The 144,179-nt window shown below is 38.8% G+C and overlaps 6 protein-coding genes across 6 annotated transcripts; 4 read left to right on the top strand and 2 right to left on the bottom strand.

The window, feature by feature from the left end:
* The first annotated feature begins 30,002 nt into the window (after nucleotides 1-30,002).
* On the top strand, nucleotides 30,003-46,082 carry LOC139718557 (uncharacterized). Its single transcript, XM_071630023.1, has 11 exons — nucleotides 30,003-30,076; nucleotides 39,169-39,258; nucleotides 39,714-39,794; nucleotides 40,136-40,695; nucleotides 41,004-41,157; nucleotides 42,670-42,834; nucleotides 43,297-43,518; nucleotides 43,955-44,089; nucleotides 44,638-44,767; nucleotides 45,470-45,550; nucleotides 45,968-46,082. The coding sequence occupies exons 1-11, from the start codon at nucleotides 30,003-30,005 to the stop codon at nucleotides 46,043-46,045; spliced, it is 1,770 nt and encodes a 589-aa protein (XP_071486124.1). The 3' UTR covers nucleotides 46,046-46,082.
* An 8,749-nt stretch (nucleotides 46,083-54,831) lies between these two features.
* Nucleotides 54,832-62,855, top strand: LOC139718558 (monomeric sarcosine oxidase-like). Its single transcript, XM_071630024.1, has 5 exons — nucleotides 54,832-55,292; nucleotides 57,494-57,644; nucleotides 58,762-59,361; nucleotides 60,033-60,182; nucleotides 61,166-62,855. The coding sequence occupies exons 1-5, from the start codon at nucleotides 55,173-55,175 to the stop codon at nucleotides 61,420-61,422; spliced, it is 1,278 nt and encodes a 425-aa protein (XP_071486125.1). The 5' UTR covers nucleotides 54,832-55,172; the 3' UTR covers nucleotides 61,423-62,855.
* Nucleotides 62,856-63,678: 823 nt separating this feature from the next.
* LOC139718585 (uncharacterized) lies at nucleotides 63,679-68,558 on the top strand (the record flags this gene model as incomplete). Its single annotated transcript, XM_071630051.1, has 5 exons — nucleotides 63,679-63,957; nucleotides 65,266-65,419; nucleotides 66,200-66,793; nucleotides 67,648-67,797; nucleotides 68,296-68,558. Coding segments are annotated over 5 exons (1,440 nt in total), but the record flags the coding sequence as incomplete, so codon positions are not given.
* Nucleotides 68,559-76,356: 7,798 nt separating this feature from the next.
* On the top strand, nucleotides 76,357-82,805 carry LOC139718586 (monomeric sarcosine oxidase-like). Its single transcript, XM_071630052.1, has 5 exons — nucleotides 76,357-76,631; nucleotides 79,700-79,853; nucleotides 80,679-81,272; nucleotides 81,903-82,052; nucleotides 82,543-82,805. The coding sequence occupies exons 1-5, from the start codon at nucleotides 76,512-76,514 to the stop codon at nucleotides 82,803-82,805; spliced, it is 1,281 nt and encodes a 426-aa protein (XP_071486153.1). The 5' UTR covers nucleotides 76,357-76,511.
* Nucleotides 82,806-99,221: 16,416 nt separating this feature from the next.
* Nucleotides 99,222-115,353, bottom strand: LOC139718587 (monomeric sarcosine oxidase-like). The gene is made up of 5 exons (XM_071630053.1): nucleotides 115,228-115,353; nucleotides 103,036-103,186; nucleotides 101,598-102,179; nucleotides 100,144-100,293; nucleotides 99,222-99,481 (listed from the first exon to the last, which is right to left on the bottom strand). Exons 1-5 carry the CDS (start codon nucleotides 115,351-115,353, stop codon nucleotides 99,222-99,224), a joined length of 1,269 nt encoding a protein of 422 aa, XP_071486154.1.
* A 7,552-nt stretch (nucleotides 115,354-122,905) lies between these two features.
* LOC139718560 (monomeric sarcosine oxidase-like) lies at nucleotides 122,906-132,764 on the bottom strand. The gene is made up of 5 exons (XM_071630025.1): nucleotides 132,597-132,764; nucleotides 131,333-131,474; nucleotides 126,612-127,193; nucleotides 123,838-123,981; nucleotides 122,906-123,327 (listed from the first exon to the last, which is right to left on the bottom strand). The coding sequence occupies exons 1-5, from the start codon at nucleotides 132,720-132,722 to the stop codon at nucleotides 123,086-123,088; spliced, it is 1,236 nt and encodes a 411-aa protein (XP_071486126.1). The 5' UTR covers nucleotides 132,723-132,764; the 3' UTR covers nucleotides 122,906-123,085.
* Between the last annotated feature and the right edge of the window lie 11,415 nt (nucleotides 132,765-144,179).

The raw sequence follows: 144,179 nt of genomic DNA on the forward strand, positions 1-144,179 counted from the left end.
AAAGTGACTCACATTTCTTTTTTCATGTTTCTCCTCAATGATGCAGAATGATATTATGATCTACATAAAATGGCATAAGTCGAACATTACATTATCATGGATATTAATTTACTTTTTATCATCTTAATCAAAAAATACAATTGCAAAACAAAAGCTCCTCTCATACCGGGTAATTAGCAGGTGCCAGATAAAAATGTCAGAGGTAAAAATGTCAGAAGTAAAAATGTCAGAGGTAAAAATGTCACAGGTAAAAATGTCACAGGTAAAAATGACACAGGTAAAAATGTCACAGGTAAAAATGTCAGAAGTAAAAATGAGGTAAAAATGTCAGAGGTAAAACCTTTTTACTTCTGACATTTTTAACTGTGACATTTTTACCTCTGACATTTTTACTTCTGACATTTTTACCTCTGACATTTTTACCTCTGACATTTTTACCTCTAACATTATTACACCAAACCGATTAGTAGGCGGTACTTTTATAAATAGATATAAATAGTGACCCTCTATACTTTTGAACATAATTTGATGTATGAAAATTATTCGCTGAAGTTTAAAAAGGAGTCAATCCTTGTTAATTTCCGTGATTAAGTTTTGTTTAACTAACGAGTCAAATAAAAATCAGATGCAAAGCAGTGTTCGCGTTCATAAATAAAACGTTAACATTTCCTCACAAAACAAGTTTGATATCATCAAACTTTTTTTGTGAGGAAATTTTAACATAAGATATTTAGGAGACAAACCTTCGTAGAGAATCTTCCCACTTAATGCAATGTCAGATTATAAACTGAATGTGTTCGTTGAAATCGTAGAGTTTCAGATAACCTAGTAACTAGTCAATGAATCTTGCCAATTAATTTTAAGGCGTCTTTGTCACATGGCGCGCAAATGAGACTTAAAATTCCTTTTCCTACAGGAGAGACGTTTTCATTATTGATTGTCTGAAAAAAGGAGACATTTAAGACTACCATTTGAAACACGGTGTTGTAAAAGGATTTGCGAGAATCTGCTGGAGATCTTTGGCTTCGTTTCGTCACATGCACTTTCGAACAGAGAGAATGATATTCATATACTTTAACAAAATGATAGTTAATTTGTAATCATTTGCAATATGTTTTCATATAAAGGGACCTCTTCCATTGATTTTAATGGCTGCAGGACAACCACAAATTTGATTTCAGCTGTTCCTGGATTGCCTCTTGAGTTCTTAGTACTCTTATGATCTTTCACCAAAAACCTCCTGAATGCTTAAAATCCCGAACAAAGTAACTCCATTACATTGATTTTTGGCTGAAAATCAATTCTCAGAAACACCTTTACCTCAATTCTTCTGGCTACTCCTCACCGGTCGCTGGCAAATGCCTACATCAATCCGATATTTGTATTTGATGAATTATGACGTCATCACGGGCTTGCTAGTCTAGAAGGCTGCGTTCATGCGAAACTAGAATTGCGTTTCTAAACACGTTTAGTCGCTAAACGTGTTTAGTTGCGTTGCGTTCATGCGATTTTTCCATTTAAACGCGTTTCAAAACGCCGATCTGAAACGCGGAAAATAGGGCGTTTTGAATCATGATTCTGCCAGAATCACGATCGCAGAAACCGCATGAACGCAACCGTGATTTCAATCATGATTCTATGACGTCATTGTGCGTTGTGCGCATGCGTGTCTCGAGGGGTATCCCACAGCTTCTTGCTCTGTTGTGTACGTCTAATGAATCGTGTGTTTCGGTACCATACTTGCACTTATTTGTTTACATCAACGCCATACACCGATTCTATGCTAGTATCTAACGTTAGCTGTTTAATATAATAATACATGTAATTACTCTCCGATTGAGTTGATAAAAGTAATGGCTGCAGCGCTGTGTCTACCTAGGGAAACGATTGGAGAGACGAAGAATTAGGATTATTCCCTTCTGTGGGCAGAGCCTGAATGCCACACCTTAGTATTGGAAAGTATTCACTGAAATTAAAACGTAAAGGCCTATAATAACTGACTGATCAGTTGGCATAAGGAGGTCTGGCTCGAGTTGCAGAAACTGCGCAGTGCGCTGCGCAATGGCAAAGGATGAGCAGAGCCAGAATCAGCATTGCGAAAGCCCGCATGAACGCTCTTCCGCTGAGACCGTGATTTGAAACGCCGTTTTGAATCATGATTCATGTTTGTGATTCTGGCTACGAAATTCGCATGAACGCGGCCTTGTCTAAAAGGTAAATTTTGTCAAGTTATAGAAATTGGATTTGATATGCGTGGTTGACCTTATGTTGTCGATAAGCAGCAATGCGCTCAAATTTAGCAAACATGCACACGTATGCTTTCAAAACATATTCTCTCTCGCTGACACTCTCGAATGTTTAAGTATAATAGGCTTGCATTATAGACGTCGTGGACGACGAAGAATCACGAAGAGGAAAAGAACGAGATGGGAGAGGTATACTGGAGAAGGAGGAGGAGGAAAAGGAAGAGGAGGAGGGGAGAAAATTTGAGTTAAACTTGATCGTTGTATAGGGGAAATATTCATTATTAGAGAATGTACCAAGAGTCAAAAATATTCGATCCACGGTTTCCATGATTTCAAATTGTCACAAATCATGTCATACTTGACATGATTGTCATATAGAATGAAGACATACTATGATGTCTTCATTTTATATCATAGTGGTCTTCGCCCATTTTGTAGTCGGCATGAAGAGGCAAGAATTGAAGCGCAAAGGGCAAAACAGGATAGGTATTTTGCAAAAGTCTGGGAGTCAGACTAGGCGGACAAGTTTTTGCGCCAATCGAGGGGCCCCTGCGATTATGACGAAACGAAGTGGTTTGTTGAATTTGTGAGCAGGTCGTTGACGTATGATATGTTTGTTATTTTGACATGACGATCTTCTGGTGTGACGTGACGGTTTGCTAAGTTTCATAACAACAGGTGATTCCACGTGTGTTAGCAGATTGGTGTTTAACCCAATAGGAAGATCAATATTGGCGTGATTTTAAAGTTATATGTGTTTAATATCACCACCTGTTTTAAGGACCAAGTTGTAAGGACCTGCCATCAGGTTATACTCGATTAATATCATTCATATGCTGCAAAACAAACAAAGAAACAAACAAACGAACGAACAAACAAACAAACAAACAAATCACGCACTATTCATTTAATAATGTACTTAAATTAAAGTCATAATTTACCATTTGTAGATGAAACAAAAACCCAGCATTGGCGCTTTAAAATAGTTCTAAAATGTAATTTAGAGATAGAAACAATCACTGTAAAAATTTGAATCTGTATAATCGATGTTAAGTGTTGTTGAATACACACAATGTGAACAATAGTTAAAATAAAAATGTTTCCAGACTAAACCGTCTACAGTTACGCTTTATTGAGAAAAAAAACTGATATCTCCTTATATTTTAGGTTTTACTGCGAAAATTATATATGGTAGGATGTTTTGTGATACAACAGACCTCCACATATGCATCAAATATCTTGAACATTTTTGAAATCACTGCTCCCAAAGGTAAACTGGACCTTTAAAAGCATCCTTAAGTCCTTATCTCTTTCGATAGTACCTTGAAATATTCTGAACTTTTATTTATGTTTGTCTGGTGTTTGTCACCATGAACACAAAGGGTAATGACGTGATATAGCCATGCATTATCACTGCTATCATCAGCATTTTTGTAATATTCTCGTCATCATTGCTAAGACCATCATTACATATTTATCGAAATGATGATCTATGGTCATGATAGTGTTAATAGTACTATCAGTGATAATGATGTTGATTTATCAATTCATTCATACATTATGCCATTCATTTCCACAACTATAAATCAAAACAAATGTATATGTGAATTAAAGATAGAATCAAATTATAGACATTTAACTTTAAATACAAAATACATACAAGACAAATCTATCAAATTGTGGTAGGATAAGAGAAGGCTGTCAGGAAACCTATAAAAGATCTGTCCCACAAGAGTTAGAAATACATTGGATAAATACAGCCTGAAAAAAAAAAAAACAGAAGCTGCATAGATTTTACAAAAAAAAAAAAAAAACAAGTGTCGGGTGACATTTGTAACAGCGGATAGAGAATGAATACAGTTCGACAAAAGTGTGATAGAGAGGACTGGTGGCGGTAGAGACGGATTTAAAATTGGTAGTTCCTTTTACCATGTCAGGGTCTAACGGTAGTTTACTGTAGTGTATCTACTTCCTACATTCAAAGCTGTTCAAGAGGTGTAATTACACTGTATTTGGATCCAGGCTCACCACGTAGAGTCAAAACCAAGATATTTCCCGACGAATAATATATCCTATCTTCATTTATTTATTTTTTGGGGGATCCCCATGCTCTACAATGATGATGATGATAGGGATAAGGCCTTTGCTGCGTGCAAGAAATCGTCTATGATCTTCTCAGACTATAAAGGAATGTGGAAAAGGGATGTGGAAAAGGTCGTTCAACCTCGCCGAGCCTGGCATGCATAGCAAAGCGAGCAGAGAGCAGCAGACAGTCGCTCTGACCGCACATAACCCCCTAGCTAACCATCGCCCCGAAAGTTACTGCGAAGTGCATTACGCAGACCGCCACGAGCCGCGGTCCTGCGCCGGCCGAATTGGAACTCGGAAACGATAAACAGGAAATTGCATTGCAATGGTCGAAGGGGCCCAGACTTTACGAAGAAATGTGACAGAAAGTGTTCAGTATAGATTCAAGATAATATGTCACCCCGTGTCAAACAACTGTCATTCTAAACCAATACACAAACAATGGACCTCTCTCACTACTAAACAGTTGATCAAGTTTTTTTTTTCTCGCCTCGTTCCATTCATATCGACGTAAACTTTGCTTATAAAATGGTTGAACTAAATTATTGAATACAGTAATATCCCTATTTCTGGACCTATATTTGGGTTGTTAAATCGGTCATGGATAATTTCTTTCGTCAGAGGTTACATGTGAACACAAAATATGTTCGTCACCCATAGCATGTCATATGCATTTATTTTATTCAATATAAGTGAGGTATTGAATTTGGATGCTAAAAATGTGTTATGACACAACTTCACTATCTGCGAAATTTTGCCAGTTCTATATAATGACATCAGATTTTCATATCACACCAATAATTTTTAAATAGCAGGCCTAATTACACGCTACTGCATAATATGACGTGAAACATACTTTTACACCTCGCAATCAATTTGCAATTATGTTCGCTTATATGATTCAAGGAAATTGCATCACTAAATTTGAAGAAAAGGGAAAAATGTGGCCAAGACGACAAATTTTCAGTTGATTTGCCGGGTCATCGACCTTCGCTGGTTTTATCCGAGGCTTCACATTGCACACTAAAACATTGGATGAGGTTAAGAGATCGCCTTATAGGTTGCCGTACATTGTCTTTTCTCACAAACATTATTCTGTGTCGAGTGATAGCACATGTCACTCCTTGGTATTGTTCAGGCGGCAAAGTTGAAATGCGGAAACAAACAAAATGCTTGAATTGTCAGGATACAGTCTAGAGTTTTGATGTAATTTCCTATACCCTTCCGCGTCTCAGTGCTAATGACCATTTACTTACAATAAAGAGATGCGCACAATAACGCTGTTGTTTTATTATGTTTTACATTGTCTCTACTCCGTCTGTCTCTCTTTATCGTTTTCTATACATTCCTCTTGTCCTGTTTCTGTTTGTTTGTTTGTTTTTATTTCTGCATTCAATCAAATACAATTTGAATACAAACTTCAAAAAGTACAAAGATAAAGAATAAGAAGTGCAGTGAAATAAACGATAACAGTACATAAATAGATACACATAGGTGATTGCATTGAGCAATGTAGACACACAGAAACATAAAATAAGATATACAGTATTTTTCAGTAAACAACAGAGATTATTGAATGCAGGAGACCACCATCGTAAGCGATTAAGCTTGAAATGGATGGAGGCCTCATCTCTTTTCGCTCTTCTATTTTCTTCTTTTTACCATTCATTTTTCCATTTCATTTATTTCATCTCCTACAAAATATAATTGCAACTAATTAACAAATTGCCCTACATCGACGTTTATGGTGAATAAGCACTGAATTGATCATAGTTTTAGTGGGGCAATTTGTTAATCAGTTGTAATAAAAGAAAACTTGATATAAGAATTTCATTGATTTGAGAAAAAAAAGTAAATTAAAGCCTAACATTTGCTTACATGAACATGTACTTTTACGAAATCATTACAGTTTATGTCTTATAATAAGGGAAATATATTGTGAGGAAATAGATCATAATATTATTGTGACTGATTCACTCTATTACAGTAAAGTTGTTGGAAAATCCCTCTATATTTCGTATATTTGTATCATCATTTCTCAAATGACAAACATGTTTTAGGTGTTTTGAGGAAAATGTTATGAAATGCTTGTCTTCTTCTTCTTTTATGAGGTAATAAGGCATTATACAGATGGATGATCTGGTAGCAATTGGTGCGATATTTCGTATAGTTTTTGTTTCTGTTTAATTGTATTCTTATTCTTCATATACTCATAATCACTCCTGTCTTTCGTAATACCTTTTTATATATCCTATCTCTCTCTCTCTTTCTCTCTCCCTCTCTCTCTATGCCTCGATATATGATCTGGTTTTTTTTATCTTGTCAGATAATTCCCATATGTTCCCATACCCTCACCACACTCCCACTGACACAAAAAAAAAACCCAGATAACAAAAAAGAGACAGAAAAATGAAAATTAGATACACACAATTAATGCATACAATGATGAGTGAAATGAGTAAATGAATGCGACCTATATTGACAAGGAGCTCGGAGTGTCATGGTCTATTCTGAAGTGAATACCCCCCCCCCCTCCTCCAAAAACAAAAACAAAAACAAAAACAAAACAAAACAAAACAAAACAAAAACAAAACCAAAAAAACATCGAAAACATCGAAACATCATGCAGTCTCCTTCAGCGGTGTAAGATTGAAGTTTGCGCAGCCAAAAAGGATATCTCAGGAGTTTCCGTGGAGATAAGTGTGGTGGAAATCTGGCGCGTCTCTCATGAAGCTTCGTCCGTGTCGTCTGCTCGTTTTAAGTCCATGGAGGTCCGCAGTTGGCAGACATGATAGTGACCCAGATGCCGGTCTATATTAAAGAATGTCTCATTTGTCATTCACGATTGAGAAATTTGCTTGGTTATGGTTCACTCTGTGACATATACACATCGTATGTCATTCCCCCACACTATTAAAGATCCTTGTGGGTACCATAAATAACAACACGAAGTTTATTATAAAGTTTCAGGAAGTATATTTTGCGTATCCATATTGCATAACAATGTGGTAACGATGTAGTTTGAAGTGAATATCGATATGCCATAATAATATTAATAATTATCATAATCCCCCGTTGACTGAGGCCGCTGCGCAATTGTTTCTCACCTCCGACACTTTCAAGCAGGATTGTTGCTATAGGTGCACGTGTAATCCGTCGTTCTCACTAACCACAGGAAAAACTTGGCATAAGATCACTCCCAAAGATCCCCGTGGACAACGACTTTCACTCGGCCTGGTGAAACATGTAAACAGGATGAGCCAGACCAAATCCGTGACATGCATATTACTAGATACCAGTTCTGCTTGTCAGCCAACTCCCCGTTTTACATGTTTTAGCGCTTCAGAACTGTTTACAAGAGGGAAGGCTGTGCCCTGGCTGTTTTCTTCAGATAACGACCCTCGCTAGTATAGAGAGATGGTGTTTTCAAAGTCCACGTTTGTTTTCGTTTTAAAAGACATCTTCTCAGTCAGTCTGAATCTGTACGCCAAAAAACGCGATTAATGATTTGTTTCACAGCAGTTTTCTGAATCTGTTAAGTCAATATGCATTAACAAATTTAGTATTCTTATGAATATTATTATTTTCCCATTATATCTGGCTTTTAGCCCACAAAATGTTCGATCTATACGCCCAGACTATCATTTCCTGGTCGGTCCGGCTCGGTACGTTTAAAAGGTTTCTCTCGGTGTAGGTCCAAGAATTAGTCACTGTGGGCCTTGTGCTAGGTGACATACCTTCTTCTCTATTCTTCTTCTTCTTCTTCTTCTTCTTCTTCTTCTTCTTCTTCTTCTTCTTCTTCTTCTTCTTTTTGCGATATTCCTTCAAGGCTTCTATAAAAACGAGCTAGCCGTAAAGACGTATATCACAGTAATTAAGGGTAAGTATTTAAAGGACAAGTTGACCTTCATGAACATGTGGCTTGAACGAATGCAGCAATATTGGTAGAACACATAGGTGAAAGCTTGAGGAAAATCGGACAATCCGTTCAAAAGTTATGAATTTTGAAGCTTCAGTTCCGCGATCGCTGGATGTGAAGACTACTACAGCTTGTGATATGTCATTGATGTGTTCAACGATATACAGAAAATATAAAGAAAATTCAACATATTTTCACTTTTCTCGCATGATAGAAGAGTACATGACTTGCCTCTTTCAGAAGGCAGGGGGAATAATATTACCCTTAGCATAGGCCAGTTACAAGTTGAGGGAATGTGTACTTTTTTTTTAAAATGAAGTTTTGTGAAATTCTCTTTATATTTTCCTTATATCGTTCTACGCATGTGACATCATCAACTGTCCTGTAGTAGTCTCTCTCATCCAGCATTGACTGCACAGAAACTTTAACGATTCATAACTTTTGAACGGATTGTCCAATTTTCTGGTGAACTCTCACTGATGTGTTCACACTTATATTGCTGCATTATCTCAATCCACATGTATATGAAGGTGAAGTTGTCCTTTAAGACTAACGCCAAACCTCATTTCAGCCGGTTAATAATATGCATGGGTGCATGGTTATGGAAATCACTCCAAATATTATAACAGTGCACATATGGGATGGCAGTCACTTTACGCCCTAATAGGCCTATACTCGGTATTTGTAAATAGATACGTTCTCTTGCCTGTATGTTTGTTCCTCCTAGGAGGAATACAACTCAAGGAAAACCGAGCTGCATTATGATTTCCCCATCGATACTACCAGGAAATTATACGGTGTTTTCCCTTCTGTGTGTCCCAGCCTGTGTGTGTGGCTATATAAGGCTGGCCTCATTGAAGCCATTCAAATCAAAGCAATGCAGTAACACAATTAAAGGGATGGTATAGTATTGGTGGAGATGAGGATTGGGCTTTTAACTTTTTTTTCGAGATACTAAGAAACTGCTTATGAAATAATACAGAGCATACCATTCTAAGAGAATTCAAAGTCTATTGAATGAAAATCGGTTTTGGAATGGCCGAGACATCCAAAAACGAAGTCAAACACAGCGATCCTAACCCTCTTTTTGGATATCTCAGCCATTTCAAAAACCAATTTTCATCAAATAAACATTGAATCCTTCTTGGAATCACATGCTCTTCATATTTCATAAGAGGTTTCTCATTATCTCACACACAAAAAAAAAATGTTAGAAACTTGAAGTTAGGTCTCAACAAAAACTATACGATTCCTTTAAATCATGGAGCTGTACAAGCACGACAAGTAGCTTCAAGATTGTGATGATAGCCACATCGACCTCTATGACTTTACGCTTGTTCGTGTGATCTTCCACGTGCAGGTCAATTTGTGTTGCTTTCTATGAAGCGAGATATAGGAAATATAATGGGAAAGATATATGAGTAACTTATAATCCAAAACAAACTCATTAGTATAAGCCTGCAAATGTTGTGCGATCGAAAAACTTTATGCGAAATCTACTGTTAGAAATATGAGTTCATTTACAGATGAAAAACTGTCATAATTATTTTCGACTTCTCTTCCTCCCTATCTCCCCATCTCTCTCTCTCTCTCTCTCTCTTTCTCTCTCAATGTCCGTCTCCCCGTTTATCTGTCTCTTTTTCTTTCCATCTCTCTCTATCTTTGTCTCTCAGATATTCAACTATCATCTCTCTGATATTCAACTCTCAAAAGTCCTAGGTAAATTATAATCTGGTTGATTTGCGGTGTAAATTAATGGTTTCAAGCTGTGCATATACTGATAACTTACCTTGGGAGTGAGTGCATCACATTCTGCTCAAAACAATATGTTGTTTTTTGATACTCAAAGCAAGAAATAGAAATATGAGAGTAAGAGAACTACATGAGATTATGACTAACTATAGAAAACAGAGAATCTGATTTTATACCAAGTAATCATTGTGACGACACAGTTATGAATCTAGTCATTCCAACTCGCTGATGTTGCAAAATAGTTTCACTTTTCAAAACAACGGCTGCTATGGAATTCACTCAACTGAATAATCAAAGAAGAAAACAAAAACCAGTACGTCATGTTGTACTTTCAAAAAAACAAAAACGATCCCTCCTACACTAGTGATTACGCCCTCGATTTTACATCGGAGGGGGGGGGGGAGGGGTGATGGGAGGTAGACAAAAGATGTTTCGATCACTAGTAATAAGTAGTATTGGTGTAATGTAAACTCGACACACAAACAATCTCAAGTTATGATGTTGTGTGTACGGAACGTTAGTTTCGCTTTGCGATGGCGAATTTCACAAGTGTCCTCCGTCGAGCATGAATTTCCTTGTTGTGCGTAGGCGTTGGGAGCGAATTACTGAGTAGTACAATTACACTATAGATACGACCATCCAAACAACATTATCATAAGGCTCATGAATGTGTGATCTTTCAGTTTGATCGCTGCAAAGTGGATCACAAATCTAATGAGAGAGAGAGGGAGAGAGAGGGAGTTGAAGGGAGAAATTACATATAAGGGCCTATCACTCGCATTTGCTGTAATAGTATCAGGGGATTCACTGAGAAGAGTAAGTAGACCTACTTCGAGCACCGACGCGTCGGTGCAAAATTTCCATATATTTCATTATATCAAGGAGTTCATTACCCTGGTAAAGTGCGATTTATTCCAGAACATGTTCAAGTTGGCTTCATCAAATAGAATGAAATCAACCAGAATTGCAGTACTATATGTTTCACCGAAATCGGACCTACAGTGAAATTTATAGAAGCGTAAAGTTTCACATGCATGTTTACAAGAATGACTGACATAAGAAGCAATAACATGCAAGTAAGATAAGGTGACGACGTTTTATATTATATGATATCACAATTTGTTGGGGCATTTTGCGTGAAATCAAAAATAAACGCGTGTATCCCCCGTAACTAAATTTTATGTGCAGCAATAATCACTTTTATGGGGCAACATTTTCCGTACAACCTGTTGCACAGTGTATACATGTAGTTGGAGCTCAAACGCATATTACGCAGGGATGAATGACACTGTAACACATTAGCCCACACCCATGAAAGCGGTTTACCAACATGATTCAAATCTTATGAATGGTTACATAACAAAATTTGTTCTTAAACACCAGAAAGCCTTTCTCCCCAGAGCAATACCGTAGGCCTACATCATGGAAACCTATGATTCCAAACAAGAACGGTGTAGGCATATTCAATGGACACATTAACCCTTTCTGTGCCAGGGACTTTGGGACAGCATGCACAGCACTGTGGAGTTTTCTGTGCCAATCGACATTCAAGGCACTTTAAAAAAGTTAAACCATCTACTATACCACCTCCCTGATCCACGAGCTGAATGTTTCTTTAGCTAATTAACAAAGAATGAAATATGATAAAACAAGAAACAAACCCGATACTGTAACAACAGTCCTTGTAAACTGACCTGTTAAAACAGCGTTGTAGTACATTCAGCAAACAAACAAATAAATCATAACAAGCACTCATCTGTCGATCTTCTCCCCCGCCCCCTTCCCAAGGTGACTAAATATTCAGAATAAAATGTTGCCTGAAGAGTTAGACGGAACCAGTTCAAGACATTTCGGGATTTCGGGAATTAACCTTATCTGTGTCAATGAGTCGAATATCTACAAATTTTGGATATACCTGCATATATACACCTGTGGCTGTCTATGTCGACAGGATATTTATGTCAATGTGGCAAACAGGGGGTTAAAGGGACTGTACAGTACTGATTGAGGTGAGGATTCATGTTTGAACATTCCTAAGTGAGATAATGAGAAACCTCTTAGGAAATATGAAAGGGTATGTGATTTTAAGAAGGATTCAACGTTTATTTGATGAAAATTGGTTTTCAAATGGCTGAGATATATAGAAAAAGTGATAATAATAAAAGGCGACAGGCCACGCCTTTTATTAGTATCTCTTTGTTTCACCTTGTTTTTTAATATCTCAGCCATTTCAAAACCGATTTTCATCAAATAAACGTTTGATACCTTTTAGAATTGCATGCTCTTTGACATCTCATAGAGTGGTTTCTGAATATCTCGCAAAACGTTTAAAGCTAAATCCTCACCTCAACCAGAACTGTAAAAAGCCTTTAAACAACTAGTCTCAGTCTAAGCTTTTTCACTTGGACACAAAATTATTTTAGGGACTCATTGTGTTGGCTCCAAACCAGGGAGGTGAGAGCAGTCTCATCTCCCTGGCTCCACCGAGTTAAACACCAATCAAAGTCAGTCTTCTGGTCTTTTAACCTATACATCAGGGATTTTCTGTTAACAGGTATTATGCAAGTTGTGCAAATCCTGGTATGGGGATATTCTAGATCCTTTAAGTGAAAGATTATGATCTGCATTCCTCATGCGCGTGTCTTCAAGACTCTCGGATTTGAGTAGTTGCAAAATAGTGAAACTGAACACTGCATTCAAAACGCCGTGTCATATCTCTGTTGTCCTTATATGCGTTGGCTCCGCTCAAGAGCTCAATGACAACAATGTTTACAATGACATGGTTTACTCGTCTATCATGATATTGCGATGGATGGGTGGTTAAGTACTAAGTATTGTTATTGTATATACGCTATGATGAAGTTAAACTCCTACGAGAAAATTGAAACCTATACCACAGTTCTTGAAGGTGTTCATAATATCAAGCCCGCCCTTATCCTCCCTTTCACAAGAGCGCGCACGCAATATACGAAAACAACATATTGGGGCAATGAGAGCAATAATATAAATAGACAAGACCGTCAAACTAAAGTCAAGTTTAGACTGTTGAGACGAAAACCTTTATGTCAGCTAAGATCGTTCTCGACCGTTGTGTCTTATCCTAGTTAAAAGTTGTGGATCTGAAGGTGCGACTGTCCTCCTCTTGTGTTCCATAACGTGATATACAACCCCCCCCCTTACACGATTGAAAGGTTTGTTTTCAGTGCACATCAAAGTGTTTTCTCATATATTACATCATCTCTTATTATTTAATCTAGTCTCGTTAACAGACTTTTGTACTTATTTTGAACAACAACGGAACTACTCAAAATCAATATCGTGTCATGACTTTTTTTCAGTTTTCAGTACAGTTTCTCCACTTGTACTAATGAAATCAATATGACAAGATCGACAGTTTTCACATCGAAATGTGAACAAGAGTACGCAAATAGATAATTACGTGTATAGTTATACGTACGTACATTTCATCGTAACTCAAGGTCTTCCTCTATACAGGTGGAAGGAGACATATCGTTAAGTAATTCGCTTGACTTGGATATTATGACTTGGACAAACATGCAGATAAATCAGGTGAACTTTCGAGTATTTTCAATATCACTTGGCCGAGGAGGACAACACAAGACGGGATATACCAAGACATAAACGAAACTGAAGGACTAAGAAGTGAATACTTCAAGTGAAAAAAGTTGAGAGAAGGGAAGAGAAAGTACAGTATTTAGGAGTTCGGAGCTATATACATGAAAAATATAACAAACTTAATACATAAGAATCTTTGTTTAATCATATTTGAAGTAATCTAAAATCATGAGTCACGGTGGATTGAGCTAATTATTATTATAGGATCATCATGCATGGAAACTAATTGCTTGTGGTTGCTTGTTACACTACCAGTCTTGTCTGAATACGCCCCTCGTGATTATTACACGTAGTTTTGATGGCAGATAGTTTTGAACAAAACAAACACAATAAAATGATTTCCCTGGATGTATATTTGGGCTTTCACGATCGAAATTTATGCTTTGACATGACTTTCCACATCACACTACAATGTCACGTGTTCTACATCTGTGGCCTGGTATTCATATAACGCACCGTATTAGTCACATGAGTTGACTACAGTAAGTTATTCGATCATGTGACAACAAAGAATACTAACAACTCTCCATTAACTCAGACGACGGGGCAATGTTACAGCATATTATTCCTCGTGAGGCTTGCGCGAGGAAATTTTGGTACTTCTTGGCGCCATGACGCAATGAGTCACGTGGTATTTAAATGACAAGTGTCATTTCAGAGATGGATATCCCCATTTGCTAAACGATGTTTAATGGAGTGCCTTTAAAGAGAGAGAGAGATTGCGGAAGTTTATAGGGCTTGATGTCCTCGCTCGTGGCGAGATGGGGAAACAGGTGGACACTTCTGATTCCATGACCACTTTGTGTGCGTGTATGTGTGTGTGTGTGTGTGTGTGTGTGTGTGTGTGTGTGTGTGTGTGTGTGTGTGCGTCGTGTATGTGTGTGTGTGTGTGCTTTTTCATAGTTTGTCTAGTGTGTAAAACCATTCGTACAGAGATTCAATTCAATTCACTACATGGTGAGTAAAAAGAAATTCAAATAACATTGCAAAAATTTGCAACTTTCATACGTAAGAATGTAATATACATAATATATATATATATATATATATATATATATATATATATATATATATATATATAATGTAATATAATATAATATGATATACATGTATAATAGTATATATGCAAATGTCATATAAGCAAATGCCATTTGTATTGTATATTTTTGTCGGAAATGAAATAAAATGAAATGAAGTTAAAAGTGGAGGAATCCCTGCAAGATACGTTAAATAACAATCGTTAAAACACACACACACACACATAATAAAAAATTACAGAATACAATGGACAATGCAGATAACGATACATATAAACAAGTGGAGAGACAACATATCTTTCACCCCTTCATGATTGTGTGTGTCAAGCAAAGTTACTGATTCAAAAGAAACTGTTCCTTTTAAAAGACAAAAGACAAGCGGTACATTAAACAATATCTCGTATGACATTCCATAAAAGGAGACCAGTATATCTTATAGTACGTCTTAAAACAATGTATTTGTAAAATTGAATATATAACTCTTATCACCTTGTCGAGTCTTATGCACTTCTAGTATTGTTTTCAATGAACAATGTACAGAAAGTTTGGCAAGACATTATTAATATTATGAAAATGTATAACTGCAGGTAACGTTACTTTCATACACTGTATGATAGTAATTTTAGTTAGTTTGTTTATTTTAACAAGAGATCTGTGTGAGTTTGGAGCTGTGAGTTGTGTATTTTTTTTTGTAAAATTTAGATATATTAAATACGGTTTAAAAGAGATTTAGCAATTCCCCCAGATGATTTTGCAATATATGAAATTGGGCAAAATCATGATGAAATATAAACTTAAGAGGACATAAGAACATACTATTGAATTTATCCTATATTTATTGCTCCAATCACCCTTCGTACTTTAAAACATACTTCTTCCACATGATTTTTGGTCATCAACTATCACTCCCCAAACAATTTGTCGTATGTATATTGGAAGGTTTATACCTGTAAGACAAATGCTAATATTGCTGACATCTGTATTATAGTATTTCTTATTTTAAAAATCATACATGATGTCTTTTCAATATTGAGCTTCAGTTTGGTTGCTGAAAACCGATCTGAAATCTGGCTAATTCATTATTCAATATTGCAAATGTGCTGGTGGTACACCATTGCCAGAATTGCTGTTATCTGCGTATAAAATGGAATGTAATAGCACTCGAATACTGAAGATCGTTTGTGTACAATATGAAATGTAAAGGATTATACCTTCTTGCTTCCTACAACCTTTATATCTCATACGTTATACATAATATAGTGTTATTTTCCACGACAGCTGCGTAGACACGTAGCCGCGTGAGTATGAACTACATGCATATTGTGGTTTTTCTTGCCCATCCCTACAACCTTCCCTATAATATTTGTTCGTCATGTATATTTTTCAATGAAAGTCATGTGTGTTACGATCCAGATGGCAGTGAGAAATTGCTATTCCTGTCTGTCGTGGTTGATTGTGTTTTTCTCCCCGCCAGATGACTACTGTTGGGGGAAAAAATAACAGCGACAGCACCAAAACAACAAACAGGAGTCATGAGAGTTACGTGCAGAACTTATTCAGAAAGTGTGTTCTCTTTGACAACATGACTCATTGTCTTTCCAATGACTGTATAGGCCTACTAGTACTGCGTGCGTGATTACTGAACACCCACGCCTCCATCCCTTTCTCACCCTTTCTTCCTCTCTCTCTCTATCTCTTTCTCTCTCTTTCTCTCTCTCTCCCCTCTAATATTTCCCTTTGTCCTCTTTCATATATGTTTTCATCTTATATTAGCGATATTTAGATCTGCGACGCGAACGTTAAGACGACGCTATTTAGGCTATAAATGGTGTTCTGCACATGCGCGAGACAACAGTTTTCATTGTCCAACCCGGGAGGCTGCGTCGCCTTAGCGTTTGCGTCGCAGATCTAAAGCTCGCTAACAACACGCTTGCACGTCCACACAGTTTTCTTGTTTGCTATGTTCTTTTTTGTTCTGTTTTGAATCGTTTTGTTTTTAAAAAAGCACAGACACACAATCATTTTCATTACAAGGTTAGTATGTATGATCGTCGCTGACCCAGTTGCCACTATAGACTTCTCAACCGCAAATTCGTTCAAATCTAACCAGAAATACCGGTAATATAGGCGTCGTCACTAAAGGCGTAATCAGTCATCCAAAAGTAGAATTTCTTCTTTCTCTTTCCATCCCTCTCCAGCTCTCCATCGAATTCTCTTTATATCCTTCTGTATCTTTCTCTTTTTTCTGTTCGAAAATAAAACTCATCTTCAAGCGAGCCTCACAACCGAATTAACTCTTCATAGCATGCCGTGGACATCAGGACATAAGGGATTTACACCATTATCTGAAGTCCTTCCCCTGACTTATCTCTGCTAACGAAGTCACTCAATGCCGAATGGGTACATATACAGATTCAGGACATAATGAGGGCTGGATTCTGCAATACGCAGGCACCGAATGTAAAAACTAAAGTATGGATTTGTAACTTTATGTAGTGTATTTCACTATGTTTATGTTTTATTCGTAAAGAATTATAATGAATTATTCAAGACATAATCCCAGATATTTGGGGTGACGACATTGTTATCAAAATCAGTAAGTTATTATCAGTATGCCGATCATGTAACGCTAAAGGGAATTTTTGGAGCGATTGTTGGGGGTGAAATGGAACCTATTGCCCAGACGGTTCCTAAATTTGAAATGATACAGCGTAAAATCATGTTGCGAAGGAAAACTCGGCTGAAGTTTATAAGGCTATAGTACTGTTGTTCACTAAGGTGTATCGCATTTTGATTTCTGTCTCCCCTACGTTTGAAGTGGTCTTCTCAGGTCTCCTGGGCCCTGTTTTATCAAAAGATATAATCGAATTTAAATTTCCTTAAAACCTGGCTGCCATAGACTGATGATAGAAATCAACTTCATAATCAATTTTAACTCTTCATAAAACAGTGCCCTGTCCTCTAAAACAACAACTTAAACATTCAACAGAAAAAACATAATTTTTCAAAATCTCGTTTCACAGTCCCCCCCCCCCCCCCCAATTACTTTTGTGACTTTGGAGAAGATGACCATTCTGTCTTATGCTCAATACTCATGCCTGGCTCAACAGATCATTTTCATTTCCACAAAGAAAGTAGTTAATAAGTGTTGAAATACCCCTGGTAAATTAGTTTGCTCGATATATATATATATATATATATATATATATATATATATATATATATATATATATTTTAGGGGATTGAAAAGTTACCTCATTTTGATTAGGGAAAAGTTGTTTTTTTTTTCGTTGTTGTTGCTGTCGTTGTTGTTGTTGTTGTTGTTGTATCAGGCTAGAATGGTCAAAATGTTCGTGGTATATTGCGCGGTGTTTTCTGGACCTGTCTCAAACTGCGTGCTTCTGCTATGATGACAGTGGGAAATTTTTAAATCTCATAAAACGCGAATTTACGTCTATACTGATCGTGAGTAAACGAGGACAAATGTACACACACATACACACACACACACACACACACACACACACACACACACACACACACACACATTCACACAAATATGAAGGGAAGTTGGAATGTGTCTTTCTATGACCTTGTATGCTCCACCCGTAATGTTGTTGGCGTCTGTTGATTATCAGGTGCTATATGAAGCGACAATGACCTAAAAATATTTTGTACTAATTAATAACAGCGACTCTGCCAAGTCTGGTGTTCAAGAACGGCGCACACAGTTATTATACGGGTACAGAACACTGACTCAGTGGTACAGAGTGCAATGTGCCCATCCCGACGAACGCGCTAGTGTTATAGGTCACGGAAAGACCAGGACACAGTTTACTATTATAACGATTAGTCTCTGGTTCGTCCTGCCCTGGGAAAACTTCAGCCAATGTACCAGTGTATAATCACTCGGCATCCATGGCGGGTTGTCTTAGATCCGGGTTTGAAACGTTACACTGATGTTTAATGGTTCCTTTGAAATTTGCTTTATATTAGGCAACTCCGCTTTTAGTTTGTTAGGCCCCTACTTCTATTGGCATCGCGGGTCCTTGCAAGAAGGCGGCATCTTCTCATTGACTCAAAGAGAAGATGTCCTTGTATTATCCGTGGGCGAGGCAGCTTTTGTTTCTTTGTCCACAATAACGAGTCCGGCGTGGCAAAAGAAACGCGGGATGTGTCCGTAAAGTGCGAATGAACACAGCTCTCTATTCTTTTCCGTGTTCAAACATTTTCTTGCATTTGCTTAAATACCTGGACAACAAAGCGGGATTAGACCAATGCAGTGTTGATCGTTCTATATAATCATGATCAAATTCAATGAATTTTCATCGTGAGAACCAACACGGGCGAATGTTCTCACACCAGCACGGTACGTTACCCTTGGAAATTCCACTATATTGGTGGGAACACTAACACAGACCTTTGAAAATGTATATAAGCTAGACTCAACTCAACAATAATGAACGTGTCTAACAGCATGTTGTCAGATTATCATTTTCGTTAGAACTCACCCCCTGATAAGCTTTATTGCGAACAATTATATTAATGTAAAGTGGTAGAGTACTAGGATTTGAGAGTAAAATAACCAGGCGTAGACCGGGTAAGACTGCCTCAAACTGGGGATGCTTTCCAAGAAAGTAGAGGATATGTGCACATGCACGGATTTGATAAAGAGGTTTCGATCAGCACAGCGAGTAACCAAGTAGCCTCGTTTGATTCGTGTCCCCCTCCCCTGCCTCTTGAAATCATCTCATAAATCATTAGTGGTTTATATCAAATAAGAAGACAGAAATCCTATAAATAGATGGTACCTGCTGAAACGGAGGGTATATTAATTGATCAATGGTGATGATAGTTTATGCGGCATGAATACCACAGGTTCTCGTTGAGTGTCCTCTATACGCAAGATGGTGTTAAACGATTTCTTGGCGACTTTCTTATGCTCTTAAAACTCCCGTCCGCTGGGTAATTCCAACGTCCTTGCCATCCTGGGGAAAATTGTTCTAACTGTGAATTGGAGGACGGAGCTCCACAAATTTCCCAATTAGTATTTCCAATCCTGCGCATTGTTCAAATTCACATTTTGAACTCCTTGTAACGTTCTCGGAGGAGTGATAGTAGAGAGGCGCAGAGCAGGCTCTATATACAATGAATGCTTTCACTTTTCGTTATAATTCAATTCAACATCATGTTCACGTTAGCGTAAAGAAATAGAATTAAAAGCGATCACACTGAATGACAGAGATTTCTTTAAAATCCGATCTGAAATTTGAAAAAAAAAATCAATATAATGGGATTTAAGTATCACCCTTTTTTCAAGCATTGCACCATGTTTTCATTGAGAAATATGAAAATAATTTAAATGAAATAAATTGTAAAAAAATCAATATAATGGGATTCAAGTATCACCTTTTTTCAAGCATTACAATAATATGTTTTCATTGCGAAATATGAAAATAACTGAAATGAAATAAAATTACGGTACTGTTCGTATGATTTCACTGTTGTCGGAATGTCATTACTGTCAACTTGAGCTAGTGGTCGAAATTGCACTGGAACTCTTTTATTACCACGGAAAGCCTTTTCGAATATACACATTACATGACATATTGATGACTGTGATTGGCATAAAAGAGGCACGCGAAATCGCTGGTGGCATAATTCATTACTGCCTTTATTTATGTCACGCTCAAAGTGGGCAATGGTAGTTTTGATTTTGTGTATCTGGGTGTTTAAAGGGATGTTTTATTTACGACGTTCGCATTCTGAAACAACGATACTGAAAGACTAAGTTACCTTGCAATGGTTTCATTCTTTGCACGAAAATTTAATTATTTCGGTGGTTTTGAACATTTTTTCAAACTTCTTTCAAACTGCGGAAAATAACAAAAGAGGAATGGAAATATTTTTTCGTTTACCTTTGCCAGATATGTTTTGCCTTGTGTAAATACATTCAGTAATTTGTAATTAATACCCGATACTGTGTGCGTGTGTGTAAGGGATAATCTTTGTAGATCAAGGTTAAAAATTTATTCATATTGATTATTGTTATTTTATTCGATACTTGGCGAGATATGCATCAAATTTATTGGTGAAGTGAAATCAGTCATTTACCATTATTCGTCACCATGTTTTAGCCATGTTTACTGTCAAGAATGGTTTTTTTTCCAGTGGTCAATCTCAGTTATCCTTGAAGGTCTTATATACACAACACAACACACATGACACAACACGGCACAAAACATATAAGTAAAAATACTGAAAATAGAATAACATATTATCTACCACAGCATGATATCATGCCATGATATCACGCACAATTTCAACTGTTAAACAAAGGCAGAATAATTTAAAACATACATTTTTCTAATGTAGTTTCATGTTGGTATCGTGAACTTTATTTCATTCCATTATTTTGTAATGTCATTATTCTATTCATTTATTGATTCCTATTTTCTTTATTCATTGTCTTATTTTGTTTTTGTGGTCTCCTCAACGGTCAAGAGATAAGTTACTACAACCCTGACCCATTACACTAGGCCAATAATCTTGGCACGTCGAGAAAATACAATGCACAATGTTTCCATCATCAGATAAGAGTATACGATTGAAGACATTGAGATGATTAAGATGAAAAACGAAGACATTTTAATCGTGTGCGACAGGATAAAACGTTCTTTTCATAAATCACAACAGAACTATCTGCGAGAGAAATCAAGAGAGGGGACCTTGTTTCGTCCCTATCTCACACCACACTCGGGGCACGGTAAAGGGGGTTGCTGGTTTTTAGAGTCACGTGCTCTTTTACTTCTTCTGCGCCGGTTTCTTTTTTTTTTAATCGTTGTTGTTTTTGTTTCCCCTCGTGGAACTAACTCTCAAATTCATATTCGTGTAGACACTGAACATATGTTGTTAAATATCTGGCTGTTACCATGACAATGTCACCTCCTTTTATCAGCTTCGGTAAGTCCTGCGGCTTTCGGGCGGAGAGTGCGTAGTCTAGATCGCATGCCCGATTTTGGTGGTGTTTGTTTTTGCAGTGCTTTTAAGCGGGGACTGTACAGTTCTGGTTGAAGTGAGGATTCAAGTTTATAACATTTTGGGGTGAGATAATGAGAAACCTCTGATGAAATATGAAAGAGCATGTAATTTCAAGAAGGATTCAACGTTTATTTGATGAAAATTGGCCTTGAAATGGCTGAGATATGAAAAAAGAGCGATCCAAGTAAACTTGACAGGCCACGACTTTTATTAGGATCTCTTTGTTTTTCCTTGTTTTTAGATATCTCAGTCATTTCAAAGCCAATTTTCATTAAATGAACTCTTGATTCCCCTCAGAATCGTATGCTTGTTTACATTTCATAGAGTGGTTTCTAAACATCTCGCAAAACGTTACAAGCTGAATCCTCACCTCAACACATGTACAGTAATTATGTCACAAATGTATGTGTAATCAAAATTGTTGAAATTTTAGAAACTAGCACGAGTATCATATTTGTATATGATGTTTGATTATATTGATTATAAAAATGTAAATGATGCCATACGGAGAATAATCAAATCAAATCAAATCAAATCAAATCAAATCAAACCAGAACTGTACAGTTTTAAACGTTGAAAACTTATCAGAAATGCCACACACAACTTTAAAAGAATGTCGGACCAATTCATCCAGACTTTTTTATTCTAAAGCAGAAGAAAAATCAGAAGCGAGGTCTTTGTTCACTCGCGTAAATGTTTTCAGCGGTATATTCAAGAATATCAGGGTATACAGCAGTTTTCTTGAATCCTTGAATAACGTGAGTAATCATGCTGTCCCCATTTTTCGCACTCATGTGGAATGTTGGTTACAAAGAAGAGGTGGGGGAAGATATCAGAATAAAACCACAAAGGGAGGCATAACTTGTGGGATAAGTTAGTATTTATGGCTGGTATAGTGTATGTCTTATCATGTGCAATGTTAGACAACTAAAAACCCCCAGTGATGCAGTGAAATACCTTTATTGCTAAATGTTTGCCGAAGGTGATGAAACATTAAATGTGTTTTACCAAAACTCCCAAGCACTCATTACTGATACCGGCACATAACATACATGTAGTCTGTAAGCCTGACATAGACTACTGATCCTCGCCGCAGGCTGTTTATGTCGCACATACAGAGATCACACTAATACAGCATACGTGCGGCTTACTCATGCACAGGTTACCATGCCAACGTCGGAGTCACACTGGCGGGTATGAAACTCCAGACTATTCTCGGCTCGCAACAGAAGGGGAAAACCCTGGAACATATCGCCTTGGAAGCTTGTCAAGTTCACCCGAAATCTCCCCGGAGCGGACTCTGGACCGACTACTAAGTGTCTGCTCGCTGAGCGCCCACGAGCCTCTTGTGAATCACGTTATTTACGTATAGCCTTCCCAGAATCAAGACTCCAGTTTTGCCGAATTCTTTTTTTTTTTACCGCTCCCTTTAAAGTGCCCTTTCTTCACACAATCAATCATGTAAGCTTACATCTCTTTTGCTATGTATTAAAGGCCTATTTAGTTACTATTGGATCACTACGTAACCAAATATGACTCTCTTGCTCTGAGGAAAATGCAACACACTTCTCGACATGCGTGAAACTTTCCATCGCTCGCCTCTTCGGCAGTAAATATTGCGCCAGAAGAAAATTAATACATATATGCCTTTCTCTCCCAATGCGGATATTGGGTAGATCATTATACATGTAAATTAGTCACCCGTTATGTACAATATGTATCTAAGTTGGCACTTCTGAATCAAAGTTGCTATTTCTCCGCCATCTATCCCCCACATGCCAAGAAAAAAAAAATCATAAAGGCATGCTTAAAAGATGGAAAGAGATTATACACAATAAGACAATCTATATATGAGCATGCGCGTCAAAGATGATACTCCTTATTCTCTACTCTCAAAAAAAAATCGAGCGAAATTGTTCAGTCTTGAAGGAGTGAATAACATAAAAAAGAGTGGGTTTATAGTACAATTGAAGTAGATTTTGAGTGAAAATGTTCATTTTTCACTCATTTTAGAGTGACCTCAGGGATCACTCGAAGATTTTGGAGCGATCCCTGAGGTCACTCCAAAATGAGTGAAAATGAACATTTTTCACTCAAAATTCACTCCAATTTCACTCTAAGTTCACTCTTTTCTGTTATTCACTCCTTCAAGAGTGAAAATTTTCACTCGTTTTTTAGAGAGTATATACTTCACTACGGGCCTTGTACTACTTGGGTAGTTTTTTATAGTCCGGTCTTTGAAAACAAGAAAATAAAATATGACAGTGTGGTAATATGTAACACATATTAATATTATGACTGGCACCATTACGCAATGCAGTGATAACGTGCGAATCGCCAGGTACGTGTAATTCAGCACTTTTGCGGAACGTCTTAAAAGAACGTTGCTCTTGTTGTGACAGCAGTGTAAAGCTTGAAACGAATATAAGGTGTATCAATAAGATTTAGAAAGCTGTCGAGCCATTTATAGACCCCATATACTATATTGTGCCGTTTCAATGACTGTAGTGATGGGTCAGGGTATACACGGTATTGTGAACTAATTAGCAACCTCATGTTGTGTTTGGAGACTTGAAACTGAAACTTATATTTCAATACCGGCAGTCAAAGTCTGCCAAGTTTATAGTCACTTATCACATTCGGGATTCGAAATCCCCCTTCCTTCCTATCTACCTACAGATCTATCTATCTATCTATCTATCTATCTATCTATCTATCTATTTATCTATCTATCTATCTATCTATCTATCACCCATAACGATGACAATTATGATTCTGGAATGATTCGGACTACCATGCATTGGTCATTTGTTGATCATTTTCGTTGGTCAAAGCTGCATTCAAAGTCGATGAGATAATCACGTTGTGTGCATGTGAAAAGGCAGTGGACCAATACTTGCAATAAACAAATGCACCTTGACGTATTGCTGCTATGATAGTTTATGTTTCTGCGAAACCATTTTTTACTTTAATCCAGGAGTGCAAGCGATACGCTGACAAGAGTGGCAATACGCGGGAGAAGGTGAAACTTTTGCTGGCAGGATCCATTCACAACTTCAGCCGTCTAGTCAATAAACGTCTGGTTATGACAAGGTACTAAAGGTCAGCTGGTGAACGCTCCCAACAGTTCGTTGTCACGTTTCCAAGCTTCCATGCCTTATACCTACCAGGCACATGTACCCGATCGAGAGGTATACCACTAGATATCAGGCAGACGACAGACAGGCAGACAACCACTACCTTCCGACCGAGGACGGGACGGCTATACAGATCGCACGCTTATCAGGTGTCGCGTCCCTCCATCATATCCCACGCAAACAATTAATTGCCTGCAATCTTATAACACGAAAAGATAATATTTGTATGTCACTGGTGCCTAGTATAGAATAGACGAATGGAAGAATCAGAAGACACACTTTCCCCCGTTTAATGATGTGGCAGTCACCTTTGTAACTCGCTTCTCAAACATGTCAAAATGAATTCGGTGTAATCAGATGATAGTGATGGTTTCCTGGAAACGTTTTAAGATAATTTAGAAAGTTTGTCAACAGCAAATTTCATGAACCGTATGTCATAAAGCAATAAAAGCAGGAGAGGGCCTTACGGTTATCACAGTGCAAGCAATAAACTTCCCTTGAAAATAATCGTGTATTAGATATGAAATTAAAGCACAGCACTTATTTCAGAGAATTTGAGGTAGTAAGATCATTCGAGATTTTTATTCCACACCATACAATGCCATATCGTACAGTCCTTCTGTCCCCCGACAGCCGAATAAACGCAAGAACTGTCTAGTTTCATGTCAAGGACTTGGTAAGAATTACGCTATTTTCACAGACCGCATATATTATGTATGGCTTAAATTTCGACCATAGGTATCTTTGAATACCTTAATATGTTAATAGTTGTTATAATTAGGTGATCATCATGTTGGTAATTTGAGTATTTTTCATTAAAAAAAAGTCACGAGTAACTATTTCCTATAATGGCTTGAAAACATGGACAAAATATCAATTTTCCAAATAAGGGTAATTTCTTTTTGCCCGCATACATTTCCTGACCCAAACTTGCACCCCGAATCATTTTTTTTTTTTTTTTGTACTATGTGGCATCGGTATAGTGTGGATTAGGGAGGTGAGAGTCTCACCGCCCTGTGTGGATTGAGGAGCCATGAGAGAAATCTACATAGACCTGAATAGTTTTGTTTAGGTTTCGAACTCAATCCCCCTCTTCTTCTTCTTCTTCTTCTTCCTTCATCTCCCTCTTTCTCTCTCACTTTCTCATCCACGCACATATAAACACACACACGCACACACACACACACATACAAATCTCCTTGTTTCATTAAAACATTATCGTCAGAGACTTAAAGGGGCATTCCAGACGATTTTCATAATTTTACATCATGTAGTATATAAATTGACGGTTCCATGTATAGATTTGTGGAATTTATTGTGGTCCTTGAGCAGAGAAACCAATACTCTGAAAATCTTAAACAAATTACAATGAACAGTGTTGATGACATAAGAGCCTCACATATTTCAGAAATGGAGCAATGTAATTCTACCGTTTGCTTAACAACTTCACCTGGGTAGAATCGATGCATGCCTTCTTTTTTATTCTGCTTCCTTGAGGCCTCACTCATGCATTCTTAGGGTGAGGCCGCCATGTCATCATCCTTGTTAATTGCAATTGTTATAAATTTTGAAAACATTGTTAGTCCTCATCCCAATCACTATAAATTCTGAAACTCTGTGCTCAGTATAACTAAATTATAGCTGGTCAAATCTAGAAGTCTGTAAATCATCCGGAGGTCTCCTTTAAACAGAGGATCTATCTCGTCTGATCGAACAGGATCCGGAGATAGGGTGTGGCTGCTATACAAAATAAATCTTTTTGTTGCTTTTTAAACTGAATCTCACACAGCCAGACGTAATATTCCTGCTCATATCAAAGTCTAAAATACACGTACACCTCTTCTTCATGCGTTGAAATACATGGACACATTTTTAAGGCATTTCAAATCTTGCTGTTTTTGTGCGTTTTTTTCACTTGAGAGGAATATATATTATTGCCTTTATGGATGGTGCGTTGTGTAGTGCTGAAGGCGAGACTATAAGGTTGCGAATTACAATCGAAATCTTTCTGCTTCCTTTCGTATGAATTGCTTATTTGTAAAAGCATGTTCAACCTGCTTTTTCCCTTCTGTCTTTCTTTTCGGGGGGGGGGGGTTGTGTATAGGGGTTGGATTATCCCCTTTCCGATCGCAACGATATCCCCTGCAAGTTTTCTGAGACCTTTAATGAGCGAGCTCTTATGGAACTTTAAGGTGAAAGAATCCCTATGATTGCAGTTTTCCTCTGTACCTGAAATTTTATACTTGGACATGGTCCGCCTGTTTTTTTTCCTGTGTTTTTTTTTTACCAAATCTTTCCAGAGGTCATTGCGTCTCAGGTCTTGATACAAAAATCAAATGAATCATGCTACGTTTTTTTTCCTTGCTATAAAAATAAGAAGTGAAATGCTTCGTCACTTAAGCCGCATGGAAATTTTGAATTGCACAGGTACACAGTAACTAATAAATACTCAGTAACCCGGTTTTTGCTCGTGAAATAGCTATCTCCAGAAACGTCATACCTGCACTTCAGCAACAATCGCTCTATTTTCTCAGAAGAATGTGTAGTTCTCCAAGAATTGTCCACTCTAAATTGAAAGTACAGTGTATGACATGTATGATATAGAGGGACATGGTGTGGACCTTGAACGCCTGTTCTTCTGCTTTGAACGGTCAGCTCTTGACACAGCTGTGCTGAATATGCTTAGTCTACATGTTCAGCCTTTTGGCGACGTTCGGTATAGGATGAATTCCTTGCCGTATTTACATGTATTTCGAAAGCGTTGGATCGTATAGTTTTGGTTGAGACCTAATTACAGGTTTCTAACATTTTTTTTTTTTGTGAGATAATGAGAAACCTCTTATGAAATATGAAAGAGCATGTGATTCCATGAGGAATTCAGCGTTTATTTGATGAAAATTGGTTTTGAAATGGCTGAGATATCCAAAACAGAGCGATTCTAACAAAGCGTGGGACCCACACTTTATCACGATTGCTTTGTTTCACTTTGTTTTTGGATGTTTCAGTCATTCATAACCCGATTTTCATCAAATAAACTTTGTACTCCTCCTAAAAGGGTATGCTCTGTACTATTTCATACGCGTTTTGTTGGTATCTCGCAAAACTTAAAAGCCCAATTCTCATCTCCACCAATACTGTACTATCCCTTTAAAGGACAAGTTCACCTTTATAGACATGTGGGTTGAGTGAATGCAGCAATATTAGTAGAACACATCAGTGAGAGTTTGAGCAAAATTGGACAATGCGTTAAAAATTTATGAATTTTTGAAGTTTCTGCTCAGTCACGGCTGGATGAAAAGACTACTATAGCTTGTGATGTCACATGAGTACAACGATATAAAGAAAGAATAAGGAAAATTTAACATATTTCCATTTTTCTCGCATAACAAAAGAACACTCAACTTCTCCCTTTCAGAAGGCAGGGGGAATAATATTACCCTTAACATACATCAGTAGCAAGTCGAAGAAATTTGCACTTTATTCAAAAAGTAAAGTTTTGTGAAATTCTCTTTTTATTTTCCTTATACAGTTGTACGCATGTGACATCATACACTGTAGTAGTCTTCTCTTCCAGCAGTGACTGCACAGATACTTAAAATATTCGTAACTTTTGAACGGATTGTCCAATTTTTGTCAAACTTTCACTGATGTGTTCTACTAATATTGCTGCATTCTCTCAATCCTTATTTGTATGAAGGTGGACTTGTCCTTTAAGTGAATCATCTGGACACCAAGAACAAGAATTCCTAAGCGCTTGTATTTCACTTTCTTGCCATATATATATATATATATATATATATATATATATACACAAACGTATGATTGCATTTCAGTGTATATTCCTTATATGTTGATATTTCTTTACTTCAATCATAGTGGGCCTACTTATGTTGGTGTTTTGTTACTTTCATGTAGACCTACATTGTGCTTGTCATGTTATTGATTATGTTGAGATGGAGAAAAAAAAGCACTTGAACTTGACCTTTCTCTAGAAGGTACAACTATTTTTGTTCTTTTTGTTTAATGCGGAAATCGGGGTTTAATCACTTTGATTGAATATTTTAACAACGCATTAACAGGTGGTGATCTATGAAGGGATGATATAATTCCATTTTGAATTTGAATTTGAAAAAAAAAATACATTAGTTATATTTACGTGAGATACTTTGAACATCTTGATAGCTGCATTCTTGAAAATCCAGTAACGCTGCTCACATTAAAGAGAAATCATTATAAATCTCTCACTCGTATATAATATTTCATTGGGTTGTAGAATTGAGTGAGTCGAGTGATATCGTGTCTATTTAACCAATGTCAAGGAAAGGGCATATCCTTGAACAGCGCAGCGTTGATAAACAGTCTGAAACGTTATTATTTTACACCCCCTCCTCCCTATACCTAACACACATACACATACACACGCACACACACGCACACACGCAACGCATACACGCATTCCCTGCGTATATTCCTTGTGTACAATTTTCTTTTCTTCTAGAAACCTCTAGTGAAAGGCTGTGACAAGAAGAACGAGGCCAATGACTAGTTGGTCAACCACATTTTTTAGAGCACAGGTATTTCTTGGACACAAAACCACGGGGCCCGTGATAGTGGAGACAAAGACATCGCAGAACAATGCGACTAGCACTTTTGGAGAACAAGAACCCTAAACCTCAAAAGCGAGCCGAGGGACTATTACGAGTCGTCATCAGCGTAATCCCAACTTGGCAACAAACTGTGATTGGTCGAGACGCGCCCGTCAGTTTGGTCTGATGCTCCGCCCACTCGCGTGCCGTCGATTGATCGGCGTGTGTCGCGTGCCGCTCTGACACGCACCCGTAAACACACACTTCACACACAGGCACATAAGCGCTGTATACACAAAGACGCACACGCTTTTGTAAGCGATCGATATGCGTATAGTTTCAGTGAGTAATGTATGTGCGTGAGAACGTGTGTAGATCAGTTACTCGTGGGTCACTTGAACTGGATGGGTGTAACACGCTAACGCTCCACACTTTCGTCGTGATATTTGTCTGTGGTATATGTCTACTGGTATCTAAGCAGCATCGAGAGGTGAATTCAAATTATCGCCATCGAGCCTTGTTTTGGATGCTTTCCTCGTTTCGACCTACTGAAATCAACAATGCAGCCAAAGGAACAGCTAGCCCTCATAATGGAACAACTCCAACAGACTTTGTTGCTGCGAACCAAGCACTGGTAAGACCTAAATAATTGCATTGTTTGTGTCATTTCAGGAAAATGTTTGCAACTGCAATATATTTCCAGGTTCGTGTCACGATTTCGATCTTAAAATTTCACAATAGTCTATAACATGACCTCGATTTTAATTTGTCATGCCACAAACTAGATCAATCGATACATAAAATGTGGATCGCTAAAAATTTCTCACGTTCATTGGCTTGCGATCACGTTTTCCTCATTCTATCTCTCCGTGACCCAGGGTCTGGGTATACATCTCTCCTCTTCTCTCATTTTCCTCTCTCTCTCTCTCACTCTCTCTCTCTCGCATTCGTAATTGCTGTATTTCACCGCAATGACAAGCGCGTTCACTCCACGAACACGCAATGAGGTCAAGCGGCCAGGCCAGGCGGCTGGCCTGGGGAGCGATGCCAAGTACTGGCTGTTGTCCACGTCGGGGTCACGAACTACAAAAGATTGGCCAGGGTGCATTTGAATGGCCAGAAATCTTAATCAAAAGCTGAGCAACGTTAGATTTGTTTTGATCTGTCCACGATTTGATGATACCAACTGTATCACTTAGGCTTAGGCCAATATATGATCTATCATTTTCATAGAACGTTTAATTGACCTACCATATCACAATTTGATGTCAATTTTAACCAACATACAACATGTAGTTCAGTTGGGTAATAGTGCATTAATAAGCTTGAAATAGCAATGCTTGGAGACTTCAGTGCTTATTACAGGCAGCGTACTAGCATTATTGTATTCTAAGATAATGCCCATGATATTTCCAAATGCTTTCAGTAGGTGCGTCACATCTTACAACACCTTCATTTATACATCCAGGGATTAACCAACCTCTGCAACATTGACTGATGATTTCTCGCCACTGCCTCTGTGTAAAAAAAAAAAATAATAATAATAATAAATAGATAAAATAAAATCTTCATAGTCATTGCTCATTAGGGCCTACTCTTTCCGAGGCCATCTGGTGCAATGTATCTTTGAGGGGTGGACAAAGTTAGTTACATATTTTACATCAGACCGGAGCATTTTGAAGACTTTCTCCCATTTTTAGAGACCTCTTAAACAGTGGGTTTAATCATAGACTGTCCCTATGTTTCAGTTACAGTACTTGACAACAAACAGCTGCCAACCAAAACGAATCAGTTGTGAGCATTGAAGTCGTAGCCTGCATGTGTCTGGTCTGAGCTTGTGTACATCAGAGGTGGAAAAATAAACAATTATCTAGTAAATATCAGTGCAAGATACATCCAATATTCCACAGTCTTGTCTTATCGTACAGTCAACGGAATATAGATTTAGCCTTGCACCTTTACCAATATAACATTTGAAGTACCTTCAGGGGTTCAACTTTGCACCTTTAAAGGCACAGACCAATGTTACAGTTGGAGCACCTAGCACCTTTCTGGTGTGAAAGGTGCAAAGTTACACCTGCAAAGGTGCTCCCAGTGTGGCAATGGTCTGCACCTCAATTGGAGGTGCAGATGCATGTATGAGCCTATTTTTCTTTATGTGTATGCCCTATTCCCCTTCTTTCTGAGTGGACCCCCCCCCCCCTCTCTCTCTCTCTCTCTCTCTCTCTCCATCTTCAATCCTGGTGAGCAGTAGATGCATTGTTGTGATTTTTTTTTTAAGTCATTTCATGATTCCCTGGAGGCGTGAAGTCTATACTGTAAAGCTGCGTTGTCCAATATTGGTAACTGGGAATGTGGTACAGTATGCGGTGAACACCACCTCGTGCTACACAGTGCATCTACCGCTGAGGGCGGTATTCAAGGCACTTCTCTCGTACAGGGACACTAGTAGCATACGCGGGGTCTATGCTACAAATGTATTTCTGTTTTTGTTGTTGTGGTTTTCATCATCAAAAACAAAAAGGCCTTCCCACTCCATACCACGGCATAACCTTGCGCATGAATGCGTGTCACGTTCTCTCTTTCTCACTCTCTCTCTATGTCCTTCAGCATTAGAAAATTAAATGAATATGAATAAATCAATCAATTACAAGTTGTACAGAATCATGTCTTTATGGAATCCAATTTGAGGGCTGCACAGTGGTACTTCCCTTTAATTCATTTCATATATTTGTTCGCGATATAATTGTTTAAGATTGAAATAGGCTCGAAAACTTGAAGAGTTTGTTTGCAAAAACCGATAAGTAAATTTTTGAAGATTTTGAGGTACGGTCTCTGTCATAAAGTACAAAAAATACCTTTTAAATGATATATTGGTCACTATACATGTAAAGGTACATTTTTGAAGTTATGGTCAAAAGAAGCAACAATTTTTTTTATTATTCTCTTTATTTTTCTTGACCTTTAATCGCAAATATCTCCATTTGGCGAATATGGACTTATCGGTTTTTGCGAACAAACTCTTCACTTTATGTAAGAATGACTGAAATGTGCTTGTGTAACAATGAGCAAGACCTTTGTTCTAATTTCCTGACTGCACGTCAGTTATGTCATTGTACGATGATTACGATTGTTTGTTTGATTTTTTAAGACTTTCTCCCTGGGGATTCTCGTAAGCTACATTCATCTCTCTTAAATTCGATTTGACACGCGGCTGAAAATTTTGCTGGTTTTCCGGCATTTGTCTTTTCTGCGAACGCAAAGTAAAGTAACCTCTGTGTCAACCTTTCCCTCCTTTCTATTATGATATCGCCTTTGAAATCTTCAGCGTGTCCGTAGAACAGCCATCTCCCCCTCCCCCGCCACGAAAGCCCGGTCAGTTTGCGTCATAGTTTTCCAAATCAATTCCCCGAATGATAACTTCTATACGCCACAGTGCCTGCGAACTCTCCCCTTTGAATAACAGATCCAAAATGGCCTAAGTAGGCCTACATGTACCCCGCATTCTGTCTTTGACTGCACCACGCCCAACAATATCTCGCATTTCTGCGATGAAAATGATACCGGCTCTTTATGCATTCCATATTTCCAGCATGCGGGCTATGTCGAATCTGGCATGCATGAATTATGCATATCCCAGAACCTAGCCTCGATGTCAATTGGGAATTTGATCGTCTCCATATCCCCAGGCCACGAAAAAAGTATGAAATTTAACCCTCGTAAAAATGTTGATGCTGAAATTTGATGCGTCTCTCAGCCACATTCTTGCCTTAACGTACCAGTTGACCGTTCTTCAGGGGTTAAATGGCAGATGTCCTTAAAAGGCGTTCCAGTATAGTCCCTCCAAGCTTTTCATTCGGTTGTGCATTTTATACCTACTGTATATTATTTGATACATATGCAAAAAGATAATGATATAAATAGAGGAGCGTCTTTTTTTTTACTAAATCAAGGAAACCTTCAAGCATGGAATGGTATTGAGTATAACAACATTTGAAGTCAAGCCCTGCGCTTGAAAAATATCTCTCTTGTCCATTATGCCATGTCCCAAAAGCCACGGTTAACACGCCGTTTTTTGTTTTTTTTTTCAAAGCAAAATGAATTAAACTGTCTCTCTCTAAAATTTGAAATGACGTGTTACTCAGAACCATTACCTCAGGAGTGAGTCTCGAAACAACGGGAATTACATGTAGAGCATGCAGGTTATCATCAAACACGTAAAATGTCAATTCATAGCGTACTCTTTAAGCTATACATTGTATCACCTCCCCGCCTATACCAACGCAGGGATGAAAACAGGTTATAGAACATGCGATATTTCTCAATTGGTTTCTAAGAACAAAATAGAAAATGCCGTTGTAGTGGTTAGCCTATATAGCAAATTGTGATTCTTGCATTGTTTTGTTTTGTTTTTATCTTCTTCTTTTTTTTCTGGCTGAGGTGCTCTTTTTTGGGCGTAAGATTTCTGCTTCATCATGGCTGGATTTCCACAGTTCCAAACTATATAGATCAGCCCCGTGCAGGGCCACAGCAGGAGTTTGCCCCCTATCCATGCTCTCATTTTAGCTTGCTGTTTAGCCAACTTGGCCCCATATCTCCTCGCCCTTATTTCTCCTACCCATTCCTCTCCTTTGGGATACTTTCCAGGTCAGGTTTAATCACGAAACAATCCTGGCATGCATGAGCACTATGCTTTTGAAAACGTTGTTTACGATATAAATACGGCATGAAATTTGATAACAACCTTCGGTTCCTTGCTACATTCAGAAAATTTACAACATGTCTTTTCGTTTTTGTCTGTCACACATCATAGAGTACATTTAATTTTTTTTTCTTTGTTTATGTGTGCGTGTGTATGTGTATGCTTGTATGTGTGTGACTGGGGTAGTGACACTTTGTGCAAGTGCACTACATCAGCACTAACCAGTGGCGGATCCAGAGGGGGGCGCAACCGGCGCACCCCCCCCCCCTTTATTTTTCGTTAAAAACAAAAGAAATAAAAAGAAAAAACATGAAATGAAACCCGGAAGTGGCACCAGAAATATTAGTCAGCCCACCCCTTTACAGAATTCCTGGATCCGCCCCTGCTAACAGAGTTTTCTTCGAGGTTGTGGTTTGATTACGTAGGCCTACTTTGTTTGTTGCGTCTATACAACCAACCTCGGCTGGGGAGGAGGACATGGAGGCTTGTTTGATTCCAAACATTGTTGTTGTGTCCGCCATTATTGTACCATAGGCCTGGAAATTGGGACGTAGCCAACCAGTCACAGCGTGTGCAACTTCACATGAATAAGTGTAATTAATGACAAGGAGTTCGGCATAAGGCGCAAATCACATTCTCAAAATCGAAATACCGGTATATAATATGTAGCACAGCGTATCTTGTGTGCAAGACATGCCAAACAAGTTCCGGAGTAATCCAGTGCAGCTTTTGCAGACTTTGGGATTTTTCCCGTTCTCTAGAAAACACGTCATGAGACCTGGGTGAACGCCCACACATTCGCAAGATGCAATAGGAGATGCGAATTCATCATCCTGTACTTTTCCTATAACGTTGGAACTTGTTTTTCTCAGGTCATTCGTATTTTTGTCATTTGCGCAACTACTTTAAGGTCACGAGTGGTCACCAGACATGGGATTTTTGTGATTTAACCCGATTATAATGTTATCGTGGGATTTTTGTCATTTTCTGTGACATCAAGACGTAGTGACTCAAAAGTAAACAGCAGTTTGTCACCAAAAATCAAACTAAATCATTATCAACAAATGCGAGTGAAGCAAGGTGATGTAATCTGTTCTTTTACCCTGTGTCATGGATGATGTAATTCAGATATGATATACCAGTAGAAATTCCGCCCTCGTTTTCAATGCGGCAAAAGAGGAAAAATATGTCGCGATCTTTTGCATGTACTTGTATGTGTATGTAATCCCCTATCGATAATCAGTAATAATGTAGCTCTCTGCAGAACACGTTACTGTATAAAAGACGGTCAAGTAAGCGATTCCTTTCTCAAACTATTATACTCTTTGAAATTTTTAAGTGTCACATACATTATACATTGTATCTTTGTACTACATTGTTGTGGGAATGTCCTGGTAGTACTGGTAGTGTAGCACTGAACATTCCATGAAAGACGGGGTATTCGTAGGGCTATTCTCCGAATATCAAAATAATCCGACTGTGTAATATGGGGGCGTGGTGGCGTAATGCTGAACGTCTTGTTTCGTACACCCACGCCTGCAGTGGTCTGATCTGGTCTGAATACAATCGTAAACATGCATGGTTGCCCGGCGTGGTTGGGGTCGAATTCTGATTCTCGATGCGCTGTTAGTGCTAGCAGTGGCCAAAGAAAAGACCACACGTTCTACACAAGTTACCATATACATATACACTGTATTTCGAATGACTGAAGTCAACATTGACAGTTGCCAGTTAATCTTGATCATCAACGTTGATAATTTGGCCATGTACCAATATTTTGGTATCTTTTTAATCCGCACGTGTGGTTGACTTTCCAGCTATACACTAATCAATTGAATTTCATATTGTGGCGACCAAGTTCGTAAATGCTACTCTGCCCGTTGATAACTTGCAAGACAATCGGGGTCACTGGATTGTCTTTGAGATAGCAACCAACTAGAATTAAGCCAAGTCAGATCATTCATACCCATTTAGGCACGTTTGTCACATAACCCTTAGTTGAAAGTCCAAGAATCTGGCCTAGGCCTGCTTGTATTGCAGATTGTAATTGACGTTCCCGGCTTATTGTGGCTACTTTGAAGTACAGTAAAAAGCGTTGCCAATATTAAATCGTGGAAAGAATGTCGTGGCGCCCCCATTTGTCGACCTGTCGAAAATATTTCGTGTTTTTTGCTAACATAAGAAACTGTAGAATATGTTTGCTCACAAATATTTTGAAAAATTATACCCACTTTAATTGAAATCTGACATGATATCGTGCACGACAAACACAAACAAGGGGGAAATAGAGTCGAAGGCTCCAAGTCTGTTAGATTGTCCTCACTGTACACGCAATTAGTGTAAGGTCATTATGTATACTAAAAATTCCTACGAGAAAATCTTGTTGCTAAATATTCAAAATAGTGATGACACACGACTGCAAATTGAAAAGGTCCAAAATAGTTGTTTCGACCTGTCTTCTTACATGTATGTATACACCAAGACAAGTTCCCGACAAGAATATGAGCTCCATAATCTCCACCTTCTATCATTCTTGACGAGAAAATAAATCACGTATAGATAAAGAACAACATGAATGAAATCGGCCGCATTCCTGGTGTTCAGATCGACCCTTTGAAAACATTACAGTATTACCATACATCAAAACGGCAAGGGGGGAAAAAGAAAAGAGAAGAATAATGTCAATAAAATATGCAATGACCTTAGGGGGTGGGGTGCTTTCCTCTCTGTTGATGATGCCCCTGATTAGTGAGCTGGCTGGAGACTGGTGATAACGGAATAACGCATCACATAAGATTGCGATAGAGTATAACATGCAAATTAGAGGGGCTGTTAACCGTACCCTGGGGTGATACATACAAAAACCTCCTTGACCGTACCAACGACTTGACACGTGACAGTTGCATATGTACAGCTGTATGTATGCATGTGTAGATGTGTGTGTGTGTGTGTGTGTGTGCATGTACAATATGTATGTGCGTAAAAGTATGTGCGGGTTATGTGTGTACGTGTGTAATAAGATAGTAAACTGTAGTTAAGCTTCGGGAGATGAGAGTACTAGTATCGTGCCTATATGGCTGAGGACAACGTGCCCCTGAGTTAACATGATCTCATGTCTGCTATTTCAAAGCTTTTATTTCAAATTGGCCCCAATTTTTTTTTCTCTCTCTCTCTTCCTTTTTTTTTCTTTAAAACAACATCAACAACAACGAAGCTTTTACTGCATGCTAACCTCCTTCGTCAGACTACTTTAAGATCAGAGTTAGATCCCATGATGCATATACGCTCGGTTTGGGGGGGGGAGGGATTCGAGGAGGTTTGTTTGTTTGTTTGTTTGTTTGTTTGTTTGTTTGTTTGTTTGTTAAGGTGTTGTGTTTGTTAGGTAGGGTCTATTAATATTTTGAAGGAAAAATAGAACTTATCTATCATACTGTTAAGTAAAGCGAGATTGTATATATTAAACATTACATGATATTATGATTATTCTATTTAATTGACACACGGATCTTTGGTCCTATGTTCTATGTTGTTGATGTAAAACTAACACTCCGTCACAATGTATCTCTGTAGAAGTGGTCTGTTTATCAAAACTTGGATCTACTCGTATACTCCTACGATCTGCCACCCACCCAAGGGCGTGCCAACCCCGAACTCGATGGAGTTCAGGTACACAGGTGTACATTGAAATGTTTGTATGATACTTGGCTTCGCAGGGCATGAAGAAGACTCTACAGATCTCGAAATGGAGGAGAAAATGGGGAAACCAAATCGCGTGAGATCTAGGTTCTTTGAAGAGTAGTAGTTTCTATTTCCTTATGCGTCTTCTTGGGTATTTCTGTTTCTATATTGGAAGGCAGAAGAAGCTGAAAACAGCGGTCTACAATATTCATTTCATGTGGTTTTGTTTTGTTTTGTTTTGTTTTTTGGTGTCACATTACATGGTAAATAGTTAAATGATTAAATCTCTCGGATTTGAATGCAGCAATAGAATGCATTAGAATGTAGAGTATTATCCCGCTCTCCTTTTATATACAACTAATTCCACATCCTGTAAAACCTAGAAATGAATGTTCTGTATATTCGACATAATATGAATATAATAATCATATACGATTATCTTTATTCAAATTGACGACATGTCCTGTGTATCAGTATACGTGTGTTTACATGTGATGCATTTTTACATCTTAATTCGTGTGCAGGTGTTCATGTTTCTCTCGTTGACTTGGCCAGAGTCCTGGCTTACTCTGAAAATGTCCTTGTAGATCGTTCTCTAGGGCAGTGACACGTGAATCTATTCGGTCTCATTAAGCTAGGTTACGGATTCCGCGGGACGCCACTCCATTCTGGTCGCGACATCCTTTTCCTCGAGTAAAACATGAAATACTGCTGAAAACATGGAATAATTCCGCCTCCATCTCTATAGTAATTGATTGTCGTGTTCGCGTACAGCAGCCTCGTTTCTTAAAGTGTTTTTTTTTTCTTACTGCTTATTGCAGGTGAAGGATTTCATGTTTGTGTGAGTGCGCGTCCATCACGTGGCAATTTGCGGTTCTTCATAGGTCCCGAAGAGACACATGTTTGCGTGATTTTCCGCGCCATTAAGTCTGGCAGCAGACCAAATCCAGCTTACAAGCACGATGTGCTATATAGCGAAGTACATTACTGCGCGTGTGCTTATCTTTCAAGGCAATATCTTTTCTCTGCATACTTACATACACTGGCTTGGGTACAAACAAAAATAGCACACTCAAAAACACAGTAATGACAGTTATATCGTATCAACTATTTACTGTTTATGACTAACGTTACGTGAATGTCTGAATTGTGTTTCTGTGTTTTCTCTCCCTTTTTCTTTCGTCTATAATTATAAGCCCCATGCGCATACTTAGTATGTCATGACTGTAATGTTTGATAATATACTATATATATCATATCATCGTATCATATGAATCATGATTTAACATAAAATCATTATAGCATTAATGTACTAGTATATCTTTATATTTCTCTCTCATGTGCAGTTACAGCAGGAAGCTCGTCTCTCCCTCGAAGAGGTGCGATTTCTGCAAGAAGACCATGTTTCTCGTCACACTCCGATGCAGGGATTGCAGGTGAGGATAACGACTTAAAGGAGGAAGAACTCATGCTTCCTTTAAGCTCCAACTATAAGATTTATATACCATGTAATAATGCCGTCTTCTTATAGACATGCGTTCTCCAATTTATCGTTTTGCTTTGATCTCAGCGTCGGTTCGCACTTGTGGTAAAGCAGAGTCATAAGCTGACGTTGGCGATATGGCATGACGTATAGGCCAATTTTACCACCCCCTCCAAAAAAATAAAGAGGAAACAAAAACAAGAACTGTCATCTAGTATACCTAGTACCGCCTATTACGGGCAAGTAAAGTATTCAGCGAACAGTATTATTCAGGCTCGTTTCACTCGTGTCATACCATAGAATGTAATATATCGATATGTCTTCAGTCTAAGGTGATCTCTTTAATATATAACTCTGATATTTCTAGGTTGGTAATATAAAAGAGGGTTTAATCTTTGTTTTTTCCAGGGTGAGATGTCATAGACGGTGTGCAGAGCAAGCGGCTCATCTCTGCGAACTGGTGGAACACCATCGGCAGTACGACGGTATGTATACCTCGAAGTCTTGCGCGTACCTTTCACCCCCCCCCCCCGGCATTTTATGCTCGTGTGTGTGTGTGTGAGTGTGTGTGTGTGTGTGCATACGCATTCATAGCTTCATTTAACTGTCATACTATATATGATAATGCATTTGAATGATTGAAATATTCATGGAAGGAAAAAAACGCAGGGCGTATATACTGAAAACGCCTGATCAGCAGTACAGAGCTAGCTGCCATGACAGAAAATTAATAGATTCTTGATTTTCAGCTGTACAATGTAATGAGTAAACCAGTGTATCAATCATACGTGTATATCCTGTATTCTATTGCTCTCTTCATGTGCAGACAGTGGAAGTCTTCGAGGTATCCCAGCATGCCACACGAGATTGGATGCCGCCGCAAAGAAGGTCGAAGCCTTGTCACAAGCCGCCAGAAAAACCGACTCCCTGGAATCGTTTCCGGAGACTGAGCCGAAGTACCCCAGTTTCAGCGCCAAGAAATTCCCCACCCAGTACCACCTGAGCCTAGTTCCAGAGTCGGGCCCGAAGCGAGGCCGGATGTCGCGATCGACGCTGACCTCCCAGTCTTCCAACCGCTCGTCGGTATCCGGCTATCACTCCCTCGAGTCCGACGCCAGCTTCGTCTCCGATTGCGACACGCCCAAGGAATTGCGCGTCTTCGACAGCTTCGGCTCGACCGACGAGGAGACCTTGGGGGAAATCCCTTCCCTTCTGGACGCGGACTCCTGGACTTCGGAGAGGTTCACGACCCTGTCCACTGATGCTCGAGGTCTACCAAACCCCCATCTCGAGGCAGCAGCTGGAGTCGAGGCCCCGCTCTTTGATGGTGCGCTGTTCGTTGCTACGTGGCCTCTTGATCGCAAGGGAAGCCACTGCCGTCGCTCATCAGGTAATTTCCACGCAGATAGACAGAAACATATTTTTTTGTTGTGCTGAACCTTTCAAGTTGGGCATACATATTACCCAAACATGAAAATATTTGTATTAAATTGTAAAATGACAATCAAATACATGTGTCAAAATTATGAGCTCTCATTTGCATGCATAGCCTTTTCAAGTCAAACGAGCTAACCAGGAAAAAAAAAAAGCTGAACATGAAATTATACATACATGCTTCAAGGCAGGAAGCCAGATGCCATAGTCAAGTTATTTCACAGAGTTCAAATGAAACGACTGGTTCCACACTCTTTGCTTCAGACAATACCAACGACTCGACCGATGACGAGTTCTGCCCGAGTGGGGACGACACCTTCCGAAGTCGTAAAGAAAGTCTCAGTGAGTGGACCATCCCCCATCGAGATCTCGTCTACGGGAGACTGGTGGAAACTGGCAAGATGGGAAACACTTTCAAGTAAGTGCACAGAACTTAACGATAAATGAATAGCAATTAATCATGTTTCACTTCATCTATCGGAGAAGTCAGGATTCAGATTGATAATCATAGCCCGGCGAAACATTGAAGGTGAAGAAAGGGCGTAAATTTGGCGTTGTTTTCGTCTTATCTTTCAAAACCGCATTCAACTTTAGGAACTCATTAACAAGGACAGCTCAGAATGATAATTGAAGATTTAAGAGAAGGACGTGGAAGACAAAGGAGAAAAGCGACATGAGTGGAAGTAAGACGACGATGAAGGAGAGAGATAAGAACAATAGATATCATAGAAATGGGGTATAAGAGTACATGGAGAGGAAAGGTAACTAAAGTACAAGAAGTGAGAGCAGGTGTACAGAAGAGAACATGACAGTTTAGTCAGACATTCCCGTCTATAGATGTTCACTGGTAAGTCATGTGTTGTAGATGTTAGTTAGGAACGACCTGAAGTACCGGTCTTGATTTGTGACCGTCTCGTTAAGGTCTTTGTCTTTCAGATTATCGACATACAGGTATATTATCATGTTTCATTTATCTAATGGTTACACTGTAGCAAAGTGTCACTGAATATCATCTCTCTGTTTTGAGGAAGGATTTTTTTTTTGTCTTTTTTTACTCATTCATAAAATACACGGTTCATGAGCAGGACAATGTTCTCACGTGTCGCCGCCAGAATCATTTGGGTAGCATGATCTGAAAGTTAACTCGAGCCGTTTATGAAACCGAGTGCCATCCGGAGATAAATATTAGCTGATGAAGATTTGGATGGCTGTGAGTGCCAAAGAGTGCCAAGTATCTCTTTTGAAAATTATGTCACAAACACCTGCCGACAAGCAGGGTTACACTGATCGCTGAGGAGTCTCATGTGAGTCAGCCAGTGTCGGGGTTGGAGGGGGGAGGGGGAATATTGTGCAGTCATACCCCGATGACAAGTGATGACTAACACGTTGCTATCGCCCTGAATCTAATGAACGGGATTTCGGGGAATCTGCGGGGATCAAAAAATGGCGAGATGGCATCTGAGCTAGTGAATTAGACCAGCATATTGTCATTGTTATAGCTGCACTTTTCACCCCCTATATTAATGCCTTCGATCTTTCAACACACCAGGTTTTTCAGGGCGTTAAAAGAAGGAAAGAGGACAAAAATGGAAAAAACGAGCCTCGTTTCGATTCTTTTCCCCTCTTTTCAGTGCGTAGCAATCGCTACATCGAGTATGATGAAATCAAAACATTGGCAACAAATCAACTGATTTGTCACATCTGATCAAAACGAAATGATGATCTGATCTAATCTTAGCATCCAGATATCCCGCTTGTAATCATGGATAAACTGTTAGCAATAACGATCTGTATATACGTACACTTTACACCAGCAACCTGTCTGTATAGTATGTCTTCTTCTAATAATTATGTTAATGACCACTTTAAGATCGTGGTTATGGAGGGGTTAATTGCAGTTTGTGTTGTTTTTTTCCCACTCTTGACACAGGGGGCGTTGGCACGGTGAGGTGCTGATCCAGACACGTGACTCGACGTCGGTGAAGGTGGACGAGTTCCTGGACGAGGTGTCGATGCTTAGCATGATCCGCCATGAGAACATCGCCCTCTTCATGGGCGCATGCGTGGACGAGGGCAACCTGGCCGTGGTCACGAGGTAAGCAGCGTCCGACCTTTTGTCATTATTTTCCACGTCCTCCACACTTTTCCGCCTATTGTTCTCTTTGCACCATCACTACTGTTCCCCTCTCCCACTGCCCGCCCACTCCCATACTCTACTGGGGCATTGCTCAACATTCGTAGGCGTATTTGCTGGCAGCATCCTTATTTACGTGATATTTCCCCCCCCCCCCCCTCTGAGGACCTTGACTTTAGCTATTCCTATTCACCTGTTCTCGCCATGCAGTATATATTACAATGGAGCAGTTGTTGCTATGTCCGGTAAGTCTCTACTTCAGTGACGATAGACAAATTAACATTTAAGTGTAATATCAAACGTAACTACACCTGTCGTTAGTCTTTAATACTCCATTCATAGCTCTCGGCGAGTCCTGCAATAACCTCTGTCTCGTGAAGTTGAGAGATAATAACTTCTTTTTCCCTCTTTTTCCACATGCAGCATCCACAAGGGTCCGTCGCTCTACCACCACGTGCACGTACTCAAGAAGAAGCTGGCGACGTCATCCAAGGTCCACATTGGCCGGCAACTCGCCCAGGCCATGGGCTACCTCCATGCCAAGGGCATCGTCCTGGGGCACCTCAACTCGCGTTGCGTCTTCCTGGAGTCAAAGGTCAAGCTTTACGTCACACGGGTCGACACCGGCGACGCCCCATGCCAAAAGTACGTCACAGGCCGGTACTCGAAACCATACTTTGTGATGTTTTGATGGTTGTAATGATGATAATACGCTGAACGTATTTCAATGTTGATATATTAGACAAAGAGAAATATAAGATCGGTTTAAAATCTTAACTTAACAGCTTATTATTCCTGTACAAAAGGAAAGTAAGCCAGTGATTGTAGCTGTTATGATGATTGTATGCTTTTCTAAGTGAACGATGAGGTGTTCTTCCAGAAATATACAAAATGATCAAAAGAGCTCCTAAAGCAAAACCAAAATAACGCACTGGTCGAGAGTTTTTCTTGTCTTTTTGCGTTTATTCTTGTTTCTAACACTTATGTAAGACAATGTTTCATAGATGAGCATAATGTAATGTAATGGTGTATTTAACTATTTGCCTCTAAGTTGATGTCTTACTATTTGTTGTTATTACAGACACGGTTACGCCTCTCTGCCCAAGGGGAAGCTGTGCTACCTCGCCCCCGAAGTCCTGGCGGGGGCTCGTGTCTCCCCACCGGAACTCGTCACCGAGGCGGGACCGACGCAACAAACCGACGTGTATGCCTTCGGGTAAGTGGGGAAAAAAGAAAGGTCTTCTCTTATCAGATAGAAAGTTTGATGTCTCATCCTGGGGGTACTTTCCCGACTTTTTATTTTTGTTTGTTTGAGGGGGCAACAGTAAGAATCGGGTTTCTCTTCAACCTGTCCCACAAGTTCGGTGTTTAGCAATGCAAAGGGGGGGGGGGGGGAGAAAACAGGAACGATGATGATTCTACCTGTCTACGTAGTGGACCAGTTGTGGGTTGTAATGACCGAGTTTGAAAGTTATTCCCAAATGTGGGCATCCTTGTTCAAGTAGCAATATTGTCCGACTGCCAACGTTGTTTATCGATGATTTCTGTGGATGTGCTGGCTGGACCAACGTATCCATCCTTCCTTCTCATGAATAATAAAAATGTAACAATGTAGCTTAGCGTTAGCAGTAAAGTCAAACATTACTTGATCAAGACATGTATAGTCATGTCTGTTTTGGAAAGAAAAATGTCACATGCAGATAATTGAAATGATGCTTTGAAGATTAAATGAAGAGGACTGTCTTTGTACTTTTTATGCTACAGCGTCACACTGTTCGAGATCTTAGCGGGACGATGGCCCATGCCTCACGCATGCGCAGAGGGTCTCATCTATCAGACGTGTACGGGAAAGAGAGACAACTTCCATCAGGTCACGTGTTCTGCGAATCTCAAGGTAAGAGCAACGTTTGAGCTGGAATCCAGGAAAATAAAGATAGCAAGCATATAGGCAATTATGGCGAAATGTCAGCATTCCGTTATTCCCTGGTATAGGACAACATCGTCGCCAGAGTCCTCAGAAATCGAAACGATCGGAAAAGCAGTGTTTAAGTGTCTTTTCAAAAGTGTCTTTTCAAGTTTAGCCATCAAACTGCTCGCTTGCATAGCCGCGGCTGGCTGGCGACGAGCCGAGCCGCTCACATGCCAACGAAGTAATTCGCTCAGAGGGCATCCACCCTACATTTATTCAAGAGCAGTGTATCCTTCAACGCCTTGATCAAAGACAATCATTTAAGAAAAATATGAAAAAGGTCTGGATATCAATATCTTTTCGATTGTCGAGTGTTGCTTTTAAGGAAAATTTGCCTCAATGACAATTTGCTATTTAAAAAAAACCAACAGTTTTGTCATATTACGCAACTCACAAGCTTCTAAAAGTAATTTTGCCATCCCCTCAAAATCAATGAAAGAATGATAGAGAAATAATGTTATTATTCAATGCCCAACCTGACCCTCCCAATAAATTACCGATTATGAATAGTCATATCTCTGAACCCTCTTTGTCACTCAAGAATCTATTTGGGATACCATGCACGTTATGTATACTTTACTTCAGAGGTTTTCACGAATAGCACGTTTTCTCCTCTTTCTTCTACAGAATCTTGTTCGCAACTGCTGGTCACAAGACCAACAATCGAGACCATCCTTCCCCGAGATTGTCAAAGAACTCAAGCAGAATGTAAGTGGACATGATACTAGAAAAAAAAAGTCAGCACACTGAGAGATTTTCCGATCTCATTCTAAATTATTTTCGATTCGATCTTCGGTTCTGTTATACTATCGGTATGAATAAAAACATTATAGTTGAACCCTTTTTCGAAATATGATTATTGATTATTATCATCGTGCATTGATTTCCGTGACGGACGTTTCAGAATTGCAACAAATGTTGTTGTCAGTACCAGTAGTATCTATAGACGAAGTCAATGACTATTTCATGGAAATCTATGTTCTTTATTAAAACGAAAGCTATGAGAAATTCCATTTGAAGTCACTGCTAGCCTGAAAATACAAGCATCATGCATTTTCGATAAACTGTGTAAGGTTTAATAGTGTTATTATTACAAACAATTTCATTTTTTTTTCATTTACACAGGCTGCCATCGCAAACATGAAGCACAGCCTATCGGAGCCGGATAACCTGAATCGACTGGGTACCGGTATTCATTGGTAACCGGGAATCAGCATTTTCGCACCGCATCGCCCTCAGCACTTGTCCCAAGCTGAATCAGACTCAAAGGATCACTGTGGGAGGCTAGAGGATAACCGATGTTCACGCGGGAATCAACAAAAAATACCAACCAATAACAGTACGCTTAGCCCAGTATTACCCACGGTCTTCGACAACTTATTTGCTATGAACTATAGGCAAAGTTTCATATTTCTCGATGTTCCTCACTCTATGGCTCATAGAGAATGAAAATATCAAAGATTATTGATCACCAGTACTTGCCTAACGGAAAGTGACTCTTAGTCTTACTTCAAGACGCAATCGAGAGCTTCCTATTTTTACCAAGCGAGAGAATACGTTTGTACATTTTGTATGTAGAGAGAAACTTTTTTACTGATTGGCACCCAGAAACGCTGAGTACAAATACTTGTAATGTTTTCAAAATAATGTTGCTGTTGAATGCTGATGATGTTGACGATTACTGATTGATTCTTTGATGACACATGTTGGAATTCACCTTGTTCTCTGTCGGTTTCACCGTGCAATAGATTTCATTTCGTCGTATTCAGTCTTTCTTTGTAGGACTGAGTCTGTCTTTGTCGGACTTAACGAGATTGTTAATTAAGTGTATTTGCGTTATAGTCATACTTGTGAACGAAATTTGTTTGATGTCAAAAATATGCATTTATTCAAATTAGGGACTTTGTCCTCATAAAAGCGGAAAATTTTCGACTTTCGTTTTGGGCTTTTGAAACACGAAGTGCAATAGAAGGTCTGTGCTTGAATCTACTTCGCCTCTGAGCGGATAAGTCTTTCATAATTATCGTGTGTGAATTTAAACTACTTGGAGAACAAAAAAATAGAATGGCGTTCTAATTCCCCAATTTGAGAAAATTATCAAAGCACTTCGTTGCTTCAAATTCCTTCGCACAAAGTGCAAGTATCTCCAAATGAAATTGAATCAAATGCACGTTTGAAAAAACAAATTTCGACTAATGTCACTTTCTTATGATTTATCATTGTTCCTTATTTTGGTATTGATTTACTTGATTTCATTCAGTTTGCACTTTTCTCTTTTAATTCATTATTATACTTTATTGTGACGAATGGTCTTTACTTCATTATTGAGGCCCATAACGTCTGATTTCGAGCTAATTATGTTGACATCTCATGTCGTTTGAAACTTAAGTGCAATACTTATGATGCAGTATGGAATTGATACAGGGATGAAAATGCGGCGACAGTGCCAGTATTGCTTTCACGCCCGATTAGTATGGCTCCTTGCTAATGCCAGCCACGGAGCAGAACCAAGACAACAACTGCACCGTCATTCCCTCACGCACCATTTACACCGTCACTTGTGCTGACGTGCACGCAGAATCAGGTTACCATGGCGACCAAGAACATTAAAGAGCTCACTGCATTCGTGGTAGAGTTATATCGTTGTAGAGTATACTTAATATCACACTTGAATGGTTTCTCTGATGTTGGTTATTGTGCTCAAATCGTATATTGCAGAAGTGCAAATATGTCTTTATGTTTTATCTTTATTTCGGTGTGCTTATTTTTTTTTTTTTTTTTTTTTGGTTAAATTGTGATTCTGTATCGTTATCGAATTGACAGCTTTAAAGTCACATGTAAACCCTGACTTTTGAGAATGCGTTTCCGTATATGAACTTTTGTTTTCCGTGAGAAACTACACATTCCCAATGATGGAGCCTACTTAAATTGTTCATGTTTTATTTACATCAGCAGTGGTGCACCTTATTTAATGTGAAATTCATTTGGCAGTTGTTATTGTTGAGTACCGGTCCTGGTTGTGGATTAAAATCCTGCAATTGTCATTTAGATTGTTCAATAATATGAACAATTCTGAATTTTGGCAAAAGAGTATAATCATTCTAGAACTCACAGTGGGGGGCCTTTAACAACGATCAACAGCTGGTACACTCATTGTGACGTCACCTCTCTTGTCGAGCGTCGACAAAACGAGGGAAGCGTGGTAAGACGTCGTCGTGGCATTGAACTTCAGATACCAAGACGCAATAATTGCGAGCGCCCCATTACAGGCGGCACATTCAGACAAAGTGCGACAGCCCTTGTTTCACATTCCTCTCTGGGTTTTTTCCTCAACTTTGCGAGAGTCTACAACAGTTGTTAAGAGGGGTAGAAAATGATAAAGGGGGGGGGGGGGGGGTGAGGTTGAAATACCCTGAGCTGGATCAGTTTGACGCGAAGATGTGTGATTTCGATACTTTAATCACTGGGGACAATCAATCGAATCAGAGGGCGAGGCTGAAAAGACTAGCTTGTCAGGGATAGTGCTGGCTTTGATCGCAGCGATTGCGCCCGATAGCCTAATCGAGCGTGCCGGAGAGTTGCGCGAGGTTGCCGAGAAGCAGAATATAAAGATAATAGGCGGGCGAACGAAGAGAAAATTGAAATCATGTTGTGCAATTGGTGCTCCTCCCAGATTTGAACGTTGTTAACAAGAAGAAGAAGAATTATAATAAGAAAAAGACACAATGCAGTGATTCGATTTTCGTCTGCGCAATACAGAAATTATCCTATATCGATATCAACGACGCTACGATGTATTTTCTGACATATGTTTTGCCGAACGATGTGAAGCTGTCAGTCATTTTATGTTGATATCAACCAGAAGTAGTTCCGACAGATGTTTATTGTACGATGTTGAATTGTCAGTCATTTTACGCTGTTACCAAGAACTTATGTACAGTTTGTATTTATTTATTCACACACTGATCACCAATTGCAATGTTTGATAATAAAAATGATAATGATATTTATCGCATACAATTCAACAGCCCTGTCGCTGCGTGGTCTTCCAACCTTTAGTGTTCAGAGCGAAGCATTTAGTAGTATATCTATAAATAACAAAACATCATTTATGAATGTGGCATATCTGTTGATATATATATACATATATATATATTATATACATATATATATATATATATATATATATATATATATATATATATGTATAAGTTAACGAATCAGTAGAAGAACGCCGTAAAAAAAATAATAAATCCTAGATCTTGAAGATCTTAAAAACGGAGCATAGCTCTCAAATACTGAAAGGCAAGGTCACACTCTTCATCAGTGCCCATGGTGTGACAAAAGATCTTAATCAAACCCGTTTCTGAAACAGACATGAAAACATATATATATATATATATGTGTGTGTGTGTGTGTGTGTGTGTGTGTGTGTGTGTATGTGTGTGTGTGTTTATTCATTTTGCAGATGATACTAACGTATTTTTTGCCCATAATGATATTGATTTTCTTGTTCACAAAATTAACATTGAATTGAATAAAGTGACAAATTGGGTCAGAGCTAATAAGTTATCACTTAATGCTCAAAAAACGAAATATATGATTTTCAGCAATACTATTGATAGTTTAAACACTAATATAGTTTTAGATGATTCTCATCTACAAAGAGTATCAAATATTAAATTCTTGGGGGTCATTGTAGATGATAAACTTTCCTGGAAATCACATGTTGATAATATTTGTAATATAATATCGCGTAATACAGGTGTTATTAATAGATTGAAATTTCATATTCCTCAAAAAACATTACTTATGTTATATTCGTCGTTAATATTGCCTCATTTGAATTATGGAGTTTTAGTATGGGGCAACACGCATCAGAATTTACTTGAAAGAGTGTCCCTCTTGCAAAAGAAAGCCCTCCGCATTATCTGCCATTCCCCTGTACGTTCTCATACAAACACGTTGTTTACCTCCAATAAGCTCTTAAACATCAAAGATTTATTTTTGTATAACTTATCAGGCCAATTTATGTATAAGTATTGTAACAATTTGCTTCCGTCTATTTTTAATTCCATGTTCCTAAAAAACCAATCATTTCATGAATATCCCACTAGGCGTTCCAATGAATTAGGTGATCCGAGTATCCTCTCGGATCACCTTCTGTATCTGTTCTGAATCTTTCTTCTTTCTTTGTTTCTTTCTTTATTTCTCCTCAAAAGTTGTGCAGAGGTTAGCTCAGAAAGTGCATTGCCTCTCAATGTCAAACTTATACCATATATGTATCATGTCGCAAAGACGACAGCACAAGTAAAATCATAGTGATCAGTCGACCATGACGTCACTATGACGTCATTATATGAAAACACATTTTCATGCATATCTCATTAATGGAATGGAATATTTCAATGAAATTTACGTCACATATATTTCAAGTCAAGCGAATTCTACTCATATTCTCAAAATTTATTTTTATCTCAAAACGCGCGCGTACGCGCGCGTTGAAATATTTGTATGCTCAAATCGAGCTCAAAATTTTTTTGCACACGTTTCAGACCATTTGGAGCATTTTTTGAAAAATTGAAAAAATTGGACGGACGCGTACGCGCGCGCACATATTCGCACGCACAGCTAATATAAAATAGAAATTTTCAATTTTTTCACACGGATCAGATGCCCGAAATGTCAAGGAATATTTCTACCAAGTTTCAAGTCGATCCGATTCAATATGACGTCATACGGGCCCGTCAAAGTTGAAATTCCGCGCGCGCGTCAATGGCGCTATACAGTGCAACTATGCCAAAAAACGCCAATTTTAAACCCGATTTTACTCGTCAGGATGGACGGTGACCCCCCATTTTCTTTACATATTCTGAAAGCTGATGAGTTGTACATGTCATTTCATGGGTTGGCAATGCTGGAAAAATGATTAAAAGATATCAAATTTCTTAATAAAGTAAAAAAAGTAAATTTTCAAAATGGCGTCATCAAATTTCAAGTTTACTCGAGCGTATGTCACTTATCCTTTGCCAATTTCCATCTAAATTTCAATATGTTGTAGCTTATGAAATGCTCTTTCATAATTGTAATTACATATTTTTGATTAGATGACGACATCACCTCGAAAAAATGGATTGAAGGTAACCTTGTCAAATTTGACCAGTTTACGTGTAATCTCTATGGGAGTGCAATTTTTATGGAAATGAAAATTGACATGACTATCTTTATCGAGCACTAGCTCACTTATGCTTCGGTGAATTTCTCTAAGATTTTAATATGTTGTAGCTGAGACGTAGGGCTATCGTAAGTGTGCCCTTTGTTTTTTTATACGTTGTCGGGATCACGTAAAAAAACTTGGTTGAAATTACAGCTTATCTTCGATGTATTGTAATGTTTCTTTCTTTTTACAACTTTATGTGCAATAACTCAAGAAAAACATACCCTATCACCACCATATTTTGCACATGTTTAGTTCATGTCACGAACATTATTTCATAAAATAACAACTACTTAATCAGACGCCATCTTGGGTATGTAAATTAGGGTCAAAGGTCGTAGATGTTTCATCCTGTATCTTGGTGAATACATGTCCTATCTTTCCCATATTTTGCACACGTAAAGACCATGTTACAGGAATCATTTCATAAAATAACTACTTTTTGCTCAGATGCCATCTTGTCTGTGCAAAGTGGGGTCAAAGGTCATATGTACTTCTTTTTCTATCTTCGCTATGACGTATTATCTCTATGGGAGGGAATTTTTTAGATGTGAAAATTGACATGACTCTCTTTATCGAGCACTATCTTACTTATGCTTCGGTGAATTTCTCTCAGATTTTAATATGTGTAGCTGAGACTTTGCACTATCAGGACTCGAATCATTGATTAAAAAAAATCGGATCACCTTAATTTGTCAGTGATGACAAATTACAATCTCTAGTTTCACTTACCCCTCTTACGCACGATTCTTGCTAAAAATACACTTATTTATATCGGCCCAAATTATTGGAATTCTCTGAATCATGATATAAAAAACGCCCCATCCATACATTCTTTCAAGAGGAGACTGAAGTCCTTTCTACTGCAGTCGTATGACTTTCCAGGACTCAACTAGCCATTTGGCCTTCTTTCTCACATACAGACTTACTTTTTCCTCTTTGAAGAATAAATTCTAATCTTTTGGATGTCTGCTGCTATCTACGCTTTCGCCAAAAGAGTCAAAGACATGAATGTCTGTCTTATTCCTGTTCTCACGTCCCTTCATTTCCTTGCTTTTCTCCTTTCAGACGTTACAATCACTTTTTTCCCCTCCACAACCATTTTCTGTTTCCCTTGATACACTTCTGTCGAAGATCGCTGTCTCTGTTGTGCATTTTCGTTTGCTATTTTGTCTTCTATTTGTTCATCGTTTCCATTCCGTTTTGTCCCGTACAGCCTTTTCTTCAGTAGTTGTTTTGCTGTCTAGTCTTGTTTCATGTTTTTTCGCGTCTGTTAGTCTTGTCCATCCCGTTTTGTCCCGTACAGCCTTTTCTCCAGCAGTTGTTTTGTTGTCTAGTCTTGTCCTATGTTGTTCACGTCTGTAATAGTAAGTGTATTTATCTGTGATTCTAGTTCTCAGTGGGCTTCCAGACTTCTTCCTCTTTTTTTTCCTCTCCTATAGTATTTATAATGCTTTAATTAATTTTTCTATTGATGTTATTATTCCAGAGGGGCCCACATTCTACAAGCTCTGTCTTTTTAGTGGGTCTCTCCATTTTTCGTATGCACTTTAAGCAAAGTTATACATGTACTATATTTCGATCACTTCTGTTTTTTTTTTTTACAATGTATAATTACTATGTGGTCCTCCTCAATTGTTTTATATTCTTTTCGATACATAATGTTCTGTTTACCTTATTCTCTGTTGTCAAAAGAAGTGTAACTTATATGTTTTGTCGAAAAATGAAATAAACTTTGAATTGAAAAAATTGAGAATTCTAAATATATATGTTTGCGTATATTTGTGTGTGCTAATTGGCTAAAATTGAAGAAAATGGTATAGTTATAATTATCAGAAGGCATGCATGATGAGACCAGAGTGCGAGGAGTTTCACAAGCTTCACAAAACACTGATAGAATTCTTAACCACATTTAATATGCAAATTACGTGAGCGGATAATGCCATCACGTAAATACCTACCGCACACACACACAGACACACAATCTATGAAATTTCCTGTTCTTACATGAAAACAATACATTCACACTCACATCAAATCAGTGTTGGTGTATTTGAGAAACTTTTGTATTCTTTATTTATCGTAGATCATAAACACAATCAATAGACAGGGTTCTTTTAATGTAAATGAGAGAGAGAGAGAGAGAGAGAGAGAGAGAGAGAGTTTGTTTTACGGTTGTGACCGTGGCAATAGTCTCCATTCGCAAAGACGAGAAAAAAAAATCAGGTGTCATAATTATACATCTCTTACTTATCCCTCCAAGGAAGACGTCTCCAACCTAAGAATAAGGTTTAATTATGATGCATCCTTGTCAACCACAACACTGATCAGTTCCTATAGCAGGCTGCAATGGCTTGTGATTATCATTATTATTATCAATATTATTATTATTATTATTATTATTACTATTACTATTCTTATTATTATTATTATTATCATTGTTGTTGTTGTGATTATGATTATCATTATTATCATCATCATCACCACCACCATCATCATCATCATTATCATTAATATTGTTGCTGATGTAAATTTTCCTGATTTACTTCAGTATGTTTGGTACAACAAATATCATATTTCAGTGTATGGCCTTCTTTATTCAGGGTAGGCCCTAGCCTTTTCAGTGCTGACATTACTCTGCCAGAGTGCCCTGCCATTATTACTTTAGTGTTGCCAAGTACCCAATCATACTTCTGGGTTGAGTGAGAGGTACATAATGAATAAAAACATCTCGTCACAGGACCTATACACTTGACGGGATTCGAACTCGGATTCTTTGATAGACAGCCAGGCGTCTTATCCACAGTACCACATTGGGTGAAACAAGGCTTGCTGAAACCGAAGTTAAATGTTCAAAGAACATGAGTCATCTCTTTCTTTTCTTTTTTTAATCTAATGATGAAAATGATTTATGCAACTTTGTTCGTCTGTAACATGGGTCTCACACTTGTAGAAAAATTGTGCCAAATTTATATCTCTTTGACGTGCCAAAAGCAACAAAATAAATCGGGAGAATTGTATAAACAAAAATAAACCATACCAGCCTGTCAAAAATTAATGAGATGCGGCTGATGAGTTTTATTCCTTCTACAAAATGCAACTCATTTGGAGAGTGGGCACTCTTTTTTTCAAATTTAGATGGACTACATTTGTTTCAGCTTAACTGTAGAAAAAGATTAAATTGTTGAATCGTAAAACCGGTCTTTCTTGGTCCTCTCACAAGGGGTTCAAGCTACCCCCCCCCCCCTTGCAAACTTCAGGACTGAAGTGAAACACTTTGGTTTACTTAGATTCGAAACATGGAAGACATCCATGTATATTCGTGGGTTTTATACAATTTAACTTTACTATTTTTTTAGCACTTAAACATTTATCTGTGAGGAAAAACAGATGCGAGAGCTGAACGTATGACTAGCATCAGCACTGAGCAGCTAGAAAGTGTATAGCGCCCTCTCACACCGGTCACGGAAGAGGTCAAACAATGATGTATGCTTTCTGATACGATGAAGTACATGCATTTATATACATGTACATCCCATACAGAGATCAGTGATCCGTTCATATCCATTATATCATTTTGATAGCGTAACAGTCTGAGTTTCAGGCTAATCGTTGCATGTGCTGTTCAACTTACAGACACACACCTCCCCACTCTAGCAATATATGGGTATGAGAGGAGAGACGTGCTACAGACACTCGGCTTTCAGTGCTAAACGATAGATGGATGAAATCGCGAACAGACCGAGTCCCTTCAGTGTGCAAGACAGTATACGAGTTGCACGGTACAATTTACTACAAAGACTAACGTTGTGACACTCATCGCACATTCTGAAGGACATCCACGTTGAATTGTCGTTGATTAGCTGTTGTTATTTTTTTTTTATTTGATGTGTCGATTTGTCAGCTTTGTCGACCTTTCTGTGAACCGACTCTAGAACGTAGAACGAACCACAACGCACAATTACAATGTACAGTGAAATGCAAACAAGAGGACGCTGTGTGCTTGCACTATCAACAGCCCTCATACTGTCGGGTTGCCGTCGGCCATTGTGGAGATTACACTCTTACGTGTTCTATTACTGTATACACACACACGCGCATTTCAAATGAAAAATGATTTATGATGTATGTGTTGTGGGAGCTGGACCAGTTGGATCGGCCGCGGCGCGATGGACCTCGTCGCTGAAGGGTGTCCGTGTGTGTCTCATTGGACCAGCCGAACCTACTGAACAGGTGATATCACAGTACTGCTTATAGCTGTCTTATAAAAAACCGAATGCTTCTTCATAGGAATATAATTTTCATTTTCAGAGATTAGGCCTACAGTAAAGTTGAGATGATAATGTGAAAGTAACCTCACATCGACAAATCAGGAGTAAGGTTTTATTGAGGTAAGTGTTACATACAAGAGGACAGCATAAAACAGATACATTATATTGGTGTGTAGGCCTGCAAATAAAACACTGACTCTTTAGCGCTTTGCTTTTTTTTTAATCACATACATGCCAGTCAGGGTTTGGATCGAAACCGGAGTTTTGTTTCATACAACAAATGCCCATGCTTCGGGTTGAAAGTGTTGATATCGTATAGTATAATCACATTACGGCAATTATTGTGCGCATATAATTGTATCATATTCAGGCACGGTACCATTGTGCGTGGTAATTAATGTAATGGGGGGGGGGGGCAAGACAAAGAGTCAGGACTTCGAAAGGACGATTTTCATGGGCTTTGATGCACACGACAGGTATATAATAGTGCTATGTGTTGTACGGCAGTGGGGAAGAACGCCCGATTTCTATAGCAGTTCTAAGTGTCTCAGCGCAATACAATGTGCCACTAGCGAGACAATTAATTATTTGCTGATTTACGGAAATGCACTCGATGTAAATTTGTTTGGCTCCAAGTATATAGGCCTACACGGAGATACTCATGAAGCGGTAGCCCTAAATTGCTGGTGATTGCTGCGGTCTGCAGCGCATAATGTTTCACGAAAATCAATATCCTTTGTGTAAGAAGCGTTGTCCGATGACAGCGTGTAGAGATCGAAAAACCTTCAACACAAAGTCAAATTTAGAACTAACTTTGCACAGCGCTGTTAGAACAAGATTTCAATAGGTTTCAATAGGCTTTGTTACTTTGCATGCAATGTAAATTCTCTGTCGTGACTTGCGTTGATATATGCTTATGTGTATAAAAATATACTAATATATATATATATATATATATATATATATATTTATGTGTATACACACTCTCTCTCTCTCTATATATATATATATTATATATATATATATATATATATGTATATATATATATATATATATAATCGTGTGTGTATGTGTGTGTATGTGTGTATTCGCTAGAAGTTCTCCAAACCGATAAAATTGTTTTCTTCCAAAGAATTTCCCTTCTGTCTGAATTTCTGTGCTCTGTTGCCCTTCGATTATTTCTAAACTTCGAGCTTTGGATATGAGAATAGAAATAATAATAATAGTCAGTTCTTAGAAACGCATGATACCATAAGGTAGTCTCTATGCGTGTACAAAATTAATGAAAACCAAATCTATCACATATTTCTCTATTCAAACATGTAATCGACAGTTGTCAAAAAGGTGAGTTTTCAACACAGGTTTGAATTTATCAAAATCTGTAATGTATCTAACACTGATAGGGAGATTATTCCATAATGAGGGTGCCATTTTTCCAAAAGCCCTATCACCAAATTTCTTAGATTTGACACTTATTTCAGAGAGGAGATTTTTTTTTTTTTTTTGAGCGCAGATTACGACCAGGATGATATGGCTTGATGAGTTCACTGAAATATACAGGAGCATTTCCATGAAAACATTTGAATACAAGGGTCAAAATCTTAAACCTGATACGAGCTCTTATGGGCAACCAATGAAGACTACGAAGAATGGGAGTTATATGATCAAATTTCTATATTTGCGTGTCACAAGCCTTGCGGCTGAATTTTGTATCCGTTGGAGTCCTTTCAGATGAGAGTCTGGCACTTCAATGAGCAAACCATTATCATTATCCAAATGACTAAAAATAAACGCATGAACCAGTTTTTCTGTAGTTGTTTTATTGAGAACGTGTCTCAATTTTCCGATCCTGTGTAGACCTATATATGGCTGCAGATTTGCATATGTTATTGATGTGAGTTTTCATACTAAGATCATCTTGGATAATGACACCAAGGTCACGTGCCTTAGAAATTGGCAGCACAGGAATATCGCAAACATTGACGGACAAAGTTGTTGAGGACTTGTCACGAGATCTTACACGTAGCCTACCACTTAGTTTTCTCAAGATTCCACTTCGAACCATTTTGCAGAGACCAATCTTATTAAACAGTATTATTTATTCATTTATTTACAGTATTAATATTAAACAGTCCTCTGGCATTGGTATTATGTGGATTGCAGGAATGGAGCAGCGGGGAGCGAGAGAATTTCGGGGAGCACTACGGTCAAGAACGGCTCGTCAGCACGGTGTGCAGCGGTCGAAACGAGGAGTCTTGGCCGATCCTCGCCCGGAGATCTATCGGCAGATTCCGAACTCTCGAGAGACTGTCTGGTATCAAAATATAGATCGAAACATCAATTCTTCGGTTATCACTATAAGTGAATCACATAAGGACGTGATAAATGTATTATGTTTCTTCGATTCTTGTCAAATCAGGAGAGGCCATTTTAAACATTTTAAAGAGAGTGACGAAAGAGAAACTGTTACAAAGAAAAAAAAAGGAAATCGTTATTTGAATAGAGAGTGACAATAGTCAATTCTGTTTTCTTGACTAATGCACCACAATAGGCCTATATTGATTATCAGACATGTATTGACATTGCAAACAGTATACATGTAGGCTATATGCGCTACTTCGAGTCTTGCTCATTTTAGTTCGTTATGTAAATACATTGGCCCAAATTCACGAAGGTGATACAAATGAAACCATGGTCTAAACCATGAACAAAAACCATGGAACGCCAAGTGTCGCACGGAATATGTCATTACGAAATTGGTCATTTCGTCGACAAAATTACCGTTTCGTTAACGATATTATCATTTCGTGAACGAAATGTTCAAAAATAGTTACAGAATGTTGTCATTTCGTTACAAAATAATAATTTCATCGACGAAATGACTGATTTCTTAACGAAATATTCTATGCGACATTTGGCGCTCCATGGTTTTTGTCCATGGTTTAAACCAAGATTTCATTACATTGTACCCCTTCGTGAATTCGGGCCATTGTTTAGTTACCTTGTACTGTGTAGCTTTTGTTTAGTCTTTACAAAGCATTCACGGACAGCGGAGAAAAAGTCAGTAACATTAAGACAACCTCAGGAAACAATCTTGCTGTACATGATTGTTTATTTTATAGTGCAAATACATGTATGTGTAAAGTTCATGGCAGTAGGCCTAAGCAATCCATGTTGATATAAAGAACCAGAATTTGTTTGTAGAAAAGATGCCGCCCACACAAAATAATGTCATTTTTTGTTGTGTTCACCTTAGCCCGAATACTTCAGGTGAAGTCATGCGTAGTTCTCTGATTGTGCCTACTGAGGGCGAAGCTGTCTTGGCATTACCAAAATACTGAATTGAGGATACATGTATTTGCAAGGTCCTTCATGCACCAAGATCTGTATATTTTGCAATCGGGAAGTCTGTCTTTTACATTCCTTTACAGGCATTCGATTCTTCGAAGAGGTTGGTTTCCTCTTCTATTCAACCAAGAAAAAGATCGGTAACGTCCGCTCTAAATTACCCGGCAACTTAGCTGTCAAGACGATAAGGCAAGAAGATATATCCAGCTTGTGGAATTTAAAAGCACCGTCGAAGTCAAAACATAAAAATTCTGAAACTCACGAAGGGATTCTAGAAGAACAAAGTGCAGGTTACATCATTCCCCGAAAGTACATTGAAGCGAACAAGTTCCTTGCGTCGAGAAACGGCTGCGAACTGGTTGACGATGCCGTGATCGAGGTCCGTGAACACGATGGCCAAGAAGAAAGCGGACGAAAACATATGCGCGTGTTCACAAAAGGCGGAAGCGAAATTCCCGCGCGTCGCGTCCTGCTCTGCGCAGGCGCATTCACCAACCACGGTCGTCTGCTTCCCCAGGGCCATGAAGTGGACATCACCATGACAACGGAGACTGTGGCCATGCTCGAAGTATCCGCACACGACGTGCAACGACTTTCTGGGATGCCGTGTATGGTAGTCAAATTTGATGACCTTAAGGACGTCAGGAATACGTACTTCTTTCCCCCGGTGAAATATCCTGACGGTAGGTTAAACACGAAAATTACATGCGTGAAAAATGCATGACCAATATCATGACCAATGACCCACTTTACTTCATATTTTATGCAAATTTCAGTTGCAATATACCCAAAGACGTTCTTATCTTCAATCCGTCATGAATCACTGATGAAGTGGAAACTTTATTCCATTCTGAAACTGACTTAAATGGATAAAAACATCATGACAGAATTTCTATGGATTCTTTTTAGTATGTTTCCCTTGTCTATAAGGCCATGGATTAGTTTTCTATTTCAGTGTAATGTATTTTTAAAATCAATTAAATTGCAGTTATGTGTTCAAGAGTCAATTGCATTGTTGAAGTGAACTTGATCATGTTCTTTGTTACATAAGCTCCCCAAAAGGAAACCGGATCATTACGAACTCCCTCGTGGAAACATTTTACTTCGGTGTCTCCTATACAGAGACAATGTTTTACATTGATCAACATTGATAGGCTTATTGATGATACCATTTGATTTGTTAATAATGGTTTGATCTGATATCAGTAATCTCGGGGGAAGACATCATCGATTGGGCCCCGTTCCTTTTTTCTATATAAAACGAACAATTGGCCGGAAGGGTAAAGACGCTGAATCTAGTATTTCAAGATGTTAAACAGTTGATTACATTTACCTCTTTAAACAAACTATGTAGGAAAGTACTGCATGAAGGTGGGCCATGGCCTGTACTTAAATCAACACTTGACCTCGTACGATGACGTCATATCGTGGTATCGCAAGAGAGGGAATGTCCCGAGAGCTAATGTGGAATATGTGAGCTCGCTTCTTCTAAACTGGGTGCCAGGTAATACCCTATCATGCCTATAATGTTTACTCCACAATCTGTCTACATCTTATAACTTTCTTAAAGCAAAATTAAAGCGATTTCCTTGCGACTTTCCTTCATAATGAAAGCCAGTCATTACAGACCATCTTGTTCCAATCAAATATGCTTTTGTTAACACCTGTCACGAAACGATTATGAAATATGAAATACGTCGATTAAGAATCAGTAATTTTCATTGGTAGGGCCTATAACTTGAACTTCATCTAAATGAATAGTATGATTAAGATGATTGACAGCATCATTCTTTCCTTCTTCTTTTTCACCTTTATTTTCATCATTACAACAACAACAATAATAATGATGATAATAATCATAATAACAGTGGCGGATCCAGAGGGGGGCGCAACCGGCGCACGCCCCCCTTTCTTTAAAGAAAAAAATGAAATGAAACCCGGAAGTGCCACCAGAAATATTAGTCACGCCCCCCCCCCTTTACAGAATTCCTGGATCCGCCCCTGTAATAATAATAACAATAATGATGGATGATGATAATAATGATAAATGATATCTGTTATTATTGTCATCATTATCATTATTATCATCATCATTATTTCACTGTTACCATAATCGTTAGTACCTGCAGTAAATTTCATGTTTGTAAGACGAATTACAGGAAATCTGGTAAGTCCCAGCAGTGATTTTATTTTTCTCTCTATCACCTCATTCATGATAATGATACAATGTATTCAATATTGTTTTACTAAACCTTTCAGAGCTCAGCTACCAAAAGATTGAACGTCAGTGGTCTTATTCACTTTGACGAAAAAGCTAGGGCCTCACTCTTTCGCTAATTTTTTTTTTCCAAATTGCCGGGATATATTTCAAGGTAAAAGTGACAGCGAAAAAAAAAAAGTTTGTTGAACTTGCCCTCTTCAACAGTTCAAATTACCTCAGCTATCAATACAACAACAGCAGCAACAAAATATGTTATTTTATTCCAGATCTTCGTCCTAGAGCCGTGACTGGAAGCACATGTGTGATTACGTCAACCCCGACGGGCCGTTATTACTGCGACATGGTGACTCCTACCCTCGGAGTGGTTGTCGGGGGTAACGGCGGCGGATGCATGATTGCCGACGAGATAGGACGCATGGGGGCGCAAATGATCGTCAAGGGTTCATGGGAACACGATCTACCAGCGTACCTCTTCAAGGCGAGATACAAAAGAAGGGCGCTGAATACCGAGAGTAAACTGTAGATACCATGTCAGAGTCTGGTCGGTTTCCATGACAACAGGCATCAGAGCCTCGCCAACGTCACGAGATCGAACTTAATGGATGACATGAATTACGAGACTATAGAAACCGAATGCTTCAAAATAAAGTTGTTCATTCGGTAGGGATTTATTTCATTTCAGAAAAGATGTTGAGCAATTATATATGTCATTATTACATCTCATGGTAAATAGGAAAAAACAAACAATCTATTTGTTACATACAGGTATTGAAAGTGAAATGTATGTGTAAGCAAGTCATAACCCAACGCGCACGCATGAAAGATTCCATTAGTTAATATTAACCTCAAACCGCCAAGCGCAAATGGCGAACATCATGAACATGGTTTGGTATGTGCATCACCAGATATCGTAAATATGTTTGTCTCTGTATAAACATGAGGGAGTTTACTCCAAATACTACATGTGAGGATTCAGTAAATACAGAAATATTGGAGGAATGCAACAGGGAAGTCAGACAACCAGTTCTAAATGAACTCATCATGCTTATGAATCTTTCCGGTTCGGCTAAATCTATTCCTGGATAAGAAGGGTGAACAGTTCGAGATACCACGGTAGTAAAACGATAATTATGGAGAAAATATAAAGAGAATTCCACATATTTTCATCGAATGAGCATAATGAAAAGAGGTCATTACTTATATCGCTCAGAAGGCAGGATGAAAAATGATATTCTAATTATTATATCAGTTGATATTATATCAATCTGTGTAAGAAGATAAGAATTTGAAAAAAAAAAGTGTAGGCCTAATAGTTTTCACAAACGAGAAATAAATTTTGTCATATCTCCTTCATATTTTGGGGTTTTTTTCCACTGCTGCGACAGCACCCATTGTTGGAATTATCTTGTCTCGCAATGTGTGAACTTGGAATTTTTCATGACTATTTATAACTTCCGAACTAATTATCCGATATTCCTCAAACTTAGCTGATGCATTCACTTGTTCGCTTACGCGACTTTTAATGCTTGGGGTAAATTCCCCTAATTTAAGCAACTGTCAGAAAGTTCCCTGAAATATCTATTATCTGTGCTATGCTAGCTAATCAAGACATAATTATATTTTTATCTTGAAACTGAATCTGGCAGGTATCATAGCCATGTAGTAGAGTATCCAATGGACCACCAGCCCTCCTGGAGATCCCCAAAGTTCCCCAAGTTTGCTACATGTATACTTTGGTTAATAGTTTGGAAGAATGTGTAGAAGGTAAACTTGCTGTTTGTACTCCGGTGAGCGCGAGACTCCCGGGGCACCTGTTGATTTGTTTTCATCAAGAAAAAAAAAAGGTTTGAATGAATATTTGTTACAATGTATTGGAGAGTTGTAAACTTAAAGCAAGTCTCCCTATACAGATGTTTGTAAAAATCAATTTGAGTTCCAAAGTGCATTTATAACATTTTTCTTCGGTGTTAATGGTATCTATCATTTATTTTTGTAACACTGCTCTATAATGATGATGCCACGATAAGAAGACAAATAAAGCAGTTCATGATTTAAAAAGAGCAAGAAGTTACGGGAATGTTGCCTTCATTTATCAAAATATTCCATAGTCGGGTAGCATAAAAAAAAAAAATCAGTTGATTATGTCAGTAAAGTTCCCGCTGCAGTTTTATAATCTTGCGATCTGGAACTTGCACTTATACCCGCTTTTGGTTTTCTCTCGTATGATGTGATAATCTCAGTTAGAACACTGTTATATCCATATGCATGTACGTTATATGGATACCGGTGTATCACCATCAGACTATATCATCTCAGCATGAGTATCTTTGGCTAAAATAATTTAGTCATAGGTAATCTCGATGGGATGATAATAGCCTGATGTGTGTATTATTGTCTACACAATGTGCCTGAGTGTCCCCCTCTCTCTGTCTAATTGTATCGAAGTGTCAAGGCAGTTGTGACTCACCTGAATGGAGCCCGTGCTGTAACTGTATTGTCATATGCGGTAGACTTTGCACGCATTATCTTACATCATATATAATGTATATATCAATTTCATATAGCACAATCATTATCTAATGACTGTACTGCATGAAGTTTGTTGCCCTGTTATTGCCAAGGCGTGACGACCGTCTAAAATGGGTTGTGAGCTCACGTTCAAGTGGTGCAAGCAAGGCAGTGTGTGGCTACGCAGTTTACCGGGTTATCGCTACATGTCAAATAAAAGGAAGCATTAGATAAACATATTATAAAGACAAGACTGTTGCATGATTGACATTGTGCTGATGCTGCTGTAACTGTAGCAGAGCATAATTATTGTCAGCCTGGACATCGAAAGAACGCCATGATGTACGACGTCTGTGTTGTGGGGGCCGGTATGACGGGATCGGCCGCAGCTCGCTGGGTCTCGTCGCGTGAGGGAGTCAAGACTTGCCTCGTTGGTCCCGCGGAACCTACAGAACAGGTGACCTCAGAGAATACCGTGTGTGTCCTGATCATATTACTAACAGGATCAGTGCAGGAACTAGGGGAATATCCTGCAGTGATACTTCTAAACGCAAGTTAGGCTTCTTTTTTCAGTCATTTTGGTTTCGGAGACCTGCATCCCGGGAAAGAAAAGAAATGCGAGCAGTGGAACAAATATTATGTAAAAGAAAGGTTTTAGGCCAATTGGAGAATTTTGTGAATATTACGACCGTTTAAAATTTGGATAAGTCATGTGACCTGACATCACAGAAGGGTTATCCAGACCCGTCTGAGCATTGACACTCCGAATGCATTATTTCTACGACACTCTGCCTAAAGGAGGTGTTCGGTTGTTAAAACTTTTAAAGTTGTGAGTGAGTGTTGATTAATCTTGTATCCTTCTAGCAAGAAACAACATGAACGATGATCTATCCAAATCTGTACAGAAAGGTACCAATGTGTTTTGTTGTTGTTGTTGGTTTTTTTTTTTTTGTGTGTTGTTGTTTTGTTTTGTTTTTCAGATTCGGGACATCAAAACGACATTTCAGATTAATCACTTCAACTACGTACATAAACAAAAGAATTATTGCAGAGCAAAGACGGGTACTAAGCTACCATCAGGAAATATTAGGGACATATTCCATGCTATATTTCCGCGCCACTTCTGAATTAAACCTGTTAAACCCGGACAAAGTCCAAGTCCAAAGGCACCGTACCAACCGTTCAAGCTTGCGATGCGTGTATAGAGTTGTCTTCGTTGTAGGAAGAGGGGAGAGTTGGGCCAAAATGGGGGCAGGCATATAGGGCCTACAGCCACCCTTTGGTGTCAGTCGATGGTCTTAAACAGTGGTAGGAAATCCAATGAGGAATCCGCTAGAGAGTGATTGCGTTGTTGGGTATACTGAGTGATCGTGCAATTTGTTGCATGAATGTATGTATGTGTGAATGTGTGCGTGTGTGTGTGTGTATGTGTTTTTCTTTATGTTTAATGCATGTGTGTATATTTTATGTGTGCATGTGATGAACTGCTTGTGTGTATGTATTTACGTAAATGTTATACTTAAAATGATTTATGCACATGTAAATGAAAATTTCTTTATCAATGCGAAAGCGTATGCGTTCATTTGCTTTTTCATTCTTCCTTTTTTTCCTGACGAGCCATAAAATGCACTGCTCCAAAATGTACCAAGTCGACTATTTTATGACTTAAAGTGACTAAACATTTTGAAGTTAATTGCCAGAAAAGTTGAGGGTTGATCATAATTTACGAGGGAAATATGCGCTTATTAAATGAATCAGTAGACAAAATGTTTATTTGTAAACTTTACTATTGGCAATGCAATTGACTTATCCTTGGCCTTCCACTTCGACATCGCAATATTTGACTGACGATCTGTAGGAATGGCGGGAAGGTTCGACTCGTTCGGTGTTTGGCGCCCACTACGACGAGGGGCGAATCATGAGCACCATCTGCGAGAGCATACGTCACGAGACCTGGCTGGTCCTGGCTCAACGATCGATCAGTAGACTGCGGCAGCTAGAGAATGAATCAGGTAAAAAGAAAAGACAAAATGAGCAAATATATGACCTAATTTCTTAAATTCTTGACTCAATTTATATTGTGTGGTGATATACCGTACTTTTGTGTGATCAATCCGGTACAAGATTGAGATCCCGCGAGGTTGAATGGTCACTGTCTTTAATGTAGGTGATCATGACTACTGGTGTTTAAATCGACCACCAGTTGATAACTTATCAACATGAGGTATGGAACGTTACTCTGTTTGAAAACATCTTCGAGTGGGACATCATCTGACACTTTGCATCGATCTGTTGATAAAGCAATAGTTGAGCTTCATTGACTATTCATTCCGAATTATCCATTGCAAGTTTGTTAGTAGGTCTGTATTGTTTTGATTCTTAACGCTGTTGTTTGGTTACCTTCATTCGTGATTACTAGTATTTACTTGCTGTCTGAAAACTTGGAAAGTAGTGGTAAGGTAGCAATCGATTCGATAAACAAAATATTTGCATATTGATGATATGCAAGCCTTAAGAATACCCAACGTGCTATAAAGGTGAAATATAAATGGGAAATTTGAAAATCGACAGGCAAACACGCTTTTCAGCATATGGTTTTAACAATGCGGAAAACTTGCAGGGACTTACACGTGGTTGTACAAAATGTGCAGTCCTATATCGCACCACAGTTTAAATAGCACAATATCACCTGGCTCTTATAAAAAAGAAAGACAAAAGACAAAAAGATGTCTTGAGCAATTAAGAGAAGCACATCTCACTGGCTATTTTCTATCCTGCTTTCATTCTACCAGGCATTCGATTCTTCCATCGAAATGGATGTATGATATACTCAAGTGCAGAGCGGATAGCAAGATTCCAACGCCTAGGTCTACCTGCGACTTTTTTGGACGCCGAAGGAATCTCGCGTTTTTACGCGCGCTTCAACCGTCCTTCACACGACAAACAACCAAAAACTGACGCGACTCACGCAGCAGCCCTGGAACGCGAGAATGCCGGTTACGTGAATCCGCGCAAGTACATCGCCGCGAACAACGCCGTCGCAGCACGGAATGGCTGCGATGTGATCACCGAAGTCGTCAACGAAGTCAGGGAAGTTTTCGATCAGCGGGAAGGTGGTCGGTACATGCAGGTTGTCACAAGTGGTGGAAGAAAAATTCACGCACGTCGCGTTCTGTTATGCACTGGCGCGTTCACTAACTTTGGACGCCTGCTCCCTCCTGGCGTCGAGGTTGATATCACCTTGGTAACGGAGAGGGTTGTCTTTCTGGAAGTGTCTGACGTGGACATTGCGCGCCTCGAAGGAATTCCTTGCACAGTGCGCGAATTTGACGACATGCAGGACCAACGGAACATTTACTTCTTTCCTCCTATACGATATCCGGATGGTATACAATCTCTCTATTTTTCCTTGCTTGGATGTGCTTGGTATTGTTGCTTTTTTGTTATTTTCCACAACTTCAATCCAGCTTTTCTTCAGTTTTTTTTTTGTGCAGAGAACTATTGTTATGATAATATATTATGATACAACTTTCTTTTCATAATACGTGTGAGCTCACGATGTCATATATTGTCTTTCCCCTCCTTTTATCCGACGTGTACAAACCTACCGGTCATTTTTCAACTTATTCGCTTTACAGAGTGCTTCCACAGAAACAATGGAGTGAGACTCGTAAGAATCTTTTCTGGATAAAACTTGGAATATTATTTTACATCTGCAAATTTTACAACTTACAACTGCAAGGTTACCTTGTACAGCCTTGTCCTTATTGTCTCGTATTAATTGCTTTTCTGTAAAAATTTGAGTTAGGAAAGATCATGCAGAATTAAGTAACTTATTTCTTAAGTTAAAATGTCAATCAAGAGAACGCATGTGTATGATTATAGCCGTTGAAATGTGCTGTGTATAGACTTTATGTCGGATCCCTTTGTGTGGATATGAAACCTATTTAAGTGATCTTTTTTTTTACCTTCGTTCGTGCTTTACCAATTCTTTGTTAGAGTTTGTTTCATGGCTTACTGTGTCGTAATCATGATGTAACCTGTTCAGAAGGGCCACATACTAGTTACTTCGCTTTCTTAATTCAGTTTAAAGCCATCGGATACATTGGGATATGTACGGATAGTTATTGCTGAGTCTCCATACACAAACCGACTACCTTACGTCGATACAGTATGCAATTACCCCGATGTATACAATATTGGTCGATTTGCTGACTTTCATGATTTTATATCAATCCAGGCAAGGTGTACATCAAAGTTGGTCACGGATTCTACCTGAATCGCCCTTTGCCTACGTATGATGACGTCATATCATGGTATCGTCAAAGAGAGAAAATCCCCCAAGCTGATATAGAGTTCCTAACTACAAGCATCTACGGATTACTAACAGGTGAACATTTTTATCCCTTTTTCCCATCATAATTATACAGCCATGTCTTTTGTTTTTCTTTGCGGGGGGGGGGGGGGGAATTTAAGGGTGAGATGGTAGAAAAAAGAACACTGCAGTTTTCTGTTACTTTAATCGACAACCGTGAATGCAGCGTTTCCTCATAAATTACTCTGATTGATTTAATGTTAGTTTCGGGAAAGATCTTCATGTTTTTAATTCCGTTATGAAATATAGATCTTCGTACCTCTGTTTCACCCTCGGTCATTTTTTAACAAAACAAACACTAAAGATTTTAGATATGACTTTGTTCATTAATCTACTTATAAAGCAACATATTGTATTATTGAATAATTACTGATGAATAGATGACTATATACAAAGTAAACACGCATGACACGTGTATGAATAACAAAGAGGCAAACTGCCTGTTCAAATTGTACGTAAATAAGTAAACGAATAACATCAGGGGTTTTTTTAAGCTGTTGATTTATATTCCAGATTTCACACCGAAGTCTGTAACAGCCGCGACCTGTGTCATCACGCGCACACCTACGGACCGTTATTACTGCGACATGGTAACGCCCACCCTAGGGGTTGTCGTAGGGGGTAATGGCTCGGGGGCCATGGTTGCTGACGAGGTTGGTCGCATGGGGGCGCTGATGATTGGCAAAGGCTCATGGGACCATGACTTGCCCGCGGAATTCTTCAAAGTCAAGTACAAGGAAGTGGACCCGAAACAAACTCCAAAGAGCAATTTATAGTCTGGGACTAGAAACGATGATCTGGTAAAATCTGGCAGCCATATAAGCGAGAGATAATGAACAATACGGATTGTTTGTTTGTTTTTTAATGAGAGTGTATAAATGCACGACAAGGTCAGTGATAGTTGTTCACTTACCACACCCAAAGTGTATGTTTATAAGATTATCGTACCGAGTAATCGTTTCCAAGTGTAACCTTGATATTGTCGTCATATTCATTCTGCTCAGGGAGGTGAAAACTCGAGAAGAATACAAAGCAGGAGTCCCCTTGCCCCGGTTCTCCTTATCTGAAATTGTCATTGTCCTTTTTGTGTATTATGGTTTGCATTAGATATGCGTTGCAATAAAGGAAATGGCTAATTTTTATCTATTTCTTGATGGACTACTTCGCGCCCTTTCAGATGAGTAGAATCTCTTTGAGGTAATTATCGTCTGTTCTGTGCGTACATGCATGCCTATCGTCTCCCAACAGTTAATAATATTTCATGATAATATTCCCCCAAGTTAAAGACTGCAAAGTGATCGATAACAAATTGTGACACAGAAAATAATAAACGGCTTATTGGCTCGGTGGTCTTACCTCTCGTTTAGCCTGTATGATAATCACTTGAGAGTGCTCTCAAATCAACCATAATACACTTTCACGGTAACTATGCAAAATAATATGTACATTTTATGACTTGTTACAGCCAAAATAATTTTGTAGTTGTTTTGGTCTCTTCTTAATTCCTTCTCTATTGTCATCGACAACTATAGATCAAGGATATCATAATATGTAGACGACATTTCGAGTAGTCTCAAGACGGTCATCCTACGGTCAACCTACGGCCATGATTTTTAACCTTCAAATATTGTTTTCACTTTTTTATGAAGTAATATGCGAAGTGGGAGGGTGAAGGAATGCTCTTTTTGTTATTCAGCTTTCAATTAATGTTGTATAAAACCTCATTTTGATATATTTATTAAGTGCTCTTAATTTCCTATGTTATATCTGCCGAATGTGAAAGGGCAAGGAGTCTCATGGAATATAGTATGTGGTTAGTGGTGTATTGTATCATCAAAGTATACCGGGACATGCGTGTTATCGGGATTTATGAAACACGTGCGAATTCGAGCCTCGTGCGAGAGGAAAAACAGCCAAGTACAGAGTGTCCACTTTGCGAATGATATCACGGTGTAGGGATTTGTTGAGGGTGTTTGTTTCTGGTTAGTTAGGTTAGTTATAGGTCTCCATGTCTTAGCTTCTTTTTAGCCACTTTTAATGTATATCAGTCAATCAATCATAATTTGTTGTATTACTTGTGGGGGGAATGCACCCTACAAGCACTGCTTTTTAGCATTCCTCCCCATTTCCAGCAGCATTTCCGTAAACTTATAATATTTTGTACACTTATCCTTTATTTTGTATTATGATGATATTTATGTAATCGATTTCTGAAAAAAAAATATTATTTCTGTTGGAAATGGATAAACAAATGTATGAATGAATGAATGAATGAATGAATGGTTGTCAGATATTTCCTTCAGCTCAAGTGCATCCATGATTGGACGGGTGTCGAGCGGAAGATGACGATCGTGTGCCTCATCAATAGTCCACAATGGACGGAGCTGTCCGAGTTTCGGGATGCATTTCGTACACGGGGGGATTTCGTGTTTTGCAAAGTAGTCAATTATGATTGCATTTCTCTTTTTGTCCAGATACGTTACCCATTTCCAAAATAATCAAAATGATCAATGGTAGTGTACATTACATATTTAGATGAATTGTATTCTGCAAAATCATTCTGTATGAGGGCGATACCAATTAGCCAATCATCAATATCTCGCCGTCATACGTGAAAATTCCTGTATTTAGTGTTCCCGTGCGTACTTTCATGTCATTCAAGACACCAAAAAATATTAACGGGACTGCAAGAATTTCCACTTAATGTATTGGTATGAGCAATTCATTATTCCATGCCATTGTAAACCCCACAATAAAAAAGACGTATTCGCCATTTTCCGTCTTTTCTTTTATCCGTTTGTCTCCCTCGCTCTTTCTATTTTCAACCTTTGTCCTATTCATTCTTTTGTTGTTGTTGTTGTGTCACTTAGGTGGTCCGCCATGCTGCAGACACTGGTCAACACACAACCGTTGAGTTGCATGGTTTTTGTTGCATACGTTTTGAGGTTAAGAGCGGAATGAGAAGCTTGAAATTCTTTTTACCAATATCAACAATCCGTTTTGTGTTTGTGTTTTGCGAATAAGCTGTTGAAAAAACGACGAAAGTACAGTATAGGCTCTACTAAGAAATTAACGGATATAATCATGTAAGTATTTTTAATCATAATTTCAAGAATATTCCTTGTGATTCTACAAGTGAGGTATCACTGGAAAGGTTTTATTCTGCTCTATCTTATGGTGGACTTATATACTTCTTGATATAATATGTGCGTGTGTCTGTGCGTGTGTGTGTTCGCGCGCGTTATTTTGTTGACTTCCCATGATTTTCTACTCCATGTGACTTCTATAGGTGCATGATCAGGGCCCCATTTCATAAAAGATGTTAGGATGACAACTCTTGCTGGAATGACAACTTTCCAAAGCAAACAGCCAATCAGGAAGCTGGATTCTTGTCGTTACCATGACAATAGTCATTCCAGCAAAGAGTTGTCATCAAATAAACTCTTAAATATCTCAAAATCCTCAAGGATGCAAGAGTTGGATCATCCAGATTTGGATTCAGCACACTCGAAATAGGGTAAAACCATCATTTGTTTTCAATTTCTCACCATTTAGAAGGAATTACATGAGAATTTCCGGTCTTGGCGGCCATTTTGGCGGCCATCTTGAATATCTCAAAATCCTCAACGATGCAAGAGTTGCACTATACAGATTTGGATTCAGCACCCTCGAAATAGGGTAAAATCATCAATTGTTTTCAATTTCTCACCATTTAGAAGGAAATATATGGGAATTTCCGGTTTTGGCGGCCATTTTGGCGGCCATCTTGAATATCTCAAAACCCTCAAGGATGCAATAGTTGCATCATCCAGATTCGGATTCAGCACCCCCGAAATAGGGTAAAACCATCAAAAAACATTGGGTGGACGGTAAAACAAGGTTCAGCCTTTGGCACCCAGACTATTATGTATTAAGTATTAAAGGCAGTCATGTGTAACTGTATTCTCACACAGCAGACTTTGTACACTTGATCATTATTGTAGGACCTGTTAGTATTCTGATACAGCAGCACTATCATAATTGTTATGTGTACATAACTCGTGCGATCTTGTAGTTACATGTATTAGGCCATGGGGTGAAGCTGAAAAAGAGGCTTAGAAAATGGGTTTCGTTCCAGCAACACTGGCACTACTTTCTGAATGCGGAAATGTGATGTTTTGTACATCCTAAATATACTGTAAAAAGTTCTCCTCGAAATATCCTGTAGTTTTTGCGAAAATCCATATTTTATAAACTGCGACCAGCAGCCAAATACACATATCGTAATGGGGCTGTGAACTGTAGCATACAGGATCATGACGGAAGTTTTATCGCGGACAAATATCAACTTAAAATCGGGAAAAAATCTTCAATTTGAAGACTTATTAATAAATTTGAAGTATTAGTAACAGCGTTCGTGCAAGGTTTGCTTCTGCAAATAGTTCCTTTCTGTTCAAATTGATGACTAAATGTGACTCGGTCGAGAGGAAACTGGGAGAACTACGCTGAATTGACGGTCAGCGCAGGCGCACACATCACTGCGCACAAATTTCGAATCCATTGACTGGATATTAGATGTCTGTGTGTGCATGCGCTGGCAGTCAATTCAGTGTAGTTCTCCCAGTTTCCTCTCGACCGAGTCACATTTAGTCATCAATTTGAACAGAAAAGAACTATTTGCAGAAGCAAACCTTGCACGAACTCTGTTATCAATACTTCAAATTTATTGATAAGTCTTCAAATTGAAGATTTTTTCCCGATTTAAGTTGATATTTGTCCGCGATAAAACTTCCGTCATGATCCTGTATGCTACAGTTCACAGCCCCATGACGCTATGCGTATGGGGCTGCTGGCCGCAGTTATGCGTATGGGGCTGCTAGCCGCAGTATAGTTCCCATAGTGTTTCTAAGCTGAAATACGTGTACATATACACATTTGTAAAGCACTGCTTTTAGCCATATACCTAGAAAAAAAGTGAAGTTTTGGTTTAATAGTTGCATTATATCTCATGTTTCAGCTTTTCCTGATGCTGGCTATGCAAAGGAAGACAAGAGCAAAGTGGTTCGAGAACATTGAAGAGAGAGAGCACTGACTGACCGTCAGAGGTCAAGGCAAATGCCTTATATTCTGTTCAAAGACATGTTATTAATCAAATGACTAATCATTCAAGGCAAAAAAAAAAAGAAAAAAATTCAGTGCGTTTGTTTGTGTGTGTCCGCGTGCATGTGGGAGAATCTTATTGTACACACACACACACACACCCTCACATGCACACACACATACGCACACACATAGTTATGAAGATTCAATATACCCAAGTGTATTAAAATATTATTCTTCATGCCTTGGCCATTAATCACATCAGCATCATAAAAAAGATTATCATAAACATGAACACACACACTGATATAATACATGCATTGATCAGTGCATTACACATACACAGGTGCATAAAAAACGCTGACATATCATATACACTCACACGCACACATACAAACTCATTTACACACATGAGACATTACTATTAAACAGATCATATTGTTTATCAGTAAACATGTTTTTCTTTTCTTCTTCTTCTTCTTCTTAAGAAGCTTTAATATACTTAGATCACATAGCAATCACGTTGTTCATGAAATATTATACAGTACTTTAGAAAATTTAATCTTCATAAAATTTCCTGAAGTTTTCATTGCTATTATTAGGTTACAACATGGTGGGACACTACCTCCTTTCATGTAAGATAGCTCAAAATGATAATCAGTCAAATTTTCTAGTTTTAATAAATTTCCTGGAACATTCCATGGTCCAAATATCCTTGAAAGGGTGTAAAAGTTTTGAAAAATGCCAATATATAAAATAAAGGCAAAATTATAGTTTACCCATTCATGAGTGAAAACTGTTGGACTCTGTATTGGAGGCAGTGTGTACCTGAAAATCTCGGAGAGAATAAAACAGGTTTGGCATTAAAAATTATGATAACATTGCAATTAACTTCCAATATCAGAGGATCAGTGCAAACCTGACTCCACTTATGCACAATTTTCATTTGGCTGGTGTGTATTAGTTTTAGCAAACTGATTTTGTACTCACACCTACATTGTACTGACCTTTCTACATGAACATTCTGTTTCAGTATTGATAATATTTACATTTTTTTCCCAGAGTGGGAGAAACAAATTTTAATTGTAGTCATTCAGTTTTATGAAAAAAAAAAACACACTTAGGAAAACATCTTTGTTCTTAGAATAATTCAACCCTAATCAAATCATAATACATGTAGTGGGCAGAAATGTTTGCTAAAGGGCAAACAATCACTTACTGAGGCAAGGAGTCAAAACATGTTGCATAAACATTGGCATTCAAAATACAGGAAGCAATCTGTATTACAAAGACATTTTATCATGCACAACTTTGGTAAGATGTCAATTCTTGAATATCAATCACATTGACCAAAGCATTGGTGCATATACAGTACATTCTGTTGTTTCTGAACTTTGCACTGAAGTTCTTTGTGTATGTGTGTGAATGTTTCAGTGGTGTATATATATTGCTCCATTTTATCAAGGACAACTTATAGTAACATGACAATGTTTTCATGCTTCAATATCAATCATATTAACCTATTTCCCTTGGCAAGTAAATGAGCAGGTTGACTCTGTTGCAAATGATGCATTTTACAGGCAACACAGCAGAACCTGAAGAGCTTCCAGAAGAAAATCTTGATCTTGATGTGAGCGTCTTAGGGGAGGAAACAGATGCTCCTGCTGACGGACCAGGCTCCTCCTTCAGCTTTCGTTTCCTAGCGAGATTCAGGCGTTTGCTATCTATAAACCTCTTGTAGCACGTTTCATGGAATCCTATTTAATACAATGGAGAAATGAACAGCAATGATTAGCCGTTGGATTTTGTTAGGGGGGAAAAAGGCTAAACGCTAGAGGGAGGGGTTGAACATTACACTCAATATCATTAAATGTACGGTAGACTATTGACTGCCAATATTTGAATCTTGTAATTACCAATAGGCCCTAGTACTATGCCAGGTAATCATTAACACCTCATGATCATTGTCATCATCAACTACTTCAACTTGTACTTGCAGTGCAATTACTGATTTTAAATTACATCTACAGCTTTCAGCACCTGATCACATGCAATATCGATTATAATTATGAATACAACTGCCTTATCATCATTAATACTAGTAATCCTTGGCCTTTCACTATCGCCACCACCCACTGCTTTATAGTTTGGCACAACATAATGGTAATCATATGTTTTAGGGAGTTTAATTGTTGAAATTATGTTATTGTCATTGTTGGTTTTTTAGACCTATTTATATCAAATATTAATAAGTCAATTTAATGAGATGCCAAATGTGTGTTTTGAGGGGGGATTCGCCAATTTCGGGGTGAGAGAAACAGGATGGATTTTTAATATTAATACCTCATGGCCATGATTATGAAAATATAAATTTACATGCAGTTTAGACCTTTTTCAATCCAGTCCTGTGTGTCAAGATTTTTACAAAACAGTATCACCAATCAGCCACATCATTCTAACCTGGGCTGTACATAGAACAACATGTAAAATTACATCTAACGGTTAAGGCTACATTATAACGGCGCTATGCCATGCCAAGGTGAAATTCTTATCTAAAATGTAACAGACACGCTAACGGCTAAGCTACTGCATTAGCGCCCATTATAACATACACAAGCAACGTTCATAACATAGCTAACGTTGTACTTGTATGTAGTCATCATGGTCATTAACTGACATTACGCATATAACATTGACATGAGAGAGACTGCACTGCAGTGTCGACTGCTACGACTGTACGCACGTAAACTAACCTGTAAATTATCCTACGGCTACGTAGCAGGTTGCAGTTGAGTCAGTCCCCCGAGCAGGTGAATCACTTCGTTCTGGTCTGCGATTTCACGGTCTCTCCCACTCAATTTGATCCACTCTTTGGCACACAAAATAGGTTTCGTCTATCTTAGGTTTGTCATAGCCGTGAAATTTTCAAACTTCATCGATGTTACATGCATAATAACGCATCTTAAAAGTTTCGGCAGAGCAGACGACGTAGACGCGTCGACAGGCTCACAGGGGGCGGCCATTTTGACTCGTAAACGATAATTCTCGATTCGGATTGGATAACATACATCACATGATCGTTCGCGAATGAATATCGTACACGGCAAAGTGTACATATTGAGCTCCTCAGTGACAAAAAAGTTCACTGTTTCCCCCTAAATTACCAAAATACTACAGGAGGGTTTGTGTCGAACTTTTTCCTGTAGCCTTTTTGGGTATTTTTTTACACGTAGCTGTGGAGAAATTTTAGTGCCGCAGTTGTCGGAACGAAACAAGCGAAAAAACCAGCTCACCCCATGGCCTATATATTGAAGCGCTGTGCGAGTGTTGACTTGAGGTGTGTAGTCAGAGCTCAAGTTCAGCCGCGCTAAACACTCGGTGAGTGATGCGAGGATCAGGCTTGTAAAAGCAGTCGTTGAAGGCGCTGGCACATTGTACGTAGGCCTACTGTATGGGATTCAGTGCTCCTGGCACCTGGCTTGTCTATGGCTACACGTCAACATAATGAAGGGAAACATTGACTACCAGTAGAAGAAGAAGAAAAGACTGTTGATGATTAAGACCGTCGTTGCTGAGACAAGAGATCGTATAGGTTCAATTAGTTTCTTACCTGAAGAACTGTCTGCCTGGACATCTGAGTGAAGAACGCCATGATGTACGACGTCTGTGTCGTGGGGGCCGGTATGACGGGATCTGCTGCAGCTCGCTGGGTCTCGTCGCGTGAGGGAATCAAGGCTTGCCTCGTTGGTCCCGCGGAACCTACAGAACAGGTGTGAACTCCGAGAACACCATAAATACTAGGTGTTTCAAAAAACATTTCTCACTTTTGATTCTTAATAATTCATAAACTATATATCAGATAACACTGTCATTGATATGAATGATAGCTGAATACTGTACAATTTGATTGAAGGTAGTTTAAATATGAAAGCATAAATCAGTTTCATGAAATCCATGATTAATTTCACAGTTAGGTTCCAGGTTTTGCTCTATTTTCAACCCTCTGTACAAAATTTCACTTTGCACAGGGGTCAATGGGTGTGTATGGGAGTGTGTGGTTAACACCCTGACAATGGTCCTGAACAATGGCCAGGGTTTGAATGCTTCATTATTTATTCATGAGAAATTCCACTGTCACAACTAGTCTTTATTCAGCCTCTGGCAGTATCTGTGTAAAGTCAAACACCTGCCGATACTGTCTTTGAGTCGCGACAGTGCTCTCCCTACTTCTGAAAAACGAAATTACAATGAATCCCTTCTGTTCTATCGTAAACATGGTGACAGGAAGCAAAGAAAATCAATTAGAGTATACACTTGTGTATATGGAGCCTTAAACAAATCTACTGTGAAACAAATCGCCCCAATGATAAATGCTGCTGAACTCTTTACCAAAAATGATCTCTCATCGAAAAAGCGAAAATTTGTCAGACGATTTAATTAGTAGACAGTCGTATAAAAATGAGGAACTTTAGATCATTTATGTTTAATTATATCCCAAATTTAGTGATATGTGAAGCAAAATTTGAAAATGATTGCCAGCTGGAATGAAATGTGGTGTTTGCAAGTACATGGAAACATGTGCTTACTATTTCCATGTGCATGCATTTTACCCTTTACCGTGCATGAACTCAGACTAGCAGTGCCCAGGGCGAATCAACATGAATTATTGATTAAGCATTCATGAGCCAGGGAGCGCGAGACTGACGCCCAGTCAACAGGTGGGTTCAGGCATGTCCATTGTTCAGGGCCATTGTCAGCACACACTCACATACAAATCATTGGTTTCTGTGTAAAGTTCATTTTTTGTACAGAGGGTTAAAATTTGACCAAAATCTGAAACCTTACTTCAAAATCAATCTTAGATTTAATGAAACTGATTTATGCTTTCACATTCAAATTACTTTCAACAAAATTGTACACTATTCAGCTATTATTCATATCAATGACAGTTTTATCAAATGAACAGTTTCAGAATTATTAATGATCAAAAGTGGGAAATGTTTTTTGAAACACCTAGATAATGCAGAAACTGTTACCAGGGTAGTCTTCCGTAAAATGAAGCCTTCATTCTTCAGTCACCTAGGTCTCGGCGACTCGCCTCGGGGAAAAGAAAAGAATGCCAGTAGAGAAACAGCATGATGATGTAGTATAAATTTAATGATTTATCCCTGTTATTGAGAAGTTATTGCGAAATTAATATTCGTGTATGACTGTTTAGAATGTGGATATAAGTCACCTGACATGCACTCTCAAGGGTCGCCCTGTCACATGAACTTAGCATTGAAAAACAACCCTCCAAAGGCATAAAGTAAGTTGATTCCGAATTCGACGAAAAGCCTATAATTCTCTTTGTTCAGTGAGAAATTATAGGATATTTGTATATCTATACAGCGCCGGTCACGACCATGAATATGGCTGTATAGAGATCCGGCAAGGGACGCCAGTTTAGATGACTTAATTTAACTACATGTACTTACAATGATAATCAAACTTGTGAAGTATCGCTAAAAATCTCCACAAACAGCTTCTTCTTTCTTTTTCTTTTTTGAAAGTGAACAAAAATGTAAGCACACACGCACACACACAAGCACACACGCACACACACACACACGCACATCTGACACAAACACACAAACACACAAACACACACACACATTACCTCTTGTGACTGTTACCAGACAGAAAATACTGTTCTCCCTGATAATATAGGCCAACATTATCTTGCATGTTTCATTTCATTTCACTTACAAAAAAGGTATGCATATTCGCAGACATGAATACGCATAACAAACAAACCTATAGCAGAACATCGACTGACATGACTACGTGCAACGTCGGCAATAACGATCAACCTTTACCCGCGTTCTATCATACAGGGCCATACGATCGAGGTTAGCTATTACAGAAATCACCAGGGTGTAGAGAAAATAAAATCAGAGCAAAGACAGGAAATAAGCTGTTCTATTCTATGCTTTTTCCGCGATACTTCTGAATCAAGCCGGGACAAAGTCCAAGTCCAAAGGCACCGATGCTTGTGATACGTGTAGATTGTATTCATTTTCGGTACATAGGAGAGCTGTTCGGCAGGGCGATGATAATTAAGCAGAGCCGTTGTTAACCTCACAAAACCAATTTTTGGTGTCCTTTATCAATGATTTTGAACGGTTGTTGGAAATCAAGCAGACCAGAGCGAAGTGCTTTAAATCCCGGGGCCACTTCGCACTTTCAGTCCCTCAGTTTCTGGGTCGAGTCCAAAAGAATCTGCTCAGTCCATAGTACGTAATAATAACTGAGGATGAATTGATATATAAATTATATATAGTATACACATTATGTCTGTAAGCTTATAGTATATAATATGTGTTTATTTTTGTGTGTATGTATGTAAATACGTGTATGTGTGTGTTCATTGTTCTGTGCACGTTTGTATACATACGTAAATGTTTCTGTGTATGGAATACGTTTTTAATTGTGATAATGCACACTAGTCATATGACCTACATTATATAAGTTTTGTTTTTCTCGATACGTCCAAGTACATTTATAGGCCTACATGTTTGATTTCTTTTTGTTGGCTTGACCGTTATTGTATACCTACTATAGTGTTGCAACATCATTGTGGTATCAAGTTGTCTGAATGACTTGAGATTTTTGAATTTGTATGCTAAATTACTGAAAAGGGAGGGGCTATACTTTTTATGCCGTTTCGAGGGAAATGTCTACTTGTTATATGAATCGCGAGACAAAACGAGCGAACTTTACTTCTGGTAAAACATCAAATGTTGATGTTTCTTTAATTGTTCGTTTCCTTCGACAATGTACGACTTACGATCTCTAGGAATGGCGGGAAGGTTCGACTCGTTCGGTGTTTGGCGCCCACTATGATGAGGGGCGAATCATGAGTGCAATCTGCGAGAGCATACGACACGAGACCTGGTTGGTCCTGGCCCAGCGATCGATCAGTAGACTGCGGCAGCTAGAGAAGGAATCGGGTAAACAAGGAAAAAGAGATAATCCCATAGTTTAATTCACTTGTGTTGTAATAGACTGTACTCTTGTGTAGACGTGAATCCGGTACAAAGTAATCTTGATGATTTGAGTTTTTGCTCATTTGGCCTAAGCAGGGCTTGAAGATCGTCAGTGGTCACAGCTTATCATGATAACTTATTTTTATATAAAGCAGTGGTGGATCCAGATCTTTATTTTTGGTTAAAACAAAAGAAATAAAAAGAAAAAATGGGGGATGCGTGCACCCCCCCCCCCTTTAATTTTGCAAAGGCGCCTCCCCTTTACGGAATTCCTGGATCCGCCCCAGTAAAGGTGAGGGATTGGACGCTACTTAGTTGCAAGGTGTATATATCTCAAGTTTTCTCTACTTAATCAGTACTACACAGTAGTCATGATTGTTCTTCTTCATTAAACATCCATTCTGAATGGTCTGTCACAAGTTTGTTCGTATGTTTTGTTCTGGTTGCTTTTTTTTTTATTGCCTTGATTCACGATCATTTTGATTGGCTGTTTTCACACTCGGGGAGGAGCGGCAAGGTAGAAATCGATTTGATGAATCTTTGTCATCGATAATACATATAAAAGCGATATTAAATGTGACGAGTATCACAACTACCAATGGGAATTTGTGAAAATCGACAAGGAAATACGTTTTCCCAGTATGTTTAAGCAGCAAAAAGCTTTATATACACAGCGTATTATCAGTGTACCACATTTTGAAAAGGATCGATGCGGGTCTGAAAGATAATTCGAGCAACACTGCTTATCACATCACATTGACTATTTCCACCCTGCTTTCATTATACCAGGCATTCGATTCTTCCATCAGGTTGGATGTATGTCATACACAACCCCGAAGAGGCTCGCCAGAATTCAACGCCTAGGTCTCCCTGCGACATTTTTGAACGCTGAGGGAATCTCGCGCTTTTACGCGCGCTTCAACCGTCCTTCTCATGACAAGCTTCCCAAAACTGACGCGACTCACGTAGCAGCTCTGGAACGCGAGAATGCCGGTTACGTGAATCCGCGCAAGTACATCGCCGCGAACATCACCGTCGCAGCAAGAAATGGTTGCGATGTGGTCACCGACGTCGTCAACGAAGTCAGGGAAGTTTGCGATCAGTGTGAGGGTGGTCGATACATGCAGGTTGTCACAAGTGGTGGAAGAGGGATTCGCGCACGACGTGTTCTGTTATGCACTGGCGCATTCACTAACTTTGGACGCCTGCTCCCTCCTGGAATCGAGGTTGATATCACCTTGACAACGGAGAGGGCAGTCTTTCTGGAAGTGTCCGACAAGGACGTTGCGCGCCTCGTGGGAATTCCTTGCACAGTGAGTCAATTTGACTACGCGCAGGACCACCGGAGCTTTTACTTTTTTCCTCCTATGCGGTATCCAGATGGTATGTGATTACTTCATTTTTTCCTCGTGATTTTATGTGGTTATGGTTAATTTTGGGGTTGATTGGGGTTTATTCTTCCACAGCGCCAATGCAACTTTTGTTATTCTTAACAATAAATTAATGATACTGATATTACGATTTATTATTTCTTTTTCGTTATAAACATGAGCAGGGAAGATAGATCATTCTAAAAGCTGAAACAAAAAACCTGATGATCAAGTTTTTAATCGTGTACACTTTCCAGATCTGTTCCAGATGGTAGAGACTTTTTTATGTCGGATCTTTTATAGGGAAAAGCGGATTATGTGATTTGAATATTAAACCCATTTTATTGACTTTTTGTTTATTGTCTTCTATACTCTAAGCATCAAAATTATCATAAACAGTTTGCTGTTGCTATTTGTCGTGGATCGTATCGTATTGTAACCAGTTATGAATGCCTAAAGTACAGGATGAATATGAATTTCGCTCTCTTGTCATTGTTGATTTCTAAGCCAACAGATTTGTACGGACACTTATTGTTTCGCCTTAGCACATACTGACAACTTACTGAATGTCGAAACTGGGCAATCAGCAATATAGATTTGTATCATTGACCGAGTTGTTTTCGCATGTTCTTTATCACCCAAGGCAAGATATACATCAAAGTTGGTCACGGATCGTACCTGAATCGACCTTTGCCTACGTATGATGACGTCATATCCTGGTATCGTCGCAGAGAGGACATTCCCCAATCAGAAATAGATTTCCTTACGGCACGCCTCTATGGTTTGCTAACAGGTGAATATTCTTAATCCCTCTTTTTACTTGAAACCATGTCCTTTTTTTTTCTTTTCTCTTTTGGTGGGTATAACTAAAGGATAGGATGAAAAAAAAGAACATTGTTTCCGTAATGTTTGATTGACAACCGTGGGACCTAGAGTTTTCTCATCGTGCTCAAGTTTATTTTGATTGATTCGATGTTAGTTTTGATTCATTCCAAGTCTTTCATTCTTTTATATGAATCTTCGTTTCCTTGGCAACTTTTGCCTGTACCTCTCTGTGTCATTCTAAGTCACCTTTAACAAGTTGAACTATGATATTCTTCATGCATCAGCATGTTCTGATGAATCAATAGACTATCGACTTACTGAAAAATGAATGAACAAAAGTGAATTTTAGACTAGCTGACCATTAATAATCAATTAATCAATCAATTAATAATCAAAATGAATTGCCGCATTAGTAAATGAATAGCGTAGATAATGAAAGCTCTTGATTTGCATTCTAGATTTCACACCAAAGTATGTGACAGCCGCTACCTGCGTGATCACAAGCACACCTACGGACCGTTATTACTGCGACATGGTGACGCCCACCCTAGGGGTTGTCGTAGGGGGTAATGGCTCGGGGGCCATAGTCGCTGACGAGGTTGGTCGCATGGGGGCGCTGATGATTGCCAAAGGCTCATGGGACCATGACTTGCCCGCTGAATTCTTCAAAGTCAAGTACAAGGATGTGGACCCGAAACAAACTCCAAAGAGCAATTTATAGTCTGGGACGAAAGAAAGATGGTTTAAAGGAAAAACTGATTGCCTTCTATAAGCCAGAGATAATGAACAATACAGAATAATGTATAACATCTTGATGCAAATAATGACTGGCTTCTTTATTGTAAGCTGTCCATGTATAAATCTTGAGAATGAGCGCAAACTGAAGTCTCTTTCCCTGAAATTACTGTTGTCCTCATCTATGTGTTACGGATGAACACATTGACACATTGTAAAGTATAACGCTCAATTTGTTAGAAATTATGAGAATGTATAAGCGATAATCTATTTCGTAATGGGCTGCTTGAATTGCACCCTTTCAGTTGGAAAAGTATTATGAGCTGATTGAATCTCCTTTGAGGTGAAGTGCTGTCGTCTGTTCTCAACAGTTCTGTGCATACATTTCCTGTGTCTCTTATAAGTGTCAATACTAAGTCAGGGCTGCAAATGATAATGATAACAGAGAAAACGATGAATGACCAAGTTGCTCAATGATCTTACCTCTGGTCTTGCCTGTACAATTGAGGGTAATTTCACTCGCATACCAATTATTCTAATCGCACTATACAGTCCAAAATGTATGTCGTATGACTTACAGCTCTCACATGTGTAAATGTATTGGTCTAATGAGCTAATGGTTAATGTCATGCCATCGTTTATTATAAGACCTGTTTTCAATAACCGTGGTTTTCCTCGCCATGCTCGCTCTCCCTCCCTCCCTCTCTCTCTCTCTCTCTCTCTCCCTCTCTCTCTCTCTCTCTCTCTCTCTCTCCTTTTTCCAATATGTTCTACTGTCGTTGCTGTTGTTACTGTCGTTTCACCCTGGACCGTGCTACAAACCTTGGTAAAAAAAAAGTGTAATTGTTAATGCATGGATGCTTTGAAGATACAGTTTGTAGCTGTGCATTGAGAAACTTGTGATTCTCTTCCAGTAAAGTTGACAATCCGAACGGTCGATGGTTTGTCGTGTGTTTGGCGAATTTAGAAAAGAAAAGAACTACATGTATTGAGTAAATACAAACGATAAGGACATGAAGGAGGGTGTTGCCAGACATTTTGTTCGTCATCAAAGTGGATAGTGCTTTGTTTTCTCGTCATCATCATGGACATGACTGATATGAAATAAGTGATACCTATTGTACCAGTGGGATGCAAAATATTGAATGAACTGTATTGTTTGTGCTACATAATATATTGCCTACAGTAACAACGTGTTGGTTACTTTGTAGCCAAGTGTCTGTAAAAAATAAAGATGTTTCTTGATTTGTTTGTTGTTGTCTTTATTATATCCGGTATACTCCAGGCTTTCTTTGTGATATGACAGTCATTCGAAGGTATCACTTCAGAGTGATTTGCGATATACCAGGTCCGGGAGGTGCACCTTCCTGGATATACACTGTAATAATACACTGTTGCTTCACTCTCATACAGCGTAGTAATGATTTGATACATCAAGACACACATCACACACACACACACACACACACACACACACACACACCCGTCGATGATTTGTCTTACTGCTGTTTTTATCTCTTTTCCTATACCTCTCCCCTACCCGCCCCCTCTTTTTCTCTCTTTCTCTTTTGCCCATAAATTTTCTTTGAGAAAATTTGTGGGATTTTCATCCTACTATATCTATACTGTATCATTCTTCTTTCTATTTCTAACACTTTCCTCTGAACAGTAAGTAACAAAATATTTTCTCCTTCGTATCATACATCTTTCCAGACCTCTGTAACAACTCAATACTTTTCGTCTCTATTGAACAGACTACAAAAGTTACTGCTTATACCATAGAAAATACATTTAGGACTCGATACAATAAAACAAGCTACACGATTTATGTAATTTTGTAAAAGGCTCGGAGTGCTAATTTTTATTTATTAATTCACCAGAAAATTAACAAACTGCGTGCCAAATGGGGTTATTATGGAAAAGTTCGAGCATGGCTTATTGAATGTACAGTGGTCATAAATGCCATTGTAAAAGTTCGCAGTACAGGGCTTGTGATCCTTCGTTGCAAAATAGAAAATTCTTAATCAGGAATTCAAGGTTTTGTTGTTGTTGTTGTTGTTGTTGTTGTTGCTTCTGCTGTTTTTCCATCACCCAGCAAAAACATAAACTGATCTGACGTAACTCACCATATAAATGCAATCATTATTATTTATTATTATATTTTGTGAGACTGACGCAAGGTACTATCCAAAAAGAAATTGTGGGTCCAATTGGGACTTGCAAAAGTAGAATAAAACTATATGGTGTAAAAACACCTATATACCAAATCCCTCTTTCAAGAGTATGCTTCTCGCACGAACAACAGCAAAATCTTACTATCCGAATAGCTCATTATATTGCTTGGTTGTATTGTCGAGGTGAACACATGTATTTGCATTGTTGTGAGTTGCTTTGCAACATGGACCCCTCACCGCCTATAGTGAAATGACGAGATCAATACAATTGTATTTCATTCATCTGCACCTGACCATTTTTTTTCAATAAATCTGCTGTTTGATGGAGCTCGGTTTAGGTTTTAGAAGGCAACATTTTTGTTTTTGTTTTGTTTTTGTTTGTTTTGTTTGGTTTTTTTTTGTCCCCATCCCACTCCTCCAGATATACACCCCCTGTTGCTGACACGCCCATGCGATCACCCTGGCATTTGGTGTAAAAATTGACGCTCATTGCTATAGGAATCGGTGTTTGTTCGGTAACGACAGCTCGCCCTGTAATTGGAGAAAAGTCTCACAATCGTAAACTGTAACATAAAGCAACTGTAATCATCATGGAATATAACAGCAATCATGGCAATGATGAAAGCCAATTCATTGTCATTAGCGCAAATTCAACTAATTGTAACTCTCAAAAGAGCACAGTCCTCCAAAATCTTATTATGTGAACTCATTGATCATGCGCAATAACAAGTATACTTGACAGTGCTTGAAGGTGAAAACCTTGACAAAATTTGATGCTGGATTCCCTTTTAGGGGCTTGATTTTTCAAAGTTTTGATTTTATTAAGTTCGGTCTCATGGTGGCATTCACTTGGAAAATATGATTTACCCAGGATAATTGCCACTTGAACAAGGTGTATTAATGGACACCTTGAAATGCCTTGGTAATGATAAGCATAGAGCCTCAGGAGAAGATGTAAGCTCCATTATTGTTACGTTCAAGTGTATATTGAATTGCCTCTTATTGAAATGTATACTTAAAGCTGCCATTAATAAATTTCTAAATACTCGCGAGCCTATATACCCCCTCCCCCTTTCGTCGTGTGTTAGTGGCATGCAAACGTGTTAGTGAAGAACGCATTTACAAGAATAAAAGTAAGGAAAGATACCACCTGTGAGATGAGATTCTCACTCGGGACAGGCGCAGTCCTGAGAGACCCAGTAGCGGAGAGTCTCCGGGCCCCCAGCCCGCTCTCTGAATCTCATCTGATGGACCACGTGGTGCTCCTGGAAGAAGTTACCATTCTCGTCCTTCAATGGAAGAAAATACACCCCATTAATGCACATGAAAACTACTGAAAAGAAAGCAATCTATACGACTTCTGTTATTGTCCTTCCATTTGTTTCTTTTACCGATACAGTGGAAACTCAATACAAATGGAACTGATAGAACAGAATACCTGATATAACAAACTATAATTTCTCCGGTCCCAATGAATTTTTTTGTTTTGTATTGTTTATTGACTACTGATATAACAAAAAATATCGGATACAAAGAACAAATTGTCTTGGTCCAAATGATCTCTATAATATATTGAGTTTCTACTGCAATTACCATGGATACCATATCGGTGTCATTATGAATTGAGTATATTTTTATGTGAAACCAAATCACAATTTGCCCGAAACTCATCTGTCATCGATGAAATTCTACATAATTTTATCAGAGAATGCATAAGAATGTACTTTAAGTTCGTGGACAACTAGTGAAATGTGTGATGAAGGGAGAAATTACTCACGACGACACAAAGAGTGCCCTCTGGTGTCCACCACACCCAACCTTTTGGCTTCTTGCGTTCATTCTTCTCCTTTCTGCGGCGCAGAAATTTGCGAACGCTCTTCACTGTAAGGGTAGTTAACCAAAGAGAGCGAAAAAATATATATATTTGTAAGAGTAATTTGTGACTCTTTGTGATGACATCACAGACGTAGTTCATTATTGAAATATTCTATTTATCAAAGAGACAATGTGTTTTTGCATGAAATCCAGAATACCTGCATGAACTTTCCGGATTTGCGCAACCCTAACGCAGATTTCGCACTCTGTCTAAAAAGGGCACTCCCACTCTGAGGGCACTCCCACTCTGTCTGAAAATAGGGATGATTTGGCTCAAAAGTAGGAAAGAAAGAGCAGTTCCCGTAGGAGTGTGTAGTAAACTTATCAAGAGAAATCGGAAACTCCTGTTGAAACAAGAGCTGGGAATCAGACATGGAATGGTCAAAAATCAGATTCTTTCCTCCAAATTCAGAATGGTTAGGAGGTCTCCTATTATGCAACCAACTCCAACTTGAGTTCTCGTTTATCATTCATTATAAGCATCTGCAGAAATGTCTCACCCAAAGATGGACGTTTCTTCTTCTGCTTAGAAGTGACTGCTGCTGTCTTCTCCGCCTCGATCTTCTTTTCAACGGCTGTCTCGACTTCGTCACCCTTGTCGGTCATCTCCGTTGGGGTGTTGACACGGACCTCGATATCGAGTCGGCTGTGAAAGGAGTCCGCCCAAGACAATGAGATCATGTCCTCATCGAAGTCGCTTACAGCGATGGACGCGTCGTCAAAGTCAGCCGAATCAAGTTCTGCAAATATGGCAAAAGAAACCACTTACTTTATCGGACAGGTATTATGTTATATTTTGACTACATAGTATACTAACTTGGGAATGTGGATAGAAGAATACTGAGAGTTGAAAAGATGAGTAGGCCTACAAACATGAAACACAGAGAAAGACATAGAGAGGGGCAACATCTTGTCACTAGATGTATCATACCTGAATCATCGGTTCGATCGTTTTGGTTGACCGAGCTCATTTGCTTGATGACGTCATCGAATGGAGGCATGGAGAACAGCGTCGGGCTGGTTGTCATGGTGACACTCTTCTGGGCGTGGTCATCATCGTCGTCGTCGTCGTCGAGAAAATCTTCTTCCATAGAAGCTATCGGAGCAAGTTGAGGGCTGGCGACTACGTCAAGTTTGAGATAATGAGAACGAAATGAGGAGCGCTCACAGACAGTAAGTCATGAGGGATTGTTGGCTGAATATATTTTGCAGAATGTTCGAAACTTCGTAATTTTTCCTCCATGACACTTCTCTATACAGCAATCTGCTCTTGAACCTCGAAAACAAAATAATTAATTATCAAATTATATTTTTATTATTAAGTTAAACATCATTTATTATTATGTTAAACATGCCAATGCATCTGAGATCAGCGAATATGTCCCTTATGAGCATATTTGTTTCATAGAGTATTCTCGAGTTTCTGTAGGCTATGGTTATCTTTTCCAATAATTGTAGAGTTGAAACACGTGCCATAATTATGGTGATATAGTCTGTGCAACAATGATGTGTGACATCTTATTAAAAGCATACTATAGTATCTTGTGCAACTTTAAAGCTGAATAGACATAATGTTTGACTGTTTTTTGTTGTAGTCTTCACATCATCGTTCCCATCCATAGACTCAATGGAAACCATTTGATATAGGTCTATTGAGTATTCCAGATAGAACATTTTGAGAGTGTGCGTGATGTATGTATACCATGGATATTGTCACCGCTACCCCGAATGTGAATGCTGGACACCGACTGGGAGTCGGGAGGGATGCACTCTGGTGTTGGTGAGCGCTTGGTAGGACGAGTGAGTGGACTCTGCGATGGAGGAGAGATATAGGGGACTTTATCAGAAAGAGACATAGGCCTATAGCTGGTTGGACTTCCGTTATCTGGTTCTTGCTTTAATATGGTATCTCAATTTCAATGTAAGGAGGTAGGGTTTTATCATGTAGGCGAATGTAATTGATGCAAAAGTTTATGTGATTATCAAGTGATGAGCTTTCATCGGGTGCAGTTGAAAAAAAAGGAGAAAAATATAAACCAGGTTTCACAATATTGTGAAGATATCGAAGGTCCCTGTACGTTCATTCTAATCTATGTTTATCCTAACAAAAAAAAAAAAAATGGATGGCAGTAATGTTCTAGTGAAGAATATAACACAAACATAAGTGGTGTGTACGTGCAGTATGCATCGCATTCTTTTCGTTTTCATGATGGCAGAAAATGCTCAGTGTTGTTGCGTGATTCTGGTTTATGTTCATGTAGGCCTATAGGTGCATAATGGTATGCATAACACACTGCTCAAGGTCACGTGAAGGTGACTGAGATCTGTAACCGTCGTCGGGGTTTTGGCCGCAAATTTGTACCAACTTACCTCATCTCTAGCATTCGACAGACGTTTGTATCGTCCCTGGAACTTGCTCTGTGCAGTACCCATACTGATCGTGATCAAAAGCGACAAAATTTGCCAAAAATGACTGAAAATTCTCAGAGAGATACAAGAGAACTATGTAATCTGACAAGTCAGAAAGTATAGTGTCTGTTGTGGAAACAGCAGCGCGTTGACAACGTAGCATCCATGGAGCTAGCCTGGTTACGCGCTTTGGCGCAGTTGAGAATCCGCGTCTATACGCGAATTAGAGTTGCGTAACAATCAGTAGTATTGTTAACGAACAAAGGGGAACGCGTACCAAAAGTGAGGAACACATGGCTAGAGGTTGTCCTGTGTCCTACATTTTTTTTTTTCGGCAAATGGACTGTGATTGGTCAATAGCTGGTCCTGTGATCACCAGGCGCCCACGTACGCAGTGACCATTGTTAACAAACAAATACACTGCGCGTATACGCGTGAATGCACACGGGTGTCGGTGGATGCACTTTGTGCTGCTGGGTAAAGAAATGGCGCATGTCGTTGCGATTGGCTGCTAGTAGAGGGACAGACAATTCTGAAAAGAATACCCCTTTCATATTCGCCAAAAACACGGCACGTCCTCCGGAGGACATGCCGTGTTCATCCCAGACCACTGTCAATATGAAAGCTCGACTCGGCGTGAACACAGCACGAACAGTGGATCCAACACGGCGTGAAGTTCGTGCTAGACGCTGCCAATATGAACGGACACGGCATACAACCGGAACCGGAAATTCCAGATAAACACAACTGCGAACGCGCTAGTATGTGTACAGTTACACATGTGTGCTTTGTCAACATACAATGATCGTTAATTTATCGTATATTGTAAACCATAGCAAATTGCTCGCCGACTTGCAGAGGTATCAAATTTGTAAGAACAACGAATCCTTATTCTTGTTCTTGTGTTGACTACAAAATATTACAGTTTATGTCTTATTTATGTCTTAACAATCTTACACTCATTTCACGTGTAAAATTGCAAGGCAATTAAGTGCGCCTGCTTAGAATTTTGTGAGTCTGCGCTAGTAATTGACATGATTACTGACGACTGTCATCAGTGGCTATACATACACTGTACTGATTGCTGTCAGCTGTAAAATGTATGTATTGTTGTATGCATTTGGAAAAAAAATTGTGGATTCGGCATTTCGGTGGACTTCCAGACTGTCGCTTTGATGAAAAAAAAAAAGCGCGGGAAGCTGGCGGCAAGTAATCACGGGACCGTGTCGCGAGCGGGTTGCTATGGAAACGTGTGCCGAGTTCGTGGCGTGTTTGAGATCAATATGAAAGGGTGTTACGGGCTGTACCTCGTGTTTACATAAGAATTTGGGAGGCCAGTCACGCCGTGTTCATCCCAGACTCAAGTCTGGCATGACATCCGAGGAAGCCAATATGAAAGGGGTAGAAGTAAGTTCCGATCCATCCCCTTTTTTAATAACGGACTTTAATCAAATGCAAAATCAATTTATGAAAAGTGAGAACCGGAGCTGGTTAACGTCACCTCAGGGTCACATCTTAACAGTTTTAAACGATTTTGAAGATTGCATGTTTCAAATCAATTTTGACCCATTTGTGATAGAAACTAGAGATACATTAAGTAGCACCTATTGCTACAACTTTGTAGAACAGAATCACTTGCCATCACTATCATTATTTTTAATTCATTACCAGTTAATACTCTCTAGCATATTCATTTTTGTATTGATGTTTATTTCATCATTATCTGAGGATTCCTTTGACATCTATGAGTCTTTTAAAGGCGTCCTTTTAGTGATTTCGTTTTTTTTTTAAAGTCGCATTCTCGATGTGTGAATAGTTGATTGAAATATGAAATCAAAGAGTGTTAGGTTATGTGTGTTAAACAGAATTCCACTGATTCTTCAACGTGGTCAAATGCGGGATGCATACAAGGGGATTTCACATAAATTTCTGAACATTCATCAGTTTCGGCAATAAGAAGTGATGAAAAATATAACACAAGGTTCGAAAATGTAGCTGCCTCCATTATCATCAAAGCAGATTTTAAAATCTCTTTGAGGGACCATTATGCACTCCAGGCTTGTGTGCAATGCGCGTTTATAGTCTGATAAAGAGTTCGTATGTCGCAGCTCATTTCAACGTACTGGGATGGACGTAATCAGTCTTGATCTGTTTGGACCTAGAAAGGTATGAAAAGGAAGGGTATTAGGATGGTGGCATACTAGGCAGTGATAATGATGACAGCAATTTTAAAGATTTTGTCCACACAAAAAAACCCTTGAAAAAAAAAAACTAATTAAAAAAAACGAGGAAGACGAAGAGAATGGAGAAGGACCCAACGATGCTGACGCTGCCACAGTTGCAGCCGGACCCCTGGCTACGTATACAGGTGAGAGCTCGACAAGATGAAGTTGATGCTTGGCTGAGTGAACCGAGGAGAAATGGAGAGTTGTCTTTTGTGACCAAAACGATATTGAAAATAAGTACATCATCTCTCCCATCCAAACTTTGTATAATTGTGAGGGATTGTTCACAAAGAGGCTTATAATCAGATAATCATATTCAGTCGTAGACCCCGCACAACCTAAAATGATGACGTTCGTTGTTTTCAGAGGCAGTATGAAGCCGCATGTCACGTCACAAATCAAGACCATGTATGGGGGGGGGGGGGGGGGGGGCTTGTAGTGTCTGGATTTACACATTAAAAGGAGAAAATATCAAATCATAAATGCACATAATCCTTGTCATCAAGAAACATACCTAGAATGGTGTACAGTAAGAGAATGTATATTATCATTTTTCTTCATATTGAATCTCGCAGAGATGGAAAAATTACGCAAGTAAAAGCTTCCCGCCATTCCAACCCCCCCCCCCCTTCGATTTCGGTTTTCTTACGCAGTAACCGCTTTTTCCATCGTTACTCCTTTTTTTTTATTTCATCTCCATCTTCACTCTTCTCCGAAATCCTCTCAATCGACTAGTTCGAAATGATTCATAAGGTGCAATAACAGGGTTATGATACGAATCATTCTGATTAAAGAGTATTAGTAGTGTATTACAGTCCTTTCACGTAATAAGACCTCACATATAGAGCTCAGGAGATTTGAATCCGTTTTCGAACTTAAACAATAATAATAAAAAACTATAGATTATATTGCATGTTAATTTGTTGGAGTTTTTTTAGGGGGAACACTTTCAAGATAATGGACTAAGAACTAAAATTCGAATAGAAATTTTCTTTTTCAAGAATGAAACGTCTCTGTCAGATGTGAGAAAACGGACTCATTCTTCTAAATATTGTACACTCAAATTTTCACTATTTTCCTTCGGCAAACTACATTACCTTTGAGCTCGAGCTACTCTAATGTGATGAGCTAGGAAACACCTTCAGAGCTGACATCAACCATGATTACAGCTGAGTACCATGATATAGTCTAGCACATTTCAGGACTGTTCCATTGTTTCCGGTATCTTATACTTCCATCTCCATTTGTATCACCTAAGGTCTTTGTGAATTATCCCGCTTGTTTGTTTGCTTGCTTGTTTATTCCTCTTCCATAATCTTTCTACTTCCCTTGTCTTTTACTCCCTCTGCGTGACGTACGCACTTCCCTTTGTTCGTTAATAATACCTTGCTGCGCCTAACGCCAGTGCGCGCGTAAAAATAAGTTTTTACGCCTGATGCGCCATACTTCCATCGCGCGTAACTAGGGTCCATGTTGTCAACGCGATTCCTCAACACTATACTTTCTGACTTGTCAGATAACGTAGTTCTCCTATATCTCTCTGAGCATTTTCAGTCATTCTTGGCGAATTTTGTTGCTTTTTCGATCACGATCACTATGGGTACCGCACAGAGCAAGTTCCAGGGACGATACAAACGTCTGTCGAATGCTAAAGATGAGGTAAGTCTCTGAAAATCTGCGACCAAAGTCCCGATGAAGGGGCAGAGATGTCACCTTCAGATGACCTTGAGCTATTATACACGCATGATACTGTACACTGTATTATAAGTATGCGCTGATGATCCATACTCCAATCAGAGCAATAATTATGACACAACTGCACGCACTCAAATTCACAAATAAATGCATACAAGAAAATGAGACTGTAACTCAATAATTGTAACGTCTTGTACGACATATGAATCAGCCATATTCATGGCAATAGGCCCTATTATTTCTCTTTTCTCTTTTATGGGAAACAGTTCAAACTTTAAAGGAAAGGAACATCCATTCCTATGATGGAACAAGACCCATATAAAAGAATATATATTATGTTTAAGAAAATGTCAATTGAATCTTTCGTTTCACGAAATGCAATCGATCGCCCAGTCAAATCAAATAGCGAATATCGAATATTGTAAATTATCAAATGCTGATAAATTTTCTCCTCACAAAATCCACATTTTCATCCTGTAGTGCCCACTCTCTCATCCTACCAAGCGCTCACCAACACCAGAGTGCATCCCTCCCGACTCCCAGTCGGTGTCCAGCATTCACATTCGGGGTAGCGGTGACAATATCCATGGTATACCCTTACACATACATTTCGCTTGATACGTGCCACATTTGCCATACGAAATATACCTATTGGATGGAAACATTATTATAAGAGTACTGCGGGGGGGGGGGGGAGATCACATATGGCCACAACTGATACCATTAAACAATCAATGTCAGTTTCGCAATCGCTCGTCATGGCTATGTCCAAAATTTATCACACTTTACATCTGTCCTACATGACTTGTGTCTGAAAAATCATAATATCAACTTTCCACAACAATAATCATGATTAGAAGAACCACTGCAAAATTTTTATGAACAGCTGATAAAAGAAGATTGTCACCAGACACCAACTGTCCAATACACGTGGACATTTATTTCAGTTCTGAGTACTAGTTTCCATTTTCAAAGAAATGTCAATGATCAAAAATGATGTAACAATTGAAATCTGTGACCACACATGATACTATTATCTGAATCTTACTCCGCATTGCGTTCTCTTTTATATCTCAAAAGTGGATGAAGTCGCCAGCCCTCAACTTGCTCCGATAGCTTCCATGGAAGAAGACTTTCTCGACGACGACGACGAAGACCACACCCAGAAGAGTGTCACCATGACAACCAGCCCGACGCTGTTCTCCTTGCCTCCGGTTGATGAGGTCATCAAACCCGTGACTTCGGTCAACCAGTATGCTTCAACCATTGAATCAGGTATAATCTAAAATCAGTGTCATCTTCAACAATGTCGAAAAATACAGTCAACTTCTCTAAAGTTGAATCCAAAGAGACCGGGAAAAAATGCTTCGACTTAACGTGAATTTCGACTAAAACAATATGATTAACACATGCAATATCAATAGCCTTCGACTTATCAAATTTTCTACTTGTGCTATAGGTAGACGTCCTCTTTTCTCTCACTCTCTCTTTCTCACTCTACAAATTAAGCCTTACTTTCATTTATTTACCTATTTCTCTTTCCATAAATTTAATTCAAGTAACCAGACAGTTCTAGGTTTGCAGTAATATTTATCCGTATAATAGTGACACTTCTGATTAACTGCAAGATTGATAGCAATATTGGAATTAAAACAAAAATTACCTAGGTAATGTCCTTTAGTATATATACAGTCAACAAAATCATCTAGCTTGTTCGTGAGAACCGATCATCAGCAAGTTTTTTCGACAATTATTATTTTGCAGAACTTGATTCCGATGACTTTGACGACGCGTCCATCGCTGTAAGCGACTTCGATGAGGACATGATCTCATTGTCTTGGGCGGACTCCTTTCACAGCCGACTCGATATCGATGACCGTGTCAACACCCCAACCGTGACGACCGACAAGGGTGACGAAGTCGAGACGGCCATTGGAAAGGAGATCGAGGCAGAGAAGACAGCAGCAGTCACTTCTAAGCAGAAGAAGAAACGTCCATCTTTGGGTAAGGCATCTCGACAGATTTATACCTTTTAAAAAACTTTTAAAAAAAATAAGCCTGCCATCTAATAGCTCTTGTCGACTTCTCGAAAAGACAATAGTACATTGTGTCATGAAAATAATGGTATGACACTGAACTATCTTTCGTTAATTTAATGGCTTTCCTACTTATGTTTTAACAGAAAATAATCTCCCTTTACTATATACAACATTATGCTGATGATTCTCAATTTCTCTTTGGTTAAATATCCTTACAGTGAAGAGCGTTCGCAAATTTCTACGTCGCCGTAAGGAGAAGAAGGAACGCAAGAAGCCAAAAGGTTGGGTGTGGTGGACACCAGAGGGCACTCTTTGTGTCGTCGTAAGTAAATTCACTCGTCATTTCACATTTTTCCTCTTACCCACGTAATTTTTTTTTCCGTTTTGTCGACATGCATTTTGTTTGGGTTCTTTAACTTCAATCTTGTCCGTGGTTCCGACAAACATTTCACAGTGATCAAAATGAATGAAAGGATAACACAAGAGCTCACTGAACGTGCCATCTAAAAATTTTCATGTACTAATGGAATACAATATTCTATCTTCTTCCATCAAAGGACGAGAATGGTAACTTCTTCCAGGAGCACCACGTGGTCCATCAGATGAGATTCAGACAGCGGGCTGGCGGCACGGAGACTCTCCGCTATTGGGTCTCTCAGGACTGCGCCTGTCCAGAGTGAGAATCTCACCTCACAGGTGGTATCTTTCCTTACTTTTATTCTTGTACATGCGTTCTTTACTAACACGTTTGCATGCCTCTAACCATGGACCTAACAGTTTTCTGTTAGGTCCATGCTCTAACACACGACGAAGGGAATGAGGGGGGGGGGGGGCTCATGAGTGCTCGAGCATTGTTCTCAAAAGTTTAATGTTACCCTCATTCCATTCTCTCACTGTGTTCAATGACTGGTTACCCATGGTCAATTGCACACTTTTAAACAAAGGAACATAATCATTTGGGGAACAACAAACGCAACTTTCCGGTTAATTTGCTTCTCAAACAGTCTCTATCTCCGTGACTTAAAGGATTCGCACCCACTAAAACTGTCAGAAACTTGCAAACCTGGCCAAAACATGCTCCGGCCCTGTTCGGCTTTGTGCTGGTTTTTTTTTTTTTTTTTTTTCGAAGACATTCCTTCTTGTTGACTGCGGATATGGATATGTAAAAAGTGATGAAGATTAGATAGCGTATCATTGCATGGAAATTTGTATGCAAAAAAGAAAGAAAGAAAGAAAAGAGATATTTGAAATCCATTGCGACCAGTTTCTATTTTGTGTTTCTCGCCTTGATTCTCCCCATAATCATCAAAAGATTTTTTTTTCCTTTTCCACAGGAAACGAGACGTGCATATACTGCGGAAATCTTTTCTATGGGTTTCTCACCACCAGATCTTTGAATCTTATTCTATGCCTGCATTATTTTGCTTTCACACAAACAAAAATCAAAACAATTTTGACCGGAAACGCAGATGCTGTATATAACAAGGCAAAATAACCCTACAGCAAAGATCAATTAATTTGTGAAACACGTTTATTCAGAATCTTGAGGAAAAGAAAGTGAATGATTTAATAAAATATTGCAAGAAACCTTCTTCGTCTATTGCTAGGTCTTGGTGGAGGCCTCATTAACACAGCTAATGCACAAAACATAGGGTATCAATATTGTACGAATCAATGAAAATCATAGATTGATTGCATTATTTCAGCAAGCATTAATATAGTGTGATCAAAAAGTGCACATTTACGTAATCCTGAGATAGTCGCTCTTGCAGCTCCAAGAAGCCATACTGGAATGAAGCCATACTGGGTTCCATGACATTATTACTTGTTCCTGCGATATTATTGCTCCCATGAAAAATCTGCACGCTAAGCTAGACCAAAATTCTACCCACATAATCACCCTAAGCCTAATCCTACTCCTCACATCAAACTAAACCTAAAACCCTGACACATTTCTAACCCTAAGTCCTTGGAAAAATTTAAGACCGGAGTAATTGTCGCAGGAGCAAATGTGTCAACAATCACTGGGATAAACTACGCATGTGTCGTGGGAAGGTGCTACGGTGATGATCTCTATTCACAATAAAAAGTGTGCGCTGTGTGAATTGATTGTACCTGAATGACTCGAAACTGCTTGTTTTCGGCATACCGCGATAATGTTAACAACTGCGTCTTACTTCCGAGAAACAATGAATAAACCGAGCACACTGAGCCATATACATATATTTATACCAAAATATTTGTGTCACGTGTCTTTGTACGGTGTTGTGTTCTTTGAGAAGAGTTAATCGGCGGGAGTCAGTGGGAGTGTTAGATGGTTTGAAAACATTACATAGCAATTGCAGTGAAAACAGGGACGACGCAATGGTATACATGACTGTATGTGACCGTGCACCTCAAACGAGCATAAAGTCGCACACACTGATTTTGCGTGAGGACTGAAAATAAGTGAAATGGGTCAACCTAGACGAACTTAACTTTTTCATATTTTCTGAAAGAGCGGGTCTTCTTTTACATTTTGCTAAAATTTGGTATCATAAATCGGGCAGGAAAGTGCATTTTTTAAGCAGTTTATCTCGAACATTTTTTGGTAGAATAGTGTGAATAGGTGTGTCTTTAGAATCCCTTTTTCATTTCTGAAAAACCTTGTCCACACTCTTCACTTTCAACTCTAATAACTTTTGAAAAGATAGTGCTACTGCTTTGAAAGTTTGCATTAATTATGGACACAATGTGTTAATGAGGCATGCTTAATTTCAGTCTAATCTGATAATCCCTTCATTGTTGTTACATTGTTGTTACTCCGGTGGTTTACTTCCTGTTTTTTGTCCCATTCATCGCACAGCCAGCACGGTTTGGTAAAGATTAAGCGCTTGAATAGACACTGTACTTCAGAGCCTCTTTTCTCAGTCCACACTTTTCCTGAGTTTGTGCTTTCTTTCCAATATTTAGATAGGTTAGGAGAGTCCATTTGATTTGAGTTATACATCATTTTAAAGCTTAAGGTCTGTTCTTTCAGAATATGGTCTTAAGTAAAAATTCATGTCTGGCGACTTGTTGTTTGTTTTGAGGTGCAGGGTCACGATATAGCTTGCAGCTACGAAGACCACAAGATATACCGATACTGATAAGACGACGAGAGGAATACATTTTTCAAACGCGTACACACACACACACACACACACACACACAAACGCACACAGGCAGACACACACACAAATACAATGAAAGTTGTAAAGAGTGATTGTGCAGAAAAACGAGTAAAGTAGAGAGAGAATGCTTTATAATAAGACATTCATATTTATATGTTCGTACCATCCGGGTACATTGGAGATGATTGTTAACAGTAGATTCCCTTCCTAAGGAACAGCATTATATTCCTACATTACAGTCATTGTCCTGTCTAACAAACTTGACCTAAAATAGCTCTAAAAGTCAGTTATATTTATACGTATACCCGTATATGGTCTGGGCATTTCGCATATGTTAATTTTCATCATTTCTTAGATTCTCGTATTGCAGCTTTGCTTTACAGAAAATCAAAATTGATTTGGAGAACTCCTAACTTTTATACTATATTAGAACTATTGGAATAAAAGTGGATAATAAACAAGGCAAAAGTTATTTTAGAATAATACAACATTCAGGCTCTTATACAAACACCATGCAGTTCTTAATTGTTCGATGGTGCTCTCTACGAGGAGAAAGAGAACATCAACTCCTAAACATGGATGTATAGTTCAAGGCAGATCATTTTATAATTACCTCATTTACTTATTACAAAGGTTGCATGTACAAAAATGAAAGAGACGTACCGGTTGTCATTATGTAGTGTAGGCATATGTCTTTATACACGAGATAAGGGAAAGCAAATGTACTCTAATTTCAGACCCAAATTTTTGCATATAATTTCATTGCACAATGTACATACATTGTATGAGGAAGTCACCAATTAATATTAGTTGGTTAAGGTGTATTCTTATTGCTACAATTGGCTATTAACCTTCCCGCCCTTCTTAATCTTCCATCTGATTTTAAACTCTTCGGCTGGCAGATCCGAGTCCCACGCCCCCTTGAGGATCATGCGTGCCCCCGTGCGGCCAATTTCGTCAGCTGCCATAGCGCCCGCACCGTTCCCTGCCGCAATGAGTCCCAAGGTTGGGGACACCATGTCGCAGTAGAACTGACCAGTAGGGGTGTACGTGGTGACGCAGAACATGGAGCGGAGGGATTTAGGACGGAATCCTGTCAAGAATCAAACAGTATCAAGCTTCTATTTGAAAGCACTAAAAGTATATAATAAGAAAAACTTTCACAACTTCCTCTAGAACCTTTTAGGGAACGACACAGTTACAATCCTATCAATTATATCGGCAAATATGTAGAACATTGGAATACATCAATTTGGTAAACCTTGGAAATCTTTTCAGCATGGAGTACAATATTGCCTGTAGCAATAAATTAGGTAGGTGTATGATGATATTTGATACTTCTCGGATCACAGTGGGTAGGCCTACTATGACGTAGTTACTTGATGGAGTCTGAGATCCCATATAAACAAGTTCAGCCAAAGTGTGTTTGAAAATGGTATTGCAACTATGTTACTTTCTACTTGTGAAAATGAAGACAAAAACATCAAGTGGAGATATAAACACACTTTCGACAGATATGAATAAGATTATGAAAAGACATCTTTAAATACAGCCCTTCACGGTCACATGCGGCCATTATCAAAAGATTAATAGCGGGAAATTTTGTCGAAGGTTTAGCGGCAATGCATCCTGCAGAATCAGAATGCGGAGGCAGGGATAGAATTAAAACGGATGCTACTTTTAGTCGATAATTCCCCCTTTGATCACATATGGAAATCTAATGCCTTTTGGTATTGCTTCACATATATTTCTCACCGGTAACAGACTCATAGATGCGGAGGTATATACTCTGAAACGCCTGGAAGTTATCCTCCGTCCTGCTGCGGTACCACTCCGCTACCTCCCGACTCGAGTACAGGGGTCGGTTCCAATCGCTGTCATGGCCCACTTTCAAATAGTACTTTCCTGAGAAGAGAAAAATCGTATGTGTAACATCATACAGTTTGCCTAAGAGTCGTAATTAGGGTGGATGTGACCCTGCCGGGGTCGAATTTGCGTTCGCATCATATCTATTCTGTTTCAAAGTCCGTCTGGACTCTCGCGTAAACAGTCAACATGGTTAACAGGGGATGAAACCCAAATATTAGGTCTATATGGTGGATTGACATCGTGCAGAAATATCCGTGAAGTTTGAGGGGAAATTGGATAATGCGTTCAAATCACGGGTATGCAATCAACATGGTACACATGGTTAAAGGGGAATAGAATCCAAAATTAAATACATGAATTGACTGCGTGCAGAATTATCAGTGAAGTTTGAGGAAAATCGGACAGTCCGTCGTCAAAAGTTATATAAGTTTAAATTTGTGCTACTGCCATCGCCGGATAAGAAGACTAGATATCTCTACAATTCGTGATGTCACACATAGACAAAATATTTATGGAGACAAAAAGAAGGGGGGCAACAATGACCCGCAGTTCCTATATCTTAAAACAATAACATTAATACGTTCCGCGGGCCCCTGTTTTACTATTGTAATTATCATTATTGTTAATCAGGTAATGCTACGTATTGTTCTCACAATTTGTGTAAGTGAGTTTGGTCAAGGATATCCAGTATTCCTCTACATTTGAAAGTAAGTGCTAACAAGAGAGTTCCTTCTATTAGTACCAAAAATACACTGCGCAGCAGCCATTGCAGTCATTGATACTTAAACCCATGGTTCTCTTCTCTCGATCTACAATCAAACGGGGGATGTTTCATAAAGCTGTTCTTAAAGTTACGAATATCAATAATTCAGCACAATAACAACTGATCACCAGTCGTTCTTAAGTCGTTCGTAACAGTAAGAACAGCTTTATGAAACACCTCCAGGATGAGAATCTCGTGCAAGTATACATGCCATGAAACTTATTCGTCATAATGGGTCTTGTTCGCAGTGCTGGTAAAGTTTTGAATAAACAAGCACGCCCATATACAATATCATGATTTACCTCATTTCTGATTTTTATAGGGAAGTGAGAATTTCTGATTTATTTTTATCGAGAACTGCCAGCAGTTCTGCATTCTAATCTAAGCTTATAATGTTGCACTCCCTAGTAAAATCAAGGAGCTACTACAGTAGTAGCTCCTTGGTAAAATGCGAATGGTTTCCCACGATCACGGCAGGTGTGACGAAAGGACCCGTTGCCTGCTGCATCAAGATTCTATTTAGTCAGGGTAAAGTGAGTGAGAATGGATAAGTCCGGGATGATTTTGATGTTCGTACCATCCGGGTACTTGACAGGAGGGAGAATGTACGAATTGCGATGGTCATTGCTGTCTGGTAAATACACAAGCATCGACGGCATCTTCGCCATGCGACGGGCGTCCTTCTCCTGTAATTCGATCAGGACTGCCATCTCGGTCATAGGGGTGAGATCGACCTCAATAAGAGGGTCGGGAAGCAGTCGCTCGAAGTTGACGAATCCCCCCGGGCACAGGAGAACTCTCTTCGCCGTGATAGTGCGACCGCCATTTTGGGTGACGACGCGCATATACGCGCCCAGAGACGGATCGTGGTGGCGCGTCACCTCGCTGGCAATGTCCCTGATTACGTCACAGCCGTTGCGCTTCGCAATGATCTCGTTGGCAAGAATATACTTTCGTGGACTGATGTAGCCAGCCTTCTGAGGTTCGAGTATGGCGTGAAAGCGTGAGTCGTCTGACTGGAGGTAGGGAAAAAGTTCGGAAAGTTCCTCTAATGTCAACTTGCGGGTGTTGCTATGCGATGGTAGCAGAGTGTGCACTCTCGTAACATCGTCTGCAAATGCCTTGAATACGCAGCCGACCTCATGATAGAAATTGACGCCTGTGAAGAAACATATAACGATATTATCGTAGCAAGTCGAAACAGATTCAAGCATTTCTTTGAAGTAGAAATTTTGCACAGTGTTGATTCCTTTATTTCAATAAACCTACTCACAGAATAAGAAAAAATCGTCGAGAAAAATGTAAAATGTCTACAACTTTGGTAATCCTTCCTTGCCATATATCTATGAAGCCTGCAGAACAAGAAAAATAACGCTAATATTGTTCTTCCACCGTTCATGATTATTACTTCACTTCTGATTATGTTTTTAAAAAAAGCCTCCAAAACATGAAAATATACAAATTAATCGTAATCGATAACGACACCGATTGAATCAAGATACTCGTCGTGAAAGCAGTAAAGACGTAAACATATCATTGTTACATGTCTATGCTGACTGTTTGCGCACACCATTATGCATTATGCAACAAAGTGTTAGATCCAATGCGATTCTGGTTTTGTCTTTAGAGAGAGAGAGAGAAGGAGAGAGAGAGAAAAAAAAAGAACTTGTTTGACTTAAATCCAGGAAATTTCGAGTTTGTTAATTATTTGTATTTTCTACTTAACCCCATCCAAACTACCATCCCCATATCCTACACATAAGGTATGCTGATTAAAAAAAATACTGACGGGATTGAAAGGGTTAACAGTTCAGAGATCGAATTGGAATCCGCAACTTCGTCACTCCTAACTTCCGATTTTGTTTGCCCATGCACGCTGAAACAAAAGTCAGTCTGTAATGTCTGTGTAGGTCCCACACTAAAAACATACACCACAAACAATAAAAGACACGCAATTAAGTGTCCACCGTTTTATATGTGATGCTATGGTAGATATCACTAGGGAATAATCTCACCAGTTTCCCGTTCGAGGTCCTTGAACCGGTCAATAGATCGTCTGACCACCACCGGCCATGTGGAGTCTCGTCGGCGCGCGCACACCTCGCTGACGATGCGCGCTTCGTCGTAGTGAGAGCCGAATATCGTCCGCCTCGGATCCTGCAACTCCTGTGATAAGGTGTGCGAACACAAGTAAAGCGCAATATGAGAGGAGTTTGTCTTTGTGTCTCACTGAGCGGTGAATGCTTGCGAGCGTAGCGAATTCTAGGGAATTTCAGGGTTCGTAAAAAGTTGCAATCAAATTCGCAAACAATTGCAATCGTGATAATTTTTTATTGTAGTAAACAATGTTTCTTGGAGCAAGGAAATTTTGAACATGTTCAAAATTTGTTTGCGACAAGAAAAACCGTTTACGGCAATGAAGCATGTTTGCCAATTTGATGGCAATTGTTTGAGAATTTGATTGCAACTTAACGAACCCTGCCGAAACCTAAAATTCCCTAGAATTCGCTATGTTCGCAAAGTGAGATACCCCCTTTACGAATTTGCTTCCAGCTTTTTTTCGAACCTTGACGAAATCCAAAATTCGCTACGTTCACAAACAATTGCCGTTCAGGGAGATAACGTAGAATGGTTGAAGGCCCACTGATTATGAAACACCAATGAGGAAAAACGCCGATACATGTAGTGATAATGGCAGATTTCGACACCTCTGGGACATAAGAGGGTTAGCGTTTGGAGGAAATTGGACAAACTGATTACCTGTAACTCTGTATTATGTAAATCGGAAATACGCAGCCGAGGTGCTTGACAATGCAACAATGTGTTAAAAAAGAAAAGGAACATCTTCTGATACAGAATCATGCTGCCATCACACGTATTGGTAACCTGCGTGTTTGCATGACGTTAATACAATTTTGAGATGGTGGTCCCAAGAATAGGCCAATAGAGTATAAACCAAGAACGGTCTATTATTGACCCAGCATACAAGACCTCACTTAGCCGCTAAAGATATTGTGGTGCATAGCTTCTCACGTCAGATATTACATTTTCATTTTTTCTGTTCCAATTTCAGTTAACGATATAATAATGGATGAAATGGGGGCTTTCTTGGCTGTTATTTGCCGAAGGGACAAAATTTGAAGTAATTATGGTCGTGAATTACATTGGAACGGTCTTCTTTTTATTTCCTTTTTTATTTTTTATATGACGTCATAGGCATCAAAGAATAGATATATTAGAAATTATTGAAAATACAGCATTTTCAAAATAAAGACTATACCCTTTTATTTTGTGTAATTTCCACACAAGTTTACTCTGTATTATCATTTGTTCATAATTTTATCAATTAGCAAACTCAAAATTCCAATGTTATGGAAATATGAAATGTGACACAATCTACCTATCCCAAGCAATAAACCATGGGTGTCATATATTTCGTCATAGTGTAATGAATAGCACCTCAATGTATTGACCTTGAGAAATTTCAACCATAACAAAATATAGTGAAGGTTGAGTGTCTTTTCCTTTGCGGCAAATATAACAAAAATGATTGGTATAAGACTTTTTTTTTTCAAAAGCATAAAAATTGGGGATAACGAAATGTAAAGAAAGAGGATAATTTTAGCATATTTCATATGTACTTTTTTAATATTTTGGCTAGTAGCGCCCTCAATGGATGACCGTGAGAAATTTCAAATGTTGCGTCATGTAGAACATGAGTTCCTTTACCCATGTGCCAAATATGACACGATGCTACATCATGGGCCTGGATGGGGTCAAAATAGCCTGGGCTTTATAGGGTCAAAAGGGAAAACAAAAGGAGGCAAGGAAACTCCCCAATCTCTTTGGTTGCAAATGTGGCACAATGAAAGAAAACTAAAAATCAGATGGAAAACAGTGTATGTATGTATGTATGTATACACTCGACCCTCATAAGCCTCTCAATGGATAGGACCAGTATTACGTAATGGTGTCATTGGGAACAATAACTTGGTCGTCTTTACTTTCTACCGTTTACTCGAGCATGACTAGAGCGCGTAAACTGAACGACCTACGCGTTTACCCAGGTATAGGTGGAAAGGCCACCTCCCTGTTTACCCTTCAATTCTTCCTCTGCACTGCTCTTCCAGTCTGAATAGGGTCTCCCAGTCCAAGAGAATTGATTTTCCTTTGAAGCCTATTGTATAATCTTTGCGTATTGTGCTTCAAGGCACAGTAATTCAGGACGGCTAAAGTGTCGGATGGTGCGGTGTAATACTATGTGTATCTGGTTGCGTTAAAAAATATCGTCTCCAGCCTACACCGACTTCTCTGTATGCCGGTATAAATATACTATAGACTACCCTTATCCTGTCTGAGGTGAGTAAACCTTTTACTCTATATTCAACGCATCAATTCATTACGAAACTTTTGAAGGTCGCTTTATTTTGGAGTGTTCATAGATACACAGATTTGAGGGAAAAGGACTAAGTCTTCACACGAGCTAACTACAATACACACATGTACTTCCCAGTATATCATCCAATGATTTTCAATATTATCTTCCTCTTCATTGAGAATAATTAGTGACGTCAAAAGTTTCACCAAAGAGATCATGAAATTAGCGGAAAACTTTTCATGTGTCGATAGAAGTTTACCGATTTTCTTATATTGTTCGTATGTACTTTCTTTTTCATTCATTTTTTGTAACTTAATTGTTCAGTGTCTGTCATTTGTTGTGTATCATTGCATATCTGTTTGCATTTTCGCTGTGTGTATGCTTTGTAACTCGAAGTGACAAACGATGTCTTACTGAAAATAGCTTTCCAGCTGAAACAGGGCTTTAATCTGTGCATAAATGAATAAACCCAACTCAACTCATAGCGACAAATTATGAAATTCATTGGAAGGAAGCCATTCAGACGTTGAAATGGAAATGATTTCATTATCAAACTGAAGGGTTACATCAAAATAAAATACCATCCCTAGCAGAATAAAATATTACCATAGCATATATTGTTACACGTCAACACACTCGTAGGACCTATACTTTGGAGCACTGACGTCAAAGCGAATCCATACGTCTATTAGGGTATTTTTACATCTCCTTTCTTCATATCCTTGCTTCAGTATTGCCATATAACCCTTACTAATTATTAAAATGATAATTATTAAAATGATACCTGATCACGGCGCAATGTATCTATCGACGTTATGATGTAAAAAGGTAGCACCTTTGTAATTATGACAAGATTTCAGATATATATACAGCACTGAAAGCGCAGTTAATTATGTTTGAGAAGTCGGACCTTATGAATTACCTATCAATAACCTACATTAGCCTCACCTGCATGTAACGAAAATCGACGATTAAACAACGTTCAACAATTACATGTACTTAAATAGTTTTGTGCCGAAATTGTCTACGTTCATTATCGAGAAATAAGTTCCAATTTTTCTTTAGATACCTAAGGACATGAATTAGTTTCAATAATATTCTTACTTGTTTAATTCAAAGTCGCACATCTTGTAACACAGGAATGGCATAACTTTATCACTTCGTCCAAATGCGATTTGATGAGACTTGTGCAATCTATTTCATGATATACCTTGAGATTCACATGAATTGAAATGTCGAATTGTTGGTGTACAAGCCGACTCGATAGATGATAAATATCCCTTATTATTTTACCAGCCCGAACTACATTATATACTTTTTGAATTTTGTAAGATGAAGGTTGTACATGTTAATTCATGGAGTAATGTCATCGAGTTCATGGGGCGACTAAACCTTATGCATCTTAATCATACCAGTAATACTGTTAGATAACGCAGTCAATTTTAACTCAAATGCATGAAATTGTTCACCGTGTTACTATTAAGCACATTAAAGGACAAGTTCACCTTCATATACAAGTGGACTGAGTGAATGCAACAATAGCAGTAGAACACATCAGTGAAAGTTTGGGGAAAATCGGACGATCCGTTCAAAAGTTATGAATTTTTTAAGTATCTGCCCAGTTACTGCTGGATGAGAAGAGTACTACAGTGTATGATGTCATATGCGTAGAACAACATAAAGAAAATAAAAAGAGAATTTCACAAAATTTTACTTTTTGAAAAAAGTGTATATTTCCTCAACTTGTCACGGATGTGTGTTAAGGGTAATATTATTCCCCTTGCCTTCTGAAAGAGGGTAGTCAAAAGACTTTTTATTAAGGGAGGAAAGTAAATATATGTTGAATTTTCTTTATAATATTATTTTCTTTATATCGTTGTACTCACGTGACACCACAAGCTATAGTAGTCTTCTCATCCAGCCTTCAGTGAGCGGAAACTTCAAAAGTGCATAACTCTAGAACGGATTGTCTGATTTTCCTCAAACTTTCACTGACGTGTTTTACTAATATTGCTGCATTCACTCAACCCACATGTCTGTGAAGGTGAACTTGTCCTTTAAGACTAGAGGAGTTTATAAGACAAGACCTTCTCTCCAGTTTGCATTATTTCCTTCGAAACCGTATAGGTTCAGGATTATGGTTATAGGGTCAGGGGAAATTGCCCAGGGGGCAATATACTTGCCACAGACCCCTTTGAAACGTCTGATTCGTTGGCATCGTCTATCGAGAACTCGAAACGGTATGCTCTTACAATTCTACAGGTTTCCAGCGGCAGCATCGATCGACGACTTTCAGATCCATCTGTTAATCAGTCGACAAACTCAAAACAAGGCAAGAGTTTTCGTCTCGCAATGTTAAAATTAGTATTGTTTTTTTTCATTATGTTCATTCTTTATTCTTAATCAGTTATCTTTCCTTGTTTCCTGCTTACTAGGAGTGCTAACTTCATCACACCTCATCAATGAAAAACCCCAAGCCGAAACTTCATAATAATTATGCCTGCCTTCAACCAAGTCATCAAATGCAACGTTTGCGGGGGCAGATTTCAACACTGGACCGGACTCTATCGACACAAGGCCATTGCTCACGGCAATCGCAGCAAGCGTCATTTGTGCGATCGCTGCGGGAAATCTTTTCATCGAAGTGACAACCTGGCAAGACACCAGAAAGTACATGACAAACGGAGTTCGAAAGACACTCGACTCTCATGCCAATACTGCAGAAAGGTATTTGAACGCGTTAGTGATCGACAACGTCACGAGAAATCCGTTCACACATTATCATCACCCTTTGTCTGCAAAACATGCGGTAGGGAGTTTAGGAGAAAAGACAACCTTCATCGCCACTTCAAAACGCACCGTGATTTACAATCAGCAGATGGAGACGAAAGCCTACCCACTAGTACTCATTCTGACCATTCTCCTCACATAGGAGCACTGGATCAGTCAACCACACAAGCTGAAGACCAATCACTTTCACAGTCAGCAGTTGGAGACAAAAGCCTACTCACTAGTACTCAATCTGGCCATTCTCCTCACATAGGAGCACTGGATCAGTCAACCACACAGGCTGAAAACCAATCACTTTCACAATCAGCAGTTGGAGACGAAAGCCTACCCGCTAGTACTCATTCTGACCATTTTCCTCACATAGGAGCACTGGATCTGTCAACCACACAGGCTGAAAACCAATCACTTTCACAATCAGCAGTTGGAGACGAAAGCCTTCCCACTAGTACTCATTCTGACCATTTTCCTCACATACGTGACATAGGAACGCTGGATCAGTCAACCACACAAGCTGAAAACCAATCGCTTTCACAGTCAGCAGTTGGAGACGAAAACCTACCCGCTAGTGCGCATTCTGACAATTTTCCTCACATATATGACATAGGAACGCTGGATCAGTCAACCACACAAGCTGAAAACCAATCGCTTTTACAATCAGCTGTTGGAGACGAAAGCCTACTCACCAGTGCTCATATTGATCACATCGGGGCACTGGATCAGTCATCCACACAAGCTGAAAGTCAATTCCTTACCCTAGATGATGTGTGTGAAAAGCATCGGAGCTCAATCCAGACGCACCTGAGTAGTTACAGAGATCGCCACGTCTACAATTTTGAATTTGACGGTCTTCGACCCAATAAGATGAGAGAGTTTGCGGAGAAAATATTTGAGGGACAGGAAACTGCTTACAAAGTCAACGCGGCGTTTGGGTTAATTCTTCGTCATACTGAGACACAGGACCTGAAATATCAGTGCCCTTCCGCTAATAGGACACTATTCGAAGCACCTCATCAAATAACTAATCGAGCATCGCTGGAGATGTTCATCCAGGCACCCCTGCAAGCAGGCTCTATGGAGTACGGCAAACGGCGGAGACCCAGCGCAGAATGGGCAGTTTATCGCATCACCAACATTTCCTTCAGCGTGTACCCTTTACCGGACTTTCCAACTGATTGACAAGACATGTACACTCTTCTTCCCGACTACGTTGACGGAAACAGACCAATAGTATATGGACTGTACGAAAAAACGATTAAAGCATCCTCATCTCTTCTCTTATTTAGTGTTCCATTAGATTGTCTACATTCGGTGCTATTAAAGAAGAAACAGCGGAAAAAACGACCATGACACACTCCTGGAAATTCTCTTCAGAATTCTCCGCTAAGTTCAAAGGTTCTCCACGCTTCGTCAACCTGGTGAACTTGAAAATATTATTGAGCTACAGTTCGTAGTATATCAGTGAAGTACAGAGAAGAAGAAGAAGACGAAGAAGACATAATTCGCATAAAACAACCTGGAGAACAACGAAGCGGTTTTAAGACTCGTGGAGGATCGAGACATACGTCCAGATACAGCGTAGTTGACTTTTTACCACGATCTTTTCTTATTTAGTAATATATATATATATATATATATATAGTGCGAGAGATAGAAGTAGGTCCCTTCCCAAACGTACGCGGTGCCTCATTGTTGGTTGCATATATACTGGAAGAAATTAGAACACTCACCCATGATCAGGGGAGCAGGACGTAATATAGATTGGCCAATACAGAAGATGAGCACACGGTGCTGTGATGCAGGACATCACGTCAAATGATACACGTCTCATGCAGATCCTGAGGAAGGCCTGATGACTGGCCGAAAGCTTGACTGAATAAAAGGGAGACTCAAGATCGAGAGCAACGTCCGCCTCAGTCTGATTTCTTTCAGTATACATACATATATATATATATATATATATACATGTATATACATATATATTATATTCATTTGTTATTCTAAAGTCCCATTTCAACAGGCTAGACCCATCAGTACGTTGGTAGGACCTTGCCTGTTCTTCCTGGGGCCCTGAAATATTAAGCTGTATGTCGGACATCGACAGATATTGCAAGTATACACAAGTGATTTGAAAGTCGAAGGTGCATGTGGTACTTTGTGAAAGCACTGGTAAAAATCTGTACTTCGTCCTTAGTCTAAACATGAAAGCAATAGGACAATAACCATTTATCCCAGAGAGTTCTACGTCACAATACGTCTTGGAGCTTGAGAGTAAATTAGAAATACAATGTTCCAGAGATCAAGTGGTATGGCATCCATTGTACGCAAACACATGCAGAGTAGATGGGTCAGAATTTTGAACGATGTACAATTGAGCCAAAACAAGGCAAAATTTAAAAAGTAGGAAATTCTCCAAATTATTCATCTTACCTGAAAGAGTATAACTCAAGCTTTAATATGAACCCAATTATACTAGGATTTTCCCAGAGGAACAAGTTTTTATTCACCGCTGAAGTTTACCCTGTCCAGAGCAGCGAACGTCCGTGAGGAATAGTACAGCACATACACTTGAATACCATTTAACATAGTTTGCAAAGATCTGATTCAGTTCAAAATCCTAACGAAATATCTTAAGGGACATGTGTACGTGCTTGCAGAATATTAAGCTTGTACTCTTAGTCTGTACGTAATGGTAGACAACTGATGATTTAACGAAATTCGTCGTTTTTGTTGAAATATTGCTCTTCCGCTAAACACTTTCTCCACTTTACGCGCATTTTACAGAAACTCAATATTTTTACCTCTTATTTCACTATCCCATACTTTAATCCTCACTCCCAAATAATAACATACCCTTTTAAGGTGTATCTGATCTAGGCAGTCTCTATATCCCAACGGACATAGCATAGTTTTCATCACGGAGGTTCGCACGTAGCTCACGGACGTTCGGAACAAACAAGATGCAGTTCTCTTGAGTTGGAAACGCATTCTACTCACAACAAACAGCAATTTCATATCGAGAACAAACTCCTCTGCAAAATCCTGAATAGATATTACCAATTCTCAATTATATAAGCTTGTTTATCTTCTCATACTGAGGAATCAAAGAAAACAATTTTTCCATCTCTCGTAAATGAACGTACAAACGTACGTGTAATCTCAGTGACGTAGTCCATCCTTGAGAACGAATATATTTATCAAAATTTCGTTATCATGAAGTAAAGATTCAGGACCTAAATTTGTTATCTAAAGTCTACAATGCAAAATTTGCTTATAACGAACATGGTCACAGCTAAGATTATGACAAAGAATTAACATAAAAAGACAACAGAAATGTGCCTTGTTATAGAAATACGAAGTTTAGCTGGGGAGGGCAAACGAATACGTTGGGAAGAAATCCCTCTATGTTTGCTCCTTGTGTTACACACCGTTACCGAGGAGAATTTGTATTATTATATTAGTCAGAAATGATAATAGGTTCGATACTGCGAAGTTTCGTCATAACAAGACACAATAAGTCCATATAACTTGGATGGATGTTTGTGACTTCGATATTATACAATATGGTTCGTTATAACAAACATTTTGTAGCGCGTCATTTCGGAGGCTCGTTATTCATACAGTTTGTCAATACGAAAATTGATAGAGTTCGTATAATTATGAAGCTTTTTTATTCGGTAAATGATAGGAATCTCCGAAGGTTAATCGAAAGGTTTATTAATTGGAACATGAAAAATCATGTTCGCTTATCCAAATGTGGAGAAACAAGTTAACAACTAAAATCCTCCAAATTTCAAAACCTCATAATAACCGTTTTCACCTAAACGAATATCAGGCCCTTTCCACTTTTAGAAGAACGGACCTAAAAATAATGATCCTTAATATTTATTTTTCGGACTAACAAACTTTCGGAATAAGAAAATTTTTAATAACAAAACCTCCTTAATTAACTACAAACTTTTTTTTTTTATTTTCGGAATAACAAACCTTTGGACATCGGAGTAACGAATCTTAGGAAGAGCGAACGTATCAAAGTGCAACCTTCAACCTATTCTTAATCATTACTTTTTTAACATGTGTTTTCAAAATAAGCACAAAAGCACAAACAAATTGATGATCTCTCTGTCTCTTAAATGTAAAATGAAAAAAAAAATCTTGGAAAGAATTACAAATGAACATTGCTTTTTATTGATGAGTATAAAACAACACCATGTGATGATAAGCGGAGGATTTGTTTGTTTCCATCAGACAATAATTGTAGACTGCATTATTTTTGTTCGCTTGTGACGGCATTTCGATGAATGAAAAACATATTAAACAAACAAGCAAAAACTTCTCCAGAGGAATTTGGTACAACGGGAGTGCACTGGCAATTCTTTTCTCTGTGTGTTGGAGCTCGATCCCTTCTCTGTTTCTAAGTCATTTTCATTCAACTGCTTCCACGTCCTTTTGAAACTTTTCCATTTTTTATTCAACACATGCCCATTTCAGACTTCTTCCGTCATTATCCTGCATGCGATTACATAGCACTTTTCGGATTTGTTTTGGTTTGTTTTGTTTTGTTTCTGTTTTCTGTTTGGTCGCAGCATGTCCAGGCTATTGAGGGAATGAGAGAAAAATCGTCATGAAGAGAAAAATAAGAATGAATTGAGGCATTTAATATCATGACAATTACAGCGAACGTCCGTTGTGGAGACCAAAACTGGATGTGTTCTGTTTGAGACGGCAGCTACCATACTCAAAAGATAAACACTTGGCGCACCTGTCACTAAAAAGTGGTACTGATCCTCTTTCTCCTACTATGTAATCCATTGACTTATTCTACAAACGAACATCCGTGACCAAAACGTTTTCCTTTTGTTATTACAAGTAAATTGAGTGCTGAACGTTATTCACTTTTGGGTATGAGCGGCTCGGTGATTTGGTAATATTTTCAACTAACATTAACTTTATGTGCAGTAATATATTTGTAATTATCAGAAATTTCCTTTCTCGGACAGAACGTCCGTGAGAGAAACTTTCAGAACCTTTAACAGTACAAATTGTCTCCAGATCCTCATTAGAAAGAAATTTAAATGCACAGAAATTACAGATTACGTAAAATTCCATTTTCCTATAACTTTGTTTTCGGTGTTTAGCTGTTTTTTTATAATTAGAGGGAAAACAAGCGTAAAATTGTGAATAAATTTTCAACTGTTTGTTCATCATGATCACATAACGCCTTAAAAATTCTGAAACAACTGCCCTAAACTCATTGTTTACTTTGTAAAACTTTATTTGTGGCTATTGGAGCTAAAAGTTTTAAAGAATACAGGACACTTTCGGGACAAGTTATCCCTATCGAAGGGATTGCATACGTCACGGACGTTCGCTGGAATTGTCACGGACGTTCGTTCTACTGATAGGGTCATGTTCCAGTACGGATAACTAATCGGCAGAGAGTACCTAGCCTTCCTAACTCTTTCAAAAATTTGAAAAGGTATTGTCAATGCAAATTATAAGAAATTTGACATCCTTATAACATATGTATTGCTCAGAGGGGGATCAGGAGATGAATTTTCAGAGAAAATATGAATTATTTGCTTGGTTTTCGGTGAATTGTATGGTCCAAAAACTGCGGACAAGCCTCAGTCCGCTCCAAAAATAACATGCAGCTCCTCGGCTAGAGAGCCAAAGGTAAAATGCCCCTTCGTCATCAAAGCAAGATGGTGTCCCACTCGAAAACGTTTTGATAATCACGGACGTTCTTTTCTTCTCGGAGGTTCGTCTAAAAATATAATTTCGGTTCCTATTTGACAAAGGATGGACAGAAACTCAAAACAAACATATTATCGTGTGGCTAGATCTTAGTTGATTACGACTCAGAACAATATCACCAATAACGTTTAATGGGATACGATCTTTATTAGAAAATAGCGGAAGCACGTCCGTGACGAAAACTGAGTATAATTTTACATAAAAGAATATTACGTCCCATGTACAGCCAGCAGATGTACAATTTTTGCAGGATATGTTCATTAGGTGGAACACCAAATTTTCGTATACATTACAGTTGGGACAACAAAGTAGAATTTGCAGCAGCGATAGAAATAAAAGCACCACGGACGTTCGTCTGTTTAGGACTTTGATATTTCAATTGTTCTCTGTGATTTTATACGTGCTCATAAAGTTCATGATTTTGTGGTTCATACCCTTGATATGTCAGATCAACAACATGGTCAGATATTAGATGCCACGTACGCTTAAAAATGCACATCATTACTTTGAAAAACATAAATTATTGTGAAAATAGCGTTTTTACCGTATTTTTACGCTTTAAGTCCTTGTCAAATAAAAAATATCAGGCAAAAGTCAACCAAACCATATATTTCCTGAAAGGAAATTTACCAATCTTTGAGATGACATGAAAAAATCTGGTTTCTTAGATCATCCTGGCGTGTTCTAAGGGAAAGAATGTCACAAGGTGCGAAAATTGGCAATTGTACGTCGTTCAAAATTCTCACCCATTGTATACTATTTACCCAACTTGACCTAGATGCTAATGGAATTTGTTAATTCTTAGTAAGAATTAACAAATTCCATTAGCATCTAGGTCAATAGAAACATTCAGCACATGATATAGGACCTACAGTGTAATGCTCCACCATGCTCTGTCTCTAATGGAGAGCCATTGACCATGTCTACCCTCAGCCAGCAAAATGGACATAGATTATTTTGTAAAATTCATTTTACGTGCAGGAGGTAAATTGTCACAGTCATAACAAAACGCTACGCGTATGAGAATGATTTTATTATTGCTTCAACTGTAATTCATCGACGCATGCTTGTATGTGTGTGTGCGTGTGTGTGTGCGTGTGTGTGTGTGTTTGCGTGTGTGTGTGTGTGTGTGTGTGTTTGCAGTGAAGACAACAAAGTTGCAATGACAGATTTGGCAGGGCGAAATTGGGATGAGTTATGAGGTGGGGTTTGGGGTGGGGTGTGGGACATCATGTTAACTCTAAGTTTATAAGCCACAGAATAATAGAGAAAATTATATTATCACCTCTTCCGTTGGCTCTAGTGGCCCGAGAAGACACACTCGAACCCCTTTCTCAGTAGACAGCCAGCGGGCTGCTGCCGACCCGGTCATACCTGCTCCAACAATGCATACGTCATATTGGAAAGCCATGCCGTGACTCGTCTCGATCCCGACAACAGGACAGTTGACAGATGAAATAGTATAGAACTAATAATGCACGGCACCAACGTGGTAAATATACTCATTGCGGGAACATAGGCGCCGTACCATGGCACATGAATCTAGACGTAAGTGCCTTGACCAAGGAGCTTTCAGAGTTCAGGACCGGTATCTCACAGAAGTCACGTATATTTGGATATCAAGTCGAACGGCAAACACATTATCCACGGTCGCCCGTAAACGACCTTTGCGCCCCATCGTCCAGTATGATCTCCCAGGCATGTGTCAGTGGAATATAACATTGCAAAAACGTCCCTCTACCGTACGGTTATACATGTACCAAAGATGATAGAGCGCCGCCAGGTCGAAGTCCCCGATGTATGACTTCTGATACTGACATTGCGCTGTGTTTTACTTTGTTTATGGATGTCTCAGCCATTTAGAAACAGAGTTTCATCAAATAAACTTCAAATTTCTCTTAGAATGATGCTCTGCAGTATTTCAGAAGTGGTTTCTTAGTATCTCGTAAAAAGCTGAGCTCAATCCTCATCTCCACCAATAGTATACCATTCTTTTAAGAGTCATTTGTGCATCATCGAGCGCGAGCGCGAACAATGAAACATTCAAATTGGAAAAGCAACAACAATAACTATGGGAAGAATGGTTACATTTCAAAACGTCCAAACATATCAAAGAACTTCCAAACTTTGTCGAATTAACAAACCAAATATGATTTGGCCGTTCTGCCGGCAAGGCGACTATTAGGCCTATAGAATATTTTTCACAGAGCTACACTTTGTTGGAAACTAGTTGCAGAGACTCCAACCCCAAGCACCTTCTGATCTGGAGATTCTCCCGCCCGAAACCCCTAGCAAACGGGAGACTCCAAGTTGATGCGTGCGAACCGCGAAGTTCCTAGGTTCTAGATGTTCTCTGGTGCTATCTAAGGCTAATTTTTTTTTCAACATACGATAGCAATAAGTAAGAAATCCTTTCCACCGGGAGACACAGAGACAGGGCGGGAGAAATCAAATCTTCAGCGGGAGAACGGGAGATTCTGCAAAAAATGGGCTTTCGGCGGGAGATCTCCCGTCGAAAACGGGAGAGTTGGACCTTGTCTCTGTAGTTTAACCCTAAAGGGGCCGGGCTTTTTTGCCCCCCCCCCCCCCCCCCCCCCGAGATCTCGGCCACCGGTGGTGCGATCGCGATGAAATTTTGCATGCGTGAGACCCGCGTCATATAATCTACAAGATTGTTTCATAAGATTTTTTGAAATAATCAATTTCTAATTTTAATTAATTAATTATGCAAATTAAGCTCAAGATATTTTAGCCTAATTAAAAGCAATGAGAGTCTACTTTTTGATCTGCAAATCTGTTTAGCATATTCAACAATTGTACATCACAAAAACTTCCAAAACTCATTTTAATTCTTATGTATTTTATTGTTTTCAGAATTTCTTATGTATTTCCTTGTTTTTCAACTTTTGTTTTTTTCTTTGTTTTTTCATCGGAAATTGTCACTGACCACTTTTCTACCATAATTAGCACAAAATTAATCAATGAAAGTGATAAATTGTTAAAATAATCAGGGTTTTATGACTTTCATGACAGAGCACTGTTTTCCATAGGAAATGCACACAAAATCACGAAATTGTGCCCGTTTTGGGGCGACATTCCGTTACTAAAATGGGCGTGGCTTCGCAAAAGTATGCGCGGACGTTGCAAATTTGGTCTCAAAAGTTGCGCGAGACTTGAATGAAGAAAGTCAAGAAGTCTCGCGACGAGGCCTTCTCGCGTTACAGAATTATAGCGCGAAACGTCGAGGGGGGGGGGGGGCGGATTCCGCCCCCCCCCCCCCCGGCCCTTTTAGGGTTAAGTTAACTACGTTAGGAAAAGCGTCGCTATCCACAGAGAAGGGAGACCTCCGGACGATTTTCAGACCTTTACATTTGGAGCTGTCGATTATGTACTCCATGATGTGAAATTTTGAAAATTGTCTGGAATGCCCCGAGAAGTGTGATGTGATACAGACCGATCCTGGAGCTCTCCTCACTCGGTCTTCGTTCCGCCCATGATATAGTGACAATGACAAAGTTTGCAAGTTAGCTAGCCGCAGAACTTTGTTAACATAACATGTATGTGTAACAGGTAGGTAGTGGTCGACGGATCTGTGTGAGTGTAAGAAAGACTACATACGATCGACATGATCGATAAGTCCAACATTCACGCACCATACACCATACGTAATACGCGCCCACAGAGCTATCTGTGCTTGACTGACAGTTAACCATTACGATATTCGTAATGAAGATCGCATGGCAACGACCATGAGGTCAGTGCCGTATATTAATATACGGTACTGCATGAGGTCATTAAATAGCGCCCTCCAGAAACCCAGGTCTTCTGTGTACCTTTAAAATATGGAGGCATGCAATAGCTGGCTGCCGATACTGTCAACTGAAGACAAACAAACACAAATAGTACATTGCATACTGTATTCAAGCTATCCAGTATACTAATTTGACTTTGCCTATTGTCACTCTTGTTTGTAATTCATACAAGGACTTTATGAATACACACACACAGACACACACACACACACACACACACACACACACACACACATTCACACAGAACACACAACACATATGTCCACACCCACACACGTAATAATACACGGCGTAAATTACTTCTGTTGGGTCTGTACCTTTAAACTATAAATCTATTTCAGGCCATTTAATGGTATAACAAGATATACATTCAAACATACTGTACCCACAGCATAATACTAGTAGGCCTACATGATTACAACATTAACCACAATTACTAATGACATTTAAAATGCACAGATGTAGCATAGACCTCAACTGAAAGCACAAAGGACAATCGAAAATGCTGCTTTAAAATGAACTGTTCAGGACCTGGGAAACAAAAACGGTGGTTGCCCTAGTCTGGCTTCCAGACCCTCTGCTCATACTATTTTGCTATACAGGTTATTGACGCCATCAACGTCGAAAACTGGTGTACATGTAGGTTTCGGTGGATTTGTCCTTCCGGCAAAGGGTCTGGAAACCAGACTATGGTTGCCCTAACTTGTCTTTGCCGGCATTGTAAGGAACTGAAAGGAATTGAAAACTTGTTCAAAAATACCATCCCCAAATTTTTACTGGTTACAAGCATTAAATGTCTTGCTATGCAATGCTTCCACAATATACTGTAGCTTGAATAAATGTAGAAGTATTCTGCATAAGAAGAGTGCATTTTCTCTGATTCTTTTTTTTTCAGGGCAATGTAGTTCCTAAAGAATTTAGCTTTGGCTGAAAATGAAGCAGATGAAAGCATTACATAATCAAACAGTATGTATGCAATGGTATATATTACAGAGATGAAAGTAGTGTGGCAAGAATATTGTTCATTTATATGTTCCCATAACAGATTCAGTTCTGCATTTTCATTATGATGTGGACAACAAGCAATAAGTTTTAAAGATTAAAGGGATGGTATAGTATTGGTTGAGGGAGGATTCAGCTTTTAACTTTTTGCAAAAATACTTAGAAACCACTCTGTGAATTGATGTTAAAGAGCATATGATTCTAAGAGGAATTCAGATATCATTTGATGAAAATCGGATTGAAATGACTGAGATATCCAAAAACGAAGTAAAAGTGATCCTATTAAAAGGTGGGTTTCACCCTTTTTAGGATCATTTTGTTTTTGGATATCTCAGCCATTTCAAAACCAATTTTCACCACATAAACTTTTAATTCCTCTTATAATTATATGCACTTTCATATTTTATAAGAGATTTCTCATTATCTCAAAAATTTATCACAACATGTTGGAAACCTGAAGCCCCATCTCAACTGAAACTGTTGTACCATCCCTTTAAGCCTTTATCCGGGGTGAAACCCAAGGTGGTGATACCATTAATTTAGTGATTGCCTTCTATGTCATGTGCCTGGCTATTGCACAGCACAAAATGATTAACACACTGCCTACCAGAACACGAGCAAGCTTTATGAGAATTCCACAACCTTGGTACACAACAGGTTAATCTTTATCGATGTATCTAGGATTACCGACCATGCATTTTTCACACTAAAAATCTTAATGATAAATTAACCATTACAGGTTGGTTTTTTTTTTTGTCTTTGTCTTTGCATATTAATGCTTTCAAATTATTGCTGGCAGACAATGTATACTGGTAAATGTAGAGAGCCACAAAGCTGAGCATGTTGATAGGTTTCATATACATAAATGGTGGTTGGAAAAATACAAACACAACAAGGAATATAAGTGCAAATGATCAGAAGATCATGCCAGTCCCATATTCCTTGAAATGCATTACTATGTCAATCACATTCTAAATTTTGCAAAACACTACAGTATCTTTAATCAGCATAACAGATGGAAATTTAATATTTAGCTATGAGAATTATACATAATATTTCTGATGCAAACTAAACTAATGTCTTAGGAAGTCATTGTTGTTTTTAAAAGATTTGGTGCGAGGTTATACCTAAAAAGTAATGAATAGTGCTGGAAATATCCAAGCTATCCACATGTGTTGGCAGAAGCAGAGCTTGGTCTCAATTAAAGCAGACACCTTTTCACACTCATCTATTCTAATGTCAGTCCATTAACATTGAAACTAGAAATGTCGGTAAGGTGATTGGTATGCCTCCGCCATAATGCATGATTCTCCTAATAGGTCTATAGTACATGTGGACAATGTGTGATTACACTTTCACAAAATTGGCAAAATATCAAAATGACAAGTTTGTCACAAACGTGTTGAATGTTCACCTTCCTTGACCTAGGTTTAATTGGATGAAGAGGAGAGCATGTATTTGGGGATTTAAGGACTTTAACTTGACTTTGACCCATTCATAAGTTTATGCATTTAGTAATTTTCAAGGTATGCAGGAAAAGTGCAATTTCTGTATTAAAAAGTACATTGTTACCATTTTCATCTGGCCTTTGACCCTAAAATTCATAGGATAATTACTGTCAGGCAGAACATGCATGTAGCAAGTTTCAAGATAACTTGAGCCGTGCACTTCCGAGATATGGAGGAAAAAGTTAGTTCAGCACTTTCCCTTGATCTTTGACCTTTTGACCTTTGAGGCAAACAAAAAAAAAAGAAAAAAAAAAGAAAGTTTCCAGAGAATCTCTATTAGGTTATACATGCATGCATACACCAAGTGTAAAAAAAAAAATAATAATCCTGCTGGCATTGCATAAATATGGGGGAAATAGTAAAATCTTGAAGTGTTGCCCTTGACCTTTGACCCCCTGACCTTTGACCCCATAAACCCTAAATTTTCTAGATAATCACTGCCAGTAAGTACATGTGTATATACTATGTTCCATGAAGATACCTTGAACAATTTCCAAGGTACAGAGAAAAAAGTGAAGTTTTAATATTTTTACTTGACCTTTTGACCTTTGACCTCACGACCCCAAACTTTCACCACATAATCTTAATTGGGTAATACATGTATACACTAAGTTTCAAGAAAATATCTTCCGGCATTGCATAGATATGGTGGAAATAGTGAAATTTTACGTATTTGACCTTGACCTTTGACCTTGAGCATGTGCACCTAAAAGTTGATAGGCACAACTTCACCCCCTAATACACATACATGCCAAGTTTCATTAGGCTACCTCAAAAGGTTTTTTAGTTATGCTGTCCACAAAATTCATTACGGACGGACAACCCGAAAACATAATGCCTCCGGCACCACTTTGTGGCGGAGGCATAAAAAGTGTTACGTTTTAGTTCCTTGCCAGTATTTTCTCACTGAAATTGTCAAAGATTTCCCCCTCCCCCCCCCCCCCCCAAAAAAAAAAAAGAAAAAAAAAAGAGAAAAAAAATTAAACAGATGAATTAATTTGTTCTGCCATTGTGGTCTACTACAACATAGTAGCAAAAACTTACAGACCAATTTTGTAAACACCACCTAAAACAGATACCAGCAGAATAATGGGTGCATGCCACAAGCTTTCCCGAAATCCCCAAATACAAGCTGGATAAAGTAATACAATCTACATAACCAAAAGAGCAACTGAATGTGAATACTTGCTTATGTTTATACTTTTAAAAATATGCTTATAGGCCTACAGGCATCTACGAGTGAGGAAATTTGCACTACACACGTGTACACATAATATTTGAGAGCATTTAATGCACAAACACAAATCAATCCCTGGTATATCAGAAATATTCTTGCACTTTTGCCATTTAAGACCTTTTCATTTAGTCTGTTTATTGCTGCTTATTAATATACACACATAAAAATGTATACATGTGACCCTGCACCTCAAAACAAACAAAAAGTCGCCAGACATGAATTTTTAATTAAGACCATATTCTGAAAGAGCAGACTATAAGCTTTAAAATGATGTATAACTCAAATCAAATGGACTCTCCTAACCTATCTAAATATTGGAAAGAAAGCACAAACTCAGGAAAAACATGAACTGAGAAAAGAGGCTTTGAAGTACAGTGTCTATTCAAGCGCTTAATCTTTACCAAACCGCGCTGGCTGTGCGATGAATGGGACAAAAAACAGGAAGTAAACCACCAGGGTAACAACAATGAATGGATTATCAGATTAAAGTGAAATTAAGCATGCCTCATTAACACATTCTGTACATAATTAATGCCAACTTTTAAAGCAGTAGCACTATCCTTTCAAAATCTATTAGAGTTGAAAGTGAAGAGTGTGTACAAGGTTTTTCAGAAATGAAAAAGGGATTCTAAAGACACACCTTATCACACTATTCTACCAAAAATGTTCGAGATAAACTGCTAAAAAAAACACACTTTCCTGCCCGTTTTATGATACCAAATTTTAGTATAATCTAAAAGAAGACCCGCTCTTTCAGAAAATATGAAAAAGTCAAATTCGGCTCGGTTGACCCATTTCACTTATTTTCAGTCCTCACGCAAAATCAGTGTGTGCGACTTTATGTTCGTTTTGAGGTGCACGGTCACACATGTAGTACTGTCACAATTGGCTGTGTAATAGGAATATGAAATAGAAATAGTTTTATCATTCTGACTTAATAGATAAAACAAAGCAATCTGATCTTACAATATATTGCAGCTTTCCATAGACTATAGCATATACTTGAAACACAGGCACAAACCCACTCTCATCACACACAAGTCTTGCTCAGTGTACAGCAAATGATTGCTAGGTATTCCACAAAATGAACACCCTTATTTCATTGTTGACTCAGGCAATGAGAACATATTATATTTCCATGACACATTTTACAGTAGATATCAAGGCCCGGCATAATTTTTTTTCTCTGTTGACCCCTTTCATACAACTGAAATCATCAAATTTTAAATGTTGGTGGCCCCAAAAAGAAATGAAGTGTCGCTAAATGAAAGGAAACATAGCAATTTTGCCCGATTGGGCCACCATAAGATACACCTCCAGACAGATTAGTGGTCCTACACCAGCAGTGGCCCTGGGCCACAAGACCACCGTACCATCCCCAAATTATTAACAGCTATGATATGTAAAGTCAAAACACCTGTAAAAATCTGGATATTTCTTCCTTCTTAATACCAACGTGTTTTGATCAGATGAGCTACTTGAGTGAAAAAATATGCACACAAACATGAATATGAAATCACTTTGCATGCCTGCAGATGCCCAGACCCACATTGATGCCAATGATGACATCATCTCTCACGAATCTCACTCGCACTTGCTTGCCCGATAGCGCAGCTTGAAGTACTCCGCTGGCAAGTCGTAGTCCCATGAGCCCTTGGTTATCATGTGTGCAGCCATTCTCCCGATCTCATCGCTCGACTTGGCCCCGCGGCCCGTCATGCACACTGCGGCTCCAAGACGGGGTGTGATCATGTCACAAAAGAGGCGGTCCGTTGGTGTGTGGGAACTCACACAGCACGCCGTCGCCATGGATACTGGGTTGAGACCTTGACAAGAACCGATAGGAGAAATTGGATTATTGTGCACTTCATGTGGATCCCAAGAACCACATGAGCAAATGTAGCAACATTAATTACACATAAGAGGACCCTTTACTCTCTTCAAAAGCAGGACCTATATCACATCAGAGCAAACAAACACTGAACATTAAAAGTGGTAACATCACACCACAGTTTACCAATACAGTCTGATTTCAAAATGCAACACAACATGGATTACCATATTCTTGAAGTTATGATTAAAAGCACAAAGTACATGTATCAAATATTTTCTTATCATTCTCATTGTTTTTGAACAGCTTTGATTGCAAATATCTCAAGTAACAAGAATGGAATTAGACCATTTTTGCAATGAAACTCTTTATACACATAGACAGATTCATACATAATCATACACATATAAAATATATACAGGTATATGTTTGCCATGGTTTCTTATATCACACTTCAGACAACTGTCTTTCTATGCTATAGCTGACAGCAGTGCACATATCTTACCTGGAACAAGAGACAATATCACTTGGCGAAGGTACTCCACACCCTCATGGTTCTCCCCCTGGCTGCGGAACCATGCCCCAATCTCCGCTAGGTCATCAATCTGAAGTCCTCTGCCCCATCCACCAAGTTTAAGGTAATATTTCCCTACCAATAAAAGAGAGGTGGAGGAGAAGAGAACAACAACTACAGATAGTTTCCATTTAGTCACTCTGGGTAAAGAAGTGAAGAGTTTGTTCGCAAAAACCGATAAGTCCATATTTGCCAAATGGAGATATTTGCAATTAAAGGACAAGTCCACCTTCATATACATAAGGATTGAGAGAATGCAGCAATATTAGTAGAACACATCAGTGAAAGTTTGAGGAAAATTGGACAATCCATTAAAAAGTTACGAATATTTTAAGTATCTGCGCAGTCACTGCTGGAAGAGAACACTACTACAATGTATGATGTCACATGTGTACAACTATACAATATAAGGAAAATAAAAAGAGAATTTCACAAAACTTTACTTTTGGAATAAAGTGCACATTTCTTCGACTTGCTACTGACGTATGTTAAGGGTAATATTATTCCCCCTGCCTTCTGAAAGAGAGAAGTCAAGTGTTCTTTTGTTATGTGAGAAAAATGAAAATATGTTGAATTTTCTTTATTCCTTCTTTATATCGTTGTACTCATGTGACATCACAACCTATAGTAGTCTTTTCATCCAGCCGTGACTGAGCAGAAACTTCAAAAATTCATAACTTTTTAAAGGACAAGTTCACCTTCATAAACATAAGGATTGAGAACATGCAACAATATTAGTAGAACACATCAGTGAAAGTTTGAGGAAAATTGGACAATCGATGCAAAAGTTATTAATTTTTTGAATTTTTGTGTTGGAACCGCTGGATGAGGAGACTACTACAGCTTGTGAGTCATATGCGTACAACAGTATAAAGAAAATGTAAAAGAAAATTCAACATATTTTCACTTTTTTCGCATAATAAAAGAGCACTTGACTTGCCTCTTTCTAAAGGCAGGGGGAATAATATTACCCATAACATTTGTCGGTAACGAGTCAGGGGAATGTGTACTTTTTTCAAAAGATGGAATTTTGTGAAATTCTCTTTATATTTTCCTTATATTGTTGTACGCATGTGACATCTAAGTTATTCATACACTGCAGTAGTCTTCTCATCCAGCCGGTACTGCACAAAAACTTCAAAAATTCATAACTTTTGAACGGATTGTCCAATTTTCCTCAAACTTTCACTAATGTGTTCTACTAATATTGCTACATTCTCTCAATCCTTATGTTTATGAAGGTGAACTTGTCCTTTAACAGATTGTCCGATTTTGCTCAAACTCTCACTGATGTGTTCTGTTAATATTGCTGCATTCACTCAATTCACATGTCTATGAAGGTGAACTTGTCCTTTAAAGGTCAAGAAAAATAGAGAGAATAATAAGAAAATGTTTGCTTCTTTTGACCATAACTTCAAAAATGTACCTTTATATGTAGTGACCAATCTATCATTTAAAAGGTATCATTTTGTACTTTATGACAGCGACCGTACTTCAAAATCTTCAAAAATGGACTTATCGGCTTTTGCGAACAAACACTTCAAGTTTTCCCCTTTCATAGTCACAGAACAGAAAAACAGAAACCCGAGAAACCACACCAAACTAAAGAAAACAAAAAGACCTCCACTGAAATAAGTGATTTCGTGGAGTAAACCTAGGGTCCTAATATAATATGAAAGATTACCAAAGAAATTTATAGTAATTAGGGCAGATAGAATAAGGAGTACAATGCAGGTGAATTCTCAGCTCCATGCCTATCTCAGCATTTTGGAGACACAAACAGAAACTTATGGAAATTAACCAGTCAACATTGACAGTGTTGGCATATTAATATATATCATGTATTCATCAGTGTTGATGACAGCTGAACAGGTTTTCAGATATGGAGATAATGCTATAACAAAAATTAAAAACCAAACAAATGAAAGCTTTTGACTAGATAGCAATCACAGTGCATGTAGCTCTGCTCATGATCAGGACAATGTTAAAACACAGGATGAAGTTGGAAGAAACTTGAAACAAAAACAGCAAAAGCAGCTATTTAACACTTTTCATGACATTGCTTGGCATTCGCAATGTCAGCTTGCTCTCAACATTATTGCTTCTGGCATACACCATGATTGTACTCAAAGAACTGTGTCCCTGAACGAAAGGTCTACCAGGAAAACATTTTTGCTTTTCAAATCAATTAGTCATGCTTCACTGAAAAAACTCTCTGGTTGATTTGGATGAGTGATTATTTGGCTTTTGGGAAGACAATCACTTCAAAGTTTGACATCACAGGACCAGATTAGATAACTTGTTTACATTTAGAGGAAGAATCTGTATGAACTGACAGAAAACATCCAAATATAACATGCAGTGAAAACTCAATATACAGAGATCTGGGGGGTGTTTCATAAAGCTGTTCGTAAACTTACGAACAACTTACGAGCGACTGGTGATCAGTTCTTGTGCTGAATTATGGAAATTCTGATAGGTATAGCACATCAGAACTGATCACCAGTCGCTCGTAAGTTGTTTGTAACTTTACGAACAGCTTTATGAAACAGGGCCCAGTATTTGTTTCCTTTGTCTTGTATTGTTTATTGACTACTGATATATAACAAAATACCTGATATAAACAACAAATTGTCTTATTCCCAAGGATTTCATTACACTGAGTTTCCACTGCACCAGAATTATATGACAGATCCATCTCTTACCATCAGGATACTGTATTGGTGGCAGAATGTAGGATTTCAGGCCAGGGGCTCTGGAAAGTATGCACGGCATGGTCGACAAATCCTTCACATCTTTCTCCGTCAACTCCAGTTTCAAAACTAACGTCTGGCAGGGATAAAAATCAACCTGTTTGTCTCCTGGCAAGAGTCTGTGGCAGTTTGTAAATGCCCCCGTACATAGAAGCGCCCTCTTTGCTTGGATCTTGCGGCCACTCTCGCACTGGATTGTAACAATGTCCCCATTCCGCCCATCACCACCAGACTCCCCTTCCGTCACCGCGACGGCGATGTCGACGACAACCTCGCATCCTCCAGCCTCGGCCACCTTCTGCTGGGCAGCGACCAGCCTCCTCGGACTGATGTGACCGGCATTTTTGAAGTTCAACAGCCCCTGCCAACCATCCTTGATCCTCATGTAAGGGTATTTCTTCCGGAGTTCATCGGTGCTGAGGTGCTCGTATGTGTCAAGGTTCATCTCCTCTGCATTCTCTATTGTTGACTTGATATTTTCACCTCCCTCTTCATCAATGAAAAGGCATCCCACCTCCTCATAGAACTGAATGCCTGCAAACACACAGATATTGGAGAAAAAAAATAATGAGACCCAGAGATCTAGTGTTCACTTTCCATGCATTATTAAAGGGATGGTACAGTATTGGTGGAGATGAGAATTGGGCTTTTAACTTTTTGCGAGATACCAAGAAAACACTTATGATATAGTACAGAACATACCATTGTAAGAGGAATTCAAAGTTTATTTGATGAAAATCTGGTTTGGAATGACAGAAACATCCAAAAACAAAGTAAAACAAAGCGATCGTAATAAAGTGCGGGTCCCACATTCTATTAGAATCGCTCTTTTTTGGATATCTCAGCTATTTCAAAACCAATTTTCATCAAATAAACATTGAATTCCTCATAGAATTACATGCTTTTTAATATTTCAAAAAGATTTCTCATTATCTCACCAAAAAAAAAAAAAAATGTTAGAAACCTGAAATTAGGTGTCAACCAAACTCTATGGTCCCTTTAAAGACTACGACCAAAGAAGAATATAGCAAACTTGGGGGTGGGGCGAGGGCGGGGGGAGGGGGCTTTGGTGGCCTCTAGGAAAGCATGATGTCCATTTGTATATTCTACCACACTGGCTATAATACCTTCCAAGTTTGTAGGAAATTTGACCATACGTTTTCAAACAGAAGATAAAAAATGGTCTCCACTGCAGTCACGCCCTTGGCCTTGGACGCAGTTGGATCTGACACGAACAAACTTGAAACTGCACTTACAAATGAACATATCTATAAAATTTCAGCTCTGTCATTTCTGGGTATATAGAAGGAGATTCGTCGCAGATTCTCTAATCTGGGGTTTCTGGGCCCCCTTTGGGCCCTAAGTAGGACACGGTGCCCATGTGTACTAATATAATATTCTATCATCCTAGCAATTATGGGTGCGTTTATCAACTCCTTTTCTTGGCAGAAACAGGTTATCCAAACAGCTTTCAAGGAATTTTTACGAGTTGATAAATGCAAAGCTGTTTTGAAAGCCCTTTAGGAAAGCCTTTACGAATAGGTGCATTTATCAACTCTCCTTTCTCAGCAGAAACAGGTTATCCAAACAGCTTTCAAGGAATTTTTACGAGTTGATAAACGCAAAGCTGTTTTGAAAGCCCTTTAGGAAAGCCTTTTCGAAAGCCCCAAATTTGTGGCTATCCAAACAGGCTTCCTAAACAGGTTTTCAGAAACCTGTTTGTAAAAGCCTTTTAGAAGTTGATAAACGCAAAGCTGTTTTGAAACGGCTTTGTAGTCTTGTACTTCAGTACTTGTACTTCTCCTCGGGTCGAATAGCGCAATGCAGCTGTGCAGTGACAGGCCAGTTAAAAAATCATGTTCGCGAAGAAAGTTGATAAACGCAACTATTTTGAAAGCCGTTTCTAAAGGGCTTTGGAAAGGGCTATCGAAAGCCGTTTAAACAGGGGAAAGTTGATAAATGCAGCCAAAGTCTCATGCCGCCACTCAGAAATATTTGAAGTATGTGCTAAACTGGAGCTGCCTCACAGATAGGAAGACAATTGATTCATGTGGCATTTCATCATGACTCGTCACTCTCAAAGGAAGATATGTCTTTATGATGGTAATTGCTTTTCGCCGTCCCTTCTTAGAAAACAAGCGGCACATTAATAGTACAGGCAGTCGGGGCTTTGGAAAGGGCTCTCGAAAGGGCTATGGAAAGGGCTTTCGAAAGGGCTATCGAAAGGGCTATCGAAAGCCGTTTAAACAGGGGAAAGTTGATAAACGCAGCCTATGTTAATGACATATTTGGTGATGAATTTGACCTTGGTATTTCAAGAGGAATATGAAAATATAGAAATTAAGAGAAAAACTTCTTGAATTCTGAACTCTAGCAATAATCAGGACCATCCATTTACTTAGTTTGCTTGTTTGTTTGTTGTTGTTTTTTGCATATCATCACACCATGAATAGGACTTAAAGTGCATTACCAACATGAACTCTCTGTGACTAACAACCTACAAAATGTAGCTCATTGGCAGCACACAATGTGGAATAGTAAGTAAGCTGTCATTACATAGTTTACTCTAGAAATGGTGCGCTGACCTTTGAACTCTATTCAGAGTTTAGTGCAGCAGCATGGGTGTACTCTCCACTATACCATCAGAGATAAATCACCCTTTGTATTTGCTGCTTTATCAGCATGCTATAAACATGAAAACAGCACAATATGAAGAGTGTATTAAGTCACTGGCTACAGGTGCTCATCTCTATTAATTAAATCACTTTTGCTACGCTTTCTTGCATAATCAGCTAGCGCACATATGAGTACTTTTACAGCATTTGGAGTGGTGTTTTCAGATACGTAGGGATAATTTTGCAAACAGGTCCTATCAGTTTGTTTGTTTGTTTGTTTGTTTGTTTGTTTGTTTGTTTGTTTGTTTGTTTATTTTCAATCTGAGAAGATGGCTGGATAGCCCATATTCAGCTATGTTAAGCTGGTCTTCCATGGGGTCCAGTTGGATTTGAGGTGTGAAATCTTAAAAATCTTAAAAATTTCCTAATGCCACAGTTGACTGGTGCACTCCTTTTCATCATGTTATAGAAGTTTTGATGTTTTTCATTCTCTGATCTACTCTACAGGTACAATTTGATACCATCTCACCACCCTCCTATAATAATACACTTATTACATTACGCTTAAAAACCTGTGTGATACAATAGTATGTGTGGGGCTTTTTATGTACAGATAAATGAATTTGATTAGAATAATGCACTAGTTTTCATCCAAAATCTAACCTTGTTATGATTAAAAACTTAAATGTGTATGAACCTTTCTAGGGCATGGTCTTTTCCCATTCATATTAACAGTTTAAATCTGAATCCTCTAGAGATTTTTTTTAAAAATATTTCTCACAATTCATCCTACAATAAACCATGGCTGGCGGAAATGTGGGGGCCATGGGGGCTCAGGCCCCCACACTTTTTGGGCACCATACGAAGGAATACATAAGGTGTCATCACTTTGGGCCCCCACACTTTTTTTAACCCGGAAGTACGTAAGTGGCACTAAATAGAAATAGATAGAGATTTTGAAGTGTCAGCATGGTAAGGTTATATGTTTTTCCACTGAAGACTTTTTTTTTTGCTTGTCAGCTGAAGAAACCCGGAAATGGAAGGGAAGAGATGAGCTGAGGACCTTTTCTTTTTTTTTTTTTGCTTGTTAGCTCATGAAACCCCGAAGTGGACCCCCACACTTTTGAAAACGCTCCGCCGGCCCTGCTTACCATTGGATTAGGCGCTTTTCGATTTGCACATTGAGCCAGGCGTCACCATGGGTTAACATATTTTTTGCGTACTGCGCATGCGTGAGTGTCGACCCTCGGCTCATCACCCAATTTTCGAATGTGTTCACCCCGGTTATCACCGTCCACCCAATTCACTTGCGCCGCGCTCGAGCGCGCCTTATCTATGAAGTCACACTCCTCTCGCGATAGACGAAAATCGTGCGAAACAGCACGATGACTCTCGGGAAATCCGTGCTCAGTTCACTTGTTTTCCTATTTTTTTTCTGGAGAATATCGATATTCTAATTACATGAAAGCTTATGATCTTGATAAGTCACAGCAGCAGCGCTGACATACAGACTCCAGCCTCTGGTACCTACTTTATTTGCTCGCTTTCACTGTTCTGCAATTTGCAACTGCATACCATAGTCCAACACATGCATTTACACGTAATGCTGTATGCAATCACATCTTGGTGCTTGGCCTGGGGCAGTGCATTTACCTTTCAGTCTAATTACCATGCATCATGTTTTAAAATCCACATAATTCATCCAAGGATACTTATTCCGCGTCTAGTCAAAGACAAAATAAATATTACAAGTAAAAAAACAAGTCACAAGTTCTGCGTAATATATGCACACAAGGCACAGGTTGCCTCCAGCACACGCCATGCGTCGAGACGTGAAGCCCGAAATCGAAATGTCTTTTAGCCGCGGGTCAACGTACAGACGTGACGCCTTGACATACGCTTACGCTCGGCATCACTACCTTCTCGTTTACCCAATCGAAAACTCCCTAAATGTCACCACTCAACATGTGTTCATCTAGAATGATACTTAGAATAAGAAAAGAAAGCCACATAAATAACAAAAGTATGGCAAAGTGGTGAAAGTTTTCCTCAACTGACCGCTCTCTCGCTCGATGTTGTCATACTCCTGAATAGATCTTTGTGCCAATGTTGCCCATGTGATGTCTGCGTCCAGCTCTCGTGTAATGCGACCTTCGTCATAGTAAGAGGAGAACACATTCCGCTTCTCAGATCTCCACTCCTACAAAAGAATGCACAACTTTCTTGCTCAAATTCATTGGTATCTTCAAAAGAAATTAGCAATGAAAGATTTCTCCATTCCCATGGATCGTTGGCAATTATAGTAAGCATGAACTAAGATTGTCACAAACTATCAAAAAAGAATGCACATCCTTGCTAACATTAATCAGAAGGATCATTAAAAGTAATCTGTAATGACTGCAAGGTTACTTGAATTAGTTTAGTTGCACTGGAGCATTTACTATTCTGAAAACCTCATTTAATTTCACATAATTCATCTGACGATATACTGTAGATAGATAGATAGATAGATAGATAGATAGATAGATATATAGATAGATAGATAGATAGATAGATAGATATGTAGATTGATAGATAAGACTGATAGAGAGATAGAGAGGGGAGGGGGAGAGAGAGAGAGAGCAGTAAGTGGAAATAAAGGAAACATGAGATTAGAATAATGCATGAAGAATGTGCCTTGGACAGGTCAGACAAGACTGAAAGAATTAACATGTTTGCAGTCCGCCAATACCAATTAGTAGAAATCTCCAGTCCCCACATTTAACTTATAAGGACCACACCCATTCCCTTGTATGAACACACCCCTGGAGTTGGTTCAAAAAGCTGCAGCCTGCCATACCAATTGGTTGAGGTCTTATGTCTTCACATTTCCCTTGTATGACCACACCCATTTCCCTATCACACCCCTGGAGTTGGTTCAAAATGTTATAGTCTGCCAATACCAATTGGTAGAGGTCTCTACATTACCCATACATAACCACACTCATTCCCCTGTATGAACACACCCCTGGAGTTGGTTCAAAATGTTAGATAGTCTGCCAAGACCAAATAGTTAAGGTCTACTGTCTCTACATTGCACTCTCATAGCCACACCCATTCTCCCATTTGAACACACCCCTGGAGTTGGTTCAACATGTTATAGTCTGCCATTACCAATTGGTTGAGGTCCCGGGTCTTATTTCCCTTACATAACCACACCCATTCCCATGTATATATATGAACACAACCCTACAGTTGGTTCAAAATGTTGGGTCTGCCAATATCAATTGGTAGAGGTCTCCATATAGTCTCTGCATGTCCACACCCATCCTCCTATACAAACCTCTGGAGTTGGTTCTTGAGGCCCCAGTAGACAAACTTTGATGCCCGGTTCCCGTGACAACCACTTGGCCGCAGCCGAGCCAACCATCCCAGCTCCTACAACGCAGATGTCATACAGCGTACTCATGATTTCACTGAATGGCTGGTACTGAATGGCTGGTGGTTACATCCAGAAGGCTGATAAAGAAGAAGAAAACAAATAGGGACAGTTGTGTCTCTTTAACGGAAATGCATTATCTCCCATTTACAGATTAACCCGTTGAGGACGAGTCCCGAGTATACTCGGGCAGGTGTCTATGGGAAATGCGTGTTATAGCAAAATCAGCCCGTCCTCAACGGGTTAAAAAAAAAATAATGTTTCAAAATAGTTCTAACATGATATGTGAGTTATATAGAAAAACCTATGTAAAATGCTAATCAGTGTAATGAATGTGAAGTATTGAAAGAGATGTAATACAAAATATGAGCAACAGTTGAATAAAAGTATTTCTAGCTACCATAAGCCATCTACTGCAGTTTTGGTTGTGGATAGAAATAGTAATACATGTGTATCTCCTTATATTTTAGGTCTCATTGCAAAATTTCTATATATGGTAGGATGTTTTGAGATACAACTGGTCATACACATGTATTTGCATCAAATGTGATAACTCAAAACATTTTTAAAATCACTGTACCCATTTATAAATAGTACCTTCAAGCTGCTACAAAATTCCAGTGCTTTGTATTTGCAGATAAAATAGGAATGTTATTATGGCAGAGCTGTAGATTCATTATCTCTTAGAAAGTACAATTCTATAGGCATAGTAACTGGAATGGTTCAGTAGCCCTGGTCTTCATGTTGTTATTTTTTATTTTTATTTTTATTCAACATACCATAGCTGTCCCAAATTTTCATGGCAATATTATAGTTTGCATCTAAAAGAATTCAGCATCTACAGAGTAATGCAAAGCTCTCCACAATAATGTCTAATTCAATACCATTTGAGATAGTGAATTTTCTGAGAAAAATAAAAAACAGGGTGTTGTTGAACATTGTATGACTAAACTAGAAATGTCGCTATGGCGACTGGTATGCCTCCGCCATAATGCACGATTCTCCTAATAGGTCTAGATAGTACATGTGGACAATGTGTGATTACATTTTCACAAAACTGGCAAAATACTGAAATGACAAGTTTGTCACAAATGTGTTGAATGTTCTCCTTCCTTGACCTTGGTTTAATTAGATGAATAGGAGAGCATGTATTTGGGGATTTAAGGACTTTAACTTGACTTTGACCCATTCATACATTTATGCATTGAGTAATTTTCATGGTACCGGTATGGAGAAAAAGTGCAATTTCTGTACTGAATAGTAAATTGTTACCATGTTCATCTGGCCTTTGACCCTAAAATTCATAAGATAATCACTTTCAGGTAGAACATGCATAAATATGCAGTAAGTTTCACGATAAATTGAGCCACTTCCGAGATATGGAGGAAAAAGTTAGTTCAGCACTTTCACTTGATCTTTGACCTTTTGACCTTTGAGGCATAAAAAAAGGAACAAAAAACTCTCCAGAGAATTTCTATTACGTTACACATGCCTACACCAAGTGTAAAAAAAAAAATAATAATCCTGCTGGCATTGCATGAACATGAGGGAAATAGTAAAATTTGGAAGTGTTGCACTTGACCTTTGACCCCTGACCTTTGACCCCATGAACCCTACATTCTCTAGATAATCACTGCCAGTCAGTACATGTATATACTATGTTCCATGAAGATACCTTGAACAATTTTCCAATTTACAGAGAAAAAAAAGAAGTTTTAATACTTTCACTCGACCTTTTGACCTTTGACCTTTGACCTCATGACCCAAACTTTCACCAGAGAATCTAAATTGGGTAATACATGTATGCACTAAGTTTCAAGAAAATATCTTCAGGCATTACTTAGATATGGTGGAAATAGTGAAATTTTATGTATTTGACCTTGACCTTTTGACCTTTGACCTTGAGCACGTGCACCCAAAAGTTGATAGGCACAACTTTACCCCCTAATACACATACATGCCAAGTTTCATTAGGATACCTCAACAGCTTTTGATAGTTACCTTGTCCACAAAATTCATTACGGACGGACGGAAAGACGGACGGACGGACGGACGGACGGAAGGACGGACGGACGGACGGACGGACGGAAGGACGGACGGACGGACAACCCGAAAACATAATGCCTCCGGCACCACTTCGTGGCGGAGGCATAAAAAGAAAGAAAGAAGGAAAACTATGTAGGCCTTCAATGAGTAAAAGTAAAATAAAAATAGTAATAGCACAAATCATTATATATAGGACTAAACATTTTGAACTTAACAGTGAGATGATACAAAAAACAATAAGTTTTCACATAACATATATTCGATCCGTTGATGATTTGTACCCAACAATTTTGCAAATAGATCTATGCCTGCCAAAATCAACAGTCTCCTTTTATCTTGTCTGATCAAAATAAATAAATGAATAAATAGTATGGTAGCACAATCATATTATTCATACTATTCCAGGATTGGTATAGTATATTTGCCAAACTTTGACTTATAAATGGTTGCTCCCCCACCCTAGAAACCATACCTCCTGCAATTAATTGGGACTGTAACATAATTCTGGTGAGCAGAATTTTTACAGAATTATGTTTTCATTCCCCCCAGGAAGAAAAAAAAAACTAATCTGTGCTATTCTAATATCATGCAAATAAGCATATGAAAGGAGATACGGCAAAAAACAAAACAAAAACAAAACAAAAACAAAACAAAACAAAACAAAGCAAAACATATTAACAGCCAGTTGGGAAGCTATCAATCTGGCAAGTACAAGCTTGTACTGAGCTGGCCGGGCTGGGCAATAGGATGTATCTATCAATTTGTTGATCCCACAGAAAACTAAATAAGATATATAGTCCAGGTGCATGTGTGTGTGTGTGTGTGTGTGTGTGTGTGTGTGTGTGCGTGTGCTTACAGTTCACAGCAATTGGCATAATATACAATCACAATTTTGCACCTTTTCAACTGCATGCAATGTGGACAACTTTAAGTAATACCGAGTTGGTCCTACACGGCATTCATAACAGGTGTAGGGTGTAGGATCGATTGGGGTTGGAACTCAAGCCAAATTAATCGTCAGTTTGAGAGGGGATATATCTGGGTTATGACAATTCAAACACTAACAGCTCATACAGTAAATATGAGTAATGCTATCAAAACGATAATGTTGCCCATGCAGACAGGAAGGATTGAGGCAAACAAGTTCTGTACTCCACCAACGCAGTGCCTCTGCATCTTCAGAAAAGATGTCACACTCGGTAATGCGTTGGTCTTCCAAAAGCCTCGAATCATCACCAGCTTAGCACATAACCAGGGTCACCACACGGACATTGAACCAACCATTGTGGATAGGTCTTCTGGTATTATACTACGAATAAAACGAAGGCAAGCCACAACTTACCCGTATAAAGGCCGTACTGTACTCATCAATGTCCAATGTCCTATCTTAAATCTGGACCTTTATACCACACACGAAAACATCGCTTGTTGCTAATCAGTTTTACCTGGTCACGGAAGCACCATGTCTCAACGGTATTGTTGACAGCAATAGCACGTAGGAAATTGAGTCTACCAGGGGTCGGTTCCGATTGGCACTTCGCACTGTGTGTAGCCCGTTGTGTGGCGTTGTGGGCGAAGAGATACCCAGCAGAGGTCCTACACAATAAATCTTTGTTCCCAGTCAGTAATATGCAGAGGTATAATAGAAACTCTCTGGTTGTATGGCTGCTTTCAGTAATATGTCAATAGGTTTATAGGTCGACGTTTATTATACTTTCGAGGAGCCGTCATTGAAGGATGCGGGGGGGGGGGGCACTCGCCTCTGAGTGCTGCGTACCTGTCTCATAAGCCTCTCATTGAGCGCGAAGGTCATAGTATCCTGCATATAGTATTATGCTATAGTGCCATCTCTATTGCAAACACGACAATACAGTTTCCTAGAATATTTTCATCCTCCAGGCAGATGCCAGGTGGATGAGAAGTATAAAGTGGGTGTGGTCCATATAACATGCACAGCAGGGCCTCTTATATATGGTCATTTTCTTCATGATTTATATTGGGGAGTGATTACAAAACACCCAGCCACTTATACATACAAGCACACAATGTGATTTGAAATAGTGCGTGCAAAAAGTAACATGATAATACTTTACTTTTATAGGAAACTCTTTTTGTCACAAATGGAGCACGTATTGTCAACATCTACCATGGCATCGTATATAGTAGAGACGGGAGGGGGCGTGGCACAAAATTCGGTTTCGAGGGAGCTTTATATCGAGGTAGAGTGGGAATTAGGAAGAGCAATAGGCAGCGTGAGAAGCGGACTATGAAATAGAGATCGGAAAGGATGATCATTAGGAAAGTATACATAGAATTGAAACATCGGACGAGCAAGCAATCAAAAAGATTGATACTTGTCACTCACCAGCACCCTCAGTTTACATTCGCTGACGAGATTCGTCCCATTGCAGCTGAGTGATTCTCTTTATAAAGAGTCACGCGTCGCATTTCGTTATCCCACAGTCGAGTGAGTTCATTCATTCACACTATCTACTCCCTGATTTGAATCAGAAATGAATGTTGGCTTAAACAGTCCATAGAGCCTCAATTGGGTTGATTGTGTGATTTAAAGGGGGAAGAGTCCCACATCTTACATTGTGTGAGTAAATGCAACAATATCCAGGAGAACACATCCTCTGTGAAGTATAGTATTGAGGAAAATCGGACCATTCATTTAAGACTTATGAACCTAAAGTTTTGCTGCCGCCATCCCTGGATGATCAGATGACTACCTCAGTTCGTGACGTCACGGCAAACAATAAGTTACAGAAAATATAACGAGTATATTTTCTATTCCTCCGAATGTTATGTTTATATCATATACTAAAATGCTATAAACATAACATATAATTGACTATATAATTGACTTTACCTCTTTGCAGCAGCGGAGAAATGTTATTGCCCTTAACAACTCAAAGGAACGTCTAAACACATTTTTCATTTAGATAAGAAATACACTCTTTTTGTTTTATTTTCTTATGTCAATGTCCAGCAGTCATGACGCACCAACTGTTGAAGTCTTCTCATCAAGGAACGGCGCACTAAACCTTGGGGGGGGGGGGAGAGACTTTTTGAACGGATTGTCCGATTTTCCTCAAACTTTACTGTGTGTTCTGCTATAATGCTGCATAATTCAGTCCTCGCACCTCATAGGCCTATGTTTGGAGACGAATTCCCTTTAGGTGAGATGGCACTCGGTGTCGTCACCTGTAAAAATAGATAAGTAGATGAATAAATGAATAAATAAGTAAATAAATAAATAAATAAAGCGCACACCGCTGAATGGATTGTTCTTTATGTATTGGCACACACAAAAGGGATGAATATACTGACCCCTTCATTATTTTCATTCATCCATCAACTTACTAAATGGCACATCACCACAGGTTATCTCTTTCCATTTGATACTGTGTAGGCCTATAAAGAGTTTGTATCAGAGCACAACAGAATGAGTCAGTACCATAGCTCTAGTGGCTTTGACGCATGAGTGACGGGAGCAATTTAAAGTCGAAGTAATCTGCTCATGCGATCATGAACATACTGTTGGTTTATTGGATATGTGTGAAGATAAACACTGTACACGGAAGTTGTCATTTGTTTTGTCAAATTCCATTAAATGTTATACTCTTGTTTGCCTATTACTATCATCAAAATCCATTTCAATCCATACCTCTTTAAAGAGGTGTCGTATCGAGTCGTTCACAGATGAAATTCACCGTCGGGGTTGCAGCAATGTGCGCAGTTTGACAAGAGATCACTACGCCATCTCCGGCAGTCTAACGCCAGTCTCACTTGTATTCCTTCAATATACAAATTCCTGCAACCAGATAATGAGGCACATAGGCGCCGGAAGTGGGGGGGCAGGGGGGGCGGCCGCCCCCCCAATCCAAAAAGTGGGGGGGCAAAACGCATTTTTGCCCCCCCAAAAAGCCCCCCCCCCAAAAAAAAAATGATAATTATAATAAGAATAAATGAATAAACAAAGAAAATAAAATAAATATGTATATATATGAATAAAAGGGGAAAAATATGGCTACAAACGGCAGCTTTTGGACTGTAAAATGTCAAAATTTTCAAGCTCGCTCGCTTCGCTCGCTCGCATCCAGCAGTTGAGCCCGGTGAGCCTCCCCCTTAATTTCTAAAGCGAAAAACATAGCTACGACGGCAGTTGTTGGACTCTAGAATGTCAAAATTTTCAAGCTAGCTCGCTTCGCTCGCTCGCATTGAATCGTTATACCATTCTCCTAATGTTGCTGACAGTAATTGCCAGTAGTTGCGCCCGATGCCCCCACCCCTTAATTTCCAAAGCGAAAGATGAATATAGCTACAAACGGGAGTTTTGGGACTGTGAAATGTCAAAATTTTCAAGCTCGCTCGCTTCGCTCGCTCGCATTGAATCGTTATGCCGCTCTCCTAATGTTGCTGCCAGTAATTGCCAGCAGTTGCGTCCGATATATATATATATGTATATATATATATGTATGTATATGTATATATATACATATATATATAAATAATAGATGTGTGTGCGTGTGTGTGTGTGTGTGTGTGTGTATGTGTATATTGTGTAACATATGCATGGTCTAATCTTGAGCCCCCTCCAATGTTTGCCCCCCCAATCCAAAACTGCTTCCGGCGCGCCTGATGAGGCACACTGATCCACGATAATCCTGAACATTTTTTTTTGTGCCAGTGAGTCAAATGTGCACGGATTTTACATACAAATCCATGGACATAGTGATTAATGTAGCAAACAGAGGGTAAACATTATTATTTGTGTCTGATATCAAAGGCATGCATTTTCAAAAAGTAGTTGACAGAGTGTTAATCAAAAACATTTACTCCATTTTCCGTTTACATGTTATTGTTCCCTGACAAAAATATCTGTCTTTGGTGCATCTTACATTGTTTTTATTTCATTATGCATGTATATTGACGGAAAGATAGGTTTCTGAATCTATATCATAAAGAATTTTTCACACAATGCATACTGACCATCATGCTGACAATTATTTCACTTTCGTTAATTCCGCAACCATTGTTATGTATCCCCACGGTATGTTTTCAAATATTGCTTTCTTTGTAAAAAATTATATGCGTTATTTTTGTCACTGCGGAAAGTGAGATTTATGCTTGTATATTCTATTGTGAAAACTAAATGAATTGAATTGAACTGAACTGAACTGAACTGAACTGAACTGAACTGAACATTATGCAGATTCATTTCGAGATGAACAGAGGTCATGATGGACCCTGAAGTTTCTTCGACAATGAAAAGGTCTAAGATCTTATGATGTCTTCATCATGATTCGGAATCATTACACTATACAGTCTCTTCAACATCAGTTATTGATGTCAAGTAACATTGAAAATGGAATTATGACAGATTATTTCTGGATGAATTTACATATGATTTACAATCATCGTCCATTAATGATACATGCAAATTTAACCCAACAATCACGTACAAAGTTGCCACGATCTACATGTTATCGTTATTCCACTTCTCCGTCCTCCATCTTGTTTTCCCAACATGCATGAATATCAATACATCTATATAGTGCACATTGGCAAATACTGCAGTTCGTAATGACGCTCAGCATTATAGCGCTGCATGTCAACATAAAAAGTAGCAAAGGCTGCGTTATACAGGGCATAACATATTCACTAAGCTGCACTACCAGTACTAAACAGCAGGTTGTCATATTAATTCAATGCGGTCGCCGAATTGCGAAATATCTCTTCTTGTCTAAAAGAAGAAAACAAACAAACAAACAAACAAAGCGAAGCAAAATAAAACCAAAAGAGGTCTCAAAATTCTATATTTCCCTAGGGGAGGGGGCGAAAAAGTAAAACCTGATATCTTCTGAAAAAAATGGGGGCCCCGAACCGCCCCCCCCCCCCTTGCGCGCCAGCCCTGAGTTGCAATTAATGTCCAAAGAAATCATATATCATCGTGTCACCTATGGAAATGCATGAAATTCGTGTGACATTTCTTGTGCGATATGATTAACATTCATACATTATTGAGCGAATATTTAGTAGACATATATATTTTTTTAAATCTTTTCACGTACAACCATGGAAAATGTAACTCGTCATTTTGATAATAATCCAGAAAAGGAAGTCATTTTGATTTTTATAAAAGCGTCCAGAATAGACCAAGAGAGAAAAAGAGGGGGAATAAAACACAAAAGAACATAACATATATGCCAACGATCATCTTTACAATCTTTATGATCACATCAACTCCTCACGATGTCATTCCTCTTACAATTCGAAAATTAGCAGATAACCTCTTTCTAATTTGCAATAATAAAAAATGAGCAACATATATGTTTATGACATGTTACCTTGTGTATATAGGCTAAATCTTATATCTTTACTGCAACTTATAAGCACACCATACGATAAACAGCTTTCGCACATTATACAAGTTTCATATCATTGGACATCTGCGGTGACTAGTTGTTCTCGAAATATCACAGCTGAAAATTACAGGTCTATTTACTTGTGAAGGCCGGACTAAATTGCCGCAACCTAAAGAAACCTACTTTGACTAACCTGTATGAATCATCTTATAGCTGTATAGGGCAGCGCTCAAGGGAGGTAATGCTTATCCGACGAGGTAAAACATTAGTCTGTCTTTTAAAGAGGATATTACGGACTATAATTTAGTTGAATGATCCAATTTTGTAGCCATAATCGATGTTTTGCATGTCTGCCATTAAACACAAAGCGGCGTTCAGCAGCGATAGTGATGGGAATTATGAAATTAACCGAATATAAGGCAAGTGTGTCATCAGAGTCTGGAAACCCGCGTAAAAACATTCTCGCTATGTACATGTCTGCCGCAGAAAGCTGTCATAAAATGGCGCCGGAGAGTGTAAACGGGCAGTGTGGAATATTTGTTTTGGTGATGACGAAACTGGCCTTCAAAAGAATGTTCTGGTGGAGAAAAGCAGAAAAAGAAGCAAGATGCAGCTGAGAGAAAATTCAAGCAAACTTAGACAAATTTAAGTATGTTGCGTAAGTTGCTGTCCTGCCATTAACCTCGAAACAACATTGGCGGTATAGTGTGACCGTGGCGTTGGCTGCATTTAACTATGTGTCTCGCAAGGGCTGACTTTTTCCTTCCACGCAAATTGTCCATGACAGCAGTGTAACGAAAGACCAGCGTGTCATGAAAGACCGTCTGATTTGTTTGAATTGCTCATCCAAAGAGACCGCCCAATTCGTAATGGGTGAATTAATCATACGGGCTGCGGCAACTTTTGACACGGGAATGATAAACATTGTCCAAGTATCACGACCCTCATATCGCCTTGTGCAGCCGTCACTATAACCTCTTCATACCTGCACACACCATACCATTTCGCTGGCACTGGCACAGAGTTAGTTTTCACTTTGCACCAGAGTTTGTGACGATATATTAAAAAGCCGTGTATTGAAATATTGCCACAGATAAAATTTACTCGAAAGTGAAACGTTTAAGAATTTTCCTACACACTAGACCTATTATCTCAGGGAGAGGATATAAACTTATCCTTTCCGTATAAAACACCTCTTGACGTTGGTATTAAAGAGGGATAACCACAATAAGCCTTCTTCAATGCGGTAATGTAAAACTCACAGGCATTTTCAAATCATAGATACTCTTACTCGTACTCAAATCATACTCTGAGTGGATTGCACAATATCATGATGATAACATCAGACCAAACGGCAAGAAACTATAAGAAGCAGCATTGACTATTGGAAAACAACAGCATAGTCATTGCAAGTGGTTAACAAATTGGCCTATACTGACGTAGGGCAATTTGTTGATCAGTTGCAATAAAAACAATTCGACGGAAGAATTTCATGAATTTGAAGAGCGTAGTCAGCAGCCACTATGGTTGATGAAAGAAAATTCATCTTCAATTCAAACTTCGTAGATGCTCAACTTGCTTTTTTGTCCAGTTTAGAGGGACTGCATGGCTATAGCTCGTCTTTATATTCCTGCTCACTTGTTCACTTTTCCCCTTACCCCCCCCCCCAAAAAAAAAAAGAAATGCTAATGAAGGGGAATTCGTTCAGTAGCAACAACAACAAAAAGAATTCAAATAAAGATGTCATTGATAACTCGGTATGGACTTCCGAGGTTTCTTTTTTTCTGCTTTTTTTATGAGAAAAAAATATTGCATTTCTAAGTCTGATTGTCGTTGAAAATACGGTTTTCATGATAATTCGGGAATATGCACGAAACTAAATAAGAGTTGTGAGCTGTTAACAACCAATAGAAATGTAACAATTTGGGAAATACACACGGAGCTCCAAAATTCCACAAGCTTCTTATCAAGTTATATATATCCTGTTCAAACTTAAATTCTACCATTTTGTTTATTCATATTTTCTTTATTAAAAGCTTCTTAAAACGCAGTGTAACAAATCGATGACACAAAACTGCAAATTCACAAAAAGTAGCTGTTGCATTACTTATTGTCGAAGATGCAATGGAAGAAAACTCATCCTGACACAGTGACACGAAACCATGTTTTGTGTTTGTAAAATAAAAACGTAAAACACTGAAATTAGAGATGACAGAAATTTTTGATTGCACTGATAAACACATATTACAAGTGTCAATCATAAATATGGTAATCGAACTGTTTTCTTCTCTCCTCGACACTGATCTGCCGTCCTCTCAAATTGGTTATTGGCTCGTGTCAAGAGAATTCGGCGTCTGTCACGAACTGCAAATAATGAAATTTGAAAGCATACGTCAGCGAGAATGAAATAAGAGTTGTGGAAACCGTGTTGCAAGATGCACCTCAACAGTAAACGGCCATGGCCGAACACGATTATTTCCTTTATGGACAACGGCGTGGGTATTTCTCATAAATCAGGGTGCAGGTAAGGGTTACCACTTCATATTCAGGAGAAGGCGCTGTGTACTATGTTCATTGTTTGCGTGCGTATGCGTTTGTGTTTGTTTGTGTATTTGTGTGTGTGCATGTGTGTGTATGTGTGAAATTCGATTAAAATACCGTAAACAAGAAATTATATGTGCGTGTGTATAAACGGTCATGTTTCAATTTTCTCTATTCATATAAATCCGCTCTCCTTGAAGGACGACAAAATGCAAGCTTATGATTTCGCCTCTCAGGACAGAGACACATAAAGAAAAAATGAATATAAGACTGTTGTACTGACACTTGTTTTTTATATGGTTTTATATGTTTTTTTTTTTTTATATTTCTATGAACGAAACGTACGTTCCGTATTATCGTGTATACACTATGCTTTGTTTTTATCTATAGATATCATCATTTATATCACCTGTTCATTCTGATAACCCATTCACACTGATTGTGCAAATTTCATTTGTATTGCATGGAATCAAAATACAAAGCAATACCGAAGAAAAAAATCTGAACCTTATTTTGAAGTGGCAACGTC

This window comes from Diadema antillarum, unplaced genomic scaffold (genome assembly GCF_040938485.1).
Source record: "Diadema antillarum isolate AM-2024a unplaced genomic scaffold, OU_Dant_1.0 scf00000097, whole genome shotgun sequence".
Lineage (NCBI taxonomy): Eukaryota > Metazoa > Echinodermata > Echinoidea > Diadematoida > Diadematidae > Diadema > Diadema antillarum.

Coding starts and splice junctions, on each gene's coding strand:
- LOC139718587 (XM_071630053.1), bottom strand. CDS start 115,353: ATGGCTTTCCAATATGACGTATGCATTGTTGGAGCAGGTATGACCGGG. Junction 102,180..103,035: donor GGACCTCGAACGGGAAACTG/GTGAGATTATTC, acceptor GTTTCTTCACAG/GCGTCAATTTCTATCATGAG. Junction 100,294..101,597: donor TCCTGTCAAGTACCCGGATG/GTACGAACATCA, acceptor TTCTCTTCTCAG/GAAAGTACTATTTGAAAGTG.
- LOC139718560 (XM_071630025.1), bottom strand. CDS start 132,722: ATGAGTACGCTGTATGACATCTGCGTTGTAGGAGCTGGGATGGTTGGC. Junction 131,475..132,596: donor CTCAAGAACCAACTCCAGAG/GTTTGTATAGGA, acceptor ATTCTTTTGTAG/GAGTGGAGATCTGAGAAGCG. Junction 123,328..123,837: donor GATATTGTCTCTTGTTCCAG/GTAAGATATGTG, acceptor GTTCTTGTCAAG/GTCTCAACCCAGTATCCATG.
- LOC139718557 (XM_071630023.1), top strand. CDS start 30,003: ATGCAGCCAAAGGAACAGCTAGCCCTCATAATGGAACAACTCCAACAG. Junction 39,259..39,713: donor CTCCGATGCAGGGATTGCAG/GTGAGGATAACG, acceptor TGTTTTTTCCAG/GGTGAGATGTCATAGACGGT. Junction 44,090..44,637: donor ACCGACGTGTATGCCTTCGG/GTAAGTGGGGAA, acceptor TTTATGCTACAG/CGTCACACTGTTCGAGATCT.
- LOC139718586 (XM_071630052.1), top strand. CDS start 76,512: ATGATGTACGACGTCTGTGTCGTGGGGGCCGGTATGACGGGATCTGCT. Junction 79,854..80,678: donor GCAGCTAGAGAAGGAATCGG/GTAAACAAGGAA, acceptor TCATTATACCAG/GCATTCGATTCTTCCATCAG. Junction 81,273..81,902: donor TCCTATGCGGTATCCAGATG/GTATGTGATTAC, acceptor TTATCACCCAAG/GCAAGATATACATCAAAGTT.
- LOC139718558 (XM_071630024.1), top strand. CDS start 55,173: ATGATTTATGATGTATGTGTTGTGGGAGCTGGACCAGTTGGATCGGCC. Junction 57,645..58,761: donor AACTCTCGAGAGACTGTCTG/GTATCAAAATAT, acceptor ATTCCTTTACAG/GCATTCGATTCTTCGAAGAG. Junction 59,362..60,032: donor CCCGGTGAAATATCCTGACG/GTAGGTTAAACA, acceptor CAAACTATGTAG/GAAAGTACTGCATGAAGGTG.